Source organism: Oreochromis niloticus, linkage group LG3 (assembly GCF_001858045.2).
Source record: "Oreochromis niloticus isolate F11D_XX linkage group LG3, O_niloticus_UMD_NMBU, whole genome shotgun sequence".
Classification (NCBI taxonomy): domain Eukaryota; kingdom Metazoa; phylum Chordata; class Actinopteri; order Cichliformes; family Cichlidae; genus Oreochromis; species Oreochromis niloticus.
The window spans coordinates 28,292,507-28,436,685 of NC_031967.2; the positions used below are offsets into that span (position 1 = coordinate 28,292,507).

At 39.3% G+C, this 144,179-nt stretch overlaps 8 protein-coding genes and 4 long non-coding RNA genes across 15 annotated transcripts; all 12 read left to right on the forward strand.

Moving 5' to 3' along the window:
- Positions 1-13,035: 13,035 nt before the first annotated feature.
- On the forward strand, positions 13,036-15,431 carry LOC106098987 (putative C-type lectin domain family 20 member A). Its single transcript, XM_019354043.2, has 4 exons — positions 13,036-13,378; positions 13,792-14,163; positions 14,328-14,666; positions 15,109-15,431. The coding sequence occupies exons 1-4, from the start codon at positions 13,345-13,347 to the stop codon at positions 15,429-15,431; spliced, it is 1,068 nt and encodes a 355-aa protein (XP_019209588.1). The 5' UTR covers positions 13,036-13,344.
- Positions 15,432-21,053: 5,622 nt separating this feature from the next.
- On the forward strand, positions 21,054-44,549 carry LOC100703743 (secretory phospholipase A2 receptor-like). Of its 2 annotated transcripts, XM_025906076.1 has the most exons (5): positions 42,132-42,171; positions 42,450-42,559; positions 42,691-43,062; positions 43,221-43,571; positions 43,974-44,549. In XM_025906076.1, exons 2-5 carry the CDS (start codon positions 42,526-42,528, stop codon positions 44,315-44,317), a joined length of 1,101 nt encoding a protein of 366 aa, XP_025761861.1. In that variant the 5' UTR covers positions 42,132-42,171; positions 42,450-42,525; the 3' UTR covers positions 44,318-44,549. The 2 variants fall into 2 exon arrangements, 1 of the variants encoding a protein (XP_025761861.1); XR_003219519.1 differs by lacking the exons at positions 42,132-42,171; positions 42,450-42,559; positions 42,691-43,062; positions 43,221-43,571; positions 43,974-44,549 and adding exons at positions 21,054-21,161; positions 21,580-21,620.
- LOC112846516 (uncharacterized) lies at positions 25,379-34,582 on the forward strand. Of its 3 annotated transcripts, none has more exons than XM_025906077.1 (3): positions 25,379-25,657; positions 29,234-29,453; positions 30,273-34,582. In XM_025906077.1, exons 1-3 carry the CDS (start codon positions 25,567-25,569, stop codon positions 30,577-30,579), a joined length of 618 nt encoding a protein of 205 aa, XP_025761862.1. In that variant the 5' UTR covers positions 25,379-25,566; the 3' UTR covers positions 30,580-34,582. The 3 variants fall into 3 exon arrangements, 1 of the variants encoding a protein (XP_025761862.1); XR_003219521.1 differs by lacking the exon at positions 25,379-25,657 and adding an exon at positions 27,665-28,229 and having other exon boundaries at positions 30,252-34,582; XR_003219520.1 differs by lacking the exon at positions 25,379-25,657 and adding an exon at positions 27,668-28,229.
- Positions 44,550-50,298: 5,749 nt separating the features above from the next.
- On the forward strand, positions 50,299-52,044 carry LOC106098988 (cerebellin-1-like). The gene is made up of 3 exons (XM_013277257.3): positions 50,299-50,563; positions 51,247-51,378; positions 51,657-52,044. Exons 1-3 carry the CDS (start codon positions 50,317-50,319, stop codon positions 51,932-51,934), a joined length of 657 nt encoding a protein of 218 aa, XP_013132711.2. The 5' UTR covers positions 50,299-50,316; the 3' UTR covers positions 51,935-52,044.
- An 8,054-nt stretch (positions 52,045-60,098) lies between these two features.
- Positions 60,099-61,143, forward strand: LOC112846517 (macrophage mannose receptor 1-like). The gene is made up of 2 exons (XM_025906078.1): positions 60,099-60,454; positions 60,719-61,143. The coding sequence occupies exons 1-2, from the start codon at positions 60,259-60,261 to the stop codon at positions 61,060-61,062; spliced, it is 540 nt and encodes a 179-aa protein (XP_025761863.1). The 5' UTR covers positions 60,099-60,258; the 3' UTR covers positions 61,063-61,143.
- A 3,257-nt stretch (positions 61,144-64,400) lies between these two features.
- On the forward strand, positions 64,401-65,691 carry LOC109198660 (lithostathine-like). The gene is made up of 3 exons (XM_019354042.1): positions 64,401-64,439; positions 64,750-64,859; positions 65,261-65,691. The coding sequence occupies exons 2-3, from the start codon at positions 64,826-64,828 to the stop codon at positions 65,689-65,691; spliced, it is 465 nt and encodes a 154-aa protein (XP_019209587.1). The 5' UTR covers positions 64,401-64,439; positions 64,750-64,825.
- Positions 65,692-65,953: 262 nt separating this feature from the next.
- On the forward strand, positions 65,954-66,963 carry LOC109198677 (macrophage mannose receptor 1-like). Its single transcript, XM_019354082.2, has 2 exons — positions 65,954-66,146; positions 66,618-66,963. Exons 1-2 carry the CDS (start codon positions 66,029-66,031, stop codon positions 66,959-66,961), a joined length of 462 nt encoding a protein of 153 aa, XP_019209627.1. The 5' UTR covers positions 65,954-66,028; the 3' UTR covers positions 66,962-66,963.
- A 12,358-nt stretch (positions 66,964-79,321) lies between these two features.
- On the forward strand, positions 79,322-83,270 carry LOC109198676 (uncharacterized). Its single transcript, XR_002059357.2, has 3 exons — positions 79,322-80,950; positions 82,548-82,774; positions 83,209-83,270. It is a non-coding gene; the product is annotated as an uncharacterized LOC109198676 (long non-coding RNA).
- Positions 83,271-83,510: 240 nt separating this feature from the next.
- LOC102079471 (E3 ubiquitin-protein ligase TRIM21) lies at positions 83,511-100,627 on the forward strand (the record flags this gene model as incomplete). Its single annotated transcript, XM_005459242.4, has 9 exons — positions 83,511-83,702; positions 84,441-84,536; positions 84,625-84,728; positions 84,870-84,978; positions 85,140-85,284; positions 85,370-85,396; positions 86,783-89,230; positions 99,599-99,717; positions 100,493-100,627. Coding segments are annotated over 7 exons (1,218 nt in total), but the record flags the coding sequence as incomplete, so codon positions are not given.
- A 4,235-nt stretch (positions 100,628-104,862) lies between these two features.
- On the forward strand, positions 104,863-109,289 carry LOC102079286 (uncharacterized). Its single transcript, XR_267087.3, has 3 exons — positions 104,863-105,035; positions 107,197-107,391; positions 107,917-109,289. It is a non-coding gene; the product is annotated as an uncharacterized LOC102079286 (long non-coding RNA).
- Positions 109,290-113,241: 3,952 nt separating this feature from the next.
- Positions 113,242-113,752, forward strand: LOC112842531 (uncharacterized). The gene is made up of 2 exons (XR_003214346.1): positions 113,242-113,376; positions 113,460-113,752. It is a non-coding gene; the product is annotated as an uncharacterized LOC112842531 (long non-coding RNA).
- A 3,932-nt stretch (positions 113,753-117,684) lies between these two features.
- Positions 117,685-119,683, forward strand: LOC109198674 (uncharacterized). The gene is made up of 2 exons (XR_002059356.1): positions 117,685-117,722; positions 119,397-119,683. It is a non-coding gene; the product is annotated as an uncharacterized LOC109198674 (long non-coding RNA).
- Positions 119,684-144,179: the final 24,496 nt, after the last annotated feature.

Sequence of the window (144,179 nt, forward strand, 5' to 3'; positions counted from 1 at the left end):
GTTGCTTCTCACTGGGCCTCCGAAGATTTCTCAGGAGATTCCTTTCAGCAATACTTTAACTGCTGCACCTGTATTTCCTTGCTAGGAGGAAAAACTCCTAAAGCATGTCAATCATCATCAAACCACATTCTTTAGTTCAGTGAGCTTCATTTATGGACCATCAAAACCTCATCTGAACACAGATGCACCACTTGCATAGGTTTAATACCTGTTGACTAACTGTTAATCACACAAAAATCATAAAAACATAGTTTAGAAAACATAGAAAACATAGTTTCATGTAACTCTGTAATTCTGGACCCCTCCTCTTGACGCATGGACACTCCCATGAGTCAACTCATCAAACCTAGATTCCTGTCTGAAAGAAAAAGGTTAGCTAGACCATGTCCCAGGCAACATCAGGGTGTCTCCTCTGGAGTAGCTCTGTAACCCTGCAATAAAAGATGTTAGTGTGTTTTGCATATTAAGTTTGCTTAAAACCCCGGCTCCGCCAGGAGCCTGCATACACACCATCATGGCCTGGAAAACAAGATCTGGAAGTGAAATCAAACTTCACACTTATAAACAATTGTATCATAAGAGTAATAAAGCATTCAGCATCAGCAGGACAAGTATCATGTGCAGGTTTTCTCAAATCAGTAACCTACAATTATTACCATAATTCACCCCAAACATGGATCATCCCATGTACTCAGTTAACATTAATGTAATCCACTCAGCTATCACTAGGAGCTCAGTAGTGGCCAGCTAATGAGCCCCATATCAAACTATTCCATAAACACTACATCCCTTATTTGCTTTCTCATGTTACTTGTCCGTCTCTGCTGAATCCTCTACATGCACTCTTAGAAAAACAAACATTAGCAACACACATGGACAATCCTGGAGGTCAGGCACAAATTGACAGGGTCCAGAGGTGCTATAAAGAGACCATAAAGTTAACCATCCATAGCTGTGGAAAGAAGTGGCACTAGTTTCAACACAGGGAATGTTTCACATGTTATCCACATCATCAAAGTAACCTTCACATTTTCCCAAAAACACAGTGTAACAGCATCACCAACTCATAACCTGTAAGCACAGTTTCCTTCACACATGAACCCAGAAATCCTGTAGCAGAAAACATCAACCAGCTATCCTGGTATAAATCACATGATCAAATCACATGAAGAACTGTAATGCTGTAGAAATGTTAGCGCTGCGCAGGTGTATACACACTTTCTCACAGTCACCTCTGTGAGCAACACAAGGTAGTGAATAACACCCCTGATAGATGCACAGACACAGAAAGTGGCATTTAAAAAGTTAAATCATCATGCAACCTCGAATGTTGCTGTCATCTTTCTGCTCCTGTAAAAAGAAACACACATAGATTCATCTGCACCTTTGTCAGGTGGGGGTTAACTTCGCACAGTGATGTCAGTCAGTCTGTCAGCTTCTGTCCGCTTTTACCAGTCAGTCAGTTTTATTTTCTCTCACTCATTCATTCATGCATTCATTCATTCTTTCTTTGCTGACAGTGGAAATTATTGTCGCATTTTCATTTCCACTTCTCAGCAAAATGACGTCATTTCAAAAAGAAAAGAAGAACTTTATATGGGATTATCTCACTTAATCCTTTTTTGGGTAGGGACCTATTTTCTAATTGTCCCAGATAAGTGACTTTCTCCTGAGCCCATTTTAATGTGGAGAAACTCACTTGCAACAATTTTCTTGACATGTCGTATAGCGCTTCAGTTCTAATCGTGCAGATCTGCTCAAACAGAGGTCATCAAACAAAACTTTCAGTGCACTGTGAAAGTATCAAAATAAAAAGGCCTCGTTCAGTCATGACACACACTCCTCATCTCAGGAGGGTAAATCATACCATTAGCATGATTTATCATACCATCATACTAATTGGCAGGCTCAACTTCACAACAAAAGAAAAATCATCAGCTAGATAAACTCCAACCCAACCATCAGCCGCACAACACACAACATAAGCCTCATGTCTCATTAGCTATGAATTTTAATCCCCAGGACTGTCCTTTTTACTCATTTAGGCCACAAATTTTATTTAGTTTTCCTTTTCCCCGTCATCATAAAACATGTGACATGTTGTCATGCATTTCGCAAAAGAAGTTTGTTCTCATGTATTCAGAGTTGTGTATCTGGGTGCAGGATTCACTCGCACATCACAACAGGAAACTCAGTGTTTAGAGTCTCCACTCTAACACATCCCATTCACTCGTGCTAGAAATCAGTCACCTTTCATTAATCTAAGAACCATCAACTAATTTGCATATCAGCTATTAACCCACTAAGTTGACAGGACAACAGAAATGCATGTTCAAAATATTATCACAAAAATAGAATTTCCCTCATACAGTAAATTACTTGTGCTGCATCAATCAAGCAGAAAGCATCTCCCAATTTACTATATTAACAACTAAATTTATTGTCTGATCACTGGTTGGTCAAACCAGAATCTTTTTTTTCCACAAAAATTAAACTGTTGTCCTGCAACCTAGAGAGTTAACTGTCAGCATCGGATAAATTCAGCATCTAATAACAAGTGTCTGTTAAATTTACACTATTTTAACACTGATGAGAGATAGCAAGCTGATTTTCATTGCATGTGTGTTTGTGTTATTAGGCAGGTTTAATCAGTGTCTGTGGAGCTGCATCTCCAGCAGGGCATGTTCTTAAAGCTGTCTTTCCTACACACTTCTCTGCTATTATTTGATCATCATTTTCAACTAATGTGCTATGAGTCCACTGATCTTTGCATCACTTCTTATCACACTAAGTGACTTGGATAAGATGATAAACAGACTCACATGCTCAAGATGGTGTCTAATGTTCATGGGCTCTCTTGTGTTTGTGTTAGTAGGGTTAATGCATGTTCTGCTTGTGTGTGTGATTTTGTATATGTTTCTTTTTGCAGTGTTTCAGATTCCTTCACAATTGTCCACTTAAGCAGTCAGCTTTCTTTTCCCCAGGTTTGTTAACCCAAATTTGGATTTCCCACATTAAACAACAGCATTCCTCTGTGTTCTTACCTCCTGCTCCCACTCTGTTGTCCTCTCCCACTTCAACAGTCCAACAGCCGGCAGTTCTTCTTCAGCTTTGTCCTGTGTGCCACTGTCTCTTCTTGCCATTTTACTCCGAAAGTGGCAAATGTCAACCTCCAACAGTCTCCTCAGTTCTCCTCAAACGTCCTCTTCACAAGCACAGTGACTTTGCAGCTTGTTGGAAACACAGTGTCATTCATCCAATCAGTCAGGATGATGGTTTGCTCTTCTTCTCCGATGCTGTTTGTCCACACTGCTGCTGCTTGCTGGGTCTCTTTGCTCAGGACTTTGCTGCCGTCTCTTTATCTGCCATGTTATTGCTCTTTGGAACTGCATTCCTTGTCTTCAGGGAGGAGTGAGAGCTCGCTTGTGAGGATGAAGGACACATGGAGCTGTACATAAGTTAGCCAGAAATTGGCCTGAACGTTTCCAATGATATTAAACTATAACTTTCTTCCGACTGCTGCATGTGGAAAATCGATCCGGGTCTGCTTTTCATCTGAAAGTGACAAAACTAAGACATTTCCATTATTATTATCACTGCTTAACCAACACACAGAACTCTCCTTTCTTAAAAGCAGAAAATGAGATTGTAGTTGTTCTTGGCTAATAGACACAAAACCTCTTTCCTATTATTTTCCATCTACAATGTAGATTTTGTCTCTGTTTTACTCTTTTTTTCTTTACACTAGCTGGTGACCTGCAGAATCACCGCTCTCACAATTTGTGACAATTACGTTTACACAGCGCACACACACACTGTGATGTCAGGCACATTCACACTCACTTTTTTCATCTGCGTAAATAGACCATATGGCTGATGATATGTGCCATGGTGATCCATAAGTATGATCACAAGTTTATTTAATTATTTTTCAACCCAACAAAACAAATAAGCAAAAACATGATGCTGATGCTATGAACACTCTACACACGAGTCAAGATCCAGGAAAACTGCTGCGCATCTGAAAGAAGAAGCTGAACTCACGGATACACTACATACTCGAGGTATCATAGTTCTCTTCCCCTTTCTTTGATGAGTTCTCAGCCAGCTCCCGATCTGATAATGTGTAGCTTGCTCATCAGCTCAGAAGAGACCGCAACACAACCTCACACAGTGGTTGCATGCTTTGCCCACAGTGGCAAAGACTTACACTTTCATATTCAACTCAGCTTCTCCATCATGTAGTTTTCAGCTGTTTCACACAGGGTTCAGCATATTAGTTGTTTTCATAGGTGTGCTCTATATCTCAACAATGGCTCATAATAAGACGACAGTCTTTCAAACAGGTCAAGTGCCTCTATGCACGTAATTAGTTTAAATATTTGCCTAATTTACTTCATCTCATATGTCATTGTACTGAATTTGAGCAACCCTAAGCTTAATGCAGATTACTATTAACAACTGGTTAAAGTAATGGTCTGGAGCACAGGCTGTTGTTGATCAGGGAAATCTAAAGAATCATCTAAACATTTTCTGTCAGCACATAGTTTAAAGGCTGCTGATGTGGGCTGGCCTTCTCCACACGCTCTTCAAGGCTGCTGTGTTTTCTGAAAACTTAATCTCTTCCATTTATAAGCATGCAATTAACCGCACGGCTCAGGTCCGCGTGTAACCCGCGCAGCTATGGAGCCGTCACTCTTTTTTTTTTTCTTTTTTTTTTAAATACTGTGCGCTCCCAGGAGTGAAGTCCAGCATAAACGTCTGTCACACTCGGACACACTCTTGGTTGCTTAGGAACCCATGATAACAACAACAGTCAGCGTCACAGACCACGTGTTCTACTCCGCACTCACTCACACAAACACACTCAAACACAACAACAACAAATATCCTCGCTCACAAACAACAAAAATTAGGCCTATTTTCTCAACGCAGTCTCACACAGTGGCTGCGCGCTTTGCCGCACTCAGTGGCAAAGACTTACATAACAGTGATCACGCGCTTTAACGCACACAGTGATGAAGACTTTCAACTCAGTCTCACACAGAGGATGCGTGCTTTGCCGCACACAGTGGCAAAGACTTTCAACGCAACCGCACACAGTGGATGCATGCTTTGCCGCACACAGTGGCAAACACTTGAAACTTACTCGGTGTTGCGTAGCGCGTAATATCAGCCTCGGATCCCGCCGATCGTCATTCATCGAAGAGAGAAAACAGACAGCTAATCCACCGGCCCGATGACAAATTCTCACGTTTCGCTGACATCAGGGTTCTCTCCTCGGTGAATGTCGACTCCAGGGCTCCGGCATCGAAGGACCAATTAATGATAGGTTTGTAGCTTGAACCTATTCGCTGGAACGTTGAAGGTAATGTAATTACACAACAAGCAACATTCTTTATGTTTCACGTGCACGGGAGAGAACTGGACAGGCGCCGTTCCTTCGCTTGACCCCAGTTGCTCTCGTCCGCTCCCCCGTAACACTGCTCTTTTATTGGGGTTACATAAATATGCATAGGTTAATTAACATATGACATAGGTATAGGTATACATGTGAACAAAGAATACGGTATTCTTTGTATACATGTGAACAAAGAATACCGTGTGTGTGTGTGTGTGTGTGTGTGTGTGTGTGTGTATGTATATGTGTGGGGTCAAAATGTGACCCCGTGAAGACTCCCCAAAGCTGGTGCCAGGAGTCTAGCAGTACATCTGAACAAAAGGCTCTTACACTCAAACAGATATACGTGTGTTTGCTATACCGTATATCAGCAAGAGAACATACGACCTCTCCTAGGAGGTGTGTGATCTATGCCAGAACACTCTGAAGAGGAGTGAACACACTCCCCTCTTCATGCTACACAGAGTTGTTACAGACTATTAAGGATCAACCCTCCTATCACTACACAATCGATTATATACTTCTAAGCATATATGAGTAAATATTTCTAAGCATAAATGGCAATAAACAATACAAATCTAACAGCCCTTCTCTAAGCTCTGACTATAAATGCTATTCATTATATTTATATGTAAAAAGATGAATGAGTTATTCTCTTGTTCTTAACTGTTTTCATTATAGTTGTGATCATTATATCATTATGTATGATGTATTTAAATCAATAAAACTGTCATTTACAGATCTTTTTTTCAACTTCATATTTTTTCTCAAGATGTTGGTTCAAATAATACAATAAAACATGTTTGACATTGTAGTTTTTCCAGACTGTTATTCCTCAATCGTCCACTAGATGTTACCAGTGTGTTTGACTTTCTGCTTTGTTTCTAAATCCTGAAAAGTTCAGATTTTTTCCAGGTTTATATAAAAATAAGACAGATTGTTACATTATGTCAGTGTTATGAAGAGGCAATGCTTTGTAAAATATGAGAAGAATCTCCTCTGGGTACTAGATTTAAAAGAGAGCTCTAAAAATCTTACAAAATTATCAAAACATCAAAAGATAAGCAAAGGATATTTTACTGTGTGATTTCAATAACATGTTAGACATTTTTACTCATTTTATAGCTACCGCAATGACTCTGTCACATGTTACTCATGAAAAGAATTTATTTGCTGTAAAAAAAGAAGGAAGTTATTTTCTATATATAAAACATGAGTTTAGAAAGGAGTGCAATGAGTGAATTTGCTATTTAATGTCACTTGTATACATCTGAGTGAGCATGTGTTATTTCATGAAAATGTTAAAAACAATTCAATACACATTAAATTTGTTGCAACTCACTGTGAATCAGTGTTGGGTAAGTTACTTTAAAAAAGTAATTAATTACTAATTACTTAATCAATATTGTATTTAAAATACTTATCTAATTACTGTGTCTGAAAAGTAACTTAATTACTCAATAAGTAATTTAACTAAATACTTCTTAAAATCCCTATAAACCTTGAGTGGACAAACAATAGAAATTAAACTCTTTAAATAATAAATAAATTTTTTTTAAAGACGGAGACTCTACAGCAGGGGTCACCAACCAATAGGTAACCGGTGAACTGTCCTGCCCAAGGACACAACGACTGAGACTGTTCGAGTCGGGGCTCGAACCGGCAACCTTCCAACCTTCCGATTACAAGATGAACTGCCAACAAAAACATTTGAGCCACAATCGCCCCATTAGTTACTTATTACTAATTACTTCTCAAAAAGTAATCCTGTTACATTACTGATTACTTATTTTGAAAAGTAATTAGTTACTTATTACTCTGTTACTTTTTAAAAACATGATACGCAACCTGAATATGTTATAAAGCAATAGATCTTTCAACCCTATTCTATTTTTTCTGCGTAATCCATCATATAAAATTGCATCAAATGGAAAAGATTTGTGTTAAAAATTGTTTTACCAGTTTTAATCTTTTAATTTTATGCACACTGCATTAATCAAAAATTTAATTATATGCACCTGTCTTTGACTTGAAGAAATTTGTGTAACATTTAAACCTATTTTCTGCATATTCCAGCATATAAAATAAAACAATGCTGTGTGTTTACACTCACTCTTGAATATAGATGCAAGTAAAACACTTGATTATACTTAATCTTACACCCTAAAAGTCAAACGTTCAGAGATCTGTGTGCTCTGTGTGTGAGAGTAAATGAGGACACACAGCCATCATACCTTTTCTCTACCCAGCCTCTCTGTTAGGCTGAGTTAGGTCTGTCTTTAGAATCATTATCATATTTTATATTTCCTTATTCCATATTGTGGTTAAAAGTTAAACATACTTGAATTTAACTGATTATGTTTGGTTCAGTATTAAGCATAATTAACTATCAGCAAAAATCACATATGAATCAAAATTCCTTGTTTAACTGTAACAACATTTAACACTATTTTTCTTCTTCAAAAGTATAATGACAGGTTGGTGACACAGTTCTTATCTTCTCAGTCCCAGGCATGAATATAAAAGGTCAGTGATGGATCACGTCTGCACACACAAACTAGACATTAGAACAGACATTTTCACTCCTCACACTACATTTCTCTGTTAACATATTAATAAAACTTATATTTTGATTCTTTTTTTTTTTAAATTAAGAATAAAGTTCCTACCAGCAACAGCACACAAAGAACAGACTGGTTTAGTCTCTTTAGATCAAATATAAGACTGAATGTTTCACTTCACTTCTGGCCGGAGTCGAGCCGAGAGATCTCAGCCTCCATGACGGTCATGTGTTAAAGTCTGCGTGCCACACAAACAGAGTCATCATTTCACTGAGCATGATATTTGCTTCCAATTTGCTTATAAGCAAAAGCAAAAGTAGAATTAGATACTCAGTCTAGTGTGCCTGAAAACTTGACTCATAGACTTTATTCGCATCTATGAGTCAATCTGCTTAATAGTGGCTCAACAAATTTTGTGATTTGTTTTTAAAATTTTTACAAGCTGAAGGATTTCATCACCCAAACAATGCTTTTTTAATTAAACATATCAAAATAATAATAAAAACAAGTCATCACTCTTGAGAACTGAAATGTTGGACATGAATGATAATGTAGACATAACCAGCCTCTCACACAGACAGCTGGAATATCCTCCAGGCTGGCCTGCGAGTCTGAGCTGGATAAGTGGTTAAGAGGATGGATTTTAACATTATATATTATAAGCACTTTATGTTTTTATGTTATACACTTCATTAGTTGATTACCTGTACCAAGTACCTGAGCAACTGTAAAGTTAGAGTCATTGTTACATACACCTGCTTTATATCTTATTGGGCTCATATCTATGGGGGTAATAACTTAAATTGAATAAACTGAAAACATAAGTAGCTGTAAATACAAAATTATTGTACCTAGAAAGAAAAAATGAGTAGATTGGATTGGATAAATGCCTTTATTTGTCGGTTGCAGTCACCTGCTATGATGTCTGAGTAGCTGCAGCTGAAGCAGTGATACCCTGTACTTCCTAGAGCAGATCAAGTTCTAACTGTGCCTCACAGCCAGTTTAAGATAATGGATGAAGTTATTAACACAAATAAGGAAGACATGTTTATATGTTCCTGCTTGGTGGACAGTTAGTAGTGCAGTGCTTTCTGCCCTTTTTCCTGTTTACTCAAAATGTAAATGACACCTTTTATAACTGGAATATACAAATCGCTCTCATCAGTGGATCATTCATTCAGGGGAAATAGTCACTCTCTTGTATTTTGATATTCAAATCCTAACCTGGACAAAAAGAGCTCTCTTTACTGTGTTTCAATATCTACCTGAGAGCTATCTTCATGAACACATCGAATAGAGAAGAAATTATAACATGTAAGTTTAAAACTTGTAATATATTTTATGTATGTGGTACAGAGGTGATGTGTAGAGAATATCTGAAATATTTTGTTATGTGTTATACTCAGTGTTGGGTAAGTTACTTTAAATTAGTAACTTAGTTACATTACTAGTTACTTCTCTAAAAAAGTAACTCCGTTACTTCAAGTTACTCGTTACTTTCAAAGTAACTAGTTACTAGGGAAAGTAACTTTGGTTTTACTCAGAATTCTCTTGTTAATGTGTTGCTTCTGTAACTGGATACCCAGCCAGACTTCCAGTCTTCTAGCTTGCTTACTTGCCACAAGTGCACTGTGCCACCTGCCAATAGAAAGGAAAAAATAATGTGCACATTTCCATGAGAGAAATCCCACGCCTGGACCGTCGTTGACCGCCACCATGATTCTAGCCTGCTTTTTACATCCAACACAAAAACTGCAGTCGTGGTGCTTTCGATTGTACTCAGAACTTGGAAATTCTGCCTTCTGAATAGGAAGATGTAGGTAACACCAGACTGCAGATGAGCTGCATACAGGGCTGGACTGGGACAAAAAATCGTCCCGGGCATTTTGACTAGAGACCGGCCCACCATTATAGGAAAAATCATAAAGCCTTTGAATGAAAATAAACACTGTTGTGACAGTGATGTACACTGTTCTGATGGTATATATGTATCAATCTATCAATTGTTTGTTGTAAGACTCAGATAATTATTTTTTTAAAAGCGAGACATTTTAAATGAGAATAATAAAGAAGTATTTCCTTGTGCCCCCCTCTCCCTGTTAATGCCCTACCTGGCCCCCTGGCAAAACTTTGCTAGACCCGCCCCTGCACAGTTACCAGCTGTCAGCTACGTAGAAAAGGATGCTGGTGTTATTTGTCTCTCAGAAAAACTTCCCTTCAACTCATCCATGTCACCTAAAAGGTAAACCTGTTTCTCCATCACCTGTTCAGCTCTGATGATTCAGTAAGGACATCTCCTGGTTTCATCTGCATGTTTCCCTCTCACCAGATATACAAACCGATATCATGACCAGCAGCTTTACAGCTGTGGCTCCAACAAACATCAGCTGATACTAGAAATTAATATTAAATAAATTCTAACAACAGCTGATCAAGCTTAAAGGTGCTGCTGTTGTTTAACGCGACATCCGCTGGTTTCCTCTTTCTGGCGCAAAGTGGGAGATAAACAAACAAGAGAGAAAAGCCGATCAGCTGATCATTGATCAGTTTCGTGATTGAAGTAGAAACAGGAGAGAATGAGAGAAGAAGAGGCAGCTGTGCAGCTTCAGCTTTGTGTTTTTTTCATTGTAGCTGAAGTCCGGGACAAACTGTGTTCCTTTTCACCTCAGTACGAAACGCGTAATATTTTCTCTGAATACGAGACGATTCTGTTTTTTAGGGGACGGTTGGCAACTCTAATAATTAACCGTATGAACAAAATAAAGTTCAACATCAGTAACATAGCACCCACCCAGCTGTATAGAAACTCCGCCATGCTAGCTAGCACGCAGTACGAAAATGTCAGCATACCGAAAATAAACTCCACCTAAACTTGGTTTATATCTGACCCAGATAGACTGCAGGTCATAACTTCTTACCTGAAGTTCAGTTCACCTGACACGCGGACCGGCGGCCGCTTCGGGTCTCTCCTCTTGCCTCCCTTTTCCTTCATCCACCTGCTGGCCTCCACCACTTGCTAATGTTATTGAATCTGTGGAAGCACCACGATATCCACCACACGAAGTAACGAATAACGAGCCTATCTAAATCCCAGTAACGAGCAGCGTTGGGACTAACGCGTTATTAAGTAACGCGTTACAGTAACTACGTTATTATTGTGGTAACGAGCACGGTAACTAGTTATTATGCCAAAACCAGGAACGCGTTACTCGTTACTGGGATTTAGATAGGCTCGTTACTCGTTACTTCGTGTGGTGGATATCGCGGAGCTTCCACAGATTCAATAACATTAGCAAGTGGTGGAGGCCAGCAGGTGGATGAAGGAAAAGGGAGGCAAGAGGAGAGACCCGAAGCGGCCGCCGGTCCGCGTGTCAGGTGAACTGACCTTCAGGTAAGAAGTTATGACCTGCAGTCTATCGGAGTCAGATATAAACCAAGTTTAGGTGGAGTTTATTTTCGGTATGCTGACATTTTCGTACTGCGTGCTAGCTAGCATGGCGGAGTTTCTATACAGCTGGGTGGGTGCTATGTTACTGATGTTGAACTTTATTTTGTTCATACGGTTAATTATTAGAGTTGCCAACCGTCCCCTAAAAAACAGAATCGTCTCTTATTCAGAGAAAATATTACGCGTTTCGTACTGAGGTGAAAAGGAACACAGTTTGTCCCGGACTTCAGCTACAATGAAAAAGACACAAAGCTGAAGCTGCACAGCTGCCTCTTCTTCTCTCATTCTCTCCTCTCCTGTTTCTACTTCAATCACGAAACTGATCAATGATCAGCTGATCGGCTTTTCTCTCTTGTTTATTTATCGCCCACTTTGCGCCAGAAAGAGGAAACCAGCGGATGTCGCGTTAAACAACAGCAGCACGTTTAAGCTTGATCAGCTGTTGTTAGAATTTATTTAATATTACTTTCTAGTATCAGCTGATGTTTGCTGGAGCCACAGCTGTAAAGCTGCTGGTCATGATGTCGGTTTGGTTATCTGGTGAGAGGGAAACATGCAGATGAAACCAGGAGATGTCCTTACTGAATCATCAGAGCTGAACAGGTGATGGAGAAACAGGTTTACCTTTTAGGTGACATGAATGAGTTGAAGGGAAGTTATGAACTGTTTCTGAGAGACAAATAACACCAGGATCCTTTTCTACGTAGCTGACAGCTGGTAACTGTGCAGGGGCGGGTCTAGCAAAGTGTTGCCAGGGGGGCAGGTAGGGCATTAACAGGGAAAGGGGGGCACAAGGAAATACTTTTCTTTATTATTCTCATTTAAAATGTCTCGCTTTTAAAAAAATAATTATCTGAGTCTTACAACAAACAATTGATAGATTGATACATATATACCATCAGAACAGTGTACATCACTGTCACAACAGTGTTTGTTTTCATTCAAAGGCTTTATGATTTTTCCTATAATGGTGGGCCGGTCTCTAGTCAAAATGCCCGGGATGATTTTTTTGTCCCAGTCCAGCTCTGTATGCAGCTCATCTGCAGTCTGGTGTTGCCTACATCTTCCTATTCAGAAGGCAGAATTTCCAAGTTCTGAGTACAATCAAAAGCACCACGACTGCAGTTTTTGTGTTGGATGTAAAAAGCAGGCTAGAATCATGGCGGCGGTCAACGACGGTCCAGGCGTGGGATTTCTCTCGTGGAAATGTGCACATTATTTTTTCCTTTCTGTTGGTAGGTGGCACAGTGCACTTGTGGCAAGTAAGCAAACTAGAAGACTGGCAATCTGGCTGGGTATCCAGTTACGGAAGCAACACATTAACAAGAGAATTCTGAGTAAAACCAAAGTTACTTTCCCTAGTAACTAGTTACTTTGAAAGTAACGAGTAACTTGAAGTAACTGAGTTACTTTTTTAGAGAAGTAACTAGTAATGTAACTAAGTTACTAATTTAAAGTAACTTACCCAACACTGGTAACGAGTAACGCGTTCCTGGTTTTGGCATAATAACTAGTTACCGTGCTCGTTACCACAATAATAACGTAGTTACTGTAACGCGTTACTTAATAACGCGTTAGTCCCAACACTGGTTATACTAAAAAAACAAAACAAAAAAATCTGTTACCTCAACTCTTACTGAAAAGACGAACTAGCATTAAATAAAAAGAGCTTTCACGATTAGTAAAATCATTAATTTTATTAGTTTGTTCATGAGCAGCTGAATTATTTAAAAAATAGTTTCTGTTCTGGTTCATAATAGTTCACACTATTTTTCTTTAAGTATGTTGGTCTTTTTCACATGTACTTCATATTTCCTACCATCTTGTATTGATCCGTCTTTTCTTTCCTGACATAAAGTGAAGAAAGAATAAGTTCTGTTCAAATCTTTGTTTCCTTGAGCAATAAAACATCACTTTCATCTGTCAGATCAAAGATGCAGTGGAGTCTGTATCTGCTTATTCTGATGGGTAAGTGGATTGTTTTAGCAAATATACTGTTTTTAATTTAAATAAAATGAATATAGATTACTACTTAATTACTACTGATTACTACTTGACATGTTTTAAAAAAAATTATGTTTAAAAAAAAATCAATAATCTTATATAATACCTCTGCAATCACTTTGTATTATACCATATATGTATGTGTGTATTTGACTGTTTGACTGTTTGACTGTTACTTTCAGCTCTGCACAAGATTTCCCATGTATACCTATTGTATGTATGCAACAGGCAAATAAAAGACTTTAGCTTAGATTCACTCAGTCTTCTCACATCTGCCCAGTCACTGCAGTCAGAGTCTCATTTATGTGACAGTTTCAACCTGTAATGTTTGATTTTTTAAATCAGATTTTTATCTATATCATATTTCTGTATTTCAGGTCAGTGTTGCTTCTTTACATGCCGCCTGTATGAGTACCACTTTATTGCAGAAAACAAGAGCTGGTATGAAGCACAGAGATACTGCAGAGAGAAATATACAGACCTGGCCAAAGTGTTTGACATGACAGACATGAGCAGACTCCGTAACTCCACACAGAATCAAGGAGAAGCCTGGATTGGACTGAACAACAACACAGGTGGAAACAGGACGTGGCATTGGTCTCTGCCAGGAGTGGAATACATTCAAAATGACAGCAGCTGGAATCTGAATGGAAGAACTGATAAAGAAAAGCCTGGAAACTGTGGGAGGAAAAGAGACAAGCTAGCAAATGTTTCTTGTGACACTAATATGTGGTTCATTTGCTACGATGGTGAGGAGATGTGAATAATATGAAATATTATTTGAATATCATAAAATACAAATGTAATGGAATCACAAAATTGTAAATAGAGAAAAAAGACAGAATTTCACGAAACAGATTATTGAAGGATGTCTTTCTGTGTTTTTCTGTTTGTTTCACAGAAATGAAGAAAGACAAAAAAACATTTTATTTGATTGAGGAGAAGAAGAACTGGACACAGGCTCAGAGCTACTGCAGATCCCATTACACTGACTTTGCCAGTGGACTCAATCAGGTAGATGGAGAAGAAGTGAAGGGCCTGTGTAACAACTCTACCTTTAGTGCATGGGTCGGTCTGTTCAGAGACAGGTGGAGGTGGTCAGATGGGAGTAATTTCTCTTTCAGATACTGGGATATGCAGTTATTCAATGATACACAAAGCAACAAGACATGTGCTATGACTCTGTTAAACAGATCAGGAAAATGGAGCTCTGATGAATGTGACAAAGAAAAACCCTTCTTCTGTTATGATGGTGAGTTTCACTGGAATCACTGACAAGATCCAGCTGAACATGTTGTATATTTTTCCTCCACCTACATATGCATGTATGCTGAATTAATCTTATAAACATGAATACACTTAGTTGACAGTTAGATGACTTTAAATATCTGTGGGATAACTTTCAGCTACTGGTAGCTTCAACCATCCTTTTAAAGTCTCTGTTGTCTGTAAATATGGAGAGAAGTTGTTTTGGATTCCTAATAGTTTAAAAACACAAAAATATTTGAGGATCTTGTTGACCTGTCTGCACAAAGTTTATTAATGTTATTATACTGTTTTCGACTGAGGGCAGAGTAACACACAAGCCTTATGTAGTTTTTGTTTCATTGGAATAAAATCAACAGCATAGAGAGTTTCTGATGATTAGAGCTCACTAGATTCAACTGAATGTGTTGTTTTTTCTTCATGTTCAGATAAATTGATCCTGATCAATGTAAACAAGACCTGGGAGGAGGCCTTGGATTACTGCAGAAAGAATTACAGGGACCTGGTCTCCATCACTAACCCTCAAGAGCAGGGATGGGTCCAAGACAAAGCCAAGAACGCCTCGAGTCCTTTTGTCTGGCTCGGCCTGCGCTACTCCTGCACTCTGGGTCTGTGGTTCTGGATCAATGACCAGCTGGTCTGCTATGAGAAGTGGAGCAAAAATGGAACGACTGAAGAGTGTGACGTGGCTGTGGGCATACAGAGTGGAGGACAGCATGAGTGGTTCAGCCAGAGAAAAAATGAGATATAATTTTTTTTGTTTAAAATAAGACTTCATTTAGACTATTACAGGCTTCATTCTGGAGTGAATTTCTTTGATTCTGTAGTTTTCTGCTGTGTGAGTTTTTGGTGATGGGAAAAATTCAACTAAAAGAAAAACAAAACAAAATCTATAGTTGTAAACAGCACAATATTGATAAAATCTGATATTCACTGAAGAAAATATGGTTTCCTCATTTTCCTCTTGACTATCTGATTCAGTGATGTCATAATTACTTACTTTCATCATTACTGATGCATTATTCCATTATTACACTTTTGTTGTTGGACGTCAGAAACAAAGTTTTGGTTTTTATATTTGTTTGTTTCTTTTTGATCGTTGTAATCTTTTTGTCTCTGTGCACTTATATACTGGTCTTAGTGATAATATTTCTAATCTTTAATGGTTAGTAAATATTAAAAACTAATGCTACAAACCAGAGCATGTATATTGTAAACTGTCACAAAAACCACATAACTACTTTTTGTCATAATGATGTCCTATTTAAAGTGACATGCTGTAAACTGATGATCTGTCTGTCATGATAAATAAATACTCAGTTGGAAGTGTAACAGTCTACACTCCGTACAAGAGTTCTTGGTATATTTATTTCTACAGGAAATCCTTTAAAATTTTTACATGTTTGACCCTAATGAAGAAAAAAGTCATCTCCTCAAAAACTGCTTCATTCAGCTGAAAACTCTTGGCATTATCCAAGTGATCATTCTCCAACTTGCAATTAAAAATGTCCTTACAGTCCAGGATAGAGCAGAAGAGACCCACTCATCTGTGCCTAATAAAATTTGAATGATTTCCTTTGTGTACCTCATGAGGAAATTTGAGGCCTAAACCTCTGAGTGTCACATGCCACCCATTATCATCATGCACTTAGATGAAGGTGACATTCATGTCATCATTAAGCAGTACAGTAATTTTACATTAACACCTTTGACGCGAAAGGGCATTTGACCATTTTGACTATGTTGACCATTTACTTATACTGATAACGTGCTTTTCTACTTGCTTTGAACGCTCAAAACACTTTCTTACTACAAACCTCTTTCATTCATTGACATAAATGCTTCTATTAACCTGACATTCAGCCTCAAGGGGGAACACTGGAGTCAACTCAGGGGTCAGCACCTTGCCCAAAGATACTTGGATACACAGATTTGAGGAGCTAGGACCAAACTACTAACCTTCCAATTAATTGACCTGCTCTACCTCCTAATTCACAGCCACCCTGCTGTGAGAATTACAAAAATGTTTTAGACACACAGTTTTGTTCAAATAGGCTTATATTGTACTGTATGTACTGACTGATCTGTCTTAAAGAGCTCATAGCTGCAAGATTGACATGATTTTGGAGTCACAATATAATGTGACACACACTTGAGCAGCAATTACTTAAAGGCTCTTCCCAATGCTTCAGTATGAATGCTATTCATTATATTTATATACAAAAGGATGAACAAGTTCTTCTCTGTTTTCATTTCAAATCTGTAACAGTTATGATCATTATATGTGTGATATTCTGATAACAGGAAGTGGTGCACAAGCTCAGATTAGATGAATGTAAAGGAATTAAACTGTAATTTAGGGATTTTTTTGGAAACTTGTCAGGATGTTGGTACAAATCAAACAATAAAACATGTTTGACGTTGTAGTTTTTTCCAGACTGTTTTTCCTCACTTGTCCAGTAGATGTTGCCAATATGTTTGACTTTCTTCCTGCTGCACACTTTCTCCATCCTGTGTCACTTTGTGCTATATGGAAGAGAGCTCTGGATAATGAATGGGATGTTCATGTTACTTTCATTACATAAAGTCAGATTAAATATCCACTCCAATTACCCACCCTGACCCCACTCCCAATTTTACTGTACTGACAGTAACACTCAAGCTGCATGGACCCCACGAGTTTGTGCAGACCTGATACTGTGAGTCATGTTATGTGAGAAAAATGCTGCCTTTCTCTGCACCCCTGTGAATAATCAGCGTGGTTGAGTTCAGTTAACTGTAACAGAGGTCAGTAATGAGTCCATCACAGTCAGCACTGTTTGGTTTTAAACATGTAAAGCTGTCTAAGGTGTGATTGGATTCATTATTCTGCTGCATTAAGTTTTTCCCACAAACCACAAGGCAGAACTCTTAGTGAGGGTCAGCATGATTTGATGTCAGTGTGCAACATCACACTGGCAGAGACCCTCCAGTCTCATATGAACTGGAGGGTTCGCTCAGATTTTTTGAGAAAGTCGTCTTTAAATTTATTGTGTTCTTGTTTTTCCTGTGTGCTGTGTGCACTCGCTGACTAGTGTAAACACAAAGTAAATGCAAATCAAAATGTTTTGTTTCTCAATCAAATTAGTTTCCAATTATTTTCAGGTACATCTAAAATAAGATCGTGTTTCATGTGGTGTCGGTGCTATAAAGAGACAATGTTTTGTAGCATAAGTGAAGAATCTGCTCTAGGTTCTGGATTTGAAACACAACTCTAAAAAGGTAACAAAAGTCATAAAAAAACAAAAAACAAAAGGTAAGCAAAGATCAATTAAAGTTCCTTTATATACATAAATAAATAAATAAATAAATAAATAATAAAAGATGTTACTTGACAGTGAAGGATCAGCTTGTTTTGTATTTACAAATAACTGCATTAACTACAGATCATAACTTCTGCTAATGTTCTTGCAGCCGTAACCACAATGACTTCGTATTTATTTGTTTTTCTTGTGAGATTTCTCAAACCCTTGACTAGACATTAAAATTAATTTCCAGTTTTGCAATATCATATCTTGCTTTGTTTCTTTCCCAGTTTTATATAAAAAATAAGACAAATTGTTTTGTTATGTCAGTGTTCTGAAGAGTCGATGCTTTGTAAAATATGAGAAGAATCTGCTTCATGTTCTGGATTTGAAAATCGCTCTGAAAGTCTAATAAAATGATCAAAACATCAAAAAGTAATCAAAGGTGTGATTTCAATAATATGACTCGGGGTCTCAAACTTAAATGAGCTGTGAGCCACTGCTGGCACTGTCATCTCATTGGAGGGCCACTTATTGCTCAAGTAGTACAAAAAATAAACAAACAAACAAGAAAACACCCACAAAAATTTCCGAAAATGTAGTGTTTTGTTTGTTTTTTAAAATTTCAAATATTCTATAACAAGACAAAACTGCAAACGTGAACGCAAATGTTTTTTTGTTTTTTTTTATCACCCTTAACTAACTGAAGCCTGTGTGTGTATGTGTTAGTCCCCGTAGGGAAATTACTCCTCTGCATTTAACCCATTCACCCAGTTAAGCAGAGGGCAGCCATTGAACTACCGAAGATAAACACATTGGTCCTCTCTTTCTGGCCAGACACGTGGCAACACTTCTGCTAAAATTTTGTTCATATTTAACAAAATAAAAATGCAGATCCCTAATCCCTCAACATGTTTGTGCTCTCTGCTCATGTTGCCTACATATGAAATCTTTTTTTTGCTTTTTAAAGAACTTATTTTAACATTGCTCTCAACAAAAAACAAATCCTCCTTAACAAAAAAACTTCGAAGGGCCAAATTGCATTATATTTCTTCACGTCAAATAGGGGTGACGTGGGCCTCAAGTGGCCCCATGGCCGTGAGTTTTAGACCCTGTGTTAGACACTTTCACTCACTTTAGTTTGTAGCTACCACAATGACTCTGTCACACATCACTCATGAGAAGAATTTAGTTCCTGTAGAAAGAGAAGAAAGTTATTTTTAAATGTAAAGTGTACAAAGGAGTGCAATGAGCGAATTTGCTATTTTACGTCACTTGTATACATCTGAGTGAATGTGTTATTTCATGATACTGCTGAAAAAAAATTCAGTTGTTCATATTAAACTTGTTGCAACTCAGTGTGAATGCCATTCAAGGCAAAAATACTTCTGCTATATTTTGTTATTGAGTACTTATTTGTGATTATTTTATTAATGATCAATCATGTGAAATATAATGAATTACTAATAAAGACAATCAATGTAGTTAAAAACAACCTTGGTTGGTACATGTAAATACAGATTATTTATAAACAAACACAATTTATGGTGTAATGGCCTCTTGATTTATTCAGCACATGTGGGAGTTGTTTTTGTTATTTGACATTTTCCTGTTTTTCTTTAACTCGTTTACTTATTTCACTTAACCAAATTATTTGTTTGTAACCAGGTTCAAACTGTCATTAATTAAAATGCACTGAAATATTAAAAATGTTAGAATCCATTAAAATATAAAATAATAATAATTAAAGTGTTCAGAAAATTCTTGAAATTCCTTTTAAAAGGAGTACAATGTGTTTAATAAGTTTAAAAGAGCATTTGAATGATATATGATTCATTTGTACAAGTTTCCTGTTTTATTGTGAAGAGCTGATGATTTTAAGAGGAAGTGAATGCGGTTGTGAAGTTTGTGCCATACTGTATAGTTGTATTGCATTTAACTGATTCAGCATAACTAACTAGCAAAAATCACAAGAATCATAATTCTGTATTTAACACTTACAACTTTCAACAATGTTTGTCTTCTTCTAAAGTATAATGATGAGTTGGTGACACGGTTCTTCTCTTCTCAGTCCCAGAAAAGAATATAAAAGGTCAATGATGGATCATGTCTGCACACACAAAGTCCTCGCACTACTTTTTTCTGTTAACATATTAATCAAACTTATATTTTGATTCAGTTTTTGATTAAGAATAAACACTAAACTCACTACCAGCAACAAAACACAAAGAACAGATTAGTTTAGTCTCTATAAATCACATATTAGACTGAATGTTGAGCTTTTCAGTCGAGCCGAGAGATCTCAGCCTCCATGACACTGCCTGATGGTCATGTGTTAAAGTCAGTGTGCCTTACACAAACATAGACATAATTTCACTGAGCATAGCATTTGTTTCCCACTCACAGCACAGAATTTGTTTATGAGCGAAAGCAGAAGTAGAGTTAGATACTCAGTGTGCCTTAATAGTCAAATTTATTAAAATGACTCAAAAGTTGGAAGCAGAAACTTTATCCTGGTAATCCAACAGCCCTGCATCATTTTATCAAACACATGATGAATCTGTCTCTGTCTCTCTTTCTGTCTTTCTGTAAATGACACCTTTCATAACTGGAAAATAAAAACCCCTCTCATCAATGGATCATTCTTTCAGAGGGAAAGTCAGACTTTTATTTTAATATTTAAATCCTGACCTGGACAAAAATAGTTCTCCTTACTGTATTTCAATATTTACCTGAGAGCTGTCTTCATGAACACATCGGATAGAGAAGGAATTCTCACATGTAAGTTTAAAACTGTAATATCATTTCATGTTTGTGGTACAGAGGTGATGTGTAGAGAATATTTAAAATATTTTGCCATGTGTTACAAACAATTAACATTTATCTTGCACAACTTTTACTGAAAAGACCTACAGGCTTAAAATAACAAGAGCTTCCAAGATGGGTAACATTAATAGTTTCATTACCTTCTCCATGAGCTGCTGAATTATTTAAAATGAATTCATTTCTGTTCTGTTTCATAATGTTCACACTATTTTTCTTTATCTAGCTTTCTGTTTAATCCATCTTTTCTTTCCTGACACAAAGTTTGCATCGAAGAAGTTCTGTTCAAATCTTTGTTTCCTTGAGCAATAAAACATCACTTTCATCTGTCAGATCAAAGATGCAGTGGAGTCTGTATCTGCTTATTCTGATGGGTAAGTGGATTGTTTCACCAGATATACTGTTTTTAATTCAAATTAATATTAATGTAGATTAAGACCTCACAAGTTTTCTTGGGTTTTTTTACTTTTTGTCTTTAAAGAATAAAAAAGCAAATTAAATAATCTCCCGATACCTCTGCAGGCACTTTATTTTATATCATATATATATATATATGGGTGTATTTGTATTTATTTGGCTGTAACTCTCAGCTCTGCAAAAGATTTCCTATGTATCCAGATCTAGAGTATGCATGCTAGTTAAACACTTATGATCCTTCTGCTAATGAAATCATTGCAAACAGATCAACATTTGGAGTCACTCAGTCTTCTCAAGCCTGCCATTTATGTGACAGTTTTAATCCGTAATGTTTAATTTCTTTAATCAGATTTTTATCATATTTCTGTATTTTAGGTCAGTGTTGCTTCTTTACCTGCCAACAGTATGAGTACCACTATATTGCAGAAAACAAGAGCTGGTCTGAAGCACAGAAATACTGCAGAGAGAAATATACAGACCTGGCCAAAGTGTTTGACATGACAGACATGAGCAGACTCCGTAACTCCACACAGAATCAAAGAGAAGCCTGGATTGGACTGAACAACAACACAGGTGGAAACAGGACGTGGCATTGGTCTCTGCCAGGAGTGGAATACATTCATAATGACAGCAGCTGGAATCTGAATGGAAGAACATACTGGGAATATCCTGGGAACTGTGTGAGGAAAAGAGACAAGCTAGCAAATGTTTCTTGTGACACTAATATGTGGTTCATTTGCTATGATGGTGAGGAGATGTGAATAATATGAAATATTATTTGAATATCATAAAATACAAATGTAATGGAATCACAAAATTGTAAATAGAGAAAAAAGACAGAATTTCACGAAACAGATTATTGAGGGATGTCTTTCTGTGTTTTTCTGTTGGTATCCCAGAAAAGAAGAAAGACAAGAAAACATTGTATTTGATAACAATATCTAAGAACTGGACACAGGCTCAGAGCTACTGCAGATCCTATTACACTGACTTGGCCAGTGGACTCGATCAGGTAGACGGAGAAGAAATGAAGGCCCTGTTCGTTGGCCGCGTCATGAGTGTGTGGGTCGGTCTGTTCAGAGACAGCTGGAGGTGGTCAGATGGGAGTGATTTCTCTTTCAGATACTGGGATATGAAGTTATTCAATGATAAACAAAGCAACAAGAAATGTGCTATGACTCTGTTAAACAGATCAGGAAAATGGAGCTCTGATGAATGTGACAAAGAAAAACCCTTCTTCTGTTATGATGGTGAGTTTTTATCAACATGTGTCTGACTGGTTTTCTCTAAAAGGAGGATCACTGGAATCACTGACAAGATCCAACTGAACATATTGTATATTTTTCCTCCACCTACATATGCATGTATGCTGAATTAATCTCATAAACATGAATACACTTAGTTGACAGTCAGATGACTTTAAATATCTGTGGGATAACTTTTAGCTACTGGTAGCGTGAACCAACATTTTAAAGTCTCTGTTGTCTGTAAATATGGAGAGAAGTTGTTTTGGATTCCTAATAGTTTAAAAACACAAAAATATTTGAGGATGTTGTCGACCTGTCTGCACAAAGTTCATTAATGTTATTATACTGTTTTCTACTGAGGGCAGAGTAACACACAAGCTTTATGTAGTTTTTGTTTAATTGGAATAAAATCAACAGCATAGAGAGTTTCTCATGATTAGAGCTCACTAGTTTCAACTGAATGTGTTGTTTTTTTCTTTATGTTCAGATAAATTGATCCTGATCAATGTAAACAAGACCTGGGAGGAGGCCTTGGATTACTGCAGCGAGTCTCACATGAGCCTGGTCTCCATCACTAACCCTTACCAACAGAGATGGGTGGAGGAGAGAGCCAAGAATGCCTCGAGTCCTTTTGTCTGGCTCGGTCTGCGCTACTCCTGCACTCTGGATCTGTGGTTCTGGGTCAAAGACAAGCTGGTCTGCTATGAGAAGTGGAGCAAAGAGGGAAAGACTGAGGAGTGTGGCAGGGCTGTGGGCATACAGAGAGGAGGACAGCATGAGTGGGTCAGTCAGAGAGACAATGAGACATATAATTTTCTTTGTTTTAAATAAGATTTCAGAACATTTTTAGAATTTAGACACGAGGCAAAACAAGATTTATCTCATCTCCATTTATTACAGATTTCATTCTGGAGTGAATTGTGATTTTGTAGTTCTCTGCTGTGTGTCACTTTGTGTTTTGTTTTTTTGGTGATATCAAAATTTCAGATAGAAGCAAAAATCAAATCTATAGCTGTAAATGGCACAATATTGATCTAATCTGATCTGCACTGAAGTAATATGGTTTTATTATTTTCCTCTTGACTGTCTGATATATAATGTGACACACACACACACACACACACACACACTTGAGTAACCGTTACTTAAAGGCTCTTCCTACAGCTTTGACTATAAATGCTATTCATTATATTTATATACAAAAGGATGAATGAGTTCTTCTCGGTTTCATTTTAAATCTGCAACAGTTATGATCATTATAAATTTGGTATTCTGATAACAGGAAGTGGTGCACACACTCAGATTAGATGAATGTAAATAAATTAAACTGTAATTTAGGGATTAAGAAAAAAAATTTGTCAAAATGTGGATACAAATAAAAGAGTAAAATTTATTTGATGTTGTGGTTATTCCTCATTTGTCCACTAGATGTTTCCAGTGTGTTTGACTTTCTTCCTGCTGCACACTTTCTCCATCCTGTGTCACTTTGTGCTATATGGAAGAGAGCTCTGGATAATGAATGGGATGTTCATGTTACTTTCATTACATAAAGTCAGATTAAATATCCACTCCAAACACCCAGCCTGACCCCACTCACACTTTTACTGTAGTGACAGCAACACTCTCACTGCATGGACCCCACGAGTTTGTGCAGACCTGATACTGTGAGTCATATATGTAAGAATGGCGCTGCCTTTCTCTGCACGCCTGTGAATAATCAGACTGGTTGAGTTCAGTTAACTGTAACAGAGGTCAGTAATGAGTCCATCACAGTCAGCACTGTTTGGTTTTAAATCTGTAAAGCTGTGTAAGGTGTGATTGGGTTCATTATTCTGCTGCATTATGAAGTTTTTCCCACAAACCACAAGGCAGAACTCGTAGAGAGGGTCAACATGTTTCTTTTTGATTTATTTGAAAAAGTTATCTTTAAATTACGCACATTCTTAAAGTTGCTCTGAAGAAATGTCTTGATTGGCTGAGGGCTGTCGTGAGTTACAATGCACACAGTTGGTCTGTGTTTCGTGTGTGCTCACACTGACTACTGTAAAGTTAAAGGAAAACACTGTGCAGGTAAAAACAATTCCACTGTATGAGAAAATCTGCACAGAGTAAAAAGTTTGTTTTTAAATTCTAAAAGTTACAGATTATTTCCAGGTTTATATAAAAATAATGCAGATTATGTTTCAGTGTAATAAAGATACAATGTTATAGCAAATGGGAAGAATCTGCTCGAGGTTTTGGATTTAAAACACATCTCTAAAAGTGTAACAGAATTAATTAAAAAACAAAACAAACAAACAAAAACAAAAGGTAAGCAAAGGTCACTTTAATGTTCCTTCATAAACAGAAATATATAAACAATAAAGCAGAAGTTACTTGTTAGTGAAGGATCACAATCTACAAAGCTACCCTCTGTTCACGGATACAAATAGCTTGTTTTGTATTTACAAATAACTGCATGAACTACAGTTCTTTACTTCTGCTAATGTGCTTGCAGCCTTAACCACAATTGCTTTATTTGTATTTGTTTTTCTTTTGACATTTCTCAAACCCTTTGACTAGACAGTTATGAAAATGTGTTTCCAACTTTGCATATCATACCTTGCACATGCAACCCTGTGACTGCAGCAAGGGACCAACCAGATCCACATGCACGTGATCGAAATGCCTACCAGGGACGCAGAAAGGTTGGAGGGGTGCCTGTGTGTGCCTGTGGATCTTTGAGCGTTGGCATGGGATACAAGCTGCTGCCCAGTCTTTCACCGATTTGCGAAGGCCCGACCAAATGAACCTGGCACTGACCAGCTTGACCGAGGCCCGGATGCCCGGATGAGAGAGGGCGTGTACCGAGTCGAAAAAACGACGACGCCATGAAAGGGGGACCACTGGGCGTGGGCGGTCAGTGGAAATGTCGCAAAGCAGGCGCGGATCGCCGTCCCACATGGGCGTGTCCTCCAGCACGAGGCCTGTTTTTGCTGACTGAAGGGCAAGAACGTCCAGGTCAGCACGTTGCTCAGCGGCCATGGCAGCGTAGTCTACGCCGACATACACCGTGGAAACCAAAACGCGGGACAGACAGTTAGCGACGTGATTGGATTTACCAGCCACATGCTGAATGTCTGTCGTAAACTCCGAAATGGCTGCCAACTGGCGCTGCTGGCGTGCGCTCCATGGGTCAGAGACCTTGGACATGGCAAAGGTCAAAGGTTTGTGGTCAGCACTCTGACTCTGTCACACGTTACTCATGAGATGAATTTAGTTGCTGTAAAAAAAGAACAAAGTTGTTTTCTCAATATAAAACATGAGTTTAGAAAGGAGTGCAATGAGTGAATTTGCTATTTAATGTCACTTGTATACATTTGAGCAGTGTTGGGACTAACGCGTTATTAAGTAACGCGTTACAGTAACTACGTTATTATTGTGGTAACGAGCACGGTAACTAGTTATTATGCCAAAACCAGGAACGCGTTACTCGTTACTGGGATTTAGATAGGCTCGTTACTCGTTACTTCGTGTGGTGGATATCGCGGAGCTTCCACAGATTCAATAACATTAGCAAGTGGTGGAGGCCAGCAGGTGGATGAAGGAAAAGGGAGGCAAGAGGAGAGACCCGAAGCGGCCGCCGGTCCGCGTGTCAGGTGAACTGAACTTCAGGTAAGAAGTTATGACCTGCAGTCTATCGGAGTCAGATATAAACCAAGTTTAGGTGGAGTTTATTTTCGTTATGCTGACATTTTCGTACTGCGTGCTAGCTAGCATGACGGAGTTTCTATACAGCTGTGTGGGTGCTATGTTACTGATGTTGAACTTTATTGTGTTCATACAGTTAATTATTAGAGTTGCCAACCGTCCCGTAAAAAACAGAATCGTCTGGTATTCAGAGAAAATATTACGCGTTTCGTATTGAGGTGAAAAGGAACACAGTTTGTCCCGGACTTCAGCTACAATGAAAAAGACACAAAGCTGAAGCTGCACAGCTGCCTCTTCTTCTCTCATTCTCTCCTCTCCTGTTTCTACTTCAATCACGAAACTGATCAATGATCAGCTGATCGGCTTTTCTCTCTTGTTTATTTATCGCCCACTTTGCGCCAGAAAGAGGAAACCAGCGGATGTCGCGTTAAACAACAGCAGCACGTTTAAGCTTGATCAGCTGTTGTTAGAATTTATTTAATATTAATTTCTAGTATCAGCTGATGTTTGCTGGAGCCACAGCTGTAAAGCTGCTGGTCATGATATCAGTTTGGTTATCTGGTGAGAGGGAAACATGCAGATGAAACCAGGAGATGTCCTTACTGAATCATCAGAGCTGAACAGGTGATGGAGAAACAGGTTTACCTTTTAGGTGACATGAATGAGTTGAAGGGAAGTTATGAACTGTTTCTGAGAGACAAATAACACCAGGATCCTTTTCTATGTAGCTGACAGCTGGTAACTGTGCAGGGGCGGGTCTAGCAAAGTGTTGCCAGGGGGGCAGGTAGGGCATTAACAGGGAAAGGGGGGCACAAGGAAATACTTTTCTTTATTATTCTCATTTAAAATGTCTCGCTTTAAAAAAAAAAAAATTATCTGAGTCTTACAACAAACAATTGATAGATTGATACATATATACCATCAGAACAGTGTACATCACTGTCACAACAGTGTTTATTTTCATTCAAAGGCTTTATGATTTTTCCTATAATGGTGGGCCGGTCTCTAGTCAAAATGCCCGGGACGATTTTTTTGTCCCAGACCAGCTCTGTATGCAGCTCATCTGCAGTCTGGTGTTACCTACATCTTCCTATTCAGAAGGCAGAATTTCCAAGTTCTGAGTACAATCAAAAGCACCACGACTGCAGTTTTTGTGTTGGATGTAAAAAGCAGGCTAGAATCATGTGGCGGTCAACGACAGTCCAGGCGTGGGATTTCTCTCGTGGAAATGTGCACATTATTTTTTCCTTTCTATTGGTAGGTGGCACAGTGCACTTGTGGCAAGTAAGCAAGCTAGAAGACTGGCAGTCTGGCTGGGTATCCAGTTACAGAAGCAACACATTAACAAGAGAATTCTGAGTAAAACCAAAGTTACTTTCCCTAGTAACTAGTTACTTTGAAAGTAACGAGTAACTTGAAGTAACTGAGTTACTTTTTTAGAGAAGTAACTAGTAATGTAACTAAGTTACTAATTTAAAGTAACTTACCCAACACTGCATTTGAGTGAGCATGTGTTATTTCATGATAATGTCAAAAACAATTCAATGCTTCACATTAAACTTGTTGTAACTCACTGTGAATTCCGTACAAAGCAAAACACTTCAACTATATTTTGTTTATTGATTGCCAATCATGTGGAATATGATGGATTCATAATAAAGGTGTTCAATGACAGTCTAGTGAAATATTTTAGCTCAGTGGCCGGTGCTCTTTGTGTTCTTTTTCTGTTTTTCTATACATCAGTTTATTTGTTGTCCACCCACTGTGGGTGTAAAATGGAAAAGTTCACACTAACACCAGACACAAGTGTGAACTTCTTTATTTACAGAAACAGAAGGGTGTGCTATCAGTTTGTGTCAAAAAACATTTACACATTACTCATTTGCCTTGAAATGATCATTAACATATACTTTATAAAAAGGGGAAATTTCAAATGATTGGTTGTTATAGTTCACACCAGAGAAGATGCTGGTTTAAAAGAGGGAAATGTTTCTGAACTTTTATCATAGACTCAAACCTCAGTTGTTTTTCTCCTACATACTAAAACAGCTACACTGACAACATAGGAAGTTCATGTGATCAGAGCTGGTAAGACCTTTTCACACACACACACACACACACACACACACACACACACACACACACACAGTTTCTGCCTCTAATAATTATATACAGGTCCTTTTCAAAAAATTTGCATATGATTTTTTGAGATAGGAATTTTGGGTTTTCATGAGTTATGTATGCCAAAATCATCAATATTAAAACAATGAAAGGCTTGAACTACTTCAGTTGTGTGTAATGAATCTAAAATATATGAAAGTCTAATGTTTATCAGTACATTACAGGAAATAATGAACTTTATCACAATATGCTAATTTTTTGAGAAGGACCTGTATATATGTATAAAGACAATCTTTTATAATTTATCAAGTAAACAGTCTTTTGAAACCTTTAATTTTCCGACATTGTAGTTAGTAAAACCACTACAATGATAATAGGGTAGGGTTAGGGTAGGGTTAACCCTAACCCTAACCCTGATGTGAAAAAGTAGATATTAGACTTACAGTGCACTTACAGTGGATTTATTTGAATTTATTTCCACCAGTTTTGTTACATAATGGTTAGTTTACAGTTTAAGTGTTTTAACTGGCAAGGTGATCTGTTGAAGAGTGATGTGAAACACTGGAGCTTTTACAGTAGCACTAGTAGGATTTCCAATAATTTGTGTGTCAGTGCACACATGTGCACTGAAAGGCTGGTGGAAGACATAAAGCTCAACACTCATGCACACTTAGATAAAGACAGGAAATACAGAATGAAAAGAGGAAGGGAAGCAGCAAGCTTTACCACGTTTAAATATATGTATGCAAATGGTTATTGCTGAATCTTTAGTGCTCTATAATTACTAGTTATATGACACTTTAGCATCTTTGTCTATAATTTGATTAATAGTCAAATAATGGCTTGTTTAAAAAAACAACAAGAAAACATCAAAGTTGATTAATACAGTGCTTTGTAGTGTTAGACATGTATTACATTGCTTCTGAATGTGTGAATAAATGTACTCACAATGTTTTTTTCATACACACTAGATAAAATGAACGCTGTCCTTCTGACTATCGTGTGCACTCTCGCACTTCTGCATGGATGGAATGCAATGGTTTACAATCCAAGCCGAAACTCCAACTCAAGGAACAAGTACAACAATCGCCCATGTCAGAGGACCTGGAACAATAATGGATTCAACAGATTTGTTCAGAAGCACATCCTTCAGCAAAACTTCAACAGAAATTCAAAGGAGGCATGGCAAATGTGAGTTAAAGGCCTATAGATAGGTAGATCCATAGAATGCTGTCTTTTCCTTAACAGTGCAATTGGCAAAACCCAATGGGATCCAGTACACAAGTACGCTTTCAACAAACCATATGCTTACATTCTTCTTGGCATAGATTCAACAAGGTGCTGGAAACATTCCTCTGACATTTTGATCCATGTAGACATGACAGCATCACAGTAGATGCACATTTATAATGCAAATCTCCCATTTCACCAAAATCCCAAAGGCAATCTGCTGGATTGAGATGTGGTGATTATGGAGGACATTCAAGCCCACTGAACTCAGTCTTAGTTCAAAAATCTAGTTTGAGCAGTCTGACTAGTCTCCTCTGAGCTCTGACATAAACAAGGCATTTCTGCGCAATGACCCGCCACTCACTGGTTATTTTCTCTCTTTCAGACCATTCTCTATAAACCATAGAGATGTTTGTATGAGAAACACCTGTAGCACTTTTAAAAAAAATACTTGAACCAGTTACTCTGGCAACCACAACATTACCACATTTTGAGTCACTTAAATCACCTTTCTTCACCGTTTTGATGCTTGTTTTGAACTTCAGGGCGTCATCTTGACCATATTACATATTTAAATTCACTTAGTTGCTGCTATGTGACTGACTGATTATATTTGTTTTGAACAGGTGTACTCAACAAAATAGCCAGTAAGAGCTGTTTAGCATTTACTAAAAATAATTATATGTTGTAAGTGTTTTGGGTTTTTTTGTTTGTTTTTTTAAAGAAAAAAAGGTTAATGTGTTCCTTACATTAACATAGGACACTGATATGACTCTTCAGGTACTTGGAGAATGAAGGACTCTGCAACAGACCTCTGCAGTCCTTCATCAAGAAGAAGGATGAGAAACGTGTGGTGAAGATCTGTAATGGTTCCGGCAGGCGTGTTCGTGATAACTTATGCATCAGTACCTCAACCTTTAAGATATATGATGTTGAAGTGAACACCAGCAGCTGCAGAATTACAAGAATTACGGAAAACACAACAAAAGTGATAGTGGCTTGTGACAAAGTTGGAAACCAGTGTCGTCCTGTTCACTTTGAAAAATATGTGTTCCAGGAGCCAACAGATGAACGCTGTCATGGTTAGCAAATTTTTATTTTTTTTGCTTGGATAAACAATCACCTTGTGTATTTTTGCTCTTTGCTACATTAAATATTATTATTTGTTATATGTTCTTTGCTTATCTCATTAAATCCTGGTCCTATAGCATTCAGTGAGAAAATCAAAAATATGACTATATTCCACATATAAAAGGAACAGTTAAATTTCTTATGAATGCACTTTCAGCTAGAGTTTATTTGCAGCTATACAAAGAGAGAAATGGATGAAAACTCATCATGATACCATCATAAATAAGACAATGTATTTTATAAACATGGTTTTCATTTTAAGCTTCGTTGTGATCCTCTCTGTTTTTATTTGTCAGTCTTTTCCATACTGTCCCGCAAATATTTTAAACCTATTTAATTTCTATATTTTATATGCTAACATTAAAACTAAATCTCTTTGGAAGTTAACATAGTTTTGGTTTCTATTTTATGGCACCTAAACAACTCGCTCTGTTATGTCATTTTGTTATGAAAAATCTAAACAGTTTGAGTGAGTTGTGGGTTTTTGTTGACATATTTTGAGTTTTGTGGTTACTATTGAGAAATTGAGATGAAGTAACATTCAGGGAGGTATCACCGATACTGATCCGATACCGATACTTTGTACAAAAACTTAATATGTTATTGTATTTTAGCTTCATCAAATTATAGCTTCATACTGATTACAGGATATCAGACTACTTATTCTTATTGTTTAATTATGAAGAATTAAATAGAAATAAAAAACCTGAAGCTGTGTGTTAATTGATGCTATTTGAACACATGTATCTGGTCATTTAACATGTATATACTTTGCTGTGCCACACTTGGAATTTTGGTATGGATCCAATACCAAGTAAATACAGGGCCAGTATTGTGAAAGATGAATTCTCAATTTGCAAATTCTGAACACATTTTAATCACCACTATATCACTTTGATTGTTACTTTCCACAATAATTACTTAACACAACAAAACACACCTTTGAGCTTTTCATGTTTTCTAAAATTGGGTGTTTGGAGACCATAGTGCATGTTTGAGGTTTATTTTTTCCAAAGAAATAGTTAACACAGTTCAGCAGGCTACATACTGAACTTGAATGATAAAAGCAAGTATTGACCCAGTCGTGCTAGTATTGATCTGATACCAATACTAGTGTTGGTATCAATACTACTGATATTTGTATCAATCTGCCCACCTCAGTTACCAGCCTGTTTTTCAATTTATTGGATTGTAGTTGCTTTCTTTCAGGATTTCTGCACTTTTGCAACGTTGGCTTCAAACATAAATAAGAGGTCAAGTTTATATTTATGTGTTCTAGTCAGGCAAGAGTGCTCTTACAGGTGGTGGATAGGAAAATATATTAAAACACCACCTGTGCATGGGAGCACAGGCTTGTAAAAGACCTTATAGAAAATAGTTTTATATGCACAAAAATGTATGAATCATAGACAGAAATCACACATATATTCGGGTATTGTACTTGCAGTCTTAACCATAGTCGCTGATCATTTATTTTATTTTATTGTCAATTTTCTCAATCCCTGTGTCTAGACAGTAACTAGCTTTAGTTTTCAGAAAATTGATATTAATTTTTAAAGAAAAATGAAATATGTCCTTAAAGTTCCACTAAGCTATTATTACTCCCCTCACCTTTCTAATATTCTATCTGTAAAACTCAAAGCGTGAAACTGTTCTTGAAGAGGAATTATTAAAGAATGAAATCTTATAACTAACTGTCATGTACACACAATACTTAGTGTTTACTAGTATTACTGCTTCTTCCGCCCTATCTCATGGGAAGAAAAAATGTTGTTGTTGTTGCTTTTTGTTTCCTGTAAAGACAAGCATTGAATGCTGAGTGAGTTTGCCTGGTTTCCTGTGTGAGGCACTGCCTAGATGGTTTAAAAATATTCTGTAAAAATATTCAAAGTCGGTACGTTTTTTTAATCATCATTGAAATATGTGTTGCTTCTCTGTGAGACAGTTGCCAGATACCTCACTGTAAAATCTAATATTGTGTTTAATTCAAAATGTTAAGTACACTGAACCCAGTTTTTATCAACTTGTTATTAGAACTCAGTTTATGTAAGTTACCAATACTTTTCATTCAAAAAGCTGATCAACTCAGTTTATTTTTGTCTTAACTTATAAAAAGTAAGTAAGCCAGAAGTTTTGCTTCTCAGTGCAGAAGGATAAAACGATATGGTTTGAAAATGCCACGTCACTACCGTCCTCCTCCCTCGCACAGATCAGCCCGCATGTTCATGGTGCCCACATTTTTTTCTGGAATATGATGAGCAAACCTGGAGAAGCTTCAGTTCAAGAGATTGTTGTCATTGCAGTGAATGTTTATGTGATACCGCACACCAAAGCCTTGAAATTTCTGATAATGGGGAAAAAAGTGAGGGATGGTGGAAAGATGTTGAAAGATCCTGATTCTCTGCAAAGGTTTAATATGTTTGGAAGTATCCTGGGGCTCAACAGGCTGTCCTCTGGCAGGGCAAGTTCTCGTGTCCTTTTACGATGTGACGTCTCAGTCTCACATCTACTCATTTACTGAGTGTTCGTTTGGTGGTGAGATCCTCCCGTACTTCAGTCCACATCTGAAACAAAATGAGAAAAACAGCAATCCTTTGATTATCTCTGCTGTGCAAAAGTAGCAGTAATCACATGCACTGAATGTGGTAAGCAATATGTATGATTGGGTGTGCAGTAACAGTTTGCTTACCTGCCCATCAGGTATTTCATTGGTCAAATGTCAACATTTTTTACTATAACATGCCTTAATGAAGATCCTCTGACTGAGGCATCAATTTTAAAGTTTTATCTTTTATGTACTATTTTTCTAGATTTTAACATTTGAAAAGTAAAAAATAGGTCACACATACAGCAATGGAAATGTATACATTTTACAGATATGAACAATGAAATAACAGAAAATTACTAACAGGAAAAAAAAACAAGGCTGGGAACTAGGATGTCTGGGTGTGTTGAAACACCTCCTGCAAAAGGCAGAAATGACAAAATATATTCTAAATATCAACTTGTTAAAACACTTTAGACACTATTCCTGTTATTTCTTTAAGAAAAAAATATTAGGACATATTATAATAACAATTTTGGGGAGCATTAAAATCTTGCACCTAGATGAAAGTAACTTTAAGAAGTAATTTGACATTAATCCCTCGGATGCAACAGGGAACTTGACTTTGTGGTGCATGGACTGGTGTATGTATGGATCAGAATCAGAATACTTTATTAATCCTTAAGAAAATAATTTAAGTGCATGTATTTGCTTTTCTACTCACTCTCAGTAGATTGCTTTCTTATACTTCAAGGCTTGGGGGATAAGGAGGTAATTTAGGACTCAGGATCTATGACACACAGTTTAAGTGGAGCCATGGATCAAACCACCAACCTTGCCACTAGCAGATGGTCTGCTCTACCCACTAAGCCACACAGGACTTTAAAATATTAAGTTAACTTTGTGCGAATAGCCTTAAATTACATGTCTTGACTGCTGTCCTAAGAGTTGCAAGACTGGAATACTTGAACTCTCTGTGTATCTGTGACATTTTTTGTCTGCTGATTCTTGTCTGCTGTGTACACAGGAGTGTGGTAGTCCCCTCCAGATCTGTGCAGACACACACACACACACACACACACACAGAGACACTTCAACACTCCCTTCCCACGGCTCTGACTATAAATGCTGTTTGTTATAATTGTATACCACAGGATGGATTACGAGTTCTGCTTGTTTGTTGTGTTTTGCTCATTCTCCATCACTTACTGTATCAACAAAATGTTTACTTCTCTTTGTAGCTCTGTTTTACAGATCCTTTTTCTTCTGTTCAACCGTTTGTTTCACTTTGTACTTTTGCTACTCAGGCTTCTTAAATTGTGCTCTTCAGCAGTCAATATATGCCATTTAATAATGTGTGTAATATATTTATGACATCAAATGGATAGAAATGAATAAAACTGTCATTTAGGAACGTGTTTTTTGTGCATTTTTTGTCATGATGTTACCACAAATAAGTTTGATTAGTAGATATTTTTAAATCTGTAGATAGATTTTAAAATATAAATAGAACATATAATATCAACTATTATCATTAATAATAATAATGATATATAAATTACTTCCAGACTGTCATATCTTATTTGTCCACTAGATGCCATTAGTGAGTTTTACCTTAATCCTGATGAACACATTCTCCATCCATTGTTGTTTTCTGCTATCTAGAAGAGAGTTCTGGATAATGAATGGAAAATTAAAGTAAATATTTCATGTCCACACACAAATCAGAGAAAATATCCACTCCACTTTGGAATACTCTCATGATCGTCACTTTCAATCAATCAGTTTATTTATAAGCACATTTAAAAACAACACAGGTTGACCAAAGTGCTGTACATAGTAAAAAGTAAAACAAATACACACCAAAAGAATAAAACAAGACTCAGTCACAATTAAAAGCGAGGGAGTAAAGATGTGTTTCTCAATGAGATTTACAAATGTCGAGTTTTGTAGAGGTCTTAATTTGAAGAAGCAGACTATTCAAGTTTAGGCGCAGCAATCGCAAAGTCCCGGTTTCCTCTGGGTTTTAGTTTGCTGCTAGGAACAATCAGAAGCAACTTATCAGCTGACCTAAGAGTTCTATTTGACTATTTTTAGTTACAAGATCAGAGAGGTATTTTGGAGCTAATCCATTTAGAGACTTAAAAACAAGCAATACAATCTTAAAATCAATTCTATAACGTACTGGAAGCCAATGTGAACGAGCCAAGACTGGGGAAATATCATCTCGTTCACAAGTGCCTGTCTAGAGTTGGGCAGCAGCATTCTGAACAAGCTGAAGAAGAGAGCAGAGTCGGACTGGTATCAAAATAAAGATTATTACACTAATCAAGCCCAGATGAAATAAATAGATAAATTACTTTCTTGAAGTCAGCAAATGACAACATGTTCTTAATTTTTGCAAGGGCCCTGAGCTGGAAGAAGCTGGCTTTTACAACAGGATTTATTTGTTTGTCAAATGAAAAACTGCCATCAAAGAACACTCCCAGATTTTTTGCAATGGGAGTTCTGGACTTTTCCAGAGGGCCCTACTTCAGCCAAAGTACACAGAGAAACAGGCTCAAAGTGATCAAACACAGCTGAGGAATACGAGGGAACAGAAGGATCATAAGCTTCGTCCCCTGGTGAGCTCATCACTGGACCCACTTCAGTTTGCCTACCAACCTGGCATTGGAGTGGATGATGCTTCCTCCCGAAGTTCTCTGATGAATCCTCAATAGTCGGCCTCATCGGTGAGAGAACTGACCCAAGACTTTGTGGACTGGTGCCAGCAGAACAACCTCCAGATCAACACTGAAAAAAACCAAGGAGCTGGTGGTAGACTTCCACAGGCACAAACATCCTCCACTGCAAGCACTGAACATCCAAGGTATGGACATTGAGGCTGTGGACAGCTACAGGTACCTTGGTGTTTATCTTAAAAATAAACTGGACTGGACTCACAATTCAGATGCTCTCTACAGAAGAGGGCAGAGCAGGCTGTACCTGCTGCGGAGACCCAGGTCTTTTGGAGTGAAGGGCTCACTGCTGAAGACCTTCTATGACTCTGTGGTGGCCTCAGCCATGTTTTAACGTGTGGTCTGCTGGGGTGGCAGCAACTTGGCTTGGTTACAGGAAGAGACTGAACAGGCTGATCCAGAGGGCCAGCTCTGTTCTAGGATGTCCTCTGGATCCTGTGGAGCTGGTGAGTGACAGGAGAATGGTGGCTAAGCTGTCATCTCCCATCCCATGCAGGAGACTCTGACAGCACTGACCAGCTCCTTCAGTAGCAGGCTGCGGCACCCACGGTGTGGGACAGAGAAACGCTGCAGGTATTTCCTTCCTACTGTTGCCAGTACAAAGACGTTGCAGATGACCAAACACACACATGTACACATGTGCAATAACACAGTGTATTTTTTTTTCTGACAAAGTAGCATTTTATTTTATTGCTTATAGCACGTGTGACAGCCAGTGGGCTGGCCTTGTTTTCTTGTTGACTGTCTCTTTCAGGTATGTGTTAGGTGGAGCTGACCCAATTATGGGTACAGCACAACTGAGAAGGCCAGTCCCAGTTATAAAGCTGCCTTGACTGAACCTCTGTCTCTCTTTTTCTCTTCATCTGGGGCTCATTTTGCTCCTTTTGTTATGTTCAGTTATGGCTGTTGTATCATTTAACCTGTGTTTGAATTTCTTTACTTTATTTCATTAAAATATCTTACAGACTGTGTGTCACATCCTTTGAGCCGGGTTGTGACATATGTTGTTCTTTTTCATCTTATTCTATTCCAGTGTTTTTCTTAATTTTTGCTACTGTAACTTTGCACTGTCCACTTTCTGCTGTGACACAACACATTTCTCACGTGTGGGACTAATAAAGGTTTATCTTATCTTTAACAAGAAACTGTAAAAAGGTTTCACAGGTGGCTGGAGACACTGGTAAGTGTGGGGTAGGTGAAGGTTTGGTAACAGAATTAATGGTGTTTAATAAGACATGGAACCTATAACAGTTATTTATTAAATCCAGCTTCGCAGACAGAGTTACACCTATGCCGGTTTTTGAGAGCAGGGCTCAATGATGTAAATTAGGCTGTATATGTGTAGCATTTCATTTCCCCTTTAAACCAAGAAGAAAACAACAAAACAAAACTGAGCTCCAAGGAACACAAATAACCTCATAAAACAATAAATCGAAAACAGAGTCTGACCTTCCTAGATTACCCAAAGAGTGAGAGTAAGAAAATATATGACATATTTTATGTAGACCAGATTTGCTGAATTCTGTAGTGTTGCAAAAAGCAGATTAACTTTGCCTTTGACATAATAAATTTATTATAGTGATTAAAAGTTCCTAAAAATCACTTAAAGCCTTGTCATAGCTTTCGTGCTCTGCAGGGTATTTCTGCCATTCAAATAAACGTTACTTTTACAGCCTACCTAACAATGTTCAAGGTCTTAAACTGTCAACCAATCAAGCCTCTGTGTCAGGAAGTAGAAAAGCAACTTCCTCATTGTGCTTTGCAGAGTCCAACTGGTACAAACAGATAAGAGATATAAAGATGCAGACAAGAGAACTGCTTATTATTAAACAACATCAAAGCAGCCAGTTTGATCATATTAATCAGAGAGTCTGCAGAGTGAGTGGTGCTGAAACAGCTTCAAAAATGAATTTTAACATTTTACGGTCTATTTTCTTGTTTTGTGGCTTGACTTTGGCCCACAGTGGTGTTAATACCACTGAAATGAATCCATACCATCCTGACATGTGTAACCTCCTGAAAGATTTTGGGGCCATGACAGAAAAAGTGGAGCTGCAAAGCAAAGGTAAAACAAAATGAAGTGAGATTTCATTGATTAAACTGTTAAGCATTTTTTTCATTCTGGCTGAATACTCATAATTAATTTGACTCAAAGTTATCAATCTTCAAAAAACCTGGAAACCTGGAAATTTGGTAGGACCACCCTAAATTGTCATATTAGAATGCAAAATTAACTTCACTGTTTGTCTAATTAAAGTGCTGTATACTAAGATGAAACAATTATAAATCAATTATGACATTTTGAAGACCAGATAATGTCCATGTTTTCAAAAAGCTCATTAATAATACCATAGTAATTTTCCAAATTAAAAGCTAAATGTCACATTTATCTGCTGGATAAATGCAAGAAAAATAGAGGATCTATATATTCATGTTATGACCCGTCTAGGGGTCAGGGCATAAAATGAAAAGGAGATTTACTTCCCTAAGACCCAAGCAGCCACAAGAACAACTTATTTGCAAGAGATATACTTCGCTAAAAAAAAGCATTTCAAAAAGCAGCTTTACCTTGCCATTGACATGAAAAAAAAAAATTATTATAGCCATCAAAAGTTCCTAAAAACCACTTGAAGTCTTGTCATAGCTTTCGTGCTCTGCAGGGTATTTCTACCATTCAAATAAACAGCAACACAGGAAGTCTTTAAACAGCATCAAACACCCAGTTTGATCATATTAATCAGAGGTCTGGATAGTGAGTGGTGCCGAAACAGCTTAGAAAATGAATTTTAACATTTTATGGCCCACAGTGGTGATAAGTTACTGAAACAAACTCATACCATCCTGACATGTGTAACCCCCTGAAAGATTTTGGGAAAAAGTGAAATCTATGGAAACAAGACTGAAGGAAACTGAAATCCACCTAAAGGAAAGTGTGACCCACCACACTACTCGCAAGCAGATGCTTTCCAGATGGTAGGGCATCTGGAATTGTGCATGACGTATTATGGATTAAAATATGATATTACTCTTCTGCCTCCATTTCTAACATACTATTTCATTGTTTAGGTAAAAATGAATAGGAGTAATCAGCTCAAAGTGAATTAATGCCATTACACACCCACAGTCGCTTGCGTAAAACTCTTTTGAAGGTTCCCATTGCTTCTTCATAGTGTGAAAGAATGACATCTACAATGCTATTTAGATTACTTATTAACACATGTTTACTATTACTGTACTTCACATTAAGCTCTATTAATGCTGTGCCTTCCCTCGAGGCCAACAGGTTTATTGGTCACTCCAAAAAATACCCCAAGAAAATAAAACAACAAAATAACAAAAAAAATAAAATAAAATAAAAAAAATTATAGATTAGCTTCCTGTCTACTCTAAGTGTCCAGAGTTGCTAGTACAAAGTTTAACCCACTTTTGTCTTTAGAAGTGCCTTCATTTTAAATGGCATAGATTCAACAAGGTAGAACAATTTGAAGAACAATTAAATCATGTGTCCGTTTATAAAACAGGTTCACTTATACAGGTGTTAGATAAGATGATGGCGCAGCGAGAACACAGCAAGAGAAAAGCCTTTTACACACCGGTTGTGTAAAATTTGTGCAAATAATTCATGCATTAAAAATATTTTTTGGACTCACCTTTTTTAATGCACTTAGTGGTCTTTATTTTCTTAAATCAAGTTCGATTTTTGTGTTTTTCAATAGGATAAACAGATCTCAACAAAAAGCTTTAAAATGTCAACAAAATACAGCTAAAATTCCCAAAATTGATGCCCTCTAAATCAGTCCAGCAATCCAGATTGCAGTTTTGTGGTCCAATTCTGCTCCCCAGGCCTTATGTTTGACATGCCTGATTTAATACATATTATTGTCATACTAAGCACCAGTAGCTAGAAATGTTGCCATTTTCAAAATGAACTATTAGCTATTTCCTATCACTGGCTATCTCACAATTGCATAAAAAATGTTAGTTTCACAGATTTTTGTTAAATACTGTAAAGATCCCAGTTATGTCTGTACAGAAGTTTGGACTGGCTCTCTGTTCAAAGGGCCAGTGTCTCTGATCCTAGGAGTATTACCATAATAGGTTACGGAAATGGACAAGGAAAAGACTAGGAAAAGGGGAGCACAGCGATAACACACAGCATCCTGAGGGTTTGATAGTACGAGACAACAACAAACAGGGGAAGACTGAGGACTAAAAAACACAGGCAAGATAACGAGAGGATGGGGAACAGGTGGAAACAAAGCTGGGCCTAATCAGACAGAAAGAGACAAGGGGAAGCAAAACTAGATACACTAAGGTAGGACAAGGACTATCAAAATAAAACAGGAAGCATGAGACATAAGCAGACTTAACACAGAGACTAAATGAGGAGAACAAGAAAACAGAACTAAACCTTTACTAGAGATGTTTTGCCCTTCAACAGGGGAAGAAATGAGGCGAGATGAATGAATGGTACTGACACGCAGCTCTCACTCTCACTCGTCTGTATTGAGTCTTACAAAAACAACACAACCAAAACCATATTCTCCTTGTATTGATACACAGTCTCAGGACAAGCATTACCTCGAGGCACTACCAATGGATTGACGCCCAGGCAAAACTCTCACCACTCATCTCTCTTTACATTCCCAAAGCATATTCCATACAGCAACACCGTCAAAACACAGGAGGTGTTACCTCCTTTGCACAGTATCACCTTAAAGCACTTGTTGCAGGCTGCTGAGTTTGCATCTTTTGCTGTGAAGTACAGCCAGACTTTGACCGCTTCGTCTTGGGCATTTTTAATCTGTAGCTCTGCTCTAAAAGAACGTACGTACCTGGGCCCGCCTACTATCCTTGGAAAGGTAAAATGATTGGCTAGAATCCAAAGTGTATGACATCTCAGGAAAAAAAAAGCACTGAAATAAAGCACCGAAATGTGCCCTGCTTTTCGGTCTGGTTACTACCGTTTATGTCAGAACGATACCGGTACCCATCCCTACTGCCTTGTGCTGTGTGAGCCTGCGCACAAACAAAGCACAGAGGGAAAGAGCAAATGAGACATAACACATATCATCTCATTTGTGCCTTTTTCCAGTGGATTTTTCGGGCACTGTAGTAAATCATGTCCAAATTCAGTTTGTGGGTAATCTATAAGTTGAGCTAGATGGTATATAATGATGTGCTACGTGGTGGCTAGTACACAGCTGTGGTTAGCTTAATATAAACACATTAGTACAGTGAAGTTGGAGGATAAAAGCTCACTTGTTACCACTCTATAAAAGTTAATGTGAGGCTTCCCGATAGTTAGGGACAAATGCAATCACATGGCAGGATTCTGTAAACGGACCAAACTTCAGTCAGGAGAACAATACGAGGTTAGTCATTAATATACTGCTGCATGGGCTGGGCTGTAGTTACATCATAAGGTTTTAAAAACTGACCTTTTTGGGGTGCTGCCGATGAATAGTGGTAATAAAAACTGAGTGAGGCTGACAGTGATCATTGCCTTTTTTAGGGGCTTGATCAGATTAAATAGAATAAGATTAAAACATGTTGAAAACACAAAAGCCTTAATAAACGAAGAGAAATTTGGATCTGGAAGTTCATACATCATCACTTAAAGACTGAATATCCTGCTGTGAATGTTAAATAACATTCATCTTAGAAATAAAATTGTCTAGCGTAAACTGCATATGGTGTTAAATAGGCCTATACAACTGTACTTTAATGTCAGTAATAAGGGTGGTACTTAAAGAGCCGTGTATTTTATGAGGTGGTACTTGAGAACAACTGGAATAGAGTTATAACATCAGTATATAAAAGATTGTTTCACTTAGAAAGACAGTTTGAGGTAGCGTTTAGTAAAATTAGTAATGACTGAGTAGCTACAGAGCAGTGACATCCTCTGCTTTCTAGATTGGATCATGTTCTCCCCATGCCTCCATCCAGTTTAATATAATGAATTAACTTGTTAAGCAACAGAAATAAGTACACGTATATATGTTGTTGCTCATGGAAAGTTAGCAGTGCAGTTCCCCCCCACCCCCCTTTTTCCTGTTTACTTATGATGTAAATTACACTTTTTACAGGTGTAATATACAAATCCTTCCCAACTGTGGATCATTCATTCAGGGGGAAAGTCAGGCTCTTGTGTTTTAACATTCAAATCCTGAGCTGGAAAAGAAGAGCTCTCTTTTACTGTATATCTATATTACCTTGAGAGCTGTCTTCATGAACACACCGACTAGAGAAGAAATTATAACATGTAAGTATCAAAACTGTAATATGATTTCATATTTGTGGTACAGAAATGATGTGTAGAGAATATTTAAAATATGTTTTTCATGTGTTACAAAACAATAACATTTATCTTGCACAACTTTTACTGAAAAGACTTGTGAGCTTAAAATAACAAGATCTTTCAAGACGGGTAACATTCATGGTTTTATCAGCTTCTTCATAAATTTCTGAATTATGGTTTATAATAGTTAACACTACTTTCTAGCTTGCTGTTTAATCCCTCTTTTCTTTCCTGACATAAAGTGTGCATCAAAGAAGCTCAGTTCAAATCTGTGCTTCCTTCACCAATAAAACATCACTTTCATCTGTCAGATCAAAGATGCAGTGGAGTCTGTATCTGTTCATTCTGATGGGTAAGTGGATTGTTTTATCAAATATACTGTTTTTAATTAAAATTAAAATTAATGTAGATTACAGATATGGTTTTTTTCTCTTTAAAGGATAATAAAATGCTAATTAAATAATCTCATATAATGTATTTTAGGTCAGTGTTGCTTCTTTACATGCCAACAGTATGAGTACCACTTTATTGAAGAAAACAAGAGCTGGTCTGAAGCACAGAGATACTGCAGAGAGAAATATACAGACCTGGCCAAAGTGTTTGACATGACAGACATGAGCAGACTCCGTAACTCCACACAGAATCAAGGAGAAGCCTGGATTGGACTGAACAACAACACAGGTGGAAACAGGACGTGGCATTGGTCTCTGCCAGGAGTGGAATACATTCAAAGTGACAGCAGCTGGAATCTGAATGGAAGACAAAAGTGGGAACATCCTGGAAACTGTGGGAGGAAACGAGACAAGCTGGCAGATGTTTCATGTGACTATCCTATGTGGTTCATCTGCTATGATGGTGAGGAGATGTGGACACTATTGAACATTATTATAATATCATGATATGAAAATATATTGCAATCAAATAATTCTGGATTGAGAAGACAGATACAGACAGAATTTCAGGAGACAAATTACTGAGGGATGTCTTTGTGTGTTTTTCTGTTGGTATCCCAGAAATGAAGAAAGACAAGAAAGCAATGTATTTGATTAAGGAGAAGAAGAACTGGACACAGGCTCAGAGCTACTGCAGATCCTATTACACTGACTTAGCCAGTGGACTCGATCAGGTAGATGGAGAAGAAATGAAGGCCCTGTTCGCTGGCTGTGTCATGAGTGTGTGGGTCGGTCTGTTCAGAGACAGCTGGAGGTGGTCAGATGGGAGTGATTTCTCTTTCAGATACTGGGATATGCAGTTATTCAATGATGAACAAAACAAGAAGACATGTGCTATGACTCTGTTAAACAGATCAGGAAAATGGAGCTCTGATGAATGTGACAAAGAAAAACCCTTCTTCTGTTATGATGGTGAGTTTTTATCAACATTTATCTGACTAGTTTTGTAGCATATTGTATATTTGTCTTCCACCATGTATGCTGAATTAATCTCATAAACATGAATACACTTAGTTGACAGTCAGATGATCTTAAATATGTGTGGGATAACTTTTAGCTACTGGTAGTGTGAACCAACGTTTTAAAGTCTCTGTTGTCTGTAAATATGGAGAGAAGTTGTTTTGGATTTCTAATTTGAGGATGTTGTTGACCTGCCTGCAGAAAGTTGTTTGTTCTGTTTTCTACTGAGGGCAGAGTAACACACAAGCTTTATGTAGTTTTTGTTTCATTGGAATAAAATCAACAGCATAGAGAGTTTCTCATTTACACAGCTCACTAGATTCAAATGAATGTGTTGTTTTATCTTTATGGCAGAAAAATTGATCCTGATCAAAGAAAACAAGACCTGGGAGGAGGCCTTGGATTACTGCAGAGAGTCTCACATGAGCCTGGTCTCCATCACTAACCATTACCAACAGAGATGGGTGGAGAAGAGAGCCAAGAATGCCTCGAGTCCTTTTGTCTGGCTCGGCCTGCGATACTCCTGCACTCTGGATCTGTTGTTCTGGGTCAATGACAAGCTGGTCTGCTATGAGAAGTGGAGCAGAGAGGGAAAGACTGAGGAGTGTGGCAGGGCTGTGGGCATGCAGAGTGGAGGACAGCATGAGTGGGTCAGTCAGAGAGACAATGAGACATATAATTTTTTTTGTTTTAAATAAGACTTCAGAACTATTTCAGAATTGAGGCAAAATAAGATTTCTGATGTGTGTCACTGAGTTTTTTGTTTTTGTTTTTTACTGGCAAAAGTTCAACTGAGAGCAAAGAAAAAACATAGTTGTAAACAGCACAATATTGGCAATATCTGATCTTCACTAAAGTAAATACAGTTTCCTCATTTTCCTTTTGACTGTCTGATTCAGTGATGTCATATTTACTCACTTTCCTCATTATTGCTCCATTATTCAATTATTACACTTTTGTTTTTAGATTTTAGAAACATGTTAGTTTTGGTTTTCGTATTTGTTGTTTATCTTTTATCTTTGAAAAGTTTTTTGTCTTTAAGCACTTGGTCTTAATGATACTCTTTCTAATATTTAATGGTTAGTGAATATTAAAAACTAATGCGACAAACCAGAGCATTTATATTGTAAACTGTCACAAAAACCATAATTAAATACTCAGTTGCAAGTGTAACAATCAACACTCCTTACAAGAATTCTTGGTACATTTATTTCTACAGGAAATCCTTTGTAACTCTTACACGTTCGACCCTAATGGCAAAAAATAAAAAATGTCATTTCCTCAAAAACTGTGTCATTCACCTGAGAACTCTTGGCATTATCCAAGTGAACATTCTCCAACTTGCAATTAAAAATGTGTTTAAAGCAGAAGAGACCCACTCTGATGTCCCTAATAAAAATTGAATAATACCTCATCAGGAGATTTGAAGCCTAATCCTCTGAGTGTCACATGCCAACCATTATCATCATGCACTTAGATGAAACACTTTCTTCCTACAAATCTCTTTCATTCATTGACACAAATGCTGACATTCAGCCTCCAGGGGGAGCACTGGAGTCAACTCAGGGGTCAGCATCTTGCCCAAAGATACTTTGACACACAGATTTGAGGAGCCAGGACTGAACTACTAACCTTCTAATTAATAGACCAGCTCTACAAAAATGTTTTAGAAACACAGTTTTGTGTACTGGGAGGTGGACGTCAGCAAAAAGACCGAGTGGGATCTGGGTGTGGTGAGATGTGATGCAAACCGCAAGGGGAAACTCTCAATCAGTCCTGACAACGGTTACTGGGCTACTGTACATTATGAAGACCAGAAACATGCAGCCCTGAAAACACCAACCGTGAGCCTTTCGGTTAAAGGAAAACCTCAGAAAGTTGGGGTGTTTGTAGATTACAAGAAAGGTCTTGTGTCCTTTTACGATGTGACGTCTCAGTCTCACATCTACTCATTTACTGAGTGTTTGTTTGGTGGTGAGATCCTCCCGTACTTCAGTCCACATCTGAAACAAAATGAGAAAAACAGCAATCCTTTGATTATCTCTGCTGTGCAAAAGCAGCAATAATCACATGCACTGAATGTGGTTGGCAATATGTATGATTGGGTGTGCAGTAACAGTTTGCTTACTTGCCCATTGGGCATTTCATTGGCCAAATTTCAACATTTCTTTACTATAGCATGCCATGATGAAGATCCTGTAAAAAATAGGTCATACATACAGCAGTGGAAATGTATACATTTTATAGAAACAATATGAACAATGAAATTACAGAAAATAACTAAAAGGGGGGGAAAAAAACAACATGGCTGGGAACTAGGAGGTCTTTGTGTGTTGAAACACCTGCAAAAGACAGAAATGACAAAATATATTGTAAATATCAACGTGTTAAAACACTTTAGACACTATTCCTGTTATTTCTTTAAGAAAAAAATATTAGGACATATTATAATAACAATTTTGGGGAGCATTAAAATCTTGCACCTAGATGAAAGTAACTTTAAGAAGTAATTTGACATTAATCCCTCGGATGCAACAGGGAACTTGACTTTGTGGTGCATGGACTGGTGTTGGTATGGATCAGAATCAGAATACTTTATTAATCCTTAAGAAAATAATATAAGTGTATGTATTTGCTTTTCTACTCATTTTAAGCAGATTGCCTCTTATACTTCAAGCCTTGGGGGATAAGGGGGTAATTTAGGACTCAGGATCTATGACACACAGTTTAAGTGGAGCCATGGATCAAACCACCAACCTTGCCACTAGCAGATGGTCTGCTCTACCCACTAAGCCACAGGGGCTTTAAAATATTAAGTTAACTTTGTGCGAATAGGCTTAAATTATATGTCTTGACTGCTGTCCTAAGAGTTGCAAGACTGGAATACTTGAACTCTCTGTGTATCTGTGACATTTTTTGTCTGCTGTGTACACAGGAGTGTGGGAGTCCCCTCCACCTCTGTGCAGACACACACACAAACACTTCAGCACTCCCTTCCCATGGCTCTGACTATAAATGCTGTTTGTTATAATTGTATACCAAAGGATGGATTATAGGTTCTGCTTGTTTGTTGTGTTTTGCTCATTCTCCATCACTGTATTTGTAGCTCTGTTTTACACATCCATCTTGTAACTATTTTCTTCTGTTCAACCATTTGTTTCACTTTGTACTTTTGCTACTCAGGCTTCTTAAATTGTGCTAGCAAGCTACATTGTAGCCACAGCCACCCTGGGGCGCACTGACAGAGGCGAGACTGTCGGACACTGGCGCCACCGGGCCCTCTGACCACCACCAGTAGGCAACGGGTGAAGTGTCTTGCCCAAGGACACAACGACCGAGACTGTCCGAGCCGGGGCTCGAACTGGCAACCTTCCAATTAGAAGGCGAACTCCTAACTCTTGAGCCACGATCGCCCCAATTTGTGCATCATCTATCAATGTGTGTAATATTATTTATGACATCAAATGGACAGAAATGAATAAAATTGTCATTTTAGAACATCTTTTTTGTGTGCATTTTTTGTCATGATGTTACCACAAATAAGTTTGATAAGTAGATATTTTTAAAAATGTAAATAGATTTTAAAATATAAATAGAACATATAATATTGTGTTTGTATGTTTCTCAATGAGATTTACAAATGTTGAGTTTTGTAGAGGTCTTAATTTGAAGAAGCAGACTATTCAAGTTTAGGCGCAGCAATCACAAAGTCCCGGTCTCCTCTGGGTTTTAGTTTGCTGCTAGGAACAATCAGAAGCAACTTATCAGCTGACCTAAGAGTTCTATTTGACTATTTTTAGTTACAAGATCAGAGAGGTATTTTGGAGCTAATCCATTTAGAGACTTAAAAACAAACAGTAAAATCTAAAAATCAATTCTATAACGTACTGGAAGCCAGTGTGAACGAGCCAACACTGGGGAAATATCATCGTGTTCGCCTGTCAAGAGTTGGGCTGCAGCATTCTGAACAAGCTGAAGACGAGAGAGCAGAGCCTGGCTGATACCAAAATAAAGATTATTACAGTAATCAAGCCTGGTTGAAATAAATCCATAAATCACTTTCTTAAGGTCAACAGATGACAAAATGTTCTTAATTTTGCAAGCGCCCTGAGCTGGAAGAAGCTGGCTTTTACAACAGGATTTATTTGTTTGTCAAATGAAAAACTGCCATCAAAGAACACTCCCAGATTTTTTGCAATGGGAGTTCTGGACTTTTCCAGAGGGCCCTACTTCAGCCGAAGTACACAGAGAAACAGGCTCAAAGTGATCAAACACAGTTGAGGAATACACGGGAACAGAAGGATCATAAGCTGGAGCGGTGATACCTCATCAACCTGATCTTTAACAGGTGTGATTCATCCAGGATGCAGTCTCCAACATCAGCTGCAGATTCACCCACTCCCACTGCTGGTGTTCCATCTCTGACACCTCAGCCACTTCACACCTCCTCCACACACCCTGGTCACTACTCCCCACCCTGAACCACAGCATCCAGCACACATCCAACACAAGGCTCCAGCCTGTCTCTCTCATCCACCCAGGTTAGAAGGGAACTGAGGATTAAAGCCAAGAAGGCAGCGGGTCCAGATTGCATGAGCTCAAGAGTCATCAGGTCCTGCCCGTGTCAATTGCGTCGGGTGATGGAGCACATCTTCAACATGAGCCTGAGGCTGGAGAGAGTTCCACAGCTCTGGAAATCCACGTCCCAAAGACCTCAACATCTACAGGCTGGTGGCTCTGACATCCCACCTGATGAAGACCCTGGCTCAGCTTCAGCCTCAGGTGAGCTCATCACTGGACACACTTCAGTTTGCCTGCCAACTTGATATTGGAGGGGATGATGCTTCCTGCAGAAGTTTTCTGATGACTCTTCAATAGTCGGCCTCATCACTGATGGGGACAACAAGGAGTACAGAGAACTGACCCAAGACTTTGTGGACCAGTGCCAGCAGAACTACCTCCAGATCAACACTGGACAAACCAAGGAGCTGGTGGTAGACTTCCACAACAACCACTAAACATCCAAGGTATGGACATTGATGCTGTGCATAGCTACATGATCCTTGGTGTTCACCTGATGATTAAACTCTACTGGACTCACAATTCAGATGCTCTCTACAGAAAAGGGCAGAGCAGGCTGTACCTGCTGCAGAGACTCAGGTCTTTTGGAGTGAAGGGCCCACTGCTGAAGACCTTCTATGACTCTGTGGTGGCCTCAGCCATCTTTTACGGTGTGGTCTGCTGGGGGGGCAGCATCTTTGCTGGGGACAGGAAGAGACTGAACAGGCTGATCTGGAGGGCCAGCTCTGTTCTAGGATGCCCTCTGGACCCAGTGGAGGTGGTGAGTGGCAGGAGAATGGTGGCTAAGCTGTCATCCCTGTTGGACAACATCTCCCACCCCATGCAGGAGACTCTGACAGCACTGAGCAGCTCCTTCAGTGGCTGGTGTATTTTTTTTCTAACAACGTAGCATTTTATTCTATTGTATATACCATGTGTGACAGCCAGTGGGCTGGCCTTGTTTTCTTGTTTTCTTGTTGACTGTCTCTTTCAGGTATGTGTTAGGTGGAGCTGACCCAATTATAGATACAGCACACCTGAGAAGGCCAGTCCCAGTATATAAAGCTACCATGACTGAACCTCTCTCTCTCTCTCTCTCTCTCTTCATCTGGGGCTCATCATGGTCCTTTGGTTATGTTCAGTTATGACTGTTGTATCACTTACAGTTTCTTTACTTTATTTCATTAAAATATCTTACAGACTGTGTGTCACATCCTTTGAGCCGGGTTGTGACATATGTTGTTCTTTTTCATCTTATTCTATTCCAGTGTTTTTCTTAATTTTTGCTACTGTAACTTTGCACTGTCCACTTTCAGCTGTGACACAACACATTTCTCACATGTGGGACTAATAAAGGTTTATCTTATCTTTAACAAGAAACTGTAAAAAGGTTTCACAGGTGGCTGGAGACACTGGTAAGTGTGGGGTAGGTGAAGGTTTGGTAACAGAATTAATGGTGTTTAATAAGACACGGAACCTATAACGGTTATTTATTAAATCCAGCTTCGCAGACAGAGTTACACCTATGCCGGTTTTTGAGAGCAGGGCTCAATGATGTAAATTAGGCTGTATATGTGTAGCATTTCATTTCCCCTTTAAACCAAGAAGAAAACAACAAAACAAAACTGAGCTCCAAGGAACACAAATAACCTCATAAAACAGTAAATCAAAAACAGAGTCTGACCTTCCTAGATTACCCGAAGAGTGAGAGTAAGATAATATATGACATATTTTATGTATACCAGATTTGCTGAATTCTGTAGTGTTGCAAAAAAGCAGATTAACCTTGCCTTTGACATAATAAATTTATTTTAGTGATTTAAAGTTCCTAAACACCACTTAAAGCCTTGTCATAGCTTTCGTGCTCTGCAGGGTATTTCTGCCATTCAAATAAACGTTACTTTTACAGCCTACCTAACAATGTTCAAGGTCTTAAACTGTCAACCAATCAAGCCTCTGTGTCAGGAAGTAGAAAAACAATTTCCTCATTGTGCTTTGCAGAGTCCAACTGGTACAAACAGATAAGAGATATAAAGATGCAGACAAGAGAACTGCTTATTATTAAACAACATCAAAACAGCCAGTTTGATCATATTAATCAGAGAGTCTGCAGAGTGGTGCTGAAACAGCTTCGAAAATGAATTTTAACATTTTACGGTCTATTTTCTTGTTTTGTGGCTTGACTTTGGCCCACAGTGGTGTTAATACCACTGAAATGAATCCATACCATCCTGACATGTGTAACCTCCTGAAAGATTTTGGGGCCGTGACAGAAAAAGTGAAATCTATGGAAACAAAACTGAAGGAAACTGAAATCCGCCTAAAGGAGACAGTAACCAGGCTGAAAGACAGCGAAAACCAAATTTTGGAGCTGCAAAGCAAAGGTAAAACAAAATGAAGTCAGATTTAATTGATTAAACTGTTAAGCATTTTATTCATTCTGGCTGAATACTCACAATTAATTTGACTCAAAGTTAACAATCTTCAAAAAAATTAGTTTAGGAAGGGAGATGGAAGGTGTTGATGCTCTTATTTTATGTTTTCAAACCTGACAATAGAGCAACTACTCCCTGAAATTCAGTGCTGTAAAATAAAAAGTCTTGAGCAACGCCTTGTTTCTATTTTTACAAAAATTGTGTATCGGGAAATCGTGTACTGAGTAAAAAACAAAGAGTTTATGTCTCTCTAACAACCTGGAAATTTGGTAGGACCACCCAAAATTTTCATATAAGAACGCAAAATTAATTACACTGTTTGTCTTATTAAAGTGCTGTATACTAAGATGAAAAAGCTTAAAACAATTATGACATTTTGAAGACCAGATAACATCCATGTTATCTAAAAGCTCATTAATAATACAATAGTAATTTTCCAAATTAAAAGCTAAATGTCACATTTATCTGCTGAGACATGTTGACAAAATATGAAGACATAAAGAAATCTGATACACCTGATCGTCTGTGTATCCTTACAGATAAGTCATAATGTCTCTGCAGCTCAAGAGCTTCAAAGTCAGTGTGGAACCTACATTTACAACAATTTTATCTTTATGATTTGATTTTCACAGAAAGAACCAAGATAATATTCAGTGCAACAGCAGGAAGAGGCGATGTACACATCGGACCCTTCAACACAGACATAATTATAGACTATAAGAAAGTAATTACAAACTTTGGCAATGCCTACAGTCCAGTCACAGGTAAGATTTACAGTCTCTTGTATGCTCATTTGTTTTATTCACTAAGTAAAAGAGATATAAGTGCAAGATGAAAACATGTTTGCAGTTCAGTTTTGGAAAATTCTATTTATTGTTATTGTAAAATTAAATGTACTAAACTCAGTTATTAAAAATTTCAAAAGCAATTTACAAATCTGACATTTATATGTAGTTAAATGATGAGAAGTAATGATCAAATTTGAATTTCCATTACTTTTTCCTTTTCTTTTTGATGTGACCAACACTCTTTTATTCTTCAGGTGTCTTTACAGCACCTGTTGCAGGTGTTTATTACTTTACCATCTTCTATCACGGTGGAAGAAGCTATTCACATTATCTGCGTATTTTCAAGAATACTGGGATGACGGTCATAACATCTGATCATAAGACAGAAAGCGACGGAGCTGATAACGGAGGAAACGCTGTGTTCCTGCAGCTGCAGCAAGGAGACCAAGTGTATGTGAGCATGGCTGCAAACACATATGTTTGGGGAGCCGACCACACAACTTTTAGTGGTTTTTTGGTCACACAGACGTAAGAAAAAGTAAATGTATGTCTGCTTAGGATGACAGGCCAGAGCTTCTTTAAATACGATGCTTGACACAAATCAAACCAATTTCTGTAACATTCAAATGTGCTTAATAATTTTGTGCTTTAATTTTATTATCACTCTTGAATTTGAAATAATTTTAAGATGCATGTTTATGTCAATTTAATTGATTTGAGTTTCATTACATTGCCTATTGTTAACTGCATTTCGATAGCTTTTAAAAAAATCTTTAGTAAGATGCTTTGAGTAGTTTCTGTATTAAAGTTTATTGCTTTATAAACAACGTTGTTTTGCTTTTTTTTCTGCTTGATCCTGAATATAAAAATGTGAGATCAATGAATAAAATTGAAGTAAATAATTTACGTACCATAATGTATGACTTTTGAAACTTACAGGGACCGCCTCCACTCCTACTTCACAATTATGTGTTGATGATGTATACTAAACAATTGTTGGGGTGCAAATAAATGGGAGTAACTTATAAGCATTTTTAGGAGTGAGGAGGATAAACAAACTGGGGCATTTAAGCTGCGTTCATCAACAAACTGATGCCTGAAAAGATGCCACGTTTCTCAAAAACAGCCATGTATTGGCACCTATGTGGAGGTCCCTCTGTTTTGAGCCTGTCAACATTATATAACTTTGAATTATAAGCACAAAATGAATTAGTGAACATAGAACAGAAATGCAGGAAAAATAGAGGATCTTTCATGTTATGACCTGTGTAGGGGCCAGGGTTATAAAATTAAAGGAGATTTACTTCCCCAAGACCCAAGCAGCCACAAGAACAACTTCTTAGCAAGAGATACACGTTATCTATGCCAGATTTGCTAAAAAAAAAAAAACACACCATTGCAAAAAACAGCTTTTACCTGCTTACATAATAAACAAATTTATTATTGTCATCAAGTTCCAGCCTTTTCATAGCTTTCATGCTTTGCAGGGTATTTCTGCCATTCAAATAAACGTTATTTTTATTTTTAACAATTTTTGGACTCACCTTTTTTTAATGCACTTTTAAAAGCTTTAAAATGTCAACAAAACAAAATACAGTTAAAAGTCCAAAAACTGATGCCCTCCAAATCAGCTCAGCAGGCCAGGTCTTGTGGTCCAATTCTGCTCCCCAGGCCTTATGTTTGACATGCCTGATACACATTATTGTTACACTACGCAGCAGTAGCTAGAAATGTTGCAATTTTCAAAATGAATCATTACCTAATCCCTGTCACTGGCTATCGCAATTGCATACATAAAGTTTTTTGTTAACTACTGTAAAGATCCCAGTTAGATCTCTACAGAAGTTCAAGGGGTCAGTGTCTCTGATCCTAGGGGTATTACAGAAATGGATTAAAGCTAGTACTTGGGGGATTTACCCAGCACTCATTACCTCTGTCTGAATGCCTACCACAAAGTCTGCTAGAATATGCCCCCCACTAGCAACCCCGAATAAGGTACAATCAACAGCCACATTCATTAATGCTCCCCATAATGATCTATGGCACTTGGAAATTTGTTGGGATTTATCTTTTGTGGCTTGAAAAATAGCTTACAGGGATCTATTAAATGTGAAAGGCTAGAATAACCAATAAGAACCTTACAAAAATAAAATGTTAATACCCAAGTTTTACATTTACATTTCAAAAGAATCCAAAAAAAGGAATGCCCAAAAAATTACCTCTAGTTGCTGATAGGATCCTTTCTTAAGCAATTTAGTAAGGACAAAGCAAACATCTCAATCAGTTAACAATGTTCACATAATCAAATCATTTCAAAAATTTGAAGAAAAATAATGGTTTTGATTAGGTTTCAGTGAGCGAGAACACTCCAGCTGCAGATTAAATCTCCCTTTAGCCATGCAGGATAAAATGCTGCATAAAATACTTTTTGAGGAGGTAGAACCCCGTGCAAAATTCTCAAAACTTGCTCTAAGGCTGTGTCCAAAATCAGGGAAAGGATGCATCAAATGCCATATTTGGAGGCAATGATGTCACAGCGACGCAACGAAGGATGTCCAAATTCGAAGAGTCCTCCAGATGTGGCGACAAATGCATCCTTATTTTCCCAAATTTCAAGGATGGGTCGGGTGTATCCTTCATGTCCTACCATATCCCAGGATTCATTGCGGGCCATACAAGGAGATTTTTTTTCTGATGATAATGGTGGTCGAAGTGGGAGAGGAAAACAGTTTCAAATGTAAGTAAATGAAAATCTGGTTGTACAAAAGTGAATTTTTTTATAGCGGTTGTATTGTTAAGCTTTGGGCATCTGCATAGACATGTTTTGTTTTTATTTAAAATAATCGTGAACTAGCTTGTATGGCTCCCGTGGTCTTTCAGGTATCGTCGCTTAGATACAGCTAATTTTGATTTTTGCAAATTAACCTTTTTGTGGTATGTTGTAGGGAAAAAAGATGAACAAAGGGCGAGCACAGCCACAACACACAGCATTGTGAGAGTTTGATGGTACGACACAACAACAAACAGGGGAAGACTGAGGACTAAAACACACAGGCAAGATAACGAGAGGAAGGAGAACAATGGGAAACACAACTGGGACAAATCAGACACAAAGAGAGAAGGGGAAGCAAAACTAGATACACTGACGTTGGACAAGGAGTATCAAAATAAAACAAGAAGTATGAGACATAATCAGACTTGCCACAGAGACGTGGAACATGACAGGCTCAGAACGAACCACACAACACAGGGGAGGCACAGAAACAGAACATGGAGCACAGAGACAAGAATAACTAACAGTGACATGAAAACATGACTAACTGGGAAGACACAGGAAATGAACAAACACAGAGACTCAAGGCTGAGCTAACACAAGTAAGATCACTGAGAACTAAAGAAACCCAAAAACATGAACAAACAATAATCAAAGAACATAATTACAAACACAAATACTGTGTCACAGGCCCAGAACCGTGACAATCTTAAACAGAAATACGGTGTCTTCCTTTCAGATTACAATTTTTTGCCTACAAGGTTTAAACATTGGAATTGTTTTGTTGTAATTATAATTTTCTTATTTCACTTTATTGATTGTTGATTATATTTTGATTACATTTATGATTTGATTACAGCAGAAATAACTATCAGCAAAAATGTATACATAGAACTTTATCACTCTGTGCTACATTACACCTACAAAGGCTGGATTTTAGCCCTTTTAATTCATTTGTGGTTGGAGTTGAGCTGAGGGATTTCAGTCTTCTTGACAGACTGTTACTTCAAAAGGCTGGTGTAACCTGCAAGAGATATTAAAAACAAACTAATTAACACTCAGATTTTTCCCTTTATTGCTTCGCAAAGAATTAAGAATGAAATGTCCACAATTTAGAATTAATAGCAGGAAGTTTTATTAAGTTTTATTAAGTTAATTAAGGGCAAAGCAAAAGCAGAATCAAAAATAATAACAATCACAAAATAATAATCAATTTTGTAATTGATTATTACACACAATAATAATCGGGTTTATTATTATTGGGCAGCTGTGGCTACAACTGTAGCTTGCCTCCACCAGTGTGTGAATGTGTGTGTGTGTGTGTGAATGGGTGGATGACTGGGTATGTAAAGCGCTTTGGGGTCCTTAGGCGGGGCTAGTAAAAGCGCTATACAAGTACAGGCCATTTACCATTTACCATTTATCTGTCACACCTTAATGGCCGGTCCGTGAAAATATTGTTGGACATAAACTGGTCCGTGGCACAAAAAAGGTTGGGTACCACTGATCTAATTAACCTACTCTGAGCTAATGCTGATTTTGTTCTTCTCTTTTGAAAGGGTTTGGTTGGAGAAGAGACGGCCTCATCCAGTGCTTTAGATGTGCTCTGTGTTACTGGAAACACTCCAACACAGCACTGGTAATGATGATCAAACATAGAGTCCAAATTGCAAGCCCACAATTTGGATTTATTTCAGATTTTAAGATTTCATTTTAGCACAAACCCTTTTAACCCAGTTATACAGAACACCCACTAAACATTACACGTCGGCTAAATGTGCAGATCATGGCTATATTTGGTCCGTCAGTCCATGACAAATTCTGGAAATCTATACGACGTCCAAACTAGTTCCACAATTTAGACGTCCAACCATGACCCAGCCTGGACGTCAACATGACGTTCAACATTAGAACTGTGGACTGGGTAACTTTTTGGATGTCTATGTCAGGTGCAGGAAATTTACATAATTAATAAATGCAATATGTTTTTTAACAAATTGTCAGGGTCCTGAGTCTCTCTACTCAGTTGGTTTCGTTTTGATCATTATTATCCGATGTTTCTGGTTAACTCTTGTTTTCTTGTTCTTAGTAGGGATGCACCGATACCGATACTGGTATCGGGTATCGGGGCCGATACTGTAAAATGTGTGCGTACTCGTACTCGTAAAAGTTAACCGATACCATGAACCGATACTATTGTAGCCCGAATTTGGGAGTAGATACTCATAATTCCCATGGACTTGAACGCCACGGTAACATAAGGTGTTCACAGTTATGTGATGTAACTGTACCCTGAATTTAATTTGCCCTGTAATATGTCACAAGGTAAATACAGGTAATTAGAGCAATCAAACTGTTATGTTAATCATAAAGTATTATTTTATGGTATGTAACTCTGAAGGGAGTTAAAATATTGTTCAGAGTTCTAATTTTCTGGAGGCCCGTGAAGGTAGCATAAAACGGGACCTGTGTATCTGTTGGAATGGAGGAGGAGAAGAGAATGGCATGGAGAGATGCACGAGGTTAGCTGAACCAAAGTGAGAGACTCGGCTAGTTTTACTGAGGTTAACTAGCACAAAAGAGTGTGTAACTAGAAAGCTAACCGTGTGGGAGCTTCGCAACAGAGTGTGGGTGAAGTGACTTTTTGTTTCAACGGTCGCACCACCGTGGAAAACTGTGTTTCCAGCTACGATCGCCGAGGCTAAAGGCTAGCCCGGACTGCTTGGCTGCACCACGGAGGCAGCCGCTATGGACTGTCGGAGAGCTGGACAGTGACGGGCTAACGTGCTGTAGCAGAGACAGCAACGGGTCCGCAGGGAGTGGATTTAGTGTGGGACTGGTGAACGGCGACCTACCGAGCAACGGAACTGTAAGTCAGACTTTTGTGCTCTTACTGGGGAGAAGAGGATTTTTCTCCATCGTCCGGCGTGAGCAGCAAACAGGCCTGCAACAAGTGTGAATGTGAGTGTGTGTGGCGCCCATGTGTGAATATTGTATGTTTAGTGGATTTATATAACGTGTTTTGGAGTGTATATTAGTGAGTCACTTACCAAAAGGTGATAATATAAGTTGGGTTGTTTAATATAATTTGAAAGGGAATTATTTCATTTATACAGTGTATTTCATTTGGTTAAGGAATTGGAATATCATTTGAGTTTAAAAAAGGGATGTGTTGTACAGTATCTGTCTCTGCCCTTACGTTCAGTAAACGTTTCGTTTGTGTTAAAGAGTTGTCTGGGGTCGTTTCTTTACTACTGGTTAAGTTTAACTTGTGTGTGGTAGAAGTATCGGATTTTGTACTCTGTATCGGCAAGTACTCAGATCCAAGTATCGGTATCGGATCGGTTTGAAAAAATTGGTATCGTTGCATCCCTAGTTCTTAGGTTTTGGTTTTAGGTTTATAGTTAAAGCTCCCTCTGTGCTATGTCTAGTCTGCGTCTCTGTGCCTGCCTTCATCCCACATCTTTGGGACCAGAGCAGGTTGTCATAGTGTTTGGCCTGTGTTTGTGCATGCATGCCGTACTTCCTGTTTTACGTTGAAGGTCTGCGTCTTGTGTCAGTTTGGCGTCTTCCGTGTCTCATCATGTGTAACCGTCATCAGCTGTGTCTCCCAGCTGTGTCTCCCAGCTGTTTCCTCTTTGTCCTGTGCACCTTTTTGTATTTACTGCCTGTGCTTGCCCTGTTCGTTGTTGCATCGTCCCTCATTGCTGTGTGCATTACCCAGTGTTCTCCCTGTGTGTGTAGTGCTTCCCAGTTTAGTTTAGTTTTGTACCGTTTCATCTATGCCAGCAAATAAAGCTGCATTTTGAGTTCAACCACATGTGTAGTAAGTCCTGCATTTCGGGTCCAATCTCCTGCCTGCCACACAGCGATACATGACACAAATAACATAATTGTTGTTATGAACATGATACATAGGAATACAGATTCTTTTTAAACAAAAACAATGTATTGTGTAATCCGGTCTTTAAATGACGACATGATGAATCCTGCTTCTGGGCCAAAACTACCCTGGATTTAATTAGGCTGTTGTGTTCTTAACATGTTTTAATGCTTTGTATGTGGTTCTATGTATTGTCAAAAAGCCCCTAAAAACAGTCAGTGATCACTGTCGACTTCTCTGGGTTTTTATTACCGCTATTCATTTTAAAGCTCAGTTTTTAAAACCTTACGCAACTACAGCACAGCCCATGCAGCAGTATATTAATTAATGAATTATCTCAGTTGTTCTCCTGACTGAAGTTTGGTCCATTTACAGCATCCTGCCATGCGATTGCATTTGTCTCTAACCATCGAGAATCCTCACGGCAACTTTTATCGAGTGGAAAGAAGTCAGCGTTCATCCTCCACCTTCACTGTTTATATTATGCTAACATAGCTGTGTCGCTAGCGATCATGTAGCACAGCGTTAAATATCAGCTAGCCAAACTAAAGTAACCCTACAAGCGTCACTGCTGTTTACTTTCCTGTCTTTATTTATGTCGGAAGTGATAGCAGAGCTGTACGTTTTAATTTGTTTGAGAAATCTCTCCGAGTAGAGATTAGATGGAAACTAGCGAGCTAACTCCTTGTTAACTTCTAACTCCATTAAGTTTAATAAATTCCATTTTCATGGATACCTGGATGTTAAACTCAATTTTTACACCTGGTAGAGCAGAACACTGATAATTTTATTACAGATGAAAGAATCTAGACAGTTTTCAACTCTCAGTGATCCCGCAGTGCTCGTTTGACTTAGAGACCTGCAGCGGAGTTTGGGCCCAGACACGGCTAGTGACGTCAGACTTAAAGACCGGATAGCCTCTTGATTTTCAGCACATGTGGGAGTTGTTTTTGTTATTTGACATTTTCCTGTTTTTCTTTAACTGTATTTTTTAAGACATTTTCACTCCTCACACTACATTTCTCTGTTAACATATTAATCAAACTTATATTTTGATTCATTTTTTGATTAAGAATAAAGAATAAAGTTACTACCAGCAACAGCACACAAAGAACAGACTGATTTAGTCTCTATAAATCACACATAAGACTGGATGTTGAGCTTTTCACTTCATTTCTGGCCGGAGTCGAGCCAAGAGCTCTCAGCCTTTATGACACTGCCTGATGGTCACGTGTTAAAGTCTGTATGCCTTACACAAACATACTGAGCGTGATATTTGTTTTGAATTTGCTTATGAGGAAAAACAGAATTAGAGTTAGATACTCAGTCTAATGTGCCTCGATACATGTACATGATAAATGTAGGAGGCAGTGACTTTATCCAGCTAATCCAAGAGTCCGGCATCACTTCAGCAAGCACAAGATGAATCTTGTAAAGGCTCTGCCCATTGAATCTATTTGGATTAGGGAACTGTGAGAACTACAGGTTTTTATAGACTGGGATACAGTGTGGTCTAATCTAAGTTTGACTTCCAGGAACCTGGCACATCAACTAAGTTGTTTCAAAACCATCCACAGAGCATACATTACACCCTATAAGAGATTCCAGATGAAACTATAGGCTACGTATCACCGTCACATATGCAACAATTCATCACCAGGCACGTTCTTACATTTGTCTCCTTAATGATACCTCTGGCATCTCCTTAAAACAAATACAATGCAAAATTTTGTTTGCCGGATTCACATCTGCAAAGAAGACAATTACAAAGCATTGGTTCAGTCCTGACATTTGTATGGAAGTATTGTGGATACGATGTCTTCTCTGTATAGTTATTTTTGAACATACTACTGCAAGATTAAATAAAGCTCGACCCACAACTGTCGAAGCTTGGAAAATCTTCTCATCCAAAATGATCTGCTGGAAGAGGCAATAACTGGTTGTAACGTTGTGTATATTCTTTTATTTGTATTTCCAGTGTATTTTTTTCTCCATGCCTTGTGACCAATGTTGCTTTGCTACTGCAGTTTATACGTATGCTGTATATGTCTGTACCCCCCCCTGCTGGCTCAACTAATGTAGTGATTTGTTTCTGAAAGCTGAAATATTTCATCAAACTCCAATATCACATCCTAACAATGCTTTTTTTGGTTAACCATTATGACAAAAACAAATCATTGGCCTGTTCATTGGCCGTAACATGAGTGTGTGGGTCGGTCTGTTCAGAGACAGCTGGAGGTGGTCAGATGGGAGTGATTTCTCTTTCAGATACTGGGATATGCAGTTATTCAATGATGAACAAAGCAACAAGACATGTGCTATGACTCTGTTAAACAGATCAGGAAAATGGAGCTCTGATGAATGTGACAAAGAAAAACCCTTCTTCTGTCATGATGGTGAGTTTTCGTCTGTAAATACGGAGAGAAGTTGTTTTGGATTCCTAATAGTTTAAAAACACAATTATTTGAGGATGTTGTCGACTTTCTGCACAAAGTTCATTAATATTATATTTCATATTAATATTATAACTATAGTACTAAGGGCAGAGTAACACACAAGCTTTTTGTAATTTTTGCTTTAGTAGAACAACATCAACAGCATAGAGAGTTTCTCATGTTCTCATGAGATTCAATCGAACCTGTTTTTTGTTTTTATGGCAGATAAATTGATCCTGATCAAAGAAAACAAGACCTGGGAGGAGGCCTTGGATTACTGCAGAACATTTCACAGGGACCTGGTTTCCATCACTAACCCTCAAGAACAGGGATGGGTGCAAGACAAAGCAAGCAACGCCTCGAGTCCTTTTGTCTGGCTCGGCCTGCGCTACTCCTGCACTCTGGATCTGTGGTTCTGGGTCAATGATCAGCTGGTCTGCTCTGAGAAGTGGGGCAAAAATGGAATGACTGAAGAGTGTGACGTGGCTGTGGGCATGCAGAGTGGAGGACAGTATGAGTGGTTCAGTCAGACAGACAATGAGATATTTAATTTTGTTTGTTTCAAATAAGACTCCATTTATTACAGACTTCATTCTGGAGTGAATTTTTTGATTTTGTAGTTTTCCGCTGTGTGAGTTTTTGGTGATGGGAAAATTCTAACTAAGAGCAAAACAAAAAAATCTATAGTCGTAAACTGCACAATATTGAAAAACGAATGCCACAAACCAGAGCATTTATATTGCAAACTGTCACAAAAACCACATAACTACTTTTTTCATAATGATGTTCTATGACAATCAATGTGATTGTGAAGTTTGTGAAAGTCTGTATAAACTGGACTGTCTGCTCGACAGTCTTTGTTGATGCAAATATTTTGCAAACTATCTGTGAGAAACTCGAGACATGTCTGAGTGAAGTAAATTGAGCAGCTGGTCACTTTTGTTTTAGTGCCTTTTCTCTTTAAAGAATAAAAAAGCTAATTAAATAATCTCATATAATCTCTATATGATATTTCCGCATTTCAGGTCAGTGCTGCTTCTTTACATGCCGCCTGTATGAGTACCACTTTATTGAAGAAAACAAGAGCTGGTATAAAGCACAGAGATACTGCAGAGAGAAATATACAGACCTGGCCAAAGTGTTTGACATGACAGACATGAGCAGACTCCGTAACTCCACACCGAATCAAGGAGAAGCCTGGATTGGACTGAACAACAACACAGGTGGAAACAGGATGTGGCATTGGTCTCTGCCAGGAGTGGAATACATTCAAAATGACAGCAGCTGGAATCTGAGTGGAAGAACTGGTAATGAGTCACCTGGGAACTGTGGGAGGAAAAGATACGATAATGGAGATAAAAAGCTGGCAGATGTTTCATGTGATAATAAAATAATAATAATAATAATAATTCTAAAAGTTAATGTTGCTACTGCTTTTTCTTTTCTTTTTGAAAATGTTGTTTGAAAACTTTATGTAAAGAGCTACAGGTCATATAGTTTGCATCCAGCTGTGTTCTGTATTACCTCAAATATTGGCTGATAGTTTATGACACTTTTTATTTCTGTATCAAACTTTGTGTGTCCAATCTGTAAGCATTGTTCTCCTGTTTTTGTGATTGGCATCTTAAAAATACAGTGCGTTCTGGATCTACCCTGTGTGTTGTCATTTATTTTTTGTTACAATGTACTTTACAACCTATTTATAGATGTGAAAGTTTTTAAAGTATATATGGTCCCCACTTTAGATGGGCTCACTCAAGATACTTTACTAACAAGTAGTAAATGGTTTGTAACTTCCTAAATAAGTTTATTAAGGTATTTATGAGTATTTATAGTTAATCTATCGAAAAAGAAGTTGGTCGATAGTGAGTTACAGCTTTGACAGCCTTTAAGTGACAGTTATAAATGTATTGTAAGACATTTATTAAGATATAGCAGCTGACTGATGTAACCCTGATATTCAGTGTTGATAAAACATCTAGTTTGAAACTACTAAGGGGGCTGGGAAGGGCACCTGTAACCGGAAGGTCGCCGGTTCGATCCCCGGCCTCTCTGTCCTGGTTGTTGTGTCCTTGGGCAAGACACTTTACCCTACCGCCTACTGGTGTTGGCCAGAGGGGCCGATGGCGCGTTATGGCAGCCTCGCTTCTGTCAGCCTGCCCCAGGGCAGCTGTGGCTACAACTGTAGCTTGCCTCCACCAGTGTGTGAATGTGAGCGTGAATGAATAATGGCATTGTAAAGCGCTTTGGGTGCCTTGAAAAGCGCTATATAAATCCAATGCAATGTATTATTACTATGTGTAGTATATGTAGAGTTTATAGTATTATGTAGGGTATGTTAACCATCTACTTACCTTTCACCAATGGTTTTGTATACCATTGAACATCCTGAAATGAGTGGTTTGTAACTGATGCAGAGTAGCGTTTATAAATGATTAATCAATGAGTTTTAGAACATGAAAACATAATTAATAAAAAGTGTTGTACATTAGCTTATTCATCATGAATAAAGTGTTTAAAGCAGTGCTTGAAAACTATTAACTGATAATGAGAAATACTTTGTAGATGCTGTAGAGAGAAGTAGCCATTAACTAATGCTTAACAGATGATTAACTAATGCTTAATAGTGTGCACTTATTATAAAGTGTTACCCCTATTTCTTTTCCATATGGGCAGCTTTGGTTAGCATAACATAAACGCAGTGATGCTGGAGGATGAACGGTAACTTTTTCCACTGAATGAGGGATCCCTACGGTTAGGAACAAATGTAATCGCATGGCAGGATGCTGTTAATGGACCAAACTTCAGTCAGGAGAACAACTGCAATATAAAGTTAGTCATTAATATACTGCTGCATGGGCTGGGCTGTAGTTACATTGTAAGATTTTAAAAACTGAGCTTTAAAATGAATAGTGATGATTAAAATCGAGATATAAGAAATAGCACTAACATATACAGATCACTCAATTATAAATATCAAGGATTAACAGAGGTGATTATAAATAAATATCAAGAAAATTGAAAAGAATATTACAGAGTAGAAAAAAGCCTGTGTAAAAAAGGGTGTAACTATTGCAGTGTTTACAGTGTGTTAGATGGAGGAGTTGTACAGGGAGATGGCCACAGGCAGGAATGATTTCCTGTGTTGTTCAGTGGTGCTTTTTGGTAATCTCAGTCGCTCACCGAACGTGATCCTGTGACTAGCCAGTACGTGGGTGGGAGGTGTTATCAAACATTGTCTTGGACAACATCTGCCTCTCAAACACCACCTTAATGGAGTCCAGCTGCATCCCCACAACTTTACTGGCCTCGCGGATCAGTTTATTTAGTCTGTTGGCATCTGTGACCCTCAACCTGCTGCCCCAGCATGCAACAGCATAGAGGATCGCACTGCCCACAACAGAGATACAACATCTTTTCACTTCACTTCTGGCCAGAGTCGAGCCGAGAGGTCTCAGCCTCCATGACACCTGATGGTCACGTGTTAAAGTCTGTGTGCCTTACACGAACATAGACATCATTTCACTAAGCATGATGTTTGGATCCCACTCACAGCACAGAATTTGTTTATGAGTGTAAGCAGAAGTAGAGTTAGATACTCAGTGTGCCTTAATAGTCAAATTTATTAAAATGACTCAAATGTAGGAAGCAGAAACTTTATCCAGGTAATCCAACAGTCCTGCATCATTTTTCAAACATAAGTTAAATCTGTCTCTGTCTCTCTTTCTGTCCCTTTTCCTATTTACTTATAATGTAAATGACATCTTTCATAACTGGAATATACAAATCCCTCTCATCAGTGGATCATTCATTCAGAGGGAAAGTCAGACTTTTCATTTTAATATTTAAATCCTGACCAGGACAAAAATAGCTCTCCTTACTGTATTTCAATATTTACCTGAGAGCTGTCTTCATGAACACATCGGATAGAGAAGGAATTCTCACATGTAAGTATCAAAACTGTAATATCATTTAATGTATGTAGTACAGAGGTGATGTGTAGAGAATATTTAAAATATTTTGTCATGTGTTACAAAAAAGAAACATTTATCTTGCACAACTTTTACTGAAAAGACTTATGAGCTTAAAATAACAAGAGCTTCCAAGATGAGTAACATTAATAGTTTCATTACCTTGTTCATGAGCTGCTGAATTATTAAAAATGAATTAATGTCTGTTCTGGTTCATAACTGTTCACAGTTATTTTTCTTTATCTAGCTTGCTGTTTAATCCATCTTTTCTTTCCTGACATAAAGTGTGCATCGAAGAAGTTCTGTTCAAATCTTTGTTTCCTTGAGCAATAAAACATCACTTTCATCTGTCAGATCAAAGATGCAGTGGAGTCTGTATCTGCTTATTCTGATGGGTAAGTGGATTGTTTCACCAAATATACTGTTTTTAATTTAAATAAAATGACTGTAGATTACTACTTAATTACTACTGATTACTACTTGACATGTTTTTTTTTAATTTTTTCTGTTTAAAAAAAAAATCTTATATAATACCTCTGCAGGCACTTTGTTTTATACCTTATATGTATGTGTGTATTTGTATTTATTTGACTGTTACTCTCAGCTCTGCACAAGATTTCCCATGTATACCTATTGTATGTATGCAACTGGCAAATAAAGGACTTTAGCTTAGATTCACTCAGTCTTCTCATATGTGCCCAATCACTGCAGTCAGAGTCTCATTTATGTGACAATTTAAACCTAATGTTTGATTTGCTAATGTGACTTTTTTGTTTATCATATTTCTGTATTTTAGGTCAGTGTTGCTTCTTTACATGCCGCCTGTATGAGTACCACTTTATTGAAGAAAACAAGAGCTGGTATGAAGCACAGAGATACTGCAGAGAGAAATATACAGACCTGGCCAAAGTGTTTGACATGACAGACATGAGCAGACTCCGTAACTCCACACAGAATCAAGGAGAAGCCTGGATTGGACTGAACAACAACACAGATGGAAACAGGACGTGGCATTGGTCTCTGCCAGGAGTGGAATACATTCAAAATGACAGCAGCTGGAATCTGGATGGAAGAACTGGTAATGAGCCACCTGGGAACTGTGGGAGGAAAAGATACGATCATGGAGATAAAAAGCTGACAGATGTTTCATGTGACAAGACTATGTGGTTCATCTGCTATGATGGTGAGAAGATGTACATAATATTAAATAATATTATAAAATCGTGATATAAAAATATAATTGAATCACATAATTGTAAATTGAGAAAAAAGACAAAAGACAAAATTATTGTGGGATGTCTTTGTGTGTTTTTCTGTTTGTTTTACAGAAAAGAAGAAAGACAATAAAACATTGTATTTGATAACAACATCTAAGAACTGGACAGAGGCTCAGACCTACTGCAGATCAATTTACACTGACTTGGCCAGTGGACTCGATCAGGTAGACGGAGAAGAATATCAGGACCTGAAGTCTAAGGAAACTTCTTTTAGCGCATGGGTCGGTCTGTTCAGAGACAGCTGGAGGTGGTCAGATGGGAGTGATTTCTCTTTCAGATACTGGGATATGCAGTTATTCAATGATGAACAAAGCAACAAGACATGTGCTATGACTCTGTTAAACAGATCAGGAAAATGGAGCTCTGATGAATGTGACAAAGAAAAACCCTTCTTCTGTTATGATGGTGAGTTTTTATCAACATGTGTCTGACTGGTTTTCTGTAAAAGGAGGATCACTGGAATCACTGACAAGATCCAACTGAACATGTTGTATGTTTTTACTCCACCTACATATGCTGAATTAATCTCATAAACATGAATACACTTAGTTGACAGTTAGATGACTTTAAATATCTGTGGGATAACTTTCAGCTACTGGTAGCTTCAACCAACGTTTTAAAGTCTCTGTTGTAAATATGCAGAGAAGTTGTTTTGGATTCCTAATAGTTTAAAAACACACAAATATTTGAGGATGTTGTTGACCTGTCTGCACAAAGTTCATTAATGTTATTATACTGTTTTCTACTGATGGTAGACTAACACACAAGCTTTATGTAGTTTTTGTTTTATTCAAACAAAATAAACAGCATAGAGAGTTTCTCATGTTTACAGCTCACTAGATTCAACTGAATGTGTTGTTTTTTTCTTTATGGCAGATAAATTGATCCTGATCAAAGAAAACAAGACCTGGGAGGAGGCCTTGGATTACTGCAGAGAGTATCACAGGGGACTGGTCTCCATCACTAACCCTTACCAACAGAGATGGGCGGAGGTGAGAGCCAAGAACGCCTCGAGTCCTTTTGTCTGGCTCGGCCTGCGATACTCCTGCACTCTGGATCTGTGGTTCTGGGTCAATGACAAGCTGGTCTGCTATGAGAAGTGGGGCAGAGAGGGAAAGGCTGAGGAGTGTGGCAGGGCTGTGGGCATGCAGAGTGGAGGACAGCATGAGTGGGTCAGTCAGAGAGAAAATGAGAAATACAATTTTTTTTGTTTTAAATAAGACTTCAGAACTATTTCAGAATTGTGGCAAAATAAGATTTCTGTCACTGGGTCTTTTCTTTTTTTTCTGGCAAAAGTTCAACTAATAGCAAAAAAACAAACAAAAAAACAAACATTGTTGTAACCAGGACAATATTGGCAATATCTGATATTCACTAAAGTAAATATAGTTTCCTCTTGACTGCCTGATTCAGTGATATCATAATTACTTACTTTCTTCATTATTGCTTCATTACTCCATTACTGCACTTTTGTTGTAGGATGTCAGAAACAATGTTAGTTTTGGTTTCCATATTTGCTGTTTATATTTTATCTTTGCAATATTTTTGTCTTTGTGCACTTACACTTATAAACTGGTCTAATGATAATATTTCTAAATATTAAAAACTAATGTGGCAAACCAGAGCATTTATATTGTAAACTGTCACAAAAACCACATAACTACTTTTTGTCATAATGATGTCCTATTTAAAGTTACATGCTGTAAACCGATGATCTGTCTGTCATGATAAATAAATACTCAGTTGGAAGTGTAACAGTCTACACTCCTTACAAGAGTTCTTGGTATATTTATTTCTACAGGAAATCCTTTGAAATATTTACATGTTTGACCCTAATGAAGAAAAAAGTCATCTCCTCAAAAACTGCTTCATTCACCTGAGAACTCTTGGCATTATCCAAGTGATCATTCTCCAACTTTCAATTAAAAATGTCCTTACAGTCCAGAGCAGAAGAGACCCACTCATCTGTGCCTGATAAAATCTGAATGATTTCCTTTGTGTACCTCATGAGGAAATTTGAAGCCTAAACCTCTGAGTGTCACACGTCAAGCATTATCATCATGTACTTCTTAGATGAAGGTGATGTTGTAGGGAGCTGGTGCTGAGTATTTTCATGTCATCATTAAGCAGTACAGTAATTTCACATCAACACATTTGACACAAAAGGGCATATGACTATGTTGACCATTTGCACTGATAATGTGCTCTTCTACTTGCTTTGAGTGATCAAAACACTTTCTTACTACAAGCTTTCTTACTATATTGACACAAATGCTTATTTTTTTCTATGCCTCAGCTCTTTAAACCTGACATTCACCCTCCAGAGGGAGCACTGGAGTCAACTCAGGGCTCAGCATTTTGCCCAACTTTGACACACAGGTTTGCCCAAACTACTGACCTTCTAATTCTTAGACCCGCTCTACCTCCTAATTCACAGCCACCCTGCTGTGAGAATTACAAAAATGTTTTAGAAACACAGTTTTGTGTAAATAGGCTTATATTGTACTGTATGGATTGACTGCTCTGTGTTAAGAGAGCTCATAGCTGCAAGATTGACATGATTTTGGAGTCACAATATAATGTGACACACACACACTTGAGTAACCCTTACTTAAACGCTCTGAGTTCAGTTAACTGTAACAGAGGTCAGTAATGAGTCCATCACAGTCAGCACTGTTTGGTTTTAAACATGTAAAGCTGTGTAAGGTGTGATTGGATTCATTATTCAGCTGCACTATGAAGTTTTTGCCACAAACCAGAACGCTCAGTGAGGTCAGCATGTTTCTCTTTAATTTATTTTTTTTTAAAAATTAATTAAGTACATTCTTCTCTTAAAGGTGCTCTGAATAAATGACTTGATTGGCTGAGAGTGTTATGAGAAATTCGGGTGGACTCAGAGAGCAGAACGCATGGAGGCACAGAGTTGCAATGAAGGAAATGTATTGACAGTGACGGGCGAATTTTCAGGGAAAGTGTATTTACAACAAAAAGTGAATGGGAACGGGGAGCCAGCGTGTGCAGGTGAAGAAACACACACTGGTAGCGCATTCGAATTGGTACTGTTTGCCAAAACCTGCGAAAGGAAACGAACCAGACCAGGCGACCCATAGAAGCAGAGAGGCGAAATCCTGGGGAGGAAACAAAACCCCGTACAGTCACAAGTGAAATAAATCCACAGGCTCTAGCAAGCAGGCGGGCAGGTTTACAGGTACTCCAGAAAGGACAATACTCCGACACTAGACCTCTGTCGGGCAGCTCCTAAAGAACGCTTCTGAAGAAAGTGTCTGATGAGTAACAGGTGTGCCAGGTTTAGTGAATCGCTGCCCCGCCTACCTATGCCAAAAAGGCCTGACCGTGGCGACCGTGGTTCAGGGCGTTAGGAGGTCATCTTGAAACCGGAAGGTTGCCAGTTCGATCCCCAGCTCTGTCTGTCTTGGTCGTTGTGTCCTTGGGCAAGACACTTCACCTACCGCCTACTTGATGGCCAGAGGGGCCGATGGCGCGATATGGCAGCCTCGCTTCTGTTAGTCTGCCCCAGGGCAGCCGTGGCTACAACTGTAGCTTGCCTCCACCAGTGTGTGAATGTGAGAGTGAATGAGTAGTAGAATTGTAAAGCACTTTGAGGGTCTCGAAAAGCGCTATATAAATGCAATCAATTCTTATAAAAAGGAGACAGACAAAACACCACGCAACCATAACTCGGCTCCTAACAGAGAGCTGTCACGTGGAATGAGTTACAATACTTTTGTTTTCCCTGCTGTGTGCACACTCTGACTACCGTAAACACAAAGGAAAACAATGTGCAGATTTAAATAATTCTACCATAAATATAAGAAAACCTGTGCATAGTAAAATGTTTTGTTTTTAAATTCTAAAAATGCTCAGGTCTATATAAAAATAAAATTATATCTCTGAAGCTCTGAAAGACTAACAATATGATGAAAACATCAAAAAGTAAGCAAAGACACTTTACTGCATGATTTGAATAACATGTTAAACACTTCTACTTCGGTTTGTAGCTACAACAATGACTCTGTCTGTCACAGCTCGTGGGATGAGCCGTGTGGAATTTAATGAGGACCCAAGATGCTGGCAGCTGAGATGCAGGGGAGTTTTATTATGAAGGTGGAGATACAAACAGAAACGGCGAAGGCGTGGAGGAAACTAAGCAACACCTAAACTGGAAAAAACTAACAAAACAAACCTGAAATATTAACTGGAGACCCAGGGAGAAAGACGTAGGAACACGCAGGGAGATACACAGGTTGACAGAGGGAAATAACACAGACGAACCAGCAACTACCAGAGGCAGACACAAGGCTTAAATACACAGAGGGATAACAAGGGAATGAGACACAGAAGGAGGACACAGCTGGGAGTAATCAGACATGACGGGACAGGGGAAATGTAATCTGAACACACTGACATCAGACACGGACCTTCAAAGTAAAACAGGAAACTCACACATGCAAAGACACAGACTCAGAGACGCGGGCTTAACAAAGACCTGACTACACGATACACAGAACCAAAACGTAAGAATAAACAAAGATACATCAAGAAATCAAAGATTAACAATAAAGAAACAGAAAACACTGGGTCACACACCCAGGACCGTGACACTGTCACACGTCACTCATAAGAAGAATTTAGTTCCTGTAGAAAGAGAAGAAAGTTATTTTATATGTAAAGTGTCAAAAGGAGTGCAATGAGTGAATTTGCTATTTAATATCACTTGTATACATATAAGTGAGTGTGTGTTATTTAATGATACTGCTGAAAAAAAATTTAATACTTCACATTAAATTTGTTGTAACTCACTGCGAATGCTTTACAAAGCAAAAATACTTCTGCTATATTTTGTTTATTGATGGTTGATCATGTGAAAGATAATGCATTAATAATAAATGTAATCACTGATGGTCTAGTTTAATATTTTAGCTCTGTGGCCGGAGTACTTTTTTGTACTTCAGTTTTTCCGTTGTACACCCACTGTGGGTGTGAAACACAAAATTTCACACTAACACATAACACAAGGGTGAACTTCTCCTTTTACAGAAACAGCAGCGTGTGCTATCAGTTAGAGTAAAAAAAAAATTACACTGACTTATTTGCATTGAAATGATCTTTGACATATACTTTTTAGTAAAGGGGAAATGTTCACATCAGTGAAGATGCTGGTTTAAAAGAGGGAAACGTTTCTGAACTTTTATCATAGACTTAAACTTCAGTTGTTTGTCTCCTCCATACTAAAACAGCTACACTGACAACATAGGAAGTTCATGTGATCAGAGCCGGTAAGACCTCTTCACATTTAACAGATACTAATTCTGTTTTAAATACACTGTTTATATATTTCTTTTAAATAATATTTCTCAAGAATCTTTTATAATTTAACAAATAAACAGACATTTAAAAGCCTTTGTTTTTCTGACATTCTCGTTAGTAAAGTCTGTGTACTTTATGAAGCTCCTCATAGGAAAAAGGCTTACATAATAAAATATGTGCCATAGATGCATGATATGAAACTAAATCAGTGGATTGTGAGCTGCTTTAAGGATTTATAATCCAGCAAAGTAATGTGAGAAATGTAATAATGCAATCAACAGAAAATAGACTTACAGTAAACGGCATTTGTTAGAATTAATTTCCACCAGTTTTGTTACATAATTATCACAATAAGCAATAAAGAACTACTTCATACCTGAGATGGTTAGGTTTACAGTTTAAGTGTTTAAACTGGCAGGATGATCTGGTGAAGAATGAGGGGAAGGACTGCAGCTTTTACTGTAGCACTTGAATGATTTCCAATAATTTGTCTGTCTTCTTCATGGATGGAATGCAGTGGTTTACAATCCAAGCAGAAACTCCAACCCACGGAGCAAGTACAACAATCGCCCATGTCAGAGGACCTGGAACAACAATGGATTCAACATATTTGTTCAAAGGCACATCCTTCAGCAAAGATTCAACAGAAGCTCAAGGCAGGCATGGCAGATGTGAGTACAAGGCTTATAAATAGATAAATAGATAGAGTGCTGTCTTTTTCTGAGCAGTGCCGTTTTCAAAACCCAATGGGTACAGTACAAAAATACACTTTCAACAGACCATAAGTAGAGGAACACCACCTGTCACCTATCATGCTGCACTATCAGCATGATAGTGTTGGGTTTCCAGATTAGATCCTCATTTAGCTATACCTCGTATTGTGGAGGTAAGCATCAACGACACAGAGCTCTCAGTTCACACTCCTTCTTTATTTGTCTCCAACATCAACTGCACATATCGCGCCACAAAACAGAAGAACACACTTCCTCAACACTGGGTGTGAGTGGAGCCCTCTAGTGGTCCACCACACATGCCCCCCCGAACACCCAGCAGAACTAGTCCAGGACCCGGGGCCTAAGCAAACGGCCGGAACGGCTGAACCGGGGGGGTGGGGAACTGACAGAGGGCAACCCAGCCCGGAAACGAGGCTGGCACTGGCGGTCAGAAAAAGCTGCAGACGACTCGGACTCCGGTGATTGTGGATCACTCCTGGGGGAAAAAACAGAATCCATCAGCCCGGTGGCAGGTGGGCGGCCGCGACGAGGGGCCTGGGCCGGGACCACCTGATCCTCTTGCATAACATGTGCAGGCTTAAGTCTGTCAACAGAGACAACTTCCTGCCGACCGCCAAAGTCCAAAATGAAATGTTTGTTGCCTGGTTTAAGAACCCTGTACGGCCCGTCATATGGTGGACGCAGCGGAGTCCTATGGGCATCGTGCCTGACGAAAACGAAACGAGCAGAGTCCAACGAACTCGGAACAAAAGTGTCAGGCAGGCAGTGGTGCACGGGACCAGGAACAGGAAACGAGCCTTTCGGGGGGCGAAAAGGCAACAAAGAGGGATCAAAACATGGGGGAGGGCTCTCAGGCAAGAATTCCCCGGGGACCCGGAGGGGCTGGCCGAGGACCAGTTCAGCCGGGGAAACCCCGAGGTCTTCTTTAACCGCGCTACGCAATCCCAGCAAAACCCACGGAAGACGGTCGACCCAGTCGCCACCTGTTAAGGAAGCCCGGAGCGCGGCCTTAAGAGACCGGTGAAACCGTTCGCACATCCTGTTAGCTTGCGGGTGGTACCTTGACCCCCAGGCCGTCAGCCATAGCAGACCAAAGCTCAGAAACAAACTGTGGGCCCCTGTCCGAGGTAATGTCAGCAGGGGGACCGAAACGGGAAACCCACGTCGACAAAAACGCTCTGGCCACCGTCGCCGCTGTCGTGGACGCCAGTGGCACCACCTCCGGCCACCTGGTTGTGCGGTCCACCACAGTCAAAAGGTGCGTGAAACCCTGTGACTGCGGCAAGGGACCAACCAGGTCCACATGAAGGTGATCGAAACGCCTACCGGGGATACGGAAAGGTTCGAGGGGTGCCTGCATGTGCCGGTGGATTTTTGAGCGTTGGCATGGGACACAAACCGCCGCCCATTCTTTCACCGTCTTGCGAAGGCCCGGCCAAACGAACCTGGCGCTGACCAGCTTGACCGAGGCCCGGACGCCGGGATGAGAGAGGGCATGCACCGAGTCAAAAACACGACGACGCCACGAAAGGGGAACCACCGGGCGGGGGCGGCCGGTAGAAACGTCGCAAAGAAGGCGTGGACCGCCGTCCCACACCGGGGTGTCCTCCAGCACGAGGCCCGTTTTCATTGACTGAAGCGCCAGGATGTCCGGGTCAGCATGCTGCTCGGCGGCCATGGCAGCGTAGTCGACGCCGACATACACTGGAGAAACCAACACACGTGACAGACAGTCAGCGACGTGATTGGACTTACCAGCCACGTGCTGAATGTCTGTGGTAAACTCCGAAATGGCCGCCAACTGGCGCTGCTGGCGTGCGCTCCATGGGTCAGAGACCTTGGACATCGCAAACGTCAAAGGTTTGTGGTCAACGTACGCAGTAAAGTTGCGACCCTCGAGGAAAAAACGAAAATGCCGTGTCGCGAGGTGCAGGGCTAGCAACTCCCTGTCAAAAACACTGTACTTGCGTTCGGCATCCCGGAGCGTACGACTGAAAAAGGCGAGCGGTTGCCAGAGACCTGAAACCCGCTGTTCCAACACCCCACCCACTGCCACGTCGGACGCGTCGGTGGTCAACGCGATCTCGGCCGACGGGAGCGGGTGTGCCAGCAGGGCGGCGTCAGCCAGCGCAGACTTGGCTGCGGAAAACGCATGGATGCGTTCCGGCAGCCAGTCAACCGGATCTTTGGCTGTTTTACCTTTTAAGGCAGCATAGAGTGGCTGTAGCAGGTGGGCAGCTCTGGGGAGAAAGCGGTTGTAAAAATTTATCATCCCCAAGAACTCCTGCAACGCTTTAACCGACGTGGGGCGTGGAAAAGCTGAAACGGCCTGGACTCTGTCGGGCAACGGAACCACACCTTCAGCGGAAATGCGGTGCCCAAGGAAATCCAGAACAGGCAACCCAAACTGGCACTTGGAAGGGTTGATGATCAGGCCGTGCGCTGCCAAACGCTGGAAAACCTGGCGCAGATGGGACTCGTGCTGGCTCGCTGAGCAGCTGGCCACCAATATATTGTCCAGATAAACAAAAACGAACGGCAGCCCACGCAAAACTGAGTCCATCAGCCGCTGAAAGGTCTGGGCGGCACCTTTCAGGCCAAACGGCATGCGCAAAAACTCGAACAAGCCGAAGGGGTAATGACAGCGGTCTTAGGGACGTCTTCGGCGCGCACGGGAACCTGGTGATACCCCCGCACCAAGTCAATTTTAGAGAAAATCGACGTTCCGGCGAGGTTGGCAGAAAAATCCTGAATGTGGGGGATGGGGTAACGGTCATTCTCCGTGGCATTATTTAAAAGGCGGAAATCTCCGCACGGCCGCCACCGACCGTCTGATTTGGGCACCATGTGAAGCGGAGAGGCCCATGCACTGTTCGAACGCTGTACAATGCCAAGGCGCTCCATGGCTGCAAACTCTTCCCGAGCGACGGACAGTTTTGCGGGGTCGAGGCGGCGCGCGCGCGCGAACACCGGGGGCCCGACCGTGGGAATATAATGCTCAACCCCATGCTTCGTTACCGCGCCAGAGAAATCAGGGACGGACAGCGATGGAAACTCTGAAAGCAAACGCTGAAAAGCATCCCCGGAGGTCACTACATTAGCCCGAATTAGGGGTTCGGCGGCGCGTGTAAAACATGGCAGCGAAGAAAACGAAAGAGCATCAATTAAACATCTGTTAGCAACATCGACAAGCAGTCCGTGAGCGCACAGAAAATCAGCACCTAAAATAGGTACAGAGCTAGCGGCAACAACAAAGTTCCACTGGAAATCCCGGCCATGAAAACAAACAGTCACCAACCTTTCCCCAAACGTTTTGATGGGAGAGCCATTAGCTGCCATGAGCTGCGGCCCACAGTTCGCTGCTAGTCCGTCGGCAGCGGTAGGGGAAGGAGGCTCTTCTGGGAGCCGGAGTCCACGAGAAAACGTCTCCCGGAGCGCGAGTCCTCTATGAAGAGCAGCCTCTCTGTATTGCCAGCGGTCGCGGCTGCTACGGCGCGCTGGCGGGTCCATTTCCCTGGGCCGTGAAAGCGCAAGGCGGCAGGCAGCGACGCGCTCTGTCGCCAAATCGCTGATGGTAGAAACAGATGTTCTTGCCGCCGTGCCGGCGTGTAGCAATCCCTGCCGTCAGCAAGGGGGCGGATGCTCCGGGGGAGGCAGGTGGTGGCGTGGTAGGCGTCGCCGGCGAGTCCGTAGCCACGGCGTGAACGTTGAAAGTGCGGCTAGCCAGGAGAATGCGATCCGCTTCTTCAGCCAGGGAGCGATAATCCTTTGCAGGCAGAAGCGGGGAGTTTGCGAGGACGGCTCTCACGGCGGCCGGTAGCTGGCGGAGGAAGAGGTGGGCGAAGAGGAATCCCCCGTCATCCGGCCCGAGCAACGACAGCATGTTCTCCATGAGCTCGAGCACGGTACCGCCACCCAAGCCTGACAGGTTGAGGAGCTTTTCGGCTCGTTCAGCGTCGGAGAGGGCATAGCGCCGAAGAAGCAGCTCTTTAAGGGCGGCGTATTTCCCTTGGGCGGGTGGGTCCCGGAGGAGCGGCATCGCGCGGCGGGTGGCCAGCGGGTCGAGTGAGGCCACCACATGGTGATACTTCGTGTCGTCAGCCGAGATGCCGCGAAGGGCGAACTGAGCCTCCACATGCACGAACCATGATGGGGGGTCATGGAGCCAAAAGTCCGGCAGTTTCAGCGCCACAGCGAACGTAGCTGCAACAGGAGGCGGAGGTCCGGCGGCCGCCGATGCCTCCAAAGCAGAGTCTGCGTTATCTGCGGCCCGTTGCATGCTCGAGTCAGGGGTCACCAATGTGGAGGTAAGCATCAACGACACAGAGCTCTCAGTTCACACTCCTTCTTTATTTGTCTCCAACATCAACTGCACATATCGCGCCACAAAACAGAAGAACACACTTCCTCAACACTGGGTGTGAGTGGAGCCCTCTAGTGGTCCACCACAGTATACCTTTTGCCTTGAAATGCTTACATTCTTGAGATCTGGTGACTATGGAGGCCATTCGAGCCCGCTGAACTCATTGTTAGTTCAGGAATAGTTTGAGAGGATTTTGACAGCTCGAAGCAGTTTGACTAGTCTCCTCTGCTCTCTGACATCAACAAGGCATTTCTGCGCAATGAAACGCAACTTACTGGATATTTTCTTTTTTTCACACCATTCTCTGTAAACCATAGAGATGGTTGTGTGAGAAAATAACTTTTGCACTTTTTAATACTTGGACCAGTGGCAGTGGTAATGTTGTGGCAAACACAACATTACTACATTTTGATTCACTTAAATCACCTTTCTTCACCATTCTGATGCTTGTTTTGAGCTTCAGCAGGTCACCTTGGCCATGTTACATACTTAAATGCACTTAGTCGCTTTTATGTGATTGACTGATTAGTTTTGCTTTAAACAGGTGTACTTAACAAAGTTGTCATGGGTGTGTGCAGGCAGGCAGGGAGAGAGGACCCGAAATGCAGGACTCACAAACGCAGAAACTAAAGGTTGAACTTTAAGCAGCTTTATTGATGTGCACAAACTAAACTGAACTGAACTGAACTAGTAATACAAAACTAAACTAGCAAGCAGGCTGGTAGGCAAACTAAACACACAGAGGAGGTATAAGGGTACAACGCGACACTGACACAAAGAAACACTGGGCTTAAATACACTGACGAAGTCGTCAAGGAATTAGAGACAGAAGGGGAACACAGCTGGGAGGAATAAGACCTAACGAGACTGGGGGAGCAAAGCTAGAAACACTGACATCAGACAGGAACATGAACCTTCAAAGTAAAAAAGGAAACAAGACGCACTTTACTAAGACATGGATTCGACAGAGTGAGGCAGACTAGACACTGAACTAAACCTGCAATAATAAAAAAATACAACCAGAACATTAATCATAATACAGAAACATACCAGAATAACTGAAACATAGATTTATCATAAAAATCAACAAAGCACCAGAGAAACATGAAAAACAATCCATCATTCAAAAATAAACCAAAACATAAGAAACTCAAAATGCTGGGTCAAAATGATCCAGAACCGTGACAAAAGTAGCCCGTAAGATGTGTTTAGGGTGCACTAAAAATAGTTACACATTGTAAATGTCATAGGTTCATGTAAAAAGAAAAAAAAAGTTAATGTGTTCCTTACATTAACAGAGGACACTCATATCACTCTTCAGGTACTTGGAGAATAAAAGACTCTGCAAAAGATCTCTGCAGTCTTTCATCATGAAGAAAGACAAGAAACATGTGGTGAAGATCTGTAACGGCTCCGGCAGGCGCGTTTGCGATAACTTATGCATCAGTGCCTCACGCTTTCAGATGTATGTTGTTAAAGTGAACACCAGCAGCTGTAGAGTTAAAAGAATTACCAGTAAAACAAAAAAAGTGATAGTGGCTTGTGACAAAGTTGGAAACCAGTGTCGTCCTGTTCACTTTGAAAAATATGTGGGCCAAAAGCCAACAGATGAACGCTGTCATGGTTAGCTTTTTTTTTTTTTGCATGCATGCATGCATGCATAAAAAATCTCCTTGTGTTTTTTTGCGCTTTTGCTATATCTAATTTTATTATTTGTTATATGTTCTTTGCTTATCCCACTAAATGTTGGTCTTATAGCATTCAGTGAGACAAGCAAAAATATGACTATATTCAACATGTAAAAGGAACAGTTACAGTTCTTCTAAATGCACTTTCAGCTACAGTTTATTTGCAGCTTTACAAAGAGAAAAATACATGAAAACTCATCATGATACCATCATAAATAAGACAATATAGACAATATAAACATAGTTTTCATTTTAAGCTTTGTTGTAATGATATCTGTTTTTATTTGGCTTTCATTGTTTCATTCATTGTTAGTTTTGAACTACGAAGTTGGATTTCAGTATTGTTTCTATGATTATAGCTGCATTTGGTAGTAGTGTTGATTTTTTTACCTTTTGTTTCTACCATTTTTCATGGATCAGTCTCCTCTCCAAAGTCCTTTTGTTTTTATCACATTTTACTTTCTGAGTTAGACGTTTCCCTTTTTAGATTTTCTCTCTTTCATTTTGTTAGCTATGTGTCCTTTGTGCTTTGTCTTTTGAATTGCATCCTCCTTCATTACCTTCAATTATTTTCAACTTTTTTTTTCCAAGGTGTTCCTACTCGCCCTGATTAGAGAAAGCATTCTTTTTGTTATCCCGCCTTGTTTGTTATCAGCCTGTTTTGGAATTTATTGGATTGTAGTTGCTTTCTTTCCGGATTTCTGCACTTTTGTAACTTTCAACATACAAACTTTCAACATAAATAAAAGGTCAAGTTTACATTTATGTGTTCTAGTCAAGAGTGCTGTTGCACACAGTGGATAGGAAAATGCATTAAAACACCGCCTGTGCATGGGAGCACAGGCTTGTAAAAGAACAGCTGGAAAATAGTTTTATATGCACAAAAATGAATGAATCACAGACACATATCACACGTATATTTGGTAATGAACTTGCAGTCTTAACCATAGCCAGTGATCAGGTATTTTCTTTTCTTGTCAATTTTCTCAATCCCTGTGACTAGACAGTAACTACATTTAGTTTTTAGATAACACATCGTAGTTTTTAAAGAAAAATGAAATATGGTGGCACGGTGGCACGGTGGTTAGCACTGTTGCCGCACAGCAAGAAGGTCCTGAGTTCAATTCCACCATCAGGCCGGGGTCTTTCTGTGTGGAATTTGCATGTTCTCCCCATGTTTGCGTGGGTTCCCTCCGGGTACTCCGGCTTCCTCCCTCTGTCCAAAGACATGCAGCTTGTGGGGATAGGTTAATTGGATAATCCAAATTGTCACTAGGTGTGAATGGTTGTCTGTCCTTGTGTGTTGGCCCTGCGACAGACTGGCGACCTGTCCAGGGTGTACCCCGCCTCTCGCCCTATGACAGCTGGGATAGGCTCCAGCGCCCCCCGTGACCCTGAAAAGGATAAGCGGAAGCGAATGGATGGATGAAATATGTTCTTTAAGTTCCACTAAGCTATTGTTACTCCCTTCACTTTTCTAGTCTTCTACCTGTAAAACTCTAAGAGTGAAACAGCAAATCCTGTTCTTGAAGAGGAATTATTAAAGAATCAAATCTTATAACTAACTGTCATATACACACAATACTGAGTGATGAGGGAGAGGCAGTGACGAAGAGGAGGTGGGTTACACGAAGGCATCTGCAAGGGAGAATGTCAGATGTCATGTGAAAGTGAGATTTAAAGTAGGCGGAGTGAAGGCTGATTGGGCTGAAGAAGGCTGGCAGAAAGATGGTTGGACTAGATCGGTGACATCACAATTAGCTTGACAGCGTAGGAAAGTGAAAGTGACTTAAAGCTTAGATTAGTCACCAACACCTGGGAAAGCAGACAGATGTAGACTTCAGATCTTCCTCATCGAACTTACACATAAGCTTCATTACAACAGCACGACTAGAGTAGAAGTCTGAGTTCTGAACCGACATGCATGCAGCCCAGACCTTTTACCTCCTAAAAAGGTTTGGAGCATCATGAAACAATAAATGCAACAATGAAGACCGAGGACTCTTGAGCAGCTAGAATCCTATATCATATTTTCTCAGTTCCACACATTTACAGACTGTTGTTAAAGGAGGACGGGATGCTACACAGTGGTAAACACGGCCCTGTGCCTACTTTTCTGAGGCTTGTTCGTGTCATCAAACTTAAAATGAGCCAATATTTGTCTTGGTATGGTACATTTTCTCAGTTTAAACATTTGCTATGTTTTGTTCTATTGTGGCGTTGTAGGTTTTATTTATTTAATTTTTGTTTTAATGTGGAAGTTTTGTGTCATTCTACAATATCACAGTTCAGACTCATTTCTAACAATTACTGTTTGTTTGTTAAGTCTTACTTCACTTTACTTTGTTTGGGAACTCTACTGCTATTTCAGTGTGCATCTTAATGTCTAGTCTGTTCTCAGTGACCATTTTTACACAGTGTTACACACAGCACACTTTTGTCTTCAGCGTTTAATTGTACCAGAGGACATGAACTTCCTGTCACGCTTAAAAAATGAGTGTCTGCACATCAAGCCTTGCCTGATTGATGACCTCCATTCATGTGACAAAAAGGAATTTAGCTTCAGATTCCACAGAGTGACTGACTAAATATGTCAGGTATGTTTAGTGACCACGAATAGCTTTGACTGATGTCAGCCAACAGGTTGCATCGGATTTGGATAAGTTTTGAATTGTGACATTTTTACTTCTTTTAAGTACAAGTAGAGTAAAATTTGAGGAAACATATTAAGAGAGAATTTACAAGCAATGAATACAATGAGTTTTTTTCCTCCACGTGGACCAGCTTGTGTAACAGGTTATGACACTCCTATTTACTGTTAGTCTTTAAATGTACACTATTCACTGCTACTATTTGCATGTCACTTTTAAAAGTTTTAATAAAGATGTTCAGTGTTTTCTGTATTACAGCTTTACTTTTAATGGTGTTTCCAAAACACAGAAGTATATCAGAGAAATGTATTGGAGCTCCACCTTTGTGCATTGGTGGAAAAGTTTCGGGTTTGACTGAAATGAAACTGAAAAACTGACAATGCATTAAAAAGATGCAACAACAGGTGACAGGTCACACAGTGGAGCATCGACATCAGAAGTACAGGTAGGCTGCTGGGCAGATAAGTGTGTTTAAGCGTCTTTAATATTTGTTTTTTGTTCGTTTTTAAATATATATATATATATAACAAATTATAAAAACCTCCAGGTTTATTTTTCCGTTAGTAAAATATGAGTGACTTAGACATTTAAATTCAAGCATTTGACACTAGACTGAAGTTTAAAAAAAAATCTGTGATGCATCTTAACACATAAAAACTTGGAGTTTCATTTAAGACAACATTTCCTGGGATTTTAATCATTGATTTAAGTTTCACTCATAAAACAGAACAAAGAAATATCGAGTAAATCAGCAACTTTTTAATCATCACATTAACTGCTTGTTAACTCACTTGTATTCCTGCATAAACTGAAGAATTAATAATAAATAAATAACAATTAATTTTACAATGTGAGGTAAAGACTTTGATATTCTAGAGAAAACCTCAATAATCCCGAAATCCCCCATTTGTAAGCACTACTGCAATGGTGGGAAAGAAAAGCCCCCTTTCCACAGGACGAAACCTCCGGCAGAACCAGTCCTCCAGCCGACTGCCTCAACCAGTTGGAGCGGTGAGGAGAAAGAGAAAGGAAAATAGAAAGGGAGCATAAGACAGGACAAAACACAGGCTGCAAAAGAAAAGACAAATGAATGACATGCTGCAGTGGTATATATGTGTTTAAGAATGTGTTTAAAAGAAAAATCATTGTGCCTGGGGCTTTGCTTAGATTAAAGTCATGTAAATTAAAATACATAACTTTAGACTGTATGTCTAGTGTTTCATAAGTTGTAGAACAGCAAGTTGTTATCATTGATCCTGATCCAGGGTATAGGGTGTGTGCACAGCTATGCATGAGTTATGTGTGTAGGTGTGTAGAGAAATGAACTTGGGTTGACTCAAATAAAATATAATAATATCCATTGCCAAACTCTAAAAATAGATTATGCAGACACTGTGAGTATAGTGTGTATTAGAACTGTAATGATTCAATCAGTAACTCAACTTAATTAAAAAACAAATTCTGCATATATGCTTAATAAACATTGTGTTATAACATTATATAGCTAAATGTAGTCTATATATGCTGTGAGCTGATTGTTGCTTTTAATTTTATTTTAGTAGGCATTTAATAGTTTATTACTGAAAACTGTTTGAAACTATAATGTTACTGACACAGAACTTTCCCTTTTTAACTTCCTGTTTTCATCTGGCTCTGTGTGCAAGACATGTAACATGTAATCTGTAACACTAGAGGGTGCCTAATCACTGTCCACACATCTCCAGATTGACATCAAATACTACAATATAAGTGATTTAGAGATTTAAATTCAGACATTTTACAACAGCTGTAATTAAAAAAAATCCTCAAAACTCAAAATTCCCCAAGACATTAAACTTCAGTTCTAGCTCATTTTGTTTATTAAAATGAATTTGTGTTGAATCACCCTCATGGGTGGATCACAGATTACTTATTTAATCCTTCATCCATTAAGACTGAAAAAATAATGCACAATGGAAAATAATACACTGTAAGTCAAAATCTACTGATCACATTTTCTGGGCAGTGCATGTCTTTTTACCTGCTTGTTTGCACCTTATCAGTCCCCTACAGATATTCAACTCATCCAACATGGAGAACTTTTGTCACTGCGGCCGGTCTTTCGCAACTTACCATGGCCTGAGAGTTCACCAGGGAAGGATGGGCTGCACACCAAAGGGAATGAGGATCCCTGAAAGTGGGCAATCTAGTTTCCATCCCATGCCAAGCTTTATGGGATCTCTAATCAGACAAGAGCCTTCGATGGGCATGTGTATGAGTCTGGATTATAGTGAGTCTACCGATGTGTTTGTACTGTGGTTAGTTTGTGTTGCTACAGGGTCGGGGCGTGACTATCTAACTATAACTCACTGGTTAACAGCGATAATCTTTTCACATTTTAGAAAATATCTTTTTTAGAATATTTGCCCCATATTTGTCAAACTTACATCAATTAAATCTACAGTTTCATCAAACATGATTTCTTTTTTGCCATCTCCTACGATATTTAATATGTACTATGGCTTACTTTTTACAGTTTCTGCACTGAAAAAACAAAGACAAAAACACATAACTGATAACTGATCACTGGAGGATTGTCTGATCCTCCAGTCAGACAACCACAGTAACAGGCACAGTTAGATGTTTAAGTTAGTTCATGACAGGAACAAGAACAACATGATAACTGAAGAACAACATGATAACATTGATCTTCTTTTCTTACAGGGGCTCAAGAGAGACAAGACAGAGAGAGAGAACGAGTGAGACAAGAACGAGAGAGACAAGAACGGGAGAGACAAGAAAGAGAGAGACAAGAACGGGAGAGAGAAGAGCGAGAGAGACAAGAACGCGAGAGACAAGAACGAGAGAGAGAACGAGCAAGACAAGAACGAGAAAGACAAGAACGAGAGAGACAGGAACGAGAGAGAGAACGAGCAAGACAAGAACAAGAGAGACAAGAACGTGAGAGAGAAGAACGAGAGAGAGAACGAGCAAGACAAGAACAAGAGAGACAAGAACGTGAGAGAGAAGAACGAGAGAGAGAACGAGCAAGACAAGAACGAGAGAGACAGGAACGAGAGAGAGAACGAGCAAGACAAGAACAAGAGAGACAAGAACGTGAGAGAGAAGAACGAGAGAGAGAAGAACGAGAGAGAGAAGAACGAGAGAGAGAACTAGAGAGAGAACGGGAGAGAGAGAAGGCTAAAAGGCAACAAAAGGTACTGCAGTTTCAACACAGTGAATATACAGTCATTCATTACCAGAGTTTCACCCTCCAAAACTGAAGCACAAGGTAGTACCTCACAGAAAATCCTGTCTGATAATTCCATTAGAACGGGCACAGAGGTGGAGTTCAAATACTCAGATTACTTGAGGTAAAGTCTCACAGACACCAACAGGCTACGGCTGCCTGTGAGTGCACACTTTGAACCAAGGCCACCACAGGCCCAGCTTCAAACCTTACAAGTATCCAGATAGATTGGTCACGATCCAGCTTTGCAGGAAACTATCTTTAGATAAAACCTAAACTGTTCTTTTCTGTGTGCCAGACTGTGAACAGGCTTTTAAATGCTGTATAGTTTAACTATGAACACATAACAGGTACAGAAGAAATTTATTGGGGCGGTTTAATGACCACTTGAGCCAGCCCCAAGTGGTCATTAGAAGAACTGCATTTTTTGGCTCTTCATTAGACACATGAAATAAACACATTAACAGTTAGGTAATGAACTGGCTGTTTTTCTAGCTCCACCAGGAGGTCAACATTTGTGGCATGGCTCAGGTAATTAACATAACTGGTGCTTTTTTTATGACAAACCTGAAAAATGTCTGACTCTAGTACTGGCAAATCCAAACTACGCGTTGACTCACAGAGCTGCTGACATGACTGCTAGTATAAGGTTTTTAACCTGTATCAACTTTGAGTATTTTAACATTTTCCATTGTTCCTTTTCAAGGAAAGACAAGAAAAGATGAAAGCTGATTTACGGCAGAAAATTGATTCCCGAGACCACAAGATGGCCGAAGTCAAATCATCTGAAATAAACTGCAATGTAAAGACCGCAACATTTTTTTTAAAAAAAAGAAAATCCTTTATTTTGATATTGCTTTGACTTCTTCACTCTCCTTGTGGCTATTCAGGTTAGCTTGGATGCCGAATGGCTGGAGATCAACAGTTTCTTCTCAGAGGTGATGAAAATTGTGGAGGATGCTAAAGAGAAAGCATGTCAGGCTCTGGAGGACAGGTTGGTCCTGTGAGGCTCAGTAGAAGTTAGTCTGTCAGCATCGCTGAAGAACATTTTAACATCGCAAGGATTCTTTTTGCTCCTTTGGTGCATTATGTTTGAATAAAATGGACTCCCACGTGCCCTCTCTGTTATCTTTAGGAGACGGAAAGTGAAAAGAGAAGCACAAGATCTCACCCAGAAGCTGCAAAGAGAAATTGATGTGCTCAAAAAAGCCACTGATGAGCTAGACAACAACCCAGACTTGGAGGTGAACCCCAAGGATCTAAGATCCATCCACTGGAGCATAAATTCCCTTAAAAGAAGAAAAATTTCATTTACAACATCTGTGCATTTTCAGTGTTATTTCTGATTCATTCAAATTAATCATGCCTGCTGTAAGCTAACTTTTACCTTTGCACACATGCACAGCTTTCTCCTGTAACAGGCCTGAAAGAATCTGCTGACTGGAAAAATTTATGTGACAACACTTCACTCTCCTTCGGGACACTGCGAGGTATGACTTCAGCCATGATGAAGCAAATTGACCAGGAAATAGAAAAACTCGCATCCAAAGGTGAGTCTTTTGGTCTCTCATGACTTGTATTAATTTAACTTTAGATTTGACATACTGCAGCTTATTAAAATGTGTGTTTCCACAGACCTCAAGAGGATTTCTACATTTGCAGGTGTGTATTTAAAAATTTTTAAAGTAGTATAAAAAAAATGTTAACAGTGAGTAACAACAGGGAACAGGTGTGCATGTCACGGTTTGCAGGGCAAGCCGTGCGTAAATTATTAAAGGACCCTTTATGCAGGCAGCTCAGATGCAAGTGAGTTTATTCATCAGATGGTGATACAAACAGATACGACAAGGGTGACCATGAAAACTAACAGAAACAAACCAGAAGTGGAGATGCAGGGAGATGCAGGGAAATACACAGATGAACCAGCAACGCACACCAGAAAACACAGGGCTTATATATAAAGAGGCAATCAGGGAATGAGAAACAGGAGGAGACACAGCTGGGGAAAATTGTAGCTGATGAGACTGAGATATATAAAAACAGAATACAATAACCTGAGACACTGACCTTCAAAATAAAACAGGAATTCACACATACAAAGAAACACAGACTTTACACAGAGGGAACACACAGGTAGGGATGACTAACACTAAACTGAAGAAGAACCGAACCAAAATCAATGAGCTAGAAACCACAACCAGAATATATTACAATAATAGAAAACACAAAACGCTGGGTCAAATGACCCAGGACCATGACAGTGCGCCAGATTTTCAACATAAAAGCCCTGTTTCATTTTAAATTTTATTTAAAGGAAGAACAATATGCTTATAAAATAATAATGACATTTTCAAAATTAGACATCAATTTCATATAGTAAGTCTGAGTTTCAGAATAAAAGGCTTTGATTTCTGTTTTAAATATGTTTTTAATTTCTAGAATTGAATTTGTTGTTTTGCTAAAGTTAAGTAATTTCTAAGCACAATTTAGTATCCACTTCCCCAATCTAAGATATTATTTTCTCATGTAATTTTCTACGTTTGTTTAGAGAATAATGGCAAAGATCAGTTTAATATTATCCAGAATTTATTTATTATGTTTTACTTGTTATCCTGTTGATACCAAGACCTGGTGATATAGAGAAACCATATAACACAAGTATGTTGTTTCTGAACTGGGATGGCAACCCATCCATCTTTTTCCTAAAATTCAACAAAATGAATTTGTTGCATTTGAATATTGTGAGAATTGAAATCTGGCACAGATATTAGACAAATAACAATAAAAAAACATTAACAATAAAATAAATTAAAGCCATAGCTGGCTAAGCAGTCTTCTCTGTTACGGTGAGGTCTGGAAGGGTCAGTCTGGTTGGACTCCATAACAATACTTAGTGCCATATTTTGGTGTGATGGAGCTCTTTAACAAAAACGTTGATTAAAAAAAGGAATAAAGAGTGATTTTCATGTGTTGACCTATGTGTGATGTTTATAGATCTACTTACCATATGGTTCAATTTTTTAATTAAGTGTATTCTTTTGACTGTAGTGGACGTGAAGCTGGACCCGACTTCTGCACACTCAAGTCTTGTAATTTCTGATAATGGGAAAAAAGTGAGAAATGGTGGAAAAACAGCAAAAGATCCTGATTCTCCCCAGAGGTCTGATATGTTTGGAAGTGTCCTGGGGCTCAACAGGCTGAAATCAGGGAAATCATACTGGGAGGTGGAGGTCAGCAACAAGACCGGGTGGGATCTGGGTGTGGCCAGATGTGATGCTTATCGCAAAGGGAAATTTTCAGTGAACCCTGACAAAGGTTACTGGGTTACTGCATATCATGGAGACAAAAAATATGCAGCCCGGACAATACCGCCTGTGAACCTTTCATTTAAAGTGAAACCTCGGAAAGTCGGGGTGTATGTAGATTATGAGGAAGGTCTCGTGTCCTTTTATGATGTGATGTCTCAGTCTCACATCTACTCATTTACTGAGTGTTCATTTGGTGGTGAGATCCTCCCGTACTTCAGTCCACATCTGAAACCAGATGAGAAAAACAGTGATCCTTTGATTATCTCTGCTATGGAAAAGCAGTAGTAATCACATGCACAGGTTTTGGAGCAGTGAATGCATCACTTATAGGCATTATATACATTAAGGTGGGAATTTGATTGCCTGGGTTTCCATATTCTTTTCTTATAATAATAACATGAATCAATGAAGGTACAATAAAGGCATGGGTTTTAGAGTTTTCTTTTATGCACTATATAGCAATGCTAGCAATGCAAATGTATACATATTATGGGGATGCACTCTAAATACTGTTAATTATGATTATGTGCAAAGGGATGATTTAATAAGGAGTCTTCTCTTGTTATTGGTTGTGTTCATATAAACCAGTGTTTCCCAACCTTTTGGAGCCACAGCACATATTTCACATTAGAAAAATCACAAGATCCACCACCTATTGACACCCTGCCATATCTAGGTGTGTGTCAACATGTTAAGGTTGGCACGTTAAGCTTGTTGTTTCCAGAGCTGCACCTTTCAACAAAATCCCATATATTTTACTTGTGAGCAATTTGTTATTTCAGCCTTATATTCGTGTGTTCAGGTCAATCAGATGTTCAAATATATCTGCCAGATACGGCAGTCTTCTAATCCACTTGTCACTTGAGAGTAACTTGACATCCTTCTGATTTGTGAAAAACACTTTAAGTTCTTGATTCTTGCAGTCTTGGCAACAAGTACTTCCCGGTGCAGAAAACAATGCATTGAAATGACATTGCTCTTTCAGTCTGTTTACAAATCCTTTAGTGTGCCCAAGCATGGCAGCTGCTCCATCGGTGTAAACATGTATGCATTTTTGCAATTCAGCAACTTGTTAGCTTTAAGTACTTTATTGCTCTTATTGGTGGTTTTCCTCATTGAAGCTGCCTGCGTCTCAGTCTGTTCACGCTTGAAGTGATGGGTGTTTCGTCTGGAGATGGTGTTTAAGTTTGCTTGGAACCGTGGCACAGTTTGATTTCCCCGCGCACCAGGCGTAGCAGAATGGCCTCAGTTGGTTCTCCAGTGTATGAGAATCCAAAGGCAAGATAATGTTAACTGTATGGTCATGAGTTTACTTTTTCTTTTGCTTTCTTCCACTATTAATGCCAGGGCCATCTGGGTTGGAATTCTCTTTAGGACCCAGGTCGGATTGACTACTTTTTGTTTTCAGTTATTTAGTAATCGCTATTCCCTGCAGTGTTGTCTCACTCGCAGCATGACTTTGTACTTTTCTATTTCTTCTTCATCTTCATCTTGCTGGTGGTAAGGGCAGTACAATTAAGTGGATGTGGTGGATGAGAATGTAAATGTTCTGCCTGTCACAACACGCCACTGGCTAAGAGTACCAATCAGGTGAAATTGGATAAACTTCTATGGCACACTTGATGATTTCTAGTGGCATACTTATGTTCCGTGGTTGGGAAAAGCTGATTTTAACCACTACCTCAAGCATTTAGTCTACAAGATGCTTAATTCCACAGATCCTCCTTGTTACTCCACACATCTGTTAAACAATTTGTCTCACTGGGCATTTTAGATACTGTAAACTGAAGCTTTTTCAACTGTAGTCTACATGAGTCACTCTAAATAATCCATTTACAGCATATAAGCAATATGTTTTACATAGATATACACAAGAAACAAACACACTTCTATCTAGGGAATATTTTTTAATATTTTAACTGGGTTTGTAATGCTAAAAGAATGAAATATGTTTAAGATTTTAGTTTTATTTATTTTGTAGTTTGAATAAATCCAAACCTTATTGAAACCAGCTGTATATTGTCTCCTTTACTCTTCCTTCAGCCCTAGGAGTGCAGTGGATCATTAAAGACACATAAGGGTTACTTCACATGCATGGATCATTAGTTTGTCAGTTTGTTGGTGGGGGCAACAGCATGACCGCGGGGCCTTCAAGCAACAAATTAAAGTGAGCCTTAATCAAATCCAGGTATATATCTCCTGTCACTTACTGTTGCATTAGAGAGGGGTTTAACTCCTTGCACAGTGTGCTCTTGTGTGTGTGTGTGTGTGTGTGTGTGTGTTACATCAGCAGTTCTGGTGCAACACAAATATGACTTAATGCCAGTTGTTTTTCATGCACAACTAAACTCTTCACTGACAGTACACTGTAGCCCCACACAGCTGGTGTGTTAGCGCTGTTTTTTAAAGAAAGCTCTCATCATGTTCATCATTAGTAAAAAAATAAATAAATACATTTTACATTAGCTACATTTTTAAGTGCAATAAAAGTTAATAAGCTAGAGCACAGCCACCTGTCGTTTAGCTATGTCTGAATTCAAAAGGCTTTAGGCCACCTGATTTTTCAGATTCTTTTTTTGAGCTTGACTTTTTCTTAGAATAACAGGGAGGAACCCTACAATCTGTTTCATTTCTTCATTTCACCCATGCAAGCAAAGTTTAGAAAACACTTCCTTTGAAAGTGAGTTGGCCAGACACTTTTTAGCACTCACTAATGTTAAGAGAAAAATTTTAGACTAGTAACATTAATGTTATATTTTTCTGTGAAGGTCTGCCTTACAGTGGCATTAGCTCCACATTCTTAGTCACTGCAGTGTTGTGAGACCAATACAGAAGCTGCTGCTGAGCTCTGTCTTATTATAATTGGGTTGATGACAGGGCCAGTATGATTAATAAAAGCTGACCTAAACCAGATAAATCATGAAGCATTACAGTTGTTGGCGCCTCAGACTTAGAGATCAGAATCTGCAGGTATACTTTTTATACCAGCAGAAAGAAACTGATGTTTCAGTCGGTGGCTTTCCTCAGTGTTTCTGAGACATTTGTGATTTGACCACAGAATCAATACATTACAAGGTTTGTTTGTTTGATTATTTGTTTTAACTACACCTCAGAGTGCACCATATGCTTAGTGTTGGAAGTGGTTTCAATTGTAAGCATATCTTACATTATTAGCAAAGACTCATTACATTAATAATTATTATAAAAACTGTTATTAGCGAACGATATGCCTGAAGGGAAACTTTGAAGTATCTCGTTAAAAATGGCAAGACAACCAGAAAACCACCAGTAACAAGAAGTGGATTACGATTAGGAGCCTTTAGGTCATTTCAATTTACAGTTGTGGTTTTCAATAAATGACCAGTGAGTGAAAGGACACTGAGATAGAGTCTTAACTCAAGATGAGCTTTGAATGTTGACTGGAAATCCAAAAATCTGAAGACATCACAAAAGTCCACAAGAGCAATGGGAGCAGAGTGTAGACATAAAAAATGAGGATTAAAGAATATAATTACAACGTAAAGACGAGGCATTTGCACACACCGAGACTAATGAGAGGAAGTGGAGGCAGCTGGTTGAGGGGCAACAGGTGGCAAAGCAAGACAAAGGAAGTAAAACTAAGGACTACCAAAATAACACACGAAGTTACTAAGCACAGAGATAAAGCATATAACATGCAAACATGAGCAAACTCAGTTGGAAGGAGAATACAGTCATGTGTCAGAATATAAAAGAGACCAAAAATAACTTTTGCAGGTGTTAGGCAAGAAGATGAAGCAACACCAACAAAGAAGAAGAGAAAGAGAGAATAAGATGAGGTTTAGATGTAATTTCCCTTTCCCAAATAAATATTGTTTCATTTTTTGTGTCTGAGCACACATTTACTTTGTAGTCTTACACTTACACCTACACTTCAGGTGAAATTACTGAGTTTTACTATAGAATGATTTGTGTTGCACTTACATGTAGTACTGCAAATTCTATACAGGTAAACAACTCTACACTAAAAGGAGAAACGGGATATTTGCACACACTGGAATTTGTGACATGGAATCAGTTTGGAGATGAGAAAATGTGATTTTGAGTGTTGTTGAGTGTTTTTTGTGCTGTGTGGGGTTTTGACAAAGCGGTTCACTCTTTTCAGGTGTGTTTTGTACAGTTTTTGAAAAACTGAACTCACAGTTTCTTGAAATGTGTTTACATGTTTCGAGTAAAAGGGAACAGCTGGATTTGTCATTTAATGCTTGTAAATGTTTATAGTCCTCAAAAAGTTGGGATTATTTTTTACACTCTCGTTGTGCATTTTTAAATAAAAATAAACATGAATTATTATTATTCTTAGTTTGGTTAAATATGTCAGCACTGGTATGGCTACAATACTATTAGTTAGTGTCCTCGAGGTCTGGTACAGTAGTAATCTGAGAAAAATCAAACAGGTTCAGATGCATTTATTCATAACCTGAAATCACTCCATCTGCACTGCACTTCTTTTTGATGATGCACTTTTTTATGCTTCCTTTTTCTTTTTCTTTGCCTTTGACTGTTTTGATTCCTGTTATTTGGAGAAAGATGATTGGTTATAACTAAAAGATAAAAAGAGGAAGCAAGTAAAGGATGTTGCAGTACTTTTAACCCACCAGAGCACCAGGTGATATCAGTCCTCCACAGCAACAAGGAAAGGTAAGATGACTTTTCTGTCTCCTGGCTCATATTTTCATATACAGTTAATGATATTGAAATTTAATTTATCAGATGAAATTGTGTAATTTTGCAATCTTGTGTACTCACGTTTTTTCTTGATATAAGAGTCGTATCGAGATGTTAAAGGAATAACACAGATTAGTGGCACTCTGCACATGATCCTAGCCTACAGTAATATAAGAGTTGCCAAACACTAATGTAAAATATTGCAATGTGATGTTAAAACGTATATGATATGTTGATTTTGTTTCTGGATGCTGTTTTTTTATTTTTTATTTGAATGCACAATATTCATTATTTGAAATGAGTTTTTGAGTGTATCATTTTTAAAACATGTTAGCTAATCAGTATTGCCGTCTCTGTCTGTGTAGGTTCACGGTCATCCAGGTCAGTGCAGTGGAAGTACCTTCAATTAAAGGCAACTGGACTGCTTTAAGTTTCTTGAAGTCAAAGTCAAATGTATTTATAAAACACATATAAAAAAACAACTGTTTACAGGTGCCATAAATTTAAAATAATCAAAAAAGATAAAAGCATAGGAGGGTTAAACTAGTGAGATCATAGCAGAAAATAATTGTAATATTAAATAAAATGCAAATATTAAGTCATGTTAAACATAAATAACAGCTATAATATATTTTTTCATTTGGGTATTTTGGGACAAACATGCAACTGAAGAAGCCTCTGAGGGTGAAATATCTTCCAGTCCAAGTCCTGTTGCCTTCTTTTCAACCTCATAAGACTGTTGCCTTCTCTCTTTTTCACTGCAGGTAAAATGAGATTCATTGTCTTGATCACCATCATCGTCACCGTAGCCCTTATTGTCGGGGGCAGCAGCATGACCGCACGGGCTTTATCACCGTGTCAGGAAAAAAGTCCAGAAAGTCATCATGAAGAATTTGTAAGCAGACACATCCTTCAAGAGGAATTTGACAGAAATTCCCTAGATGCTTGGAAAAGGTAAATCAAAAGTACATAATTCAAAAAAGTTTAGTTTTATTTTGTGCAGTACGAAACAACCTTTAAAGTAAAAGCTTACAGGCTCCAGAGGGTTACGTGCTGCTACACCACACGGTGCTGTTTTATGAGCATCTTCATGTGATGTCATTAAACTCAGCATTTTATGTGTGTGAAAACTAGAAGGTTTAAAGTAATAATGTAATAATGTTGTGGAGGAATTGTGTTACAAATAAGCAAACAGATTTCTGTATCCTGCTCAGGGCTCTAGACTAACTTTTTGACATGGGCGCACCGGTACGCCTAACTTTAAAAATTTAGGCGTACCGGCACAAAAGTTAGGCGCACTCAAATTTTTCAACCGCATCGCTTATCACCGCAGTTTTACATGTGCACTTTCTTTGGGGGGGGAAGTCCATACAGACAATATTGATTTCTAAATGATGAACTAACAAACTTGTGCTTAAAGTGCTTTGTCAATATTGTAGAAAATGTTAAACTTAATCATCATCTTGGCTCCTCTGACGACCTGTTTGCTGCTGCCTGCTGCTGAAAGGTAGTGGGGAGAGGGGACACTTGGGCAGTGCATTTATTGCAGCATGTAATGTGTTTTCTGGATACACTGCTGTTTTTTCAGCATTCAAAGATTGATGGCACCGTGTCAGAGCTGGCTATGAATTTCAGACGGATCAGGCCTTAACTTAACACAAAAGTTATCAATAGTTCTTTTCATCTTTTCTTATTACCCACAGCTACATCCACTTCTGTCGGGCCTAGGCTGCTCACTAGGGCTGGGTATCATCACTGATTTCTATAATCCATTCGATTCCGGTTCTCAAAGTCCTGATTCGATTCAATTTAGCCTCAGACAGTCAGAAATATTATAATTCTGATCATTTATCAGCACTGATACACATGAGACTTCATCAGAATTGTGAACATCACAGCAGATGCCTTTGTGTCAAAGTAACTGAGAATAAAACACAGAAAAACATGAAGGAGATTTTTCTCACCTGAGTTTTTATAGCAGATAACCTTAAAAATATTCTGCAATATTCTGCAATTTTGTATAATTTTAAGAAGTTTAAATTTCTTCAGTATTGAACAGCAGAAATTAGGCTTTCTTGTCCGAGGTCATTTAAGTGAAAAAAGAAAAAGAAAAAGACAGCGGCCGACAGCGCTGTAAACAACGGTAGACTGGTGGGTAATAAGCAAATGAATAATGCAGAAAACAGAGATTTGAGACGGGAAACTGTTCTTGAAGTACAGAGAGAGAGAGAGAGAGAGAGAGAGAGCTGTGCATGAAGTGGGATTTTTATCGTGGTGGAAGCAAAACAGCAAAAGTCAGAGGGAATTCATGACGACATTGATCAAATGTGAAGCGTAGTTTGCTGCTTCTTTTGCTGCTGGCTCGGCGAATTTTGGTTGGAGAGACAAAACCTGCAGCTTAGAATCAGCGCAAAAAAGACGGAAAAACAACGCGGACCCGACGCATCAGAATCGCTAAGCTCCGACAGCGTGTCCGTGTTCGGGCCGTGGGGTGAGAAAGCCGAGAAAGACAAAGCTGATTCTGATAGGTCGGGTCCGCTCTGTGTTTACGTCTTTGTGTGGAATCCGTTAATGAATTGATATCGCTTTATTCAAGCTACTCACCTCTCTCTTCCACCTGCACTTTCAACTGGACGACAGCCAATCAGAGAGGTCCCGCCCCTGACTATCTCTGATTGGTTTAGTCCACGATAGGGGCATAATGTGTGTCTGTTGTTGACCACACGGAGAGTTGCAGAGATTTTTTTTTTTTTTTTGTTACCCGAAAATATTTGGTCGCAATTTTTTTTTAGTCGCACCACTGAAAAATTTGGTCGCATTTGCGACCAAATTGGTCGCACTCTAGAGCCCTGCTGCTCCACATCGAGGCTTTGTGTTTATCAGTGCATATTGTTACCTATTAGAGGAATTGTAACACTGGGAATATTAGAAAATATTGAAAACTAAGCAGAAGTTGTTTTAGCAAGCTGAAAACTGGCATAATATCCATGATGTAATAATATGTACCATAGATGGTCAGCTTTTGTTTTTATGGGCCGATGTTTTGTTTTGTTTTTTCTAATGGTATAAACAATGACATGAAGTGGATTGGACAGATGCTGGCAGATTTGTAAAAGTAACTCAGTTGTTGATGGTTAACAGTTTCTATCTTTAGGCCCCTTTTGAGAGATCTTACTGTCATGCTATCGTCAGTCTCTGATATTAGTTTTTGCAGTTAAAGCAGACTGCCAGAGACTGATATGATTACCTGCAACAATTTGTGCACTATTGAAGTTGAACTCTTAGTACCGTAGGCAGCACGGTGGCACGGTGGTTAGCACTGTTGCCGCACAGCAAGAAGGTCCTGAGTTCAATTCCACCATCAGGCCGGGGTCTTTCTGTGTGGAGTTTGCATGTTCTCCCCATGTTTGCGTGGGTACTCCGGCTTCCTCCCACCATCCAAAGACATGCAGCTTGTGGGGATAGGTTAATTGGATAATACAAATTGCCACTAGGTGTAAATGTGCGAGTGAATGTGAGTGCGAATGGTTGTCTGTCCCTGTGTGTTAGCCCTGCGACAGACTGGTGACCTGTCCAGGGCGTACCCCACCTCTCGCCCTATGAAAGCCAAGTTTAGGTTTAGTTTATTTTCGTTGTGCTAACTTTTTACAGGTTACAATAACTCGTACTGCATACTAGCTAGCATGATGGAGTTTCTGTACTGCTGGACGAGTGCAATGATGTTACTGATGTTGAACTTTATTTTATTCACAAGGTTAGTTATTAGTTATTCTGTAAAAAACGGAATCGTCATGTCTTCAGAGAAAATATAAATGTTACTTCTCTCATTCTCTCTCCTCCCTCTCCTGTTGCTACTTCAATCATGAAACTGATCAATGATCAGGCGATCGGCTTTTCTGTCGCAAGTCCCGTCTCTCTTGTTTGTTTATCGCCCACTTTGCGCCAGAAACCGGCAAATAAACAACAGCAGCACATTTAAGCTTGATGAGCTGTTGTTAGAATTTATTTAATTTAACATTACTTTTTAATATCAGCTGATGTTTGCTGGAGCCACAGCTGTAAAAGCTGCTGGTCATGATGTCGGTTTGTATATGTGGTGAGAGGGAAACATGAAGATGAAACCAGGAGATGTCCTTACTGAATCATCAGAGCTGAACAGGTGATGGAGAAACAGGTTTACCTTTTAGGTGACATGAATGAGTTGAAGGGAAGTTATGAACTGTTTCTGAGAGACAAATAACACCAGGATCCTTTTCTACGTAGCTGACAGCTGGTAACTGTGCAAACTTTTGCCAGGGGGCCAGGTAGGGCATTAACAGAGAAAGGGGGGCACAAAGAAATACTTTTCTTTCTTATTCTCGTTTAAAATGTCTAGCAACCAAAGTAGTCATGTGATGTCAAATGTATAGAAATCTACTTATTGTACATCAGAAAGTCATTTAAGTTTTACTCTTTCGCACCTGTCTTTCTGTCTCCTTTCACTTTGTAAAGGTTGCCATAATAGAAAACATGTTTTGCCCTGTCATGCTGTTTATAAATGTGGTAAACTAGTAGTTTATGAAAATATAACTAAATCTGACCTTTATTATTTATTATATTCAGTAATGATCATGTCTCACCTCTAGTCTTCGCTACCTTAATTTCAGGTTTCCATCATGTGTTGTAGATAGTTCAGGAGGTTAACCCGACCAAGCAGTCTTTTGGTTTCTGCTAAGTACTGTTTCAAATACCAGAATAGGGAGGATGGTGTAGGTTGAAGTTTATTCGACTGACACAAATATACGAACAAGACAGTGTACATCACTGTCACAGCAGTGTTTGTTTTCATTCAAAGGCTTTATGATTTTCCCTATAATACCTGGTGGGCCAGTCTCTAGTCAAAATGCCCGGGCCGATTTTTTGTCCCAGTCCAGCCCTGATATGTACTGAAATATTGATCTATTAATGCAGGTATTTGAAAAAAGAACACCTCTGGTGCAGAACTACAGTGCAGTCGTTCCTCAATAAAAGTGATCTGGAGAACGTGAACAGAATCTGCAGCAGAGACGGTCGACGCTTAAGCAAGACGGATAACTATGCAGGGAACTTGTGCATAAGCAACTCGGAGATGCTGATATATGACATCGCATCCAGGAAAAGGAACAAAGACTGTAAAATTAAAATTGGTGCAAGGAAAAGGGTTGTGATTGTGGCATGCAACAAGGTTGGAAACCAATGTCTCCCTGTTCATTTTCAGAAATATGAACACCAAAAAGCAAGCAATATACCCTGCAGTCCTGCAAGGAATTTCAGTATTGTGGTAGAATAGCTTTCCATGGATTAATTTCTTTATTCATCAACTTTGGATTGTGTTAGTGCTTTAACCCTTTATTTACCAAGTAGCAACTTATTTGGTAATTTTGGCTGTAAAGGGGTCTGAAATCATACTATATGTGAATGCTTTTGCCATTTTCTTTTCAGAATAACCTCAGCTTTCAATATCTGGCAGTCATTCTACATCACTGTATTGTTATGGCAATGCAACAACAGTTTTAAGTGGGAAAAAAATAAATTAAAAAAGGATCAGATTTATAGTTAAGTGAAAACTGATTTTCAACATGAACAAAATGTAACACAACATCAAGTTTAAATATGAACTATACTAAATACAGTGTATAAAAAAGTGTTTAAACCTAGATCACTTCTCTCTAGCTCAAAGAGTTACAGTAGTACGAAGCTCATGTGGTAAATTCTAGCCAGAGTTGAGTTTTCTTTCTGTGTTCAGAAAGCATTAGCTTGTGAACGCTTTGTGCTACCATAATGCACTAAATATCCCCATAAAGCTCAGCTTCTCTTCTTTTTGAAACCATTCACATTTTTTCTCTAGCATAAACGATGACACAATTACAGTCATTTAAATAGTGCTTGGAAAATGGGGCCGTCAGCTGGCTAATGGTGAATAAAGGGTTAATGAATTTTGCTTTAGTTTTCTTTTTGATCCATTATTGAAATAAGAATCATAAAGAGTTTGATAACAAATGCAGCATCCAAATTTCTAATATTTAATCTGTGTAAGAAACATCTGTTTAATGATTACTTCTAACTAGTTGTATAATATTTGGATTTTAGCAGTACTTAGTTTGTAGTTGTGTTTTTGACAGTAAGACCACTCTCACTTGTATCTTTCAAAATAAGAACTGATGTTTTTGTATTTGTATCCACAAGAACAGAATGGTGTAACGTTGTTCCTGTGCATTAAATAAAGTAGTGTAGCATAGCAACACAATCTTGATTTTGGTTTGCTACAATAAAGAAAATATACTTGAAATGTGTATAAGTTTCTGCGTTTGCTTCAAAACCTTAAAACCACATGAAAAAACCTTCCAGTCAAGCAAACAAACAACCGGTCAAACTTAATTTACATCCATATTTGTTCATAATCACAAAACTCTACTTTAGTGGCAATAAGTAGTTGAAAAAAACATAGTTACAATCTCCTCTCGTATGTTTAAGTCATAAAAGTCATAAAGTGTTTTATGTTATTGGGCATTTGTGTGGACGACTTCATGATAAGCAAAGACCAGCTGGTGTCTGCTGCGCTTCCTATTTTTCTGCATTATGATTCACCCACAGTGACCCAGATTTTGAATGTCACACATATAGTACAAGAATGTACTTCTTCAAATACACAGATAAAACTTGGGATGTTGGCCGCAGTCAACTTGTGTGAGGAAACAGTCACATGTTTCCCTTCACAATAATTTACTGGTAATGAATGAATAAGAAAGTTGTTTTGTTTTGTTTTTTGTTGCTCGCTCTCGGGCACCCTCCCTGGGCAACCCTATCCCAGGCAAAAGCCCCCAGACAACATGGCTTCTAAGATCCCTGGGACATACAAACCCCTCCACCACAATAACATATCAATTGGTGAAGAGGTCTTGTCATGTCTGCAAAATTGTTCCAAAATGAAAGTTGTCCCAAGCATGAGATGTGACCTCGATGTCAGCTTGATATTTCTCTTGAAGTCACCTGGACGTCTTTGTTAGACTTGTTTAGCAAAACAAGCCTTATGTTAAGAAATGACTTATATTATCTTTATATCAAGCACTGCAATATGAAATACAAAATTTTCAATTGAACGAATACCAAGAAAAAAAGTCAAAATCATCACCTTCTCCTCTGAATCCCACTTTTCTTTCTACCAACTACACATCCAAGCCCTTGCCTCACGGTGTTGGTAATGCTGTGCTCTGTGACCAGACTTCAATACCTCAGGAGCATCGTGATAACATGATCATTGTTGAGCCGGAAAATCTTGCCTTGATTTTGGACTAGTTTTATTGTGGTTTTTTTTTATCTGGGAAAAGATTATTAGTCTTAATTAAAATACTAACTGAGGAAGACAGAAAATCTTAGCGCAGAAATTCTAACAGACTACAGCACCTGTATCTGTTCATCCGTCTCTGTCTCTCTAACTCCCTGTTCATTTTCAAAAATATGAGAACCAAACCCCAAGCAATGTACCCTACAGTCCTGCAAATATTTTCAGTATTGTGGTAGAAAAGCTTTCCACAGCCAGACTAATGATTTGTTTCAGAGTTTTGATAAACCAGCAGAACCAGCATCAAGACACATCGCATCCCAGTACTGGTGAACTACATATGTAAACCCACATTGGTATGCCTATAATACAGTTAGTTAGTCTCCTCGAGGTCTGGTACAGTAGTAATGTGAGAAAAATCAAACATGTTCAGTTTCATATACTCATAACCTGAAATCAGTCCATTTCCACTGCAGTTCTTTTTGATGATGCACTGTTTTTGCTTCCTTTTCTTTGCCTTTCGACTGTTTTGATTCCTGTTATTTGGAGAACTGTGATGAGTTATGACTAAAAGATAAAAAGAGGAAGTGGGTAAAGACTGCTGCAGTAATTCTAACACACTAGAGCAACAGGATTATCAGTTCTCCACAGCACAACAACAAAGAAAGGTAAGATGACTAATGTGTCCTGGCTCATGCTTTCATGTATAATTGATCATGTTTAAATTACATTTATCAGATGAAATTCTGTAATTTTGCACACATACTTCTTTTTTTTTTCTTGATTTGGTTGGTTGTGAAACAGTCTAATGTTAGGGAAGTCCTGATTTGAACACGAAGTTTGTTCCACAGTTTAGGAGCAGTTACAAAAAAGGCCTCTGCACTCCTCTGTGCTTTAATCTGGACCTCGGGAAAGCTAGGAGCATTTGGTCCGCAGACCTCATTGACCTTGCAGCACTGTACCAGTTCAAAAGATCAGAAAGGAGAGAGTGTGCTAATACAACAATAATAATAATAATAATAATAATAATCATCATCATCATCATAATAATATTAATATCAGAAAATCATAAAGTTAGTGCGAAAACTGACTGGCAGTCAGTGTAAGGATGTTAGTATGGAACATATGTAGTCTCACTTGGATGTGTTCAGTTAGTAACCATGCTGCAGCGTTTTGGACCAGCTGCAGTCAGCTAACCAATGACAGACTGACACCTGAATAAAGACTATTACAAAAGTAAAGGGGGGTGTCCATTTGAGAAGGTTGTTGACCCACTTTTAATCATGTGCATCACCACATGAGCCACTGTGAGACCTTGTCTCACCCTATCATGGAACAAACATGTAACTGAAGAAGCCTCTCAAGTGAGGTGAAACATCTTCCAAGTCCTGTTGCCTTCTTTTCAACCTCATAAGACTGTTGCCTTCTCTCTTTTCACTGCAGATAAAATGAGATTCATTGTCTTGATCACCATCATTGTCACTGTAGCCCTTATTGGTGGGGGCAGTAGCATGATTGGAGAGCCTTCATCACCGTGTCAGGACAAAAGCCCCAAAAGTCATTATAAAGAATTTCTCAGCAGACACATCCTTCAAGAGGAATTTGACAGAAATTCCCTAGATGCTTGGAAAAAGGTAAATCAAAAGTACATAATTCAAAAAAAGTTTAGTTTTATTGTGTGCAGTACGAAACAACCTTTAAAGTAAAAGCTTACAGGCTCCAGAGGGTTACGTGCTGCTACACCACGCGGTGCTGTTTTATGAGCATCTTCATGTGATGTCATTAAACTCAGCATTTTATGTGTGTGAAAACTAGAAGGTTTAAAGTAATAATGTTGTGGAGGAATTGTGTTACAAATAAGCGAACAGATTTCTGTATCCTGCTCCACATCGAGGCTTAGTGTTTATCACTGCATATTGTTACCTATTAGAGGAATTGTAACACTGGGAACATTAGAAAATATTGAAAACTAAGCAGAAGTTGTTTTAACAAGCTGAAAACTGGCATAATATCCATGATGTAATAATACGTACTGAAATATTGATCTATTAATGCAGGTATTTGAAAAAAGAACACCTCTGGTGCAGAACTACAGTGCAGTCGTTCCTCAATAAAAGTGATCTGGAGAACGTGATCAGAATCTGCAGCAGAGACGGTCGACGCTTAAGCAAGACGGATAACTATGCAGGGAACTTGTGCATAAGCAACTCAGAGATGCTGATATATGAAGTCATATCCACAAAAAGCAACAACGATTGTAAAATTACAGTTGGTCCAACTAAAAGGGTTGTGATTGTGGCATGCAACAAGGTTGGAAACCAATGCCTCCCTGTTCATTTTCAGAAATATGAACACCAAAGAGCAAGCAATATACCCTGCAGTCCTGCAAGGAATTTCAGTATTGTGGAAGAATAGCTTTCCACAGTCAGACCAATGATTCTGTGACAAACTTTGTTTGTTGCTATACTGATGATTAAAATTTCATGATGAGTTAAGATTAATTTCTAAATTCAGTGACTTTGGATGGTGTTAGTGCTAATTATGAATTTAGTTTTCTTTTTGATCCATTATTAAAATAAGAATCATACAGAGTTCAATAACAAATGCTGCATCCACATTTCTAATATTTAATCTATGAAAGAAACATCTGATTGATGAGCACTTCTAACTAGCTGTATAATATTTGGATTTTGGAACTACTTGGTTTGTACTTGTGTTTTTGACTGTATGACCACTCTCACTTGTATCTTTCACAAGAAAAACTGAGGGATTTTTTATTTGTATCCTCGAAACAGAATTGTGTAACTTTTGAGTTCCCTTTCTTCCTGTTTCTTAAAGAAAGAAGTGTAACAGGAAACGGTCTATTTGCTGTTAGACATACGCAAGCAAATGTTTGTGGTCACTATGTCCTCAGCCAATTTATTTTTAATTTGTAAATTCTTGATTTTGGTTTGTGAAAATTGAAAAATATACATGAGGTGTATTTAAGTTTCAGTGTTTGTCAGTTAAATAAGTTAGCACAACCAGGCGAGACCAGGCCTTGGCTCATATGTTTTGAGGCCGGGGATTTGACATTACTGAGAATCAGTTTCAGTTTTAAATGCTGTTTCTTGCTATAGCTACTCTGACCGTCCTCTGAACTTCCTTTTTTTTTTTTTTTTTTTTATTAAATTTTAGGCACGTATTCTTCTCTTGGTAAAATGTTCATCAGCTGTTCTGACTTTCCAGCTTTCATCTCAATTAAATATAAAACCTTCATTACCATTACATTACCAGGAACTTATGATATCCTTACAGTTACTCAAATAAACATATCAGAAACTTGTGTAATCTAGTGTGGTGCAGTGTTGCTTTTTTCTGTCCACTAATGCTCATTAAAAGCTATGGTTATCTTTGAATGTAAAGAGGAAGGAAAATGCAGTTAAAATTTTTGTCGCATTTTTGCACAAGACACAGTAGCAGTGAGATGAGATCAGTATCATGTTCTTGACTGGCTAAACATAAAATACAGAAGTATATTCAACACATAGAGGAAGTGTTACTTTTAAGTTAACCCTACCATCTCACATTTTTACATGGGAAATGGTTGATGAAACATTCACACACAAAAGCTTTAAAACCTTAAAACCACATAAAAAAAACCCTTCCAGTCAAGCAAACAAACAACCGGTCAAGCTGTAACTTACATCCATATTTGCCCATAATCACAAAACCCTGCTTTAGTGTCAATAAGTACTTGACAAAAGCTTTGAGTCATAAAAGTCACAAGTGTTTTATGTTATTGAACATTTGCGTGAACTATCAAAGTCACAATCACAATCAGAATACTTTAATTATGTGGGTTACAGTTGCTCCAAGAAATAACAGTAACACACTAAACTAATTAAATAATTTATTGCAAAGTCGAAAATGTTAAGAAATAGCTCTAATATATACAAATAGCACCGTTTAAATATCAAAAATATTATAGAGGTGAAATATATATGATAGATTTTTAACTCTAATGATGACTGTTGATTTTGTGATTTTGTTAAATGTTGTCATTGTTGTGCTTAAGATTGTAAACTTTGTTTTAAAGTGCATGATTAAAGATATTCTTCTGTTTCTATATTCCTCCCCTCCATACAGGACGGTGGGGGAGGTTATAGCTATAGTGTTCAACTGCAGGCACATTCCATGTAAAGACTCTGGTTTCCTTATTTGATAAGGAATGTTTACTTCCAGCCATAGGGGCATGCCTATGCTTTTGGTTTACCATTAAAGTGAAGCCATATACGGGTGAGGGGAGATGACCTTTGGATAACTAGGAAATGTGGTTAAACAGTTGTAAGCATATATTGTGTGGCAGGAAGTCACGTATACAGAGAAACAAACACACATGCACACATGCATACACACACATAGACACATACACATTCACTCGCATGCTTGCACGTGCATGCACACACCTTAGTTTTTATGACACACCACCGGGGTTTTACAGTTGGGGGTTGTGTAATAGGTTCATGGAATAAAAGCTGTGAGGGGAGACTGGGTTTTTTGGAGTTGGCTACAGGTGTGTTTTTGTCAGTTCTGTGAGTGCAATCTCCCCTTGCAAGTAGAAGGTACGAGTGGCTCTTGTGTTCTGTTTGCAGTCTCCCGCGGTCTGATTCCAGCAGGGTCGCATGTTTAGACCCAACCATGACCCTTCTAATGTTTTAGTGCTCCCGTTACCATGGTAACCATCTCTTGTCCTATGGTCTGAGCTGTAGAGTTAAAGAAGGGGCATACCATAACAGCAGATTTATGATCAAGGCCACGTTCCTGTGAGGAGGATGTGAGGAAGTGTTATGTCTCTTAGCTTATTAAGCTTGTAACCCTCCATGCCTTTTTTGAACAATTATCATCATGACAAATATCAACACGTGTAGTATCCACAGAAATCTCAGCTAAATACTAATATAAACCATTTCTACAACCACCAAACACAGCAAAAACAAGTGATGATTAAATGTGCAAAATTACGAAAATGCAGACTACACTCTTAAGTACTGTTACAACGAAACAAGAAAATGGCCCCCACTCATGCACCACCCAAGAAACAGCAAAACAGAAGAGTTTTGACAGCAGGAGTAACTGAAGGAGGCTGCCTGCTTGTTGACACATGCGCACAAGCAACTACCTCATGATAAGCAAAGGCTAGCTAGTGCTCTGTGTGCTTCCTATTTTTTTGTGTTATGCTTCACCCACAGTGACCCAGATAGCAAATTTCACACGTACACTACAAGATTGCACTTCTTCATATACACAAATAGCACTGATCATTTTCTGACACCCAATTTGTATCAGGAAACGGCCCCATGTTTCCCTGCACACTAATTTACTGGTAATGAAAAATAAGAAAGATCTGAAATAATTCATCTGGGGTTTTTTTTTTTCTTTTGTTTTTTAGGTTTTCTTGTCGCCTTATCGGGGCTGTTCTGTCTGTTTGCTTTTCCAAGACAGTGATATTACAGTCTACATCGAGTTGTAATATGTTGTTTTTCCGGAAACAACATAGTACCAGAAAACTGTATCAGCATTATGGCTTTTTAGTCATTTGTATAAAATAAAGCTATAATAACTATATGTGTGGATAACATGCATGATAACAACTAATTTCACACTTACAATGTGTTCTCACTAGACTGAACTCTTTTTTTACACAAATAGCATTCACACTATTGGGTGCTGTCAGTTTTGTCAAGACGTAGTCACGTGTTTGCTTACTTCACACTTAGTTACTGATAATGATCATCACCACATGCTATATACAGAGTGGTAAGACTGCAGAACTGTGAGTGGCTGCTTGCCCTTGTGATGACTGGCTGTGTGCTAGCATAGATAAAACAAGAGCGGGTTTAAAAAGCAGAAGCATTTCTGAACTTTTGTCAGAAAGTAAAACTTCATATCTCCTCGTACTACAGCAGTTACGCTGACAATAAATATCGTCTATCTGATTGAACAGGTAAGAAAACCATTTTAATTATTATTTATTATGTATATATTATGCAAATTGTTGCAATTTTACCAGTTAACAGACTTTTGTCATCTTTCTGTTAGTTTATTTGTAAAGCAGATAGAAGTGTTTCATATAAAATGCATGAAAAACACAAATCAAAATCTGATAGGTGGATCTGCATTAATGGTTTGCTAGGTTTGCTATTAAGAACAACAATGCCAGCATAAAGAATAAGACTAGAGATGAGGCCTGGATAAGTGAGAGAAAACGGATTGATGGATGGATAAACTTGCAAAATCATGTAGCTTACTAAATCGGCCTCTGCAGTCAGTATGGGTGAAGTTAGCATATACAGTAGTTCTAAACATAAGCCTCCAGCATACAATAAACCCATTCCCACATCTAATTGTTTTTTCTCCATTATTGGCTTCTCCTCATTGGCTCCCTGTTAAATCCAGAATCAAATTTAAAATCCTTCTTTAGGTTGCTTGAAGACGTTTCACCTCTCATCTGAGAAGCTTCTTCAGTTATAAGAGCCACTGGTGGAGAGTCCCAGATTTTAAGCCCTATGGGAGTGTTCCCAACAGGGACATGGACCCCCTGTTGATCTCCTGCCTAATCACCTGAGCCAAGGTGTGAAAATAGGTGTAACACAAGCAAGCAAACATTTTGATACTGAATGACTGTCGGTTAAAATGTTTACTGAACGTCTCTTCATGTTTGAAAAATTGGTCCAAAGTGAAAGTGAAAATCTGGGTCAGATATAAACCAAGTTTAGGTGGAGTTTATTTTAGTTGTGCTGACGTTTTACAGTCAGTTACAATAACTCGTACTGCGTACTAGTTAGCATGACAGAGTTTCTATACAGCTGGGCGGTTCCTATGATGTTACTGATAGTGAACTTTATTTTATTCATAAGGTCAGTTAGTAGAGTTTCCAACCGTCCCGTAAAAAACGTAATCGTCCCATATTCAGAGAAAATATAACGCGTTATGCATTGAGCTGTAAAGGAACACAGTTTGTCGCGGACTTCTGCTAGAGTGAAAAAAACACAGAGCTGCGGTTATTCTGTGTCTTTACTCTGTCAGCTGGCTCTTATTCTCTGATTCTCTCCCGTCCCTCTCCTGTTGCTACTTCAATCATGAAACTGATCAATGATCAGCTGATCAGCTTTTCTCTCTTGTTTGTTTATCGCTCTCTCTGCGCCAGAAAGAGGAAACCAACGGATGTCGCGCTAAACAACAGCAGCACGTTTAAGCTTGATCAGCTGTTGTTAGAATTTATTTAATATTAATTTCTAGTATCAGCTGATGTTTGCTGGAGCCACAGCTGTAAAGCTGCTGGTCATGATATCGGTTTGGATATGTGGTGAGAGGGAAACATGCAGATGAAACCAGGAGATGTCCTTACTGAATCATCAGAGCTGAACAGGTGATGGAGAAACAGGTTTACCTTTTAGGTCACATGAATGAGTTGAAGGGAAGTTATGAACTGTTTCTGAGAGACAAATAACACCAGGATCCTTTTCTAAGTAGCTGACAGCTGGTAACTATGCAGGGGCGGGTCTAGCAAAGTTTTGCCAGGGGGCCAGGTAGGGCATTAACAGGGAAAGGGGGGGACAAGGAAATACTTTTCTTACTTATTCTCATTTAAAATGTCTCGCTTTTAATAAATAATTATCTGAATCTTGCGAACAAAGTTTTTATCTGACGTAAAATGTATAGAAATCATACATTTACCAACAAGACAGTCTACATCCACTGTCACAACAGCGTTTGTTTTCATTCAAAGGCTTTATGGTTTTTCCTATAATACCTGGTGGGCCGGTCTCTAGTCAAAATGCCCGGGCCGATTTTTTGTCCCAGTCCATCCCTGCCAACTACACATCCAAGCCCTTGCCTCACAGTATTGATAATGCTGTGCTCTGTGACTAGGCCTCCATATGCATTGGTTCAGCAGTGTGCATCGTGATAACATGATCATTGTTGACCCGGGAAATTTTGCTTTGACTTAATGTGACACATTACAATGTGATCTTAAAATGCTACAAAGATTTTACCTGATAATTTATTTTAAAAATACCACTCTTATGTGACTATCTGTGTTTTGGTGTATTTATATTTATTTTAGATCTGTTTATCAGCCAGTCTTGTTTTCTTTCTTTCAGTACAAATAAAATGTGCATAAACATTTTCGCTGCCATCATCTTCACTGCATCCTTTTTCCCCTGGGCCATCAACATGACTGAATACCCAAGATTCCCCTGTTACAACAAAAGCTCAGAATACAAATACAACAAATTTGTCAAAAATCACATCCTCCATGACAGCTTTGACAGAAATTCTCTAGATGCTTGGAAAAGGTAAGTTAAACACAAAAAAGCCTGAAACTGTGTGAAGTTCATGTGATTCTTCTATTTCTCTACACTTTATGTTTGTACCAGCTGTGGATTTGACTTTTTCTATAAGTTAATATGATCCAACAGATGGACGACTGTTCGGTTAACTAGTAGTAAAGTACTGTTTAACAGTACTTACTGTAATTGCTGAACATTTGGAAACAAATATCTTTCAGATGAAGTAAAAATTAAGTAGACGCTGCTTAGCAAGCTGACTTACTCTCTACTTTGTAATAATAATAATAATAATAGTAACAACAACAACAACAATAATAATAATAATAATAATAATACTAACAACAACAACAACAACAATAATAATAATAATAATAATAATACTAACAACAACAACAACAACAATAATAATAATAATAATAATAATTATTATTATTATTATTGTTGTTGTTGTTGTTGTTGTTAGTATTATTATTATTATTATTATTATTATTATTATTATATTGTGTAATAGAATCTTGATTTATTCCACAGGTATTTGAAAAAGGAAGGCCTCTGGTGCCGAACTCCAGTGCAGTCCTTCATCAGTGACAGTGAGTGGAATGTCGACAGGATCTGCAGCAGTGATGGTCATCGCTTGGCTGATTCTGTTACCTACGCAGGCAACTTGTGTATCAGCAACTCAGAAATGCTGATTTATGATGTCACAATTAGGAAAACCAACAAGGGCCGTAAAATTAATGTTACTCGAGCCCAGAGGCCTGTTATTGTTGCATGCGATAACGTTGGAAACAAGTGCCTCCCAGTTCATTTTCAGAAATATGAACACCAAACCCCAAGCAACATACCCTGCAATCCTGCAAGAATTTTCAGTATTGTGGTAGAATAGGTTTTCATTATCAAGCAAATTAATCTGTTACAAAAGTTTCAACTCATCATCTTTGGAGGGTGTTATGCTATAATCGCTATAGAGTGTTCCCTTGTTTGTTATGTTCTAAAAAATAACCCACGATAGGTGAAATTCGCGAAGTAGTCACCTTTATTTTTATTACAATTATTATAGATGTTTTAAGGCCGTAAAACCCCGCACTACACACTTTATACACTTTTCTCAGACAGGCATGAACATTTCTCTCCTGTTTAAACCTACATATATAGTGAGTTCATTAGAACAAATTGAAGACTCTGTAGCACACTTCATAATTTATTCACTGCTGAAATAAAGATTAACACATCTTCCACATTACCTTCAGAGTAAGAAATGCATTGCTTAAATATCTTATGTCTTGCCTTCTATCAGTGTCTGTAAAATAAATATTTTATTATTTATTAAGAGTGATTATTCATTAATAGCTCTCGACATTGTATTACATTGTGTTACCTTGCAAGAACTTGAGAGCAGTAAAACAACAAGAACGTCATTAGTCTGCAGTACATTTTTCCTGTTGTCTTTATGGCTCAATGAAACTTGGACTTTCCTGTCTGACCATCTACCTTATCTGTGGTTTGAGCAAGCTGTTACAGCTGATGCTTGTTTTGGTTATTTCTTAATAATCAGTGTGCTGGCACTGCAATGATGGTTACTGGATCTTCCAAAGATGACAGACTTCCTTCAAAAAGTGTTAAGAATGAACTATGAAAATGTTTCTGTGCTCAGCAAGCAGCTTCACACTGTATTTATTATGTTAAACAGATTTATCATTTCAGTAGTACTATATATTATAGCTCGGTGATAAAGTGTTAACCAAAGAGTAACAAGGAAGAAGCAAGAATGTTTTGTATTGTATTGTAGTTTTGTAATGTATTACAACTCAATTACCAAAGTAATCGCCAGGGGGCGTTATACTGCAGTTTTTTCTTTGCTCTCAATTTTGACACGCCCTATTAAAGATTAATATCAGTTTGTACATGCTCCGGATAGCTTTTTTCAAATTCTTTAACCCTTTAAGACCTACCATAGAACCAAGTCCGCAAGAGCTTATCTTTATATTTTTACATGCTGTAGTGCCATTTTTGGGAGCATTTCAAGTTGCTATACATTAGTACAACCATTATAGCCCAAACTTTAATAATATGTATGCATTAAGTGCATAATAACTATACAAATTGCCAAAAAATGCAATAAACTACAAAAAAATTGAAAATCATTTTTGTTTTAATTTAATTTCAGAGGTTTATTCCTCAAAACTGTGAACAGAAAAAAGTTGGACAAAATAGTTTACAACAATAGGAAATTTATTTTTAGTGTCTTCATAGCTTTATTTTTGAGATACACCAATTTTTGTATACTGCAGGAAAAACGAAGAAAAACTATTATATTTAAAATTTGCAAAAAAACAGCATGTGCATCAAAATAAACTATTTCCAGCAGTGCAATTTGAGTTCTCAGTATCCCAGAAACTATAAATAAAAGCATAAAGTCAAACATGACTTTTAAAAACACCACAGATTTCCACAAAAATGACATCACTTCCGGTTTCGGGCAGGTAATGGCGGACATGCGATAGTTTGCGCTGACATTTTTGCACTGATTATCACCTGCATTCATGTATATATCAATCTGCTTAGCACTTTTTAAATTTTATATTTAGTTTTTTTTTTTTTTTTAATTTAAGTGTTTGTCTTAAAGTATGTTTCACATTAAGTACCGCAGCGATTTCCTAATATTGTAAATCTGCTCAGCCTTTAAAAATAAAAACTTTTCTGATTCTGATTCTAATAAGACACATTACTATGGGTTTTCGGTTAGGCAGCAGTTGTCCTCCTTCTCTCCTGGATCACCATCATTCTTTGGGTGCCTTCCCAAAGAATGATGGCCATTTTTGACTCTTTTTGAGTTTACGTTTGTATTTCACCCTCAGATTGTTTCTTTTTATTTTTTCCCCCTTGCCTTGTTTGGTATCATTCTTTTCAGCTCAACTGAATTTAGTTGTTTTTTTTTCACTGACATACTGCATTAGTATTACTGATCTGAAATCACACAAAGAACTTAAAATCCTAGTAGTATTTTTTACTGTAAAAAAAAAAAACACAGACATGTTGAGTAAATTTTTATAACTTGAAATGCAAATATAAAATGTACATTTTGTAAACATATACACTCTAAAAAATATTCATGGTGTTTGTAGGTAGAACTTAACAAAAAAGCATTTTTCTACTTAAAAAAGTAAGTTGTCTACATGTACACGTTTCAGTGAGTTGACTAATCAATGTTAAAAGTCAGTGCAACACAGAAATTAATAAACACCTGCTTAACTTAAATGTTTGAGTATATTGAACAAAATACTTTTGTCATCAATCAACAACAGAAAATATTAAGTTTGTGTAACATGTAAAAGTGAGTTTGAACATCCTTCGTGTTTGAACTGCCCATAACTGGACCATAACGAAAAAATAATTACAACTGCCATAAAAACAGAAGAAACAGAAAAAACAGAGGTTGGCACCACTATCTGGTAAGTTTCTTGTTTTATAGTCTTTTATAAATATGTACTAGTTACAGGAATTTACTGCGTAAGTTTAGTCTGACAATGGCAGCTACATGATGTGAATTGACACTGTGTTATGCTAGTTGTTACTCTATAAAAGTAAGAGCGTTTGTCTTTTTTCCTGTTATTAATTAAAACTGTCAATTAAATCTGTCACTCTGGTGGTTACTTTGGTTAGCCATAGGTGTGTATGTGACCATGCATACAGCAGAGGGTAACCCCGTAGCATATGTTCGTATCATCACAGGCGTAGCAGTTGTCTGCATTCGTACTGCTTTGTGGGAGTAGAGGTGGGTTTCCCCTAGACTGTGTTCGGTGAGTTAACTAAGCATTGAATTCTAAATAGATTAATTACAAGTTATATTTGTACACTTTAAATTTGATGGCTTTAATCACAGTTTAGCATAGTAAAGTTGCTAAAGTTGAAGTTGTTAGCTAGCTTTCTTTTAGCTAGCAAACGTTCCTCCCAAATACGAGAGTACATTGTCAATTTTTCCACTTATACTTAAAATTTGTCACTTGTCAGGGTGCATTTGGTTAGCTGATAGACCTTGCAGACAGCAGAGCATGATTATAGAACCTCCCACAATTACTCTGACATTTAGTGATGTAGACAGTTCCTTCAAATCTGCATCAGAGACCTTGGTCAATGCTTCAGCAATTTCAGAGACATCAGTCTCAGAGACATCGAGTGTGTCCTGTGGCACCAGTTGCTCATCTGGATCTCAGGATACAGTCATTCTTTCCTCACCTGAACATTTGAGTCGGCGTTTACAGCGCTGGCCTACCAATTTTTCTGTTCCTCGCTTTGGTTATGACACAGAGCTTTTACTTGCTTCAGGAAATGAAATTTTCAAAAAGGATGGAACTAAACTTAACTTTACTCCACTTCTTCCAGACATCCCTGAGAAACTGGCTGAAACGATCTTTCAGTATGTTGCCTACCCAACATCTGCACAATTAGCAGATGTAGCTAAAGCACTTGTTCAACAACATCCGTGCCTTAAAGAACTGGGATCCTATAATGGATGCTATGGATGGCAACAAAGACTGAAATATAAAATGGGCAATTACAGAAGTAAACTCAGAGGGCTTGGGTGCCCTGAGCTGGATGTGAACTCTCTCAAAAGAAAGCAAGCACATGAGAAGACACCTTCAAAGAATCGCAAAAAGCCAAGAAAGGCTGAGGTGAACTATTTACCACTTCACCCACAAGGAGAAACAGAGGAAAGCTTGGAAAAGGAAAGATTGGAACTTCTTGATGAAGTGAAGAAGAGGATCAACTATCGGATCATCAGTGAAAAAATGGCCAAAACATTCTCGAATCGCAGACAGAAAGTTGTTAATCTGGCAACGCCTGTGAATAACTTCAGAAGTAGATGGCCTGCGCTTTTTGATGCAGCACAGGTGATTTTATTAAATAATTTATAGGATAACTTATAATTGTGACATTGTGCATTACATTAACACATTGTGCTTTTAATTGTGTCTTTTTTATTTTTTACAGATAAATGATGAATTCCAAAGGAATTCCAAAGAAACTGAATATAACTGATAATTAACTTTTAAGGTGTGTAAGATTATCTAATTCATTATCTCAGGAGCATTGTTGGCTATCTTTTACTGAAGAGTGAAAAAGTGAACATCAGAGGTGGACAGAGTAAAAATTTCCTAAAGAAAACATCACTCAAAATATATTTGTCTGTTTTCTTTGTTGTAAGAGTCAAGGATATAGTGATGTATTTGTAACTTGGTAACTCAGATTGAAGAGAAAAAGTAAAACTCAGATGCATAAGTATTTTGCATCTCATAAGTGAGATGAAAAGACATTAATGTAATTTTTGGTCACATAATTGCAAACTGAGGTGAGTACATTTAAATAGGTGCTCTCCGTGTCACACGTAACTTGACAATACATTAAGGTAAGTATGGGTCATATTACAAATAATGTGAGGAGAAAAACCTGAGGCAATAATTTGGAGTGTTACAAATATCTTCATCAACTGCACAATAAACGTTTATGAGGAAGACAAGTTACACAAATACATTAAAGAGGGTAGATAGGAGCTTTTAATGTTTTAATCACATCATTACGAGACTTGTCCACAGGTGGCTTTTTCCAGTTCTGCATCACATATCTCACATATAAATATTATAGTTGAATCCTTAGAACTCAACAAAAACTATTTGAAATAGTCTCCAAATCTAGGTTACATTTGCTTTCACTCACCTTATCCTACTGCTAGCAAAGGGTGCATTGAAAGCAGGGCAGTATGTAACAGATTAAATTCAAGTTATAAAAATCAAATCGTTTATTTGTTAAAAACAAAAAATAAATCAATAATTAGCAAAACGCTAGTACTATAAATGTAATATGTTTGACTTTTCGCCTAGTAAACTTTTTTTTATTCTCCAGAGTTCGGTGGAAACAAGAAGAGAGGTCACAATCCGTTGCCTGATGGTGTATCTGAAAGAGAAAGAGGAGGATCTCTTCAGAGAACAGCTGGTAGGTAAATCTCACATTGTTTTGTGTTATATTCTTAAATGGCACATAAAAAAAATGACGTTTCTTTTTAACCTACTTGCCAGGATGGTGAAGAACAGTTCCCAGAAGAAGTGGTAAAGATCATAGTCACCAGACGTGCAGCAGTGTCTCTTCCAGCCGTCACTAAAATTGTGACTGAAGGAACAGCTATCCTGGAAGATCTTGATGTGTCCAGAGCATGTGCCTTAATGATGGGACTTATATACGCTCTCAATCTGAGCTACCCCAAACAAGTAAAGAACACTCTAGAGGTATTCCATAAGGTGTTTCTGGAACTTGATGGGCTTAAAGCCAGCCCACGGGTAATGTCTCTTAAGTACAAACTTCTGTCATAAAAGAAATGTAATTTAGGCTGCAATATTCAGATGTGCTGCTTCTTGTGTTTTTTATGCAGTCTTAGACAAGTGTAGTTTTGAGAGTTCATAATACATATAACCTTACCTTTGGATTGTTGCGTTGTTAAATATTAAAATGTTTTGTAATTTTCTTGATTCTGTGATATTTACCAAGTTGATAGGTTAAAGTTAATGTTTAATAATAAGCAGATTTGCAAAAACAAATTGCCTTACGTTGCAACGTTTGTTTTCTGAGGTATTTTAGAAGGGTGTGATTTAAAATTATTGTTATTTGGAAGACATATATATATATATATATATATATATATATATATTATTGTTTTTGCCCACTCATTTATAATTAAAGGGCTGCTGTAATGTTTGATTTATGTTGTATGACACAGAAGTGTATTACTTAGAAAATGTTATGCAATAAACTGTTTCATCAGTTGGAATTAAATGGCTATGTTTGCATGGATAATTGTGAGTAGGATATATGTAAAAAAGTAAGTTAGATTAACTCAACTAATGTAATTTGTCAACTCAATATTACCAGAAATTCTAAATTAATATTAGGTTGCTTAAACTTAATTATGCTTTTAGAGGTCAAAGTAAATCATTTTGGTTTGTTGAACCAGTTGAGTTAGCCAAACCTAAAAATTACTTGCTGGATTTACTTAATAATATGCAAAATTTGTAACTTAAAAAGCTGAGTGGAAATTGTTACCTCAATTTTTTTAAGTTGAGCCAACAAAACATTTTTTAGAGTGTACAACTATCTAAAAATGCAGCCAATACACCTGCCGTTTTTTTCATTTTGTACAACCATTTAAAAATATTACTAAAACTAAAATGAGAGAACAATCAGGTGTCGCAATAAGATGCGCCACAAATGATGTGTGCCAGTAAAAAATAAGTTTGTCCACCAAAAGACAGAGGAGAACAGCACAGGGATAAACCTGCAGGCCTGACAACAGGTGGTGTATCACTCCGCTGGTTTTCTACTTAGTGCAAGGGCGTAGATTTGGCATGGACGGAAGGGACACGTCCCCACCAATATCCAGCGATTATTGAATTGTCCCCACCAATAATTTGATCTCTTCGAGTAAAGAAAAACAAAACCGATAGAAAGAAAAAAACGATCTATCAACGTCTCAATCACCCAGCGGTGCAGAAAGAGTTAAATTACGTTCTCTACTGAAGTCCTAACTCATGTGACAAATATGGCCAATGTGATTGGCTGTGCCTTTCAGGGAGCTCTGTTTAGTTTTAGCAGCGGCAAACCTGCGCTGCGAGGACCTGCAAGGAGGAGAGGAGGATGGCAGCAAAAAGGAAGAACCTGGATATAAGAAAGTATTTTTCAAAGAAACCTGTAAGTCACTTAAAGTCAAGTTAACTCATAAAATGTGTCCGTCACAATAACGTCACAGGCTATGCTAGGCTTTGGCCCACATCAGTCTAAAATTGTATGCAACCATGAATAACGTGTTTTGGAAACTAACTGCACAACATGCAGCACTATTAGTTATCTCAGTCTCAGAGTAACATTTCTAATTTTGATTGAAACAGTCAGAGAAAACGGAGCCTCGAGCAAGCCAGGATATTAGTTTACAGAGGCTGTTAAAATTATATGTTTAACGTTAAAATGTTGTTGACACAATAATTTCATCCTAATGGCACTGACATATTCATAGGGTTCATTTTTGAGACAAAATATCATGAGGTAGTCATGATTTTGCAAATATTTCACCTTGTAGTGCAGTTTGCACAAATTTGTTTTTTTAAATGCACTCACCCTACAAACATTACTGATGAGTCAAGATCTGCACAAATTGACAGAAAAACTGAAGCAGCTACACATTTTATTCTTATTGTCATGTATGTCCTATTTGTCAGGTGACAGAAGAACCAACACAAAGCTCAGAGAGTAATGGTGATACAAGATCACAGGTGAAATTGGATGATGACTTGGTGGTTCATGACTGTATTTAAAGCACATGTGTGACTGCATGCAGGGCTCGCAAAATCGCTAGCCCGACGTCCCGGGGCTAGCGATTTTTCCAGTCGGGCTACCAAAATCTATCTCAGCCCTGCCCGTCAGGCTATCATAGGAAGGACAAATATATGTCATTGCTTTTGCATTCTTTCGGACATGTAGCTGGGTAATTGTGTCATTGGCATCGATGAGCCACTGTCAATATGTGACATATTGAAATCGCGTTTGAATTTGCGCTTGTTTTTTGCTTTCACTTTGCAATCGCGCAAACTGTGTGTAGAGAGCGGCAGCACTGATTGGTGAGTGACGATCATTTGCGCACCAATTCCTCTGACATTGTCTTATCAATCGTTAGCTTACTATGCGAACATGACAAGTGAAATCTCCCACAGGAAGCTTAAACATGTGAGAGGTTGATCGCGCAGAGAATCGCTCAGCGTTATGTGAGTGCGTGTGTAAAAGCAGCAGGATATATATTTTAGTTCTGCTGAGCCAAATAAGACAGGTCAGGGTGAAGAAAGGACAGCCAAAGAAAAGCCGACCACAAAACGGAAAAGTTATGACAAATCAGACTATGAGGGAAAAAGAAAGCTCAGCTTTTTTGGTTTCATGGACAAAAGAATTTCTGTGGCTGCAATATGACAAGCTAAATAACCAAGGGTGCACATAAGTGGTCCGCAGGTGCGCATTCGCTGTCAAAATAAAAAACGCGCACAAGATAAGAAGTTGCAACATGTGTTTGCGTACATAAGATCTTCTGGAGGAGGACAGACATTTGTTTAGAACTCTTAAAGATGTCGAAGAAGCTCCTTTAAGCAATTACTTTGGTGTTCCTCCACCTCCAAAGAAATGTCAGAAGGAGTCCGAACCACAAAAGAAGCGCGTATTCTCGGAAAAGTGGTTGCAGGAGGTGAGCTGGCTTCAAACAAATGATGAACGCACAGAGATGTGGTGCAGAATGTGCACGTCTTTTATTTTGACAGCGAATGCGCACATGCGGACCACTTATGTGCACCCGTGTAAATAACATAATGTTCCGCCGGGTGTGTTGTTGGTTTCCCTCGATTTCTGAGTTGACAAGCGCCTTTGTTACTGGGACCAGTAATTTTAAGAAAGGCCCCCATTAGAACCCATGAGAAATGCAAGAAATGCATTATTGCTCAGTCTGCAAATAACATACTAAAAATCAACCTGAAAAATCTGTTTAGAACAGCGTACTATGTTGCAAAGAGTGAACTACCACTGGCAAAATTTAGCAGTCTTTGCAAACTTCAAAAAGCAAATGTCCTAGATCTTGGTTCCACTTGCCTCTTACCCGTGACTTCAGTGGAAATTTCAAATTCAGGACCTGACACAGACTGATTCATGGTCTACACAGTTCTTACAAGTTCATAGAAATTTCTGTTCAATTAGAACCAAGTATTTGAGTTGATGATTGTAATTTTTATACAATGTTGTAATTTGTGTTTCAACAATTTTATAATTAATGTTTTGTTTCCGTTACAATATTATACATTAAATTTAATATTGTAACGGAAACAAAACAGGAAACAACATAAAAAAAATTGCTCCCTTTTTTATTCGGGCTACTTAAATTTATTTTGGGCTACCACAAACTGAACAGTGCCTGCCCGAAGGGCTACCAGGGATTTTGAAATTTTGCGAGCCCTGGCATGTATTTGAAATGTCTCACTGTTATTTATCAGGTGACAGAGGCAGCTCTGCCATGTTGTAGCTCAGACAGAGGTGAAGAGGCGAGGTCACAGGTGACTGACTGATGATTTGGTGCTATAGATTAACTAGTATTTATTATCATGACAGTTGTTAGGCTGCTGATGTAAATTGATTCATTAGTGTATATTTGACAAAGAATCTGAATTGACAAGTCTCACTTTTTATATGGCACGAATCCATGTGTTATTTTATCAGGTGAAATATGTCCTAGTGCAGTCAGAGGGGAAGAGCCAGGGCCAAAGGTGAGGCACATCAAGCACATAATAATAATTTTAATCTGAGGATAAAACACATGTACAGTGGCTATAAAAAAAAATCTACACACCCATGTTCAAATGCCAGGTTTTTATCATGTAAAAAAATGACAGCAAGTCAAATAGTTCCAAAACTTCTTCCACCTTTATGTGACAATGCACCTGAAAAACAAACAGAAACCTTCAAAGGGGGAAAAAAATAAAATAAAAAACTTGAAATAACCTGGTTCCACAAATATGCACACCCTTAAACTAATACTTTTTTGCGGCACCTTTGCCTTTTATCACACTAATCAGTCTTTTTGGGTAGCAACCTATTAGCGTGGTACATCTTGATGTGCCCACTCTTCTTTGCAAAAAACCTCCAAATCGGACAGATTGTGAGGACATCTCCTGTGCACAGCCCTCTTCAGATCACCCGACAGATGTCGGATGGGATTCATGTCTGGTCTCTTCCAAAACCTCAGTCTTATTCTGGTGAAGCCATTCTGTTGTTGTTCTGGATGACTGCTTTGGGTCATTGTTGTGCTGAAATATCAAGTTCCTCTTTATCATCTGCTTTCTAACAGAAGGCCGAAGGTTTTGTGCCAACACTGATTGGTATTTGGAACTATTCATAATTCCCTCCACCCTAAGGCCCCAGTTCTAGCTGAAAAAACAGCCCCAAAGCAGGATGCTGCCACCACCATGTTTCACTGTTGTCATTGTGCTCTTTAGGTGATGAGTAGTGTTGTTCTACAAAGTTCAACTTTGGTTCCATCAGACCATAACACATTTTCCCACATGCATTTGGGAGACTTAAGATGAAGCTTCTGTCTTGCCACCTTACCCCATAGCCCAAACATATAAAGAAGACGGGAGATTGTTGTTACATGTACTACACAGCCAGTACTTGCCAGAACTTCCTGCAGCTCCTTCAGTGTTGCCTCTTGCCAGCTTCCTGACTCGTTTTCTTCTCGTCTTATCCTAAATTTTGGATGGATGCCCTGTTCTTGGTAATGTCACTGTTGTGCCATATCTTTTCCACTGGATGTTCCTCACTGCGTTCCATGGTATATGTAACTCCTTGGAAATTCTTTTATAGCCTTCACCAGACAAATATCTTTAAATAATGAGACCACCTCTGATGCTTTGGAAGCTCTCTGCGGACCATGGCTGTGCTGGAAGATGTGGCTCCATAAATGTCAGGAAAAACCAACTAGAACAGCTTAACTTTATGTGGTGCTGATCAGAAGCACTTTAATTGGTGACAGGTGTGTGCTGACTCCATCTAACAAGAGTTTGAATGTAATTGGGTAAATCTGAACACAGCCACAACTCCAGTTATAAAAGGGTGTGATCACTTATGCAACCATTTTATTTCAGTTGTGTGTTTTTTACTTCACCTCCCCGAAGGATTTTTTTTTTAAATTTGTTTTTCAAGTATGTTGTACACATAATAGGCCACATTAAAGGTGGAGAAAGTTGTGAAATTATTTGACTTGCTGTCATTTTTTTAAATGACAAAAAACTGGCATTTGAACGTGTGTGTTGACTTTTTATATCCACTGTAATCTATCTACAATAAGTAGTTTTCTGTTCTCATGAAGTTACATAAGCTATGTATTGTCATATGACCAGTGTTACAGTATAGCTAATTGTATGATGTGGTCTATTTCTAAGGAAACCAGTACACCTGTAGCAAGCAACTGGGAGAGCGTCAGGGAGAGTGGCAGTGAAGTGAAGATATTTATTCAGGTGCTCAGGCAGAAGTGAAGAAACAACAGCCACTGGCATTGCACGTGCATTGTGGGCCTCACTGCCTGAACTTAATTACACAGGCTGCATGTCAGGCTAGTTCTGTAATATGTGATGCTTTAGAGTGGGTACATGATCTGGGGTCATTATGCAAACAGTCTGGAAGATTCAAAGCTATGTTTTCAGCAGTTGCAGCAGATTCAGAGGGACCATCAGTATCACTCAGACCACTCTGCCCAACCAGGTGGACTGTAAGGGGAACTGCTATCAAAGCAGTGCTGTCTCAGTATGACAGTATTTTGACTAGTTTACAGGAGATGGCAGCAGCTGGATCTAGCACAAGTGCTAGGGCAAATGGATTGCATGAGAGGTTTGAAAAGGGCAAAACAGTGGACTTCTTATGGCATTGGAAGTTATTGAGGAGCTAGAATGTCTGAACAAGTCCCTGCAAAAACGGACTGCAACCATTGCAGGAATGAGATGCTCAATAGAGTGTGTCAGATCCACTCTACAGTTGAAAAGAAATGAAGAAAGATTCCATCAGATGTTTGACAAAGCAGTGAAAATGGTGGACTCCCTTGGTATTGAGCCCATTCAGATTCCTCACCAGAGACGGCCACCAAACGATATGCTGGCGGGGCTAGCCAGCACACTCCCAAGTCACTTGAAGAGCATTACAGAGCAGAGTTTTACAAAGTGCTGGATAGTGTTGATGTTCAGTTTCAGGAGAGGTTCAACCAGCCAAATCTAGGTGTCTTGCAGAAACTGGAAGAAATTCTGCTCACTGGAGAGGTGGATGGCATTATTGATCGTTAGCCAGAAATTAACAGACAGAGTCTAAAGGTTCAGCTAGCCATGTTCAGATCCAAATATACCTTTACATCTAGTACAGAAGTGTCTACTATCTTTAGGGGAATGCCGGTGGAGGTGAGGGGTCTGTTTGATCAAGTTGAAACCCTTGTCAGGCTACTTTTAGTCATCCCAGTATCCTCAGCTGAGGCTGAAAGAAGCTTTAGTGCCCTCAGAAGACTAAAAACATGGCTAAGGTCAACAATGACTCAAATGAGATTAAACAATGCTGCTGTATGCCATGTCCACCAGGAGAGACTGGACAGTATAGATGTACAACAAATATGCCAGCAGTTTATCTCAGTTAACGAGAGCAGAAGGCACGTGTTTGGCTCCTTCACATAGTGGAGATTGAGTTGTTGTGTGGGGCACCAGTAGTCCATGTCTGGGTTCGGTGGTTGAATTATCCGTCCCCACCAATGCCACAACCAAATCTACGCCCTTGACTTAATGACAGTGTTTATGTTACAAATGTACACACAAAACAAAACAATGACTACACAACAGAACAACTACACAAGACAACACAACACACTAAGTATACACTCCACACAAAACGTCACAAATCTCCCACATCTAAAAACTCGCTCGCTCGCTCTCTCTCTCTCTCTCTCCCACTCGCTCGCTCTGTCTCGCTGCCGTTACCGTCACTCCCAAAACTCTCCCCTCTTCCTAAACAACCAAATCCCACGTGTTGACTTTTTTTTAAATTGGTCGACATGGTACATTTTTCCACCGATAGGGAAGACGTGGCTTTTTTTCTTTCTTTACTGTTTTTGCGCTGTCCTTAGAAAACACTTGAAACACACACACACAAAAACGTGACGACAGTATTTAGAAAAAAGCGTGGCTTATATATATTATCATAACTCTGGATTTACTGGCCTGTAATTAAAATGTAAAAACTTTGAAGTCCGAACTTTCAGTGTGGGCTGAAACAGAGACTCAGCGCTGCAGCTTGTTGCTTTGTCAGCTTACATCAGTCATGTGATTTGGAGGTGCAGCGTGTCCGTGGACCACGGAGGAGGTGGAGGGGGGGAACACTATGCAATATATTCAGTTTTAGCATTTATATTCACTGTTGACTGTAACTATGCTCAAACTGTTAATGCTATCTTATTTTAATAAACAACACTGTCATATGCAAAACTGGGGTGGCACTTGGGGTGCAAGGGATCATTTTAGGGTGGCACTTGCCACCCCATGCCACCCTTCTAGATCCGCCCCTGGTTCTGAGGGCCTCTGGATGTCTGGAGTCTTGATCTCCACCATACCTGCTTCATGCCCTGGAGGACGGGGCTGTGGTCCCCCCACACCCTCTAGCAGATCATTACATGAAGGAACCTGTTAAATACAAGCGCGCTCACGCTCATAGGTGTACACACGGGTGCACACACACACAAACTACACCCTTTTTGGCTCCTACCTCAAAGCACACTGTGTGCTGTCGATCTTACGTGCTGCACAATAATGTTTAATATTTAGTATTTACTGTTATATTCCCAGATAGATCATCATGATGTTGTTTGTTATGTTACTCTTTTTTTTTTCTTCTGCTCATTTTCTCTTTTTTCTTTCTCAACAGGTGATCCAGGTGATTGATATATGTATTTTTTGTCTGTTTAATTTGTTAGTTTTTGGTTTTTGCCCTTTATCCCCGTCCCTCTTCCCCACTGTTTTTCTTTCCCTCTTTCTTTCTCCCCTTTCTTTTCCCCTGTCAAGTCTGTCCCGTATTTAACAAGTGAAAATAAAATAAAATAAAATAAACAATAAAAGGTGAATCAAATAGACCATTACGGCAAGGCTGGGATGGGCCATTTGGTAAATTAAATCCGTTAGGCATCTTTCTTCGCCTTTGGACAATAATTCTGATGGCAAAAGAGCCGAACGGGACAGGCAAAAAAATAAAATAAAATAAATAAGCCAGCTGTGATTCCTGTGACTGTTCTTTGTCAGTTGTTTTTATAGTCACTATCTAGACTTTTGTTTAAATTTTGTTGTAATTTAAGGTCATCACATTTTTTATTTTACTATTTTTATATGTTATATGCACAAAAGAGCACAGTTTTAATTAGAGATGGCACGATACCACTTTTTAATGTCCGATACTGATATCATAAATTTGGATATCTGCCGATACCAATATTAATCCGACATAGCGTATTTTGTAAACAATAAAACTGTTTTTTATAAATATCTTGCTGCATTTTGTATAAGTTCATACTCAAGTTTTAAAAAACAAGAGACTGAAGCTATTCTGTTATACCTGTATGCAAAAAATCCACTCCACCCAAAACATTTTATAGTTCAGCAATACTGATCAATCTAATAAATTTAAACCTACACCATCCTCCCTATTATGGTATTTTAAAGAGTACTTACCTACCTAACTAATAGGGTTGCCAACTCCCAGCAAAAAAAGAAAAAAAACAATGGAACCACTCCCTCACCCTCTGCCTCAAGATGCTTAATTGACAAAACCGATTTTAATTTAATGCAAGTATAAAACAAATGCACTGAAATCAATTATTTGTCTCCAGTAATTAAATAGATTCAACATCTTTATTCAACAGAATGGCAGACTGCACAGATGGTACCTTCCCAAAGGAAAAAGTACTATAGCTTACTAGGGTATATTAGTTACTATATACAGTAATGGATTTCTATACATTTAATCAGATGACCACTTTTGTTGTAAGATTCAGATAATTATTTATTCAAAGTTTTAAATTACATAACAAAGAAAAATATTTCTTTGTCCCCCCCCTTTCCCTGTTAAAGCCGTACCTGGCCCCCTGGCAAAACTTTGCTAGACCCGCCCCTGCACAGTTACCAGCTGTCAGCTACTTAGAAAAGGATCCTGGTGTTATTTGTCTCTCAGAAACAGTTCATAACTTCCCTTCAACTCATTCATGTCACCCAAAAGGTAAACCTGTTTCTCCATCACCTGTTCAGCTCTGATGATTCAGTAAGGACATCTCCTGATTTCATCTTCATGTTTCCCTCTCACCTCATATCCAAACGAATATCATGACCAGCAGCTTTTATAGCCGTGGCTCCAGCAAACCTCAGCTGATACTAGAAAGTAATGTTAAATTAAATAAATTCTAACAACAGCTGGTCAAGCTTAAATGTGCTGCTGTTGTTTATCCGCTGGTCTCCTCTTTCTAGCGCAAAGTGGGCGATAAACAAACAAGAAAGACAGGACTTGCGTCAGAAAAGCCGATCAGCTGATCATTGATCAGTTTCATGTTTGAAGTAATAATAGGAGAGGGAGAGGAGAGAATGAGAGAAGTAGATGCAACTGCACAGCAAAGACAGAATAACTTCAGCTTTGTGTCTACTTTTTAATTCTAGCTGAAGTACGGGACAAATCGCTTCCTTTTCACCTCAATATGGAACTCCGATGGCCAGTCCATCTGTGGCTCAATATATACTATGCAAACATTCAGGGATGAACTTACACACTTGCTTTACTTCTCTGGGATAGTTTTCGCCGAGATGAAATGCTGCGGTTAGGAAGCATGTAGTGAGGCTCCAAATGCTCCAACAGACCGGACAGGTCTCGCAGACAACAGCCGCTCTATCACGTGACACATACTGCTTCGATGCGCCGAGCTCGGTTACGCCAAGTAGCGCGTTTTGTGAGGTGATTTTGTGATACTTCGGATCAGCTACATGCTGAGTGCATGTAGGGTGCCTTTTCTCCATGTTGTCTAAGCATACACTGATGTACATCAAAACCTGTCTACCTCCCCCTTTTTTCTGAAACAAAACGCCATTCACCACCCCTTTTGTTTCAGAAACATCTAAGAAGAAGTCCCTGTTGTAATCTGGCACAGCTAAATCTACTGCTCGAGAAAGATCCTGTTTCAGAGAAATAAAGCATTGTTCAGCTTCAGTAGTCCAGTTCAACTTAGCAGTCAGGTCTCTCATTCCATGCTGCTTCAACAAGTCACGCAAAGGCTTAGTGCGGCCCACATAGTCTGGAATGTACTGCCGGCTGTAGCCTGTGAGACCTAAAAAGGAAAGCATCTCTTTCACAGTCTCCGGTCGCGGGTGGGAGAGAATGGCACTTCTATGAGCAGCCATCATCCCCACCATATGCTGTTTCACCTCTCTCCCTAAAAAAGTCACCTGTGGTCTCACCAACTGTAATTTGTCTTTACTCACTTTAAAGCCCGCCTCTGCCAGTCTCCTGAGCACGGTCATGGTGGCCTGAAAGCAAGTGTCTGCCGTGGGAGCGGCAATCAGGAGGTCATCAACATATTGAACCAGAGTGCAGCCAGCCGACATCACACATGGTTCCAACGTCTGCTTCAACACCTGGTTAAAAATCCCCGGTGACAGAGCAAATCCCTGTGGCAACCGAGTATACCTTAACTGTTGACCTCTGTAAGAGAAAGAAAACACATCACGCAGAGAGTGGTGCAAAGGTAAACAAAAGAAGGCATTTGCCAGGTCAATGCATGTAAACCAACGCTGATCTGGGGAGAGATTTGTCAATGCAGTAAATGGATTAGGAACTGGCACAGTTTTAGTTTTAAAAATAGCATTAATGGCCCGCAGATCATGAGCCATACGATATTTACCTGTGCCATGCTTTTCCACTGGCAAAATAGGCGTGTTCCATTGAGACGTGGAAGGCTCCAACACCCCCACCTTTAACAGCCCTTCAGTAGTCTCTGCAATGCCTTCCTCTGCCTGTGGTGAATGTCGGTACTGCGGACACCATATTGGAATGTCAGATTTAAGTTCAAAGGTCACAGGCGAAGAGGTGGTTAAGCCAACATCCGTAGGCCCCTGTGACCACAGTGTGTGAGGCAACTGTGAGAGGCCTTTAACGGCTGATCTGTCAGTTCCCTGCCATGTGTCCTACGAATGTGACGATGTTCCAATATAGTGTCATCTGTGTGGGATGTTGAAATTCTATAAGTTTTAGTACTTGGGGAGAAGGAAACATCAGGAATCTGTGTGAGTTGCCAATCAATTGCTCGTGAAGCTACACGCATCATGGGACCCAAGTCCTTCGCTTGATGTCCAGAATGAACCGCTAGAGACACATGAGGCACAGATTCATCGCCCATTCGGAACCAGCTCTTTTGTTCCTCCAACAAATGGACCAGGGCTGCTACCCCCTGCGGTCCAACATAAATATCTCTGGTAGAGACCTGCCATGCCTTCCCCTCCAGGAATTCATGGAACAGATCTTCATACCACTCAGTATTTTCGCGATCATAAAAGAGTGTCACGTGGTATGGGTCAATGGGTGGAGCATACACGTCGAGGGCCATGATCCAGGGCCGCCAGAGTTGGAAGTGTGCCAGGATGCCGTTAGAGGTCGTCAGCCGGGCCCAGTAGATTTCTGCTGTACGATCAATGTCCTCAGACAGCAGCCACTGTCCTCTCGTACCTGTGGCCACACATGGAAGCTGTGTGCCATCCTTCAGAGTCACTGTTAAACCATCAGGCCCACACATGATCACAGCTCCCAGTTTGATGAGCAGGTCTCGCCCCATCAAGTTCACAGGCACCTGCGCTGAAATGACATATGGATGAGCCACTGCTTGCTTTCCAATTTCAGTCTTTAAAGGAACAGTCACTGGCAATGTCATTGAAACCCCAGAGAAGCCGACCACGCTGACCTCGTCCCCAGATAATTGAGTGTTATCAGGAACTTCTTGGATGGTTGAATAAGTAGCTCCCGTATCAACAAGGAATGGCAGAGTCAGTCCATTCACTGTCAGTGAGAGTAAGGGGTCTGCCTTTCCCCCCTCTCCTCGGCCTCCCTGTGGGGTGTGTCACTGCTGCCAGTCCTGGCTGTTCCAGCCGGCCTCCCAGGTCGGCACTTGAGGTCTTGGTCCAGGGATCATGTGTGGGTTTGGAGCCTGGTAGTATGGACCACCCCTTCCTGCTTGAGGCGTGCCCATTTGCTGCTGTATTTGTGGCTGCTGTGGACAATTTCTGGTCCAGTGCCCAGGCAGAGAACAATTCCAACAAACATCTCTAAACCCACGACCCGCTCCATGCGCACCCCTTGCATAGCCCCAGGCGCCCCTCGCACCCACCGAGCCACCACGGCCTCTTGCCCTTCCTCTACCGGCCCACACATTACCTCCCCAGCTCGCCATGGGTGGACTCTGCAAACCATCATAATGTGTCCAGGAATTCATTGGATAAACATTTGGGTTAAATTCAGGCCTTTTAGGCTCAGGAGGGCAGTCTTGAGCTACTATCACCTTTGATAAATCAGTTAATTTGTTCTCTTTTTTCTTTTCACTTACCTTCTGTTTCGCTTCTCCCAAGTTCAGCTTAAGCAATTGTCCCTGAATCTCCTCCAACTCCCCTTTTTTCTTATCTTCACCTTGCTTGTATTTATCCAAATAATGCACCAAATGTCTCTCCCAGCGATGTGCGTCTGCTCCTTCTAAATCAGGGACATCTAAAATTTTTTCTCTTACCTGTTCTGGTATCCCTTCTAATACTGCCTTTCTAAACCACACCTGGTGAAGACCACGTGCAGAAGGATTGTAACCTGTGTTCTACATCCACTTCTCTTTCACCTGCTCTACATAATCTCTAGGGTTTTGATCAGGCTTCCATTCCAACTTTGTAATGGCAGCCGCATTTGGGGTTGGATATTGTTGACGCACAGCATTCCCAATCTGCTCCTGCACTCTATAAAAAGGTGTAGAGTCTGGTCTAGTGATGACAGCTGCCAGTACCTGGATTTCCTCCAGCGCAGTGACTGTCATACACCGGCCAGCTATGGCTCGAAAATCCCCCAGGGCGAGCTGTGTGCCTGATGTCACTTTATCAAGTTTTCTCAGCCAACCCGCCCCTCCATCAATGATGGGTGGGAGCATCTGCACTAGGGCTGTAACATCCCCTACTCCATATGGTTTATATCTTCTCTCACCCCCTGCTGTGACCACTAGGGGCATTTCTAATGCATAATTGGAATGTCCCATGACCCCCTTCTGGGGGTTTTCCGCTACTTTCATTTGACTTCTTCTCACCATCGAATGTTCTCCACGCTCTCCTCCACTTTGAAGCCATTGCTCCTCCATCTCCTCTCGCTCTTTTCTAGATCCAAACGCGTGCCGTCTTCTTGAGTCATCTTCATCCCCTCCTGGACTCTGAATCACACTACATTCATCTATATCCTCTTCCAGAGTGCCCTGTATCCATCCATCCCAGGAGTCAACACCTCTTACCTTAGGTAAGTGCACCTTAAGATGCACCTTTTTTCTCACATCCAAAGGCGGGTCTGCTTTCCCTTCAGCTACTCCTTTTTGCTTCTTAAATTTTTCAGTCAATTCTTCTTCTTCGAGTCGCTTGCAAAGCATCTCCACCAATCTCTCTGCCTCTCCGGCTGATAATTCCGGAGGAGACCTAGCTGTCGCTCCTGCTGCACTGGACCGTTCTTCTTCTCCTTCCTCGTCCTCCTCCTCTTTATGATCCACATGGGTCTGGATCTGAGTAGCAGGTGGCGCTATGTTTTCAGGTCCCACTGTTATCATTTGTTGCTGCGGCCTTGGGCGGTGCTGCTCCTCATATTCACACTCAGCCTGCCCTCCAGTTAGTCGCAGCACCACACCATCTACATTCTCCATGCTGCCATCCTTAATGCTCAACATAGGATAATTACCAAAATATGGAGGAGGACATACTGAAAAAAGAGGAGCCGTGGGCTGGGGGTGAGGAAGACAATCAGGTCTCAACTTACCTTCCTCTTCCACAGGTTCCCTCATCCAGTGCTCCAATCCTTGGCAGCTGATTCCCCATGCAGCCAGCCTGGCTCGTTTCTCCTCCTCCTCCTTTATTCGGTCCTTAACTCCCCTCTTCTCCAAGATATTTGCTCCATCCAACTCTTTCCTGAGTTTCCCCTCCTTCTCCTCAGATGCCTTGGCCGCTTCCAACAAAACCTTTGCAAGAGAGCATCGCATGTCACCTTTTATTCCAGCTTGATCACATACACTCATTATTTCCTTCCCCATTTCCAGTATTTTACCATTCTTACCTGTTAGATGTCCTGTCATGGTGATCTTCAATGCTTCCCCTAATTTCTCTTTTTGCTTCTCAACAGTTTTCCATTGCATTTCTCCCTCCGTTGGACTCCTCACTCCTTCTCTAATAATCTCCTGTTGTTCAGTCATTATTTTAACTCACCTGAAATTCCCTTTACTTACCACGAGATGTCGCTGTAGTTTTCCTTGGAACCCTCTGAGCTCCTCCTTGGTACTCCTCCTCCGTCCCACAAATGAGTCCGCCCCCTGAGGCTGGCTATCGCACACCTCCTACTTCTCGCAGTCCCCTTCACAACTCACTGCGGGACACTTCCTCCTCTGCTGATCCAGGACAACGCCCCAGTCAGCACCAAGAGCGGGTGCCGTCCGCTCACACCTCACAAAACTAGGACAATTAGGCTCACAATCGTCAGATCGCGCCACATTTGCCTCACGAATTATTCAAACTGCGCCACGGACTGGATACCGCACTTTCTCTTCCCCAGAAAAAATAAAACCAAATTAAACCCCCCAATTGACTTCACAGTTTGCAATAATTCGCGACACGGCCTCCTGCCGCGATTTCTGCACACCACAAACACACACTTTTAGACACAAATTCTTTTTGTTACTTTAATTGACTCCTGTACTTCAACGAGACGCCGACTCTAACGGCGCTTTCCACACACACAACACAATTTACTAACGCTGCAGTCAGTGGGGTGAGCCAAGCCGTCGTGCTTTCACTAACGAAGCAACTTGCCCCCCACTCTCATGCAGGTTATCAACCGCGACTAGGATCCAACACCTAGCTTTAGTTATTTAAGGCGTCCCCGGTCCCCTAGATAACCACCCTGGAATCTCCTGTCCCACAGGTCCTATCCCCGCGTCCGAGAATAGGTGGGGCAACCAAGCCCGGAACACACACAGCCCTGAGCTGGCGACGAGGCCTTCCAGCCCCGCTTTCTAACTAATAGTAACACAAGTTTCCTGCTTTAACGCACGGAGGACGGATCACACACCGCCACTTTTTCCTAATAACTAAGACGGATCACACACCGCCACGGATGAAAATTAATTCTATTAATCCGTAACAAACATCTCCTGCTTTAACGCACGGAGATTTTCTTACGGGGCGCTAAACATCAACCTGAAGTTCTTAACAAAAGTCTCTTGCTTTAGTCGCTCAACAGTACGCTAAACATCAACCTGGGTTTTTAGCAAAAGTCTCTTGCTTTAACGCACTGAGGCGGACCCTAGCCGCCTTTTTCTACTGAGTGAATTTACACTGGGATACGCTCAACTTAGCGAACAGATAATTTAGACTTTATTCAATATGCACACTTCGAAAATAAACAGGTGGTGCTTACCTTATAAATGATTGAGCCGGCTCTCTGTTCGCCTCGTTTTCACAATCTCAGCTCTGCCAATTCGTCCTCTCTGGGCCTCGAGCGAATCCCAGGGTTTCGGCACCAAAACTTTTGCAAAAAGCAGTTTCACCCCGGTTCGTATATTCGTCAGGCTTCCAGAAAGAACACCGGGACTCAGTAGTTAATTAACAATACCTTTATTAATACACACTTATTGATTATACCTTCTAGAAGGGAGATGTACAGAACCCCGGACTTTCTCTGCAGATCTCAACCCCTTTGTCTGTTACATGCAGTTTTGTATAAGTGACCCCCCTTCTAATCCCTCTACGAGGTGCCATAAAACTAAGTGCTATGTTTACCTACTTTTACTTGTGTGTGTGCGAGCACGTGAATGCCTACATGTGCGCGTTCCCGCGTGTCTATGTGAGTGCTCGTGAGTGACTGTGTGTGCATAGCTGATATATGCGTGCACGTAAGTGAGTGTGCATATAGGTGTGGGAGTATATCAGTTAAAACACTGTGGGTATGTGTCTCTTCCTAGGGGCCATAAATACCATCTCCCCTCCAGACCACAGTTATCCAGTTCCAAATCTACTTCTAAGCTCACGACACAATCAGGCCTTTATTATATTGAGGGCAGTGTCAGTGTCTCTACCATAATTCTACATTCTATCTTAACACATTTCTAAACTCTAAAGCAAACTAAACATTCCTACATGTCTAAACTCTAAAATAAGCTAAACATCCCTACACCATTCAAGAATATTCCACTTCTTTGCTTTAATAATGTCCTTGGTTGCTTTGGTTGTATGTTTTGGGTCATTGTCCAGGAAGTGTCAAGAGAAAATGAGTAGTGTAATTAAATCTTTAAAGATGATGAAGAAAAGGATCATTCATAACTCGACAGACTTTTTTTTTCGAGTCGAACAAGTCTGTCTAGTAATCAAAACAACGTGTGGTTTTATTTTTAGAGGAGTGTTTCCGGAAACCTTCTGTACAGCATAAACTTAGGCTACGTTCACACTGCAGGCGAAAGCGCATCAAATCCGATTTTTTCGCCCCTATGCGACCCATATCCGATCATGGTATGACAGTGTGAACGGCACAAATCCGATATTTTCAAATCCGATCTGGGTCACTTTCGTATGTGGTACTGAATCCGATACATATCCGATGTTTTAGAAAGCGACTGCTGTTTGAACGGTCATGTCGCATTAAATCCGTCTTTTACATCACTGACACAAGACAGACGCCAATTATCAGCGCCGGAGAAGCGCCCGAGAAGACATCGCGAACGCTTCCTGGCCATCCAGTGTAGATGTCAGTGAAACTGTTGGGAAGACAACGTTGGAGAAACGTGAACATTTTATTTGTTCTGTATAATCTGCAGATTCTGACAGAAATCTGCAACTATCCTTTGAAGCACCGCTCCTCTCTAAAACAGCAATAAGGATCATTATTAGGTTATCTACATTATTATGTAAATAACAAAATAAATTAACCTCCTAGGACCTGGCGTCCACATATGTGGACATCACATTTTTGGTTATTTAAACCAAAATACTAAATTTTGGGCCTGATATCCACTTACGAGGGCAATATACTGCTACTGTTCTATCGAAATTTTAAACGAATATCCTCATATGTGGCTGTCATTTTTCTTAGAAACAAAAATCAGGTAAAAAAAAAAATCTGGTCATTCTTTGTTTTTACATTCATTGGGTCCCAATCAGCCCAAATATCAAAGAGAAATCAAAAATGCATGTCGTGGAAGAGTTCGGGTCTTAGGAGGTTAAAGCAAAAATTGGGAAACATAAAGTCCGAAGTCTTTATATTAAGGGCCATCAGTCAAACAATACTGTTTGGTCTGGGTCTAAACAGAGCGCGTTGTGTGTGACGTCTTTTGTGCATGCGGGCCGCTTTGAGCGTTCACACTAGAGCGCGTTTGCTGTCGCATTTTATTTGTAGTGTGAACAAGCAGACAAAAAAATCGGATTTGATCAAAAAATCGGAATTGAGCATTAAGACCTGCAGTGTGAACGTAGCCTTAGGCTCTCCTTACTGGGAGCCGTGTTTTTTTCTTTTCTTTTCTTTCTCTCACCCTCTCTCTTTCTTGCACTTTTTTTCCACTTCACTCTGCATGTGAGCCTTGTGCTTGCACTGAGCGGAGGGGGGAGGGGCGGTAGTTAAATTTGCAGTAGCACAGGAACAGAGCGCGAGGGAAAGAGAGAGAAAGAGAGCCAGGGAATACAACAAGAGACAACATCGGCACATTACAAAGGTATACTAATTATCCACAACTATTTTCAGTTGCGGACAGTGGCGGTCCTAGCCTGTTTGGCGCCCTGGGCAAACACTCCCTCTGCCCCCCCCCACCCACACACACACACACACTCACACTCACACATAAAACATATTAAGGATTATACAATAACATAAAACTGTTGTCGGAACCATACTGAATTTTGCCAGAGAAACAAACACACACACATATGAAGAGAGAGAGAGTATGCATTGTATGCAAACAGCTACCAAACAGCCATCATAATTCGTCATACAATGAGAACAGGACAAATCAACAATTGACAATGACTAATTAATATTAAAATCTGTAACATAATGTATTGTTTGGAGTTTAGTCTGTTACTGTTACTATTTTTACCATTTCTTCTTGGAGCAACTGTAACCCACATAATTTCCTTAGGGATTAATAAAGTATTCTGATTCTGATTGTTTCAGGATGACCTGCCACAATGACACATCTGCTTACCTGTATCTTTTACTTGTTTCTCCTCCTCTTCTTTTCTATTTTTTTGCTTTTAACTGAGCACCTGATGGCTTTGAACTTTTCTTGTCCATCTTCCATTGGTTTTCATTTTGCACTCCAGTATGAACACCCATCCTTCAACCCGAGGATCACCACAACATATCCTAATAGACCTACACCTTAGTTCACAGATTCACTTTGTCTAAGGTGTATTTCTGGGATTTTGCACAACCCAGGATTCAAATCATGAATACATAATGGGCTTGGATTTACAACATTATAAATGAAATGAGCTCTATTTGGAAGCAGCCGCCCCCCTCCCCTTTCGACGGGTTGTGTGTGAGACTTTAAATCATCAAACTGTAAATTATAAATTTTAAATTGTTATTGATCCCTTTACCCCGAGTCCTAAAGTGTATATTTATTTTCTTACTCTTCTTATATTTATTATTTGTTTACTTGCACTGCTGTAACTGGAGCCTCGTCGTCTCGTCTCTCTATATACTGGACTGTATGTAGCGGAGATGACAATAAAGTTTACTTTGACTTCAGCAGCGAGCAGGCGCACCGAGGGCTCTCGCGCTCGCTTTTCGTGTATAGAAATTATAAGTCTGTATCATAATGTCTGGTGTTTTCATGTTTGTTGGTTTGTTTTTATTTTGCGAGTTGGTTATTAGATGCTGCTCCAGCCGGTCAGAGTATCCCCCACCGCCCCGCCCTCTCCTCCCTGTGCCGCAAACAGCAGGGGCACCTCGCAAAAGGAGGGCGCCCTTACTCCCAGCAAATGGGCGATCGAAAACCGATCGGTGCCTGGTTGATGTCGGGACAGCATGAGTACGAGCAATTATTTATTTATTTATTTATTTTTTTTGCCGATGCCCGTGATGCCGCCCCCCACCACGTTGCTGCCCCGGGCAACCGCCCATGTCCCCCGTATCAAAAACCGCTACTGGTTGCGGATGATAAAGGATTCAGAAAGTTTATTCATGCAGTGAATCCATGTATGCAATTTCAAGCAGGAAAACAAAAAATTATCCCAGGCCTATATGACAAATAATGTACATGTTTTTGTTTCGCATATTTTAATTTATATTTTATTGTGTTGTGGTTTGCAGTCTTTTGTGTTGTTTCACTTTAAATTTGTTTAAAAAGAAGAAGCTGAAAATGTAAAGAGTTAAAAGTTGAAATGTAAATAGTTGGTTTTTGTATTTTGTAATTTATTTATTAGATTTCATTTGGAGTAAATAAATAAAAGTATACTTACGGTGGCCCCTAGAGGTAAAGCATGTACAAACTCCCAAGAACGTGAAACCTCCAAAACACAACGGAAGCGCTCCAGGATCTTAGTGGCTACACAAGCCAGGAAGTACCAAGGACCAGATTTCGTGTGTGGCAGTAACAGGTAAATTAACATTTTTTTTTTAAATTATTTGAATATATATGAGTGTTTGTGTATAAATACACAAACAATACACATATGCTTTCAAATGTGTAATTTAAGTGATCTAGGTAGCTCTGTTTTGGAAGTTCAGTTAATGCTAGCAATGTGCTTTGGAGTTTGTACGTGCTTTTTCTCTAGCAGCAACTGTAAATATACATTTATTTATTCACTCCACATAAAATGTAATAAATAAATTATAAAATACAAAAAACAACTATTTACAGTTCAACTTTTAGCTATTTAAATTTTCAGCTTTTTCCTTTTAAACAAACTTAAAGTGAAACAACACAAAACACTGCAAACAACAACACAATAAAATATAAATTAAAATATGCAAAACGAAAACAAGATGCACATTCTCTGTCATATAGGCCTGGGATGATTTTGGGGGAAAGTGTTTTCCTGCTTGGAATTGCATACATGGATTCACTGCATGAATAAACTTTCTGAATCCTTTATCATCTTTATCAACTGAAAGTAAATGTGGATGATTACTATACCTTTCTAATGTGCTGATGTTGTCTCTTGTTGTTGTCCTTGGCTCTCTTTCACTCTCTGCTTTGTCTCTATGAGCCACCGTATAAATATAACTCATAAATATAACCACGTTTTTCTACATTAGTCATTCCTTTTGTGCATAAATTTATATTGTTGTTGATCATAAATAAATTAAAGCAACAAAACAACCTGAAGAGCCGGTTGGGAGACATGGGGACAGCAGTAGTGACAATGGCGGGAATAGTAGGAAGGGCAGCGGTGGGGCTAGTGGTGGACACAATCGGATGGACAGTGGCGGGGAAACCAGTAGGGAGAATGGTGGGAACAGTGGTAGGGACAGTGGAGGAGACAATGGGGGAAACAGCAGTAAGGTCAGTCATGGGGACAATAGAAGGGATAGTGGTGGGGACAGGAGTAGGGACAATGGTGGGAATAGTAGGAAGGGCAGTGGTGGAGACAGTCGGATGGACAGTGGTGGGAAAAGCAGTAGGGAGAATGGTGGGAACAGTAGGTGAGACAGTTGAGGAGACAATAGGGGAAAAAACAATAGGGCCGGTTGTGGGGACAGAAGTAGAAGAAGTAGTGAGGACAGTAAAAGTAAAATCCACACTGCCATAGCCCGGTTACAGACTCAGCACCCGAGTGCCTTTATTGTGATCTCAGGTGACTTCAACCATGTATCACTGGACAATACATTACCAACATTCAGACAATATGTGGACTGTCCCACCAGGGGAGAGAAAATTTTAGACCTACTGTATGCTAATGTCAAGGATGCATACAGCTCCTCCTCCCTCCCCCCACTTGGTAGGTCAGATCATAACCTGATTCTCCTCACCCCACGCTATGTGCCAATTGTGAGGAGGGAACCTGTGACCACGAGGAGCATTAGGAGGTGGTCAGAGGAAGCCTTAGCGGAACTACAGGGCTGTTTCGAGGTGACCGACTGGGAAACACTCTGTGAGCCTCACGCCGAGGACATCAATGGGCTTACTGAGTGTATCACAGACTACATAACTTTCTGCACCGACTCCATTATTCCAGCTCAGACTGTTCATTGTTACCCACATAACAAGCCGTGGGTGACTAAGGACATCAAAGCCCTCCTCAACGACAAGAGGAGGGCTTTCAGAGGGGGCAATAAAGAGGAGGTGAGAAGGGTCCAGGTGTTACTAAAGGACAAGATCAGAGAGGCTAAGGACAATTACAGGAGGAAGCTGGAGTTGAAACTCCAGCAGAACAGCATGAGAGAGGTGTGGAGGGGCGTGAAGACCATCACTGGATTCAGGCCAACCAACAGGAGGGGAGCTGAGGGAGGTGAGAATAGAGCTAACGAGTTGAATGTGTTTTTCAATAGATTCGACACCACAGTGTCTGCTCACACCCCCACAACCTCACCTGTAGTCAACCTGGAATCCAGAGACACACCACTGTGCCAGCCTCTCTCTTCACATGGCGCTGTTGCCTCCTGTGAGATTCCACAGGAGGCAACAGACACCCTTCTTGCACATGTTCTTTTTCAGATATTTATTAATAAGTGACTTTTATGTATATATATGCCTGTATATATTGTGCTATTCATAGTTAGTGTATTGTCTGTCTCTTTTAATGTTTTTTTATAATGGAGCACTGTAACGAAAAATAATTTCCCCTAGGGATCAATAAAGTATTCTGATTCTGATTCTGAAATACAGTTCATTTCTTTGTAAGTAAAAACACGCACACCCTTGTAAATTAGTATAAGGAGCTGTGAAGAATTGTTTGCTGTCTTCCTGGTTTCTTTCTTTTATTTTTTTTTGCATCTCTGTCACACTTACATGTTCCAGATCATTAAATAAATTACAATATTAAACAAAGATAATCTGACTGAAAACAAATAGCATGTTTTTGCAATTATATGTCATGAACTAACCTCCGGATTTTTCTCTTGGACTTCAGTGGCTGATGCAACTGTACCCCTGAAGATGGACACACATTTTTACATGTAGGTCCATAAATGCTGAGACAGAGACAACTTTTTTTCAAATTTTTGTTCTGTACATTACAACAATTATTTTTTAAATGAAACAATTCAGATTCAGTTGAAGGTCTGATTCTCAGCTTTGATTAAGTGGATTTAAAATCAAGAATAAAAATGTGAGGAACTAACGCACTTTTTAACACGATTCCTTCACTTCAGGGGTTCAACAGTAATTGGACAAATCCAATAATTTAAAATAAAATATTCATTTTCAATGAAAGCCTGAAGCCTTAAAATCATGGACATCACCAGACGCTGGGTTTCCTTCTTTGTAATACTCTGCTACGTCTTTACAGCAACGGCTTTCAGTTGCTGTTTGTTTTGTTTTGTTTGTATGTTTTGCGTCATTGTGAAGGAAATGTCAAGAAAAAATGAGTCATGTAATTAAATCTTTAATAATGAGGAAATGATCATTTATAACTCGGCAGACTGTTTTTCTTCCTGCCTTATGAGCAGCGTCACAGGTTCAACAAGGCTGTCTGTAAGTCATTTCTAGTAATCAAAACAAAGAGTGGGTTCTTTTTTATAGGAGTGTTTACAGAAACCTTCTGTACAGCATAAACTTAGACATTATAATTCTTAAAACATCCTCATTCAGTTCACAGGAAAAAAACACTTTGTTACATCTGTGCAGGGCCGTGCAGAGACGTTTATAGGGGCGGGTGCTCAAAGCTAAAAAGGGGCACATTGAACCAGGCTGAATAACAACAACACACATTCATCAAGAATCTAATATGGGATCGCATCATACTATATCACTGTTGTGAGGCAAAGCAAACGTAGCCTATGTTTTACCTGATGGGTACAATGTTGCTGTTGAGGGGTTGCTGCTGCTCCTGCTGCTGATAGTGCTGGAGGGCAGGGCTGTGCTGATCTGAGACTGTAGACATTAAAAAGTCCACAGGAGAGATGGTAGCTGATTAAACACGTGTCATGAGATAACAACAAATTGCAAAGATTGGTGACAGTGCTTGGAACCATAAGGCAACAAAAAACTGAGAAATAAACTAGACCCTGCCTGTGAATCACTCTTTGCCTCTCTTCCTCCTTCCATCCCCTCATCTCATCTATCACTCTCCATTTGCTGTCCATCTGAGAACAAGGCACAACTTGCTATTGCAATAAACTATTATTTAATTATCCACACTTAACAACTCTTACACTTAATCTATAATAAAATGATGACAGAAAAATGTTATAGAAGCAAAACATTTCAGTTGTGCTTATTATTATTTTTATACTGGAATACCTCTCCAACAACTGGTACATGTGTTAATGTTACCTGTGCTCTTTGTAATCCAGCTGCTGAGGGATCCACTGCCTTTAGTAACCTCACACAGCTCCTACTGTTTCCTCCTCATGTCCTTACCAGCCATGTCTGGACAATATTATATCATGAGTAATAATTCAAAAATCCATATACATAAAACACACACATGCATGCACACACAGTGACATTTTAGACCTTCTTCAGAATACTGTATATACTGTGGGCACAAGTTTCCATCATGGTGCTGATCCAGAATCCTTCCCTTATTATTTATTACTAGAGCTACAATAATAAAGCAATGAGGGGAAAAAAGTAATAAATATGAAATAATTCAATCAATATAATTATAATAATCAAAATAATTCATGATGATTCCATTTGTTTCACTATCCACTCTGTGCAGGCAGAAAGCTTATTACATTTTTAAACTGTAGAGATACAATAATTTTGCTGCTGTAAAATCAGCATTTTGTCTTATTTAAAATATAAATCTAATATAATGTGTCTTAATGTATGTTCTTTAAAATACAGCGTGTTTTTTAAAATATTATAATTATAATAATCCATAATTATGTGGACATGCATATTAGATCGTTTTAAGTGAAATATAATCCCCTCCAGAAAGGCAGGAAAAGCCCTGTAACTTACTTTAAAACTAAATATGTTCCCTAAAACGGTGGACAGAGCTACAGACCCATGACAGCCTTACCCAGTGAGCCAGCAGCTATGACCAGCACTACTTGTGCAGTTAATAAAAGGACAGGTAAAGTTTGTCGCGCTGTTGCACACACAGCACGCTCATTTGTTTCAGTTCGTCAGTTGCCACAAGACAGCTTACCAACGTGTACATAATAAGCTAACACTCCTGTGTGCTTTAGACTACAGTGTGCGCTGTACACCTACTTACTGGTTTTGTCGCATCAGTCTGTCTCTGAGTTAATTTGTGTTTCTCCTACAGCTCCGGACCGCAAAAAATGCGCGTGCACTTTGTGAGCTCGTTCCCGGCTCGTAACCAGCGCGTTCTGCCGTCAAGGGCGATCATTGGTTAATGGTGATCATGTGACTGATGCAAGCCAGATCCTTTTATTTAGCAAAAATGTGATTAGTAGTTAAATATTATTGTTGAGGGGCACAGACAGGACTCCACACGCACACACACATTTAAAAAAAAAAAAATTAAAAATTAAAAAAAAAAAATGCCTCAACAAAAGGGCACTTTGGGCACCCATCAGGAAAGGGGCGGGTGCTCAAGCCCCTTCCGCCCCCCCTCTGCACGTGCTTGCATCTGTGACAGTTTGAGTGGATCTAGATGAAAATTTCTACTGCAAGACAACAACAAAAGAAAAACAAAATTAAACAAAAAGAAAGAAATACTTGATCTTAAAAAATGCCAAACAATTCACATGTTTAGATGGTCACTGCGGTGTTGTCAATTAAGCATCTTGAGGCAGAGGGTGAAGGAGTGGTTCCATATTTTTTTTTCTGTTTTTGCTGGGAGTTGGCAACCCTATTAGTTAGGTATATGTAATTATAAATTAGGTTGTTTTATATTTTTTATTTTTATTACTGTTTAGAATACCAGAGTAGGGAGGATGGTGTAGGTTTAAGTTTATTATAAAGGCTTTATGGCTTTTCCTATAATACCATGGTGGGCCGGTCACTAGTCAAAATGCCCGGGCTGATTTTTTGTCTCAGTCCAGCCCTGCTTGCAGTGGATACTGCAAGAATTTACTTCTTCTTGAAATTAAGAAAGTCAAAATAGCCCTTCTTAGATTTTTATATACAGTATAGGCAGACCATTGAATAGTGGGACATGCATGTTGCAATAAATATAATTCATAATAAATACATTTAAAAACATGGTAAATAATTCAGCCGGGCCCCTAAAGGGCAGTGTATTTACAATGAGAGATGGGGAAATTAATGGTGTTTTAAAATGAAATTAATACATTTTATCCATCCATACATCCATTCGCTTCTGCGTATCCTTTTCAGGGTCGTGGGGGGCGCTGGAGCCTATCCCAACTGTCACAGGGGATACACCCTGGACAGGTCGCCAGTCTGTCGCAGGGCTAACACACAGAGACAGACAACCATTCACAATCACATTCACACCTATGGGCAATTTAGATTGATCAATTAACCTAACCCCACTAACTGCATGTCTTTGGACTGTGGGAGGAAGCCGGAGTACTGGGGAGAACCCACGCAAACACAGAGAGAACATGTAAAATCCAAACAGAAAGACCCTGGCCTGATGGTGGAATTGAACTCAGGACCTTCTTACTGTGTGGCTAACCACCATGCCACCGTCCTGCCCTAATAATACATTTTTTAAGCCATTAATGTAATAAATAATGTATTTTTTAATTTATTAAATTAAGAGCTTAAAAGATCAATCAGTGTAATTAAAACCTTAAAGTAACTAGATAAGGCAGTACCACTCAGAGCTGCCTGTAGGTCAGGTGGTACAGCAGGTGAGAAGGGATATTTTACTCTTATTTTATCATTGCATCAGAATCATATAATAAGCATTGCATTAAAGCATTTATTGAAGCTATTGACATTACATTAACGTTTGTATTACAGTGATTGTTATAACCTCATGTTAATCTTCTATTTACAGGTGTTGGTATAATCATATAATCTTTCATTACAGGTGTAACCATGATCATCTTTATACATATTGCCGCTTGGTGCTTATTACGGAGTTGTGCTCACGTCAGTAAGGGTTAAAAGCTACAGTCAGCGGGATGTCTGGCTGATCTATTGAGTGAAGTGACGTAGAGCGTAGAAGGCTGCAAATGCTTACAAAACACATATATCATGTTATTCATCATTATCCTTTATTCATTTATATTCTTTTTATTAAGCTTTGAGTAGTGGCATTTGATTAGAACATTTATTCAACATATTACATGTATGGTTTCAGTTAGGTTATTGCACACATGCAGAGTTGGCCTCTGTCCTTATAGACAGAGTGAAGGCTGAGGTCGAGGCACACACGCACACACACAAGCAGTAGTTAAACTCATGTAGAGGGGAGAGTTCAAATATTTAAATAACAATCTGCAAAGCCTTGTAGCTGTTTGATTATGCTTGCAGGAGAGACTGTTTGTTCCAGGGGATAAGCAGAGTTAGAAGATTACTGGGAAGGATCTGGCCTCGGGAACAAGAAGATGTTCTTTTAATGTGTTAAAAGTTGTCAACATTGATTGTATTGTACCTACTTTACGCATGAGGGGGCGTTCCAATACCCTGATTTTCATAAAAACTATTGTTGTGTGGTTTTCGGTGAGAGATCTGGTGCTGTCGGCGTACAGTGTCCCATCTCCCACACGTGTGCATTAAAATCATCGTTTGACTTGACCCGGCCGGACCAGTGTTGTTATTTTGGTTTTCATCCTGTATCCATCCCCAATATTTTGAACCCGTGACAGTGACACAGGTTACCAGCAAATCATAAGGTTGGCAGTTCATTCCCCGTCTGATCAAATTTGCATGCCAAATCCTTGAGCAAGAGCATGTGATGGAAGCATTTACATGGAAAATGTAGAGCATGCTGGTATGGTAACTATGGCATAGCGGCAAGTCACTTTGAGTGCTATGAGGAGAAAATTGCCATATAAAAACACACCCATTTACCCATCACTGTAATTTGAGAAACTCGAAATGGCAAAACATTTGCCATTTTCAAATTTAGATCATTTATTTTCAAAATGTTGAATCATTGTCTCATAAATATATTGGAGAGAAAGATTGCAATTCTCCTCAAATATATAAAATGACATAAAAAGAAAGTACTAAATTACTATTCAAGTAAAAGTATTTAAAGTGTGTATTCAAGTACAAGACTTAAGTAAATGTCTTTAGTTATATTCCACCAGTCCAACAAATACATGGAGCAACACAAGAAGAACACAGAGAGAGGTGAAGTGAGTGAAGTGGACCAAGTTATCACCACTATCAATTTTACTGTTATCTGTGGTGGAGGTACTGGTGGGGACAGCAGTAGGGACAGTGGTGGCGACGGCTGTAGGGACAATGGTGGGAATAGTAGGAAGGGCAGTGGTAGGAACAGTGGTAGGCACAGTCGGATGGACAGTGGTGGGGAAAGCAGTAGACGAAGCAGCAGTAGGGACAGCGGTGGGGACAGTAGGAATAGCAGTGGTGGGGTTACTAGAAGGGACAGTGGTAGGGACAATCATGGCAACAGTGGTGGGGACAGTGGAAGGGACAGTGGTAGGGACAATCGTGGCAACAGTGGTGGGGACAGTGGAAGGGACAATGGGGGAAACAGCAGTAGTGGGGACACTAGAAGGAACAGCAGTGGGGAAAGTGCTGGGGGCAGGAGTCAGGACAATGGTGGGAACAGTAGGAAGGGCAGTGGTAGGGACAGTGGTGGGGACAGCTGAAGGGACAATAGGAGAAACAACAGTAGGTAGGGTCAGTCCTGGGGAGTGAAGTAGAAGAAGCATTTGGAATAGTAGAAGGGACAGTGGTGGGGACAGTGGTTTGGATAGGAGTAGGGGAGGTGGTGGGGCTAGGAGTAGTGACAGTGGTGGGGCCAGTAGAAGGGACAGTGGTGGGAACAGCAGTAGGGACAATAGTGGAAATAGTAGGAAGGGCAGTGGTGGACACAGTCGGATGGAAGCAGTAGGGAGAATGGTGGGGACAGTGGAGAAGAGAATGAGAGAAACAACAGTAGGGTCAGTCCTGGGGAGTGAAGTAGAAGAAGCATTTGGAATAGTAGAAGGGACAGTGGTGGGGACAGTGGTTTGGATAGGAGTAGGGGAGGTGGTGGGGCTAGGAGTAGTGACAGTGGTGGGGCCAGTAGAAGGGACAGTGGTGGGAACAGCAGTAGGGACAATAGTGGAAATAGTAGGAAGGGCAGTGGTGGACACAGTCGGATGGAAGCAGTAGGGAGAATGGTGGGGACAGTGGAGGAGAGAATGAGAGAAACAACAGTAGGGACAGTGGTGGGGACAGTAGAAGGGGCAGTTGTAAGGACAGCAGTAGGAACAATTGTGGGAACTGTGGTGGAGACAGAGGAAAGGACAATGGGGGAAGCTGCAGTAGGGAAGGTGGTGGGGACACTAGAAATGACAGTAGTCGGGACAGTGCTGGGGACGGGAGTAGGGACAGTGGTGGGGAAAGCAGTAGGGAGAATCGTGGGAACAGTGTTGGGGACATAGGAGGAGACAATAGGGGAAACAGCAGTAGGGTCATTCATGGGGACAATAGAAGGGATAGTGGTGGGGACAGGAGTAGGGACAATGGTGGGAATAGTAGGAAGGGCAGTGGTGGAGACTGTCGGATGGACAGTGGTGGGGAAAGCAGTAGGGAGAATGGTGGGAACAGTGGGTGAGACAGTTGAGGAGACAATAGGGGAAACAACAGTAGGGCCGGTCGTGGGAGAAGTAGTGGGGATAGTAAAAGGGACATTGGTGGGAACAGTGTTTGGGATAGGAGTAGGGGAGATAGTGGGGCTAGGAGTAGTGACAGTGGTGGGGCCAGTAGAAGGGACAGTGGTGGAGACAATGCTGGGGGCAGGAGTAGGGACAGCAGTGGGGGCAGTAGGAATAGCAGTGGTGGGGTTACTAGAAGGGACAGCGGTGGGAATAGGAGAAGGTGCAGTTGTAAGGACAGCTGTAGGGACAATTGTGGGAACTGTAGTGGAGACAGTGGAAGGGACAATGGGGGAAACAGCAGTAGGGTCGGTCGGGGGACAGAAGTAGAAGAAGCCCTGGGGATAGTAGAAGGGACAGTAGGAGGGACATTGGTGGGGACAGTGGTTGGGATAGGAGTAGAGGAGGTGGTGGGGCTAGGAGTAGTGACAGTGGTGGGGCCAGTAGGAGGGACAGTGGTTACAAGCACTGAGACCATAGGTATCCCTTGGGGAGTTTCCACTAAGCTGTTGGCTTCCCTTTTTTCTACTTTCACAGCCCAAGTTGGGGAAGGGTCTCCTGCAAACCTACTTCTAAGTTGTGATGGTTATGAGCCTTTATTATATTCAGGGACAAAGGTAACAACTTTCTTCTCTCTCTCCTATCTGTTCGATACAGTCCTAGCATCCCCCAACTGTGGCTTCCTATTTCCTTTTATGACAGGCAGACCCCCACTGTCACTAAATTCCTCTCCCTCTACACAATTACACCCACACTCAGGCCTATAACTAAACCAACCTAAAACACACACATTCACAAATCCTTTCCTATTCCTCTGATCTACAGCTGGACCTTATTATGTAAGCAAACTTAACCACATTGTATTCCAATCATTGTTGTCTTGTACTGACACGCACCATTGATTCAAATCCACGCTCATGTGTCCAGATTGATTTCTATACTAGAAATGGATCAGTGACATTTTCATTGGGAAACTACCAGGCTTTGCGACCTTCACTTCACCAGGCACTGACAGCGATTCAAACATCACCTGCAGAGGTGAAAATTTGACTCATTTTACCGTGTGTTTTTGG

Coding starts and splice junctions, on each gene's coding strand:
- LOC109198677 (XM_019354082.2), top strand. CDS start 66,029: ATGCAGTTATTCAATGATGAACAAAGCAACAAGACATGTGCTATGACT. Junction 66,147..66,617: donor ACCCTTCTTCTGTTATGATG/GTGAGTTTTTAT, acceptor TCTTTATGGCAG/ATAAATTGATCCTGATCAAA.
- LOC112846516 (XM_025906077.1), top strand. CDS start 25,567: ATGTCTGTCGTAAACTCCGAAATGGCTGCCAACTGGCGCTGCTGGCGT. Junction 25,658..29,233: donor GGACATGGCAAAGGTCAAAG/GTTTGTGGTCAG, acceptor CATACACACTAG/ATAAAATGAACGCTGTCCTT. Junction 29,454..30,272: donor TCAAAGGAGGCATGGCAAAT/GTGAGTTAAAGG, acceptor ATGACTCTTCAG/GTACTTGGAGAATGAAGGAC.
- LOC112846517 (XM_025906078.1), top strand. CDS start 60,259: ATGAGTGTGTGGGTCGGTCTGTTCAGAGACAGCTGGAGGTGGTCAGAT. Junction 60,455..60,718: donor ACCCTTCTTCTGTCATGATG/GTGAGTTTTCGT, acceptor TTTTTATGGCAG/ATAAATTGATCCTGATCAAA.
- LOC106098987 (XM_019354043.2), top strand. CDS start 13,345: ATGCAGTGGAGTCTGTATCTGCTTATTCTGATGG. Junction 14,164..14,327: donor GTGGTTCATTTGCTACGATG/GTGAGGAGATGT, acceptor AAATGAAGAAAG/ACAAAAAAACATTTTATTTG. Junction 14,667..15,108: donor ACCCTTCTTCTGTTATGATG/GTGAGTTTCACT, acceptor CTTCATGTTCAG/ATAAATTGATCCTGATCAAT.
- LOC106098988 (XM_013277257.3), top strand. CDS start 50,317: ATGAATTTTAACATTTTACGGTCTATTTTCTTGTTTTGTGGCTTGACT. Junction 50,564..51,246: donor TTTGGAGCTGCAAAGCAAAG/GTAAAACAAAAT, acceptor TGATTTTCACAG/AAAGAACCAAGATAATATTC. Junction 51,379..51,656: donor TGCCTACAGTCCAGTCACAG/GTAAGATTTACA, acceptor TTTATTCTTCAG/GTGTCTTTACAGCACCTGTT.
- LOC109198660 (XM_019354042.1), top strand. CDS start 64,826: ATGCAGTGGAGTCTGTATCTGCTTATTCTGATGG. Junction 64,860..65,260: donor GTATCTGCTTATTCTGATGG/GTAAGTGGATTG, acceptor TCTGTATTTTAG/GTCAGTGTTGCTTCTTTACA.
- LOC100703743 (XM_025906076.1), top strand. CDS start 42,526: ATGCAGTGGAGTCTGTATCTGTTCATTCTGATGG. Junction 43,063..43,220: donor GTGGTTCATCTGCTATGATG/GTGAGGAGATGT, acceptor TTGGTATCCCAG/AAATGAAGAAAGACAAGAAA. Junction 43,572..43,973: donor ACCCTTCTTCTGTTATGATG/GTGAGTTTTTAT, acceptor TCTTTATGGCAG/AAAAATTGATCCTGATCAAA.